The sequence below is a fragment of the Oncorhynchus clarkii genome, chromosome 20, assembly GCF_045791955.1.
Source record: "Oncorhynchus clarkii lewisi isolate Uvic-CL-2024 chromosome 20, UVic_Ocla_1.0, whole genome shotgun sequence".
Classification (NCBI taxonomy): Eukaryota; Metazoa; Chordata; class Actinopteri; order Salmoniformes; family Salmonidae; genus Oncorhynchus; species Oncorhynchus clarkii.
In genome coordinates this window covers 76,671,535-76,815,713 of record NC_092166.1, presented here as the reverse complement: position 1 = coordinate 76,815,713, position 144,179 = coordinate 76,671,535, and the positions used below count along the sequence as shown (strand labels likewise).

At 40.9% G+C, this 144,179-nt stretch overlaps 8 protein-coding genes, 1 long non-coding RNA gene and 1 pseudogene across 14 annotated transcripts; 4 read left to right on the top strand and 6 right to left on the bottom strand.

Annotated features, from left to right (window-relative positions):
- Positions 1-36,492: 36,492 nt before the first annotated feature.
- Positions 36,493-37,277, bottom strand: LOC139375697 (uncharacterized). The gene is made up of 2 exons (XR_011627837.1): positions 37,230-37,277; positions 36,493-36,995 (listed from the first exon to the last, which is right to left on the bottom strand). It is a non-coding gene; the product is annotated as an uncharacterized lncRNA (long non-coding RNA).
- Positions 37,278-40,062: 2,785 nt separating this feature from the next.
- LOC139377168 (microcephalin-like) lies at positions 40,063-72,887 on the top strand (annotated as a pseudogene).
- LOC139375696 (angiopoietin-2-like) lies at positions 50,107-65,976 on the bottom strand. The gene is made up of 9 exons (XM_071117504.1): positions 65,420-65,976; positions 60,929-61,084; positions 57,107-57,228; positions 56,524-56,756; positions 56,126-56,253; positions 53,998-54,099; positions 53,700-53,866; positions 52,251-52,381; positions 50,107-51,505 (listed from the first exon to the last, which is right to left on the bottom strand). The coding sequence occupies exons 1-9, from the start codon at positions 65,696-65,698 to the stop codon at positions 51,345-51,347; spliced, it is 1,479 nt and encodes a 492-aa protein (XP_070973605.1). The 5' UTR covers positions 65,699-65,976; the 3' UTR covers positions 50,107-51,344.
- A 328-nt stretch (positions 72,888-73,215) lies between the features above and the next one.
- LOC139376932 (1-acyl-sn-glycerol-3-phosphate acyltransferase epsilon-like) lies at positions 73,216-85,937 on the top strand. The gene is made up of 8 exons (XM_071119943.1): positions 73,216-73,996; positions 75,009-75,078; positions 75,241-75,356; positions 78,010-78,099; positions 78,786-78,876; positions 80,978-81,139; positions 83,272-83,395; positions 83,908-85,937. The coding sequence occupies exons 1-8, from the start codon at positions 73,778-73,780 to the stop codon at positions 84,131-84,133; spliced, it is 1,098 nt and encodes a 365-aa protein (XP_070976044.1). The 5' UTR covers positions 73,216-73,777; the 3' UTR covers positions 84,134-85,937.
- Positions 85,938-87,916: 1,979 nt separating this feature from the next.
- Positions 87,917-91,827, top strand: LOC139376931 (transmembrane protein 14A-like). Its single transcript, XM_071119942.1, has 5 exons — positions 87,917-88,114; positions 88,289-88,371; positions 89,381-89,482; positions 89,588-89,675; positions 89,881-91,827. Exons 1-5 carry the CDS (start codon positions 88,035-88,037, stop codon positions 89,927-89,929), a joined length of 402 nt encoding a protein of 133 aa, XP_070976043.1. The 5' UTR covers positions 87,917-88,034; the 3' UTR covers positions 89,930-91,827.
- Positions 91,828-91,879: 52 nt separating this feature from the next.
- LOC139376929 (glutathione S-transferase 3-like) lies at positions 91,880-94,800 on the bottom strand. The gene is made up of 7 exons (XM_071119941.1): positions 94,674-94,800; positions 94,308-94,411; positions 94,092-94,143; positions 93,867-93,999; positions 93,580-93,721; positions 93,264-93,389; positions 91,880-92,788 (listed from the first exon to the last, which is right to left on the bottom strand). Exons 2-7 carry the CDS (start codon positions 94,392-94,394, stop codon positions 92,660-92,662), a joined length of 669 nt encoding a protein of 222 aa, XP_070976042.1. The 5' UTR covers positions 94,395-94,411; positions 94,674-94,800; the 3' UTR covers positions 91,880-92,659.
- Positions 94,801-95,501: 701 nt separating this feature from the next.
- On the bottom strand, positions 95,502-106,006 carry LOC139376927 (serine/threonine-protein kinase ICK-like). Of its 5 annotated transcripts, none has more exons than XM_071119935.1 (14): positions 105,904-106,006; positions 105,081-105,391; positions 104,358-104,412; positions 103,177-103,298; positions 102,968-103,047; positions 102,749-102,881; positions 101,149-101,320; positions 100,703-100,870; positions 100,064-100,447; positions 99,660-99,862; positions 99,236-99,396; positions 97,167-97,274; positions 96,891-96,998; positions 95,502-96,517 (listed from the first exon to the last, which is right to left on the bottom strand). In XM_071119935.1, the coding sequence occupies exons 2-14, from the start codon at positions 105,179-105,181 to the stop codon at positions 96,363-96,365; spliced, it is 1,950 nt and encodes a 649-aa protein (XP_070976036.1). In that variant the 5' UTR covers positions 105,182-105,391; positions 105,904-106,006; the 3' UTR covers positions 95,502-96,362. The 5 variants fall into 5 exon arrangements, with proteins under 5 accessions (XP_070976036.1, XP_070976035.1, XP_070976037.1 ...); XM_071119934.1 differs by having other exon boundaries at positions 105,817-105,961; XM_071119936.1 differs by having other exon boundaries at positions 105,895-105,961.
- A 3,087-nt stretch (positions 106,007-109,093) lies between these two features.
- Positions 109,094-114,886, top strand: LOC139376928 (F-box only protein 9-like). Of its 2 annotated transcripts, none has more exons than XM_071119939.1 (13): positions 109,094-109,274; positions 110,141-110,221; positions 111,041-111,175; positions 111,284-111,341; positions 111,885-111,972; positions 112,120-112,247; positions 112,647-112,761; positions 112,947-113,065; positions 113,261-113,351; positions 113,448-113,543; positions 113,671-113,764; positions 114,039-114,199; positions 114,318-114,886. In XM_071119939.1, the coding sequence occupies exons 1-13, from the start codon at positions 109,272-109,274 to the stop codon at positions 114,424-114,426; spliced, it is 1,278 nt and encodes a 425-aa protein (XP_070976040.1). In that variant the 5' UTR covers positions 109,094-109,271; the 3' UTR covers positions 114,427-114,886. The 2 variants fall into 2 exon arrangements, with proteins under 2 accessions (XP_070976040.1, XP_070976041.1); XM_071119940.1 differs by having other exon boundaries at positions 109,095-109,274; positions 114,042-114,199; positions 114,318-114,779.
- Positions 114,887-115,915: 1,029 nt separating this feature from the next.
- Positions 115,916-127,302, bottom strand: LOC139376926 (ELOVL fatty acid elongase 5). Its single transcript, XM_071119933.1, has 8 exons — positions 127,068-127,302; positions 125,937-126,001; positions 125,056-125,243; positions 122,633-122,710; positions 121,741-121,912; positions 119,227-119,351; positions 118,643-118,777; positions 115,916-118,471 (listed from the first exon to the last, which is right to left on the bottom strand). The coding sequence occupies exons 2-8, from the start codon at positions 125,992-125,994 to the stop codon at positions 118,340-118,342; spliced, it is 888 nt and encodes a 295-aa protein (XP_070976034.1). The 5' UTR covers positions 125,995-126,001; positions 127,068-127,302; the 3' UTR covers positions 115,916-118,339.
- Positions 127,303-130,782: 3,480 nt separating this feature from the next.
- LOC139376925 (glutamate-cysteine ligase, catalytic subunit) lies at positions 130,783-138,932 on the bottom strand. Its single transcript, XM_071119932.1, has 16 exons — positions 138,179-138,932; positions 136,561-136,673; positions 135,646-135,828; positions 135,432-135,545; positions 135,150-135,208; positions 134,669-134,805; positions 134,443-134,517; positions 134,132-134,248; positions 133,715-133,853; positions 133,372-133,484; positions 133,155-133,247; positions 132,853-132,957; positions 132,662-132,743; positions 132,444-132,553; positions 132,068-132,188; positions 130,783-131,562 (listed from the first exon to the last, which is right to left on the bottom strand). Exons 1-16 carry the CDS (start codon positions 138,326-138,328, stop codon positions 131,381-131,383), a joined length of 1,893 nt encoding a protein of 630 aa, XP_070976033.1. The 5' UTR covers positions 138,329-138,932; the 3' UTR covers positions 130,783-131,380.
- Between the last annotated feature and the right edge of the window lie 5,247 nt (positions 138,933-144,179).

Genomic DNA, 144,179 nt, shown 5'->3' with positions numbered 1-144,179 from the left:
ATTGGTATGCATAATTAGTGGAGGAATTATGGACAGCTGTGAGGAACATCCAGACAGAGGCCCACTGAAGAAAATTCATCTGCACAGTAAGGGATCGAGTATTGCCTCCTCTCTTGCTCTTTCGAAATGTCGAGAGCTTGGGACTATAAGGTTCTATCTGCATTTTTGTCAAAATGTAGTTATTGACATAGCCTTGTCCTGTTCAGTGTTCTCTACCTACTGTGCATTCAGAAAGTATTCACACTGTGTTGTGATTAAATTGAGATGTCACTAATCTACACACAATACCACATAATTTCAAAGTGAATTTTTGTTTGTAGACATTCTTCCATATTAATAGAAAATGTAAAGCTGAAATGTCCTTGAGTCAATATGTATTCAACCCCTTTGTTATAGCAAACCTAAATAAGTTCAGGAGTAAGACTGTGCTTAACAAATCACATAATAAGTTGGATGGACTCATTCTGTGTTCAATAATAGTGGTTAACATGATTTTTGATTGGCTACCCCATCTCTGTGTCCCACACATACAATTATCTGTAAGGTCCTTCAATCGAGTAGTGAATTTCAAGCACAGATTCAACCACAAAGACAAGGGAGGTTTTTCAATGCCACAAAGAAGGGCACTGATTGGTAGACATGTAAAAAAAACAGACATTGAATATCCCTTTGAGCATGAAGAAGTTATTAATTCAACTTTGGATGGTGTATCAATGCACCTAGTCACTATAAAGATACAAGAGTCCTTCCTAACTTTTTCCAAAGAGTTTCCAGAGAGGATGGGAACTGCTCAGGGATTTCACCATGAGGTGATTTTAAAACAGTTACAGAGTTTAATGATTGTGGTATGAGAACTGAGGACGGATCAACAACATTATAGTTGAGGTACTCCACAATACTAACTTAAATGACAGAGTGAAAAGAAGAAAGGCTGTACAGAATAAAAATATTCCAAAACATGCAACCTGTTTGCAACAAGGCACTTAAGTAACACGGCAAACAAATTGACTTTTTGTCATGATTACAAAGCATTATGTATGGGGGAAATCTAACACAACACATCACTGAGTACCACTTCATATTTTTAAGCATGGTGGTGGCTGCATCATGTTATGGGTATGCTTGTCCTCAGCAATGACAAGAGTTTTTTAGGATAAAAAGAAAAGGAAAACAGCTAAGCACCGGCTTTCTGGCAATGATCAACAACCAACTTGATAGAGATGTAATAATTTTTTAAAGAATAATGGGCACATATTGTACAATTTAAAACAACTCTCAGCTGTAATTGCTGCCAAAGGTGTTTCTACCATGTATTGTCTCAGGGGGGGTCAATACCACAGGCGGACAGTGGCACCTTAATTGGGGAAGACGGGCTCATACTATTGACTAGAACAGAATAAATGGAATGGTAATTGAACACATCATATTTTTTGTAGATTGCTGAACAAAAATGACGTTTAAATCCATTTTCAAACCTCTTTTGTAACACAGACAACTATGGAAAAAGTCAAGGGGCTTGAATAGTGTCTGAAGGCACTGTAAAGTGCCATCAGAAAATATTCAGGCCACTTGGACCACTCAAGGACATTCAGAAATGTGTCCCGATCAAATCAAATGGTTATTTGTTACGTGCGCTGAAATCAGTGAAATGCTTACTTACAGGCTCTAACCAATAGTGCGTAGAAAAAAAGTGTGTGTGTGTGTGTGTGTGTGTGTGTGTGTGTGTAGGTAAGTAAAGAAATAAAACAACAGTAAAAAGACATTTGAAAATAAGAGTAGCAAGGCTATATACAGACACCGGTTAGTCAGGCTTATTGAGGTAGTATGTACATGTAGGTATCGTTAAAGTGACTATGCATATATGATGAACAGAGAGTAGCAGTAGTGTAAAAAGAGGGGTTGACGGGTGGTGGGACACAATGCAGATAGCCCGGTTAGCCAATGTGCGGGAGCACTGGTTGGTCGGGCCAATTGAGGTAGTATGTACATGAATGTATAGTTAAAGTGACTATGCATATAAGATAAACAGAGAGTAGCAGCAGCGTAAAAGAGGGGTTGGGGGGGCACACAATGCAAATAGTCTGGGTAACCATTTGGTTACCTGTTCAGGAGTCTTATGGCTTGGGGGTAAGAACTGTTGAGAAGCCTTTTTATCCTAGACTTGGCACTCCGGTACCGCTTGCCATGCGGTAGAAGAGAGAACAGTCTATGACTGCTGTGGCTGGGGTCTTTGAGAATTTTCAGGGCCTTCCTCTGACACCGCCTGTGTGGAGGTCCTGGATGGCAGGCAGCTTTGCCCCAGTGATGGCCTGGGCCGTACGCACTACCCTCTGAAGTGCCTTGCGGTCAGAGGCCGAGCAATTGCCTTACCAGGCAGTGATGCTCTCGATGTTGCAGCTGTAGAAACTTTTGAGGATCTCAGGACCCATGCCAAATCGTTTTAGTTTCCTGAGGGGGAATAGGCTTTGTCGTGCCCTCTTCACGACTGTCTTGGTGTGTTTGGACCGTTCTAGTGTGTTGTTGATGTGAACACCAAGGAATTTGAAGCTCTCAACCTGCTCCACTAGAGCCCCATCGATGAGAATGGGGACGTGCTCGTAGCTCCTTTTCCTGTAGTCCACAATCATCTCCTTAGTCATGGTTACGTTGAGGGATAGGTTGTTATTCTGGCACCACCCGGCCAGGTCTCTGACCTCCTCCTTATAGGCTGTCTCGTCGTTGTCTGTGATCAGGCCTACCACTGTTGTGTCGTCAGCAAACAAAAAAAAATGATGGTGCTGAAGTCGTGCCTGGCCATGCAGTCGTGGGTGAACCGGGAGAACAGGAGGGGACTGAGCACGCACCCCTGGGGAGCACCAGTGTTGAGGATCAGCGTGGCAGATGTGTTCCTACCTACCCTCACCACCTGGGGACTGCCCGTCAGGAAGTCCAGGATCCAGTTGCAGAGGGAGGTGTTTAGTCCCAGGTTCCTTAGCTTAGTGATGAGCTTCGATGGTACTATGGTGTTGAACACTGAACTGTAGTCAATGAATAGCATTCTCACATAGGTGTTCCTTGTGTCCAGCTGGGAAAGGGCAGTGTGGAGTGCAATAGAGATTGCATCATCTGTGGATCTGTTTGGGTGGTATGCAAATTGGAGTGGGACTAGGGTTTCTGGGATAATGGTGTTGATGTGAGCCATTACCAGCCTTTCAAAGCACTTCATGGCTACGGACGTGAGTGCCACGGGTCTGTAGTAATTTAGGCAGGTTGCCTTTGTATTCTTGGGCACAGGGACTATGGTGGTCTGCTTGAAGCATGTTGGTATTACAGACTCAATCAGGGACATGTTGAAAATGTCATTGAAGACACCTGCCAGTTGGTCAGCACATGCCCGGAGCACACGTCCTGGTAATCCATCTGGCCCCGCAGCCTTGTGAATGTTGACCTGTTTAAAGGTCTTACTCACGTCAGCTACGGAGAACGTGATCACACAGTCGTCCGGAACAGCTGATGCTCTCATGCATGCCTCAGTGTTGCTTGCCTCGAAACGAGCATAGAAGTGATTTAGCTCATCTGTTAGGCTCGTGTCACTGGGCAGCTCGCGGCTGTGCTTCCCTTTGTGGTCTGTAATAGTTTGCAAGCCCTGCCATATCTGACGAGCGTCGAAGCCGGTGTAGTATGATTCAATCTTAGCCCTGTATTGACGCTTTGCCTGTTTGATGGTTCGTCGCAGGGCATAGTGGGATTTCTTGTAAGCTTCCGGGTTAGAGTCCCGCACCTTGAAAGCGGCAGCTCTACCCTTTAGCTCAGTGCGAATGTTGCCTGTAATCCATAGCTTCTGGTTGGGGTATGTACGTACAGTTACTGTGGGGACGACGTCCTCAATGCACTTATTGATAAAGCCAGTGACTGATGTGGTGTATTCCTCAATGTCGTCGGAAGAATCCCGGAACATGTTCCAGTCTGTGATAGAAAAACAGTCCTGTAGTTTAGCATCTGCTTCATCTGAAAAAAAAATTGTAGACCGAGTCACTGGTGCTTCCTGCTTTAATTTTTGCTTGTAAGCAGGAATCAGAAGGCTAGAGTTGTGGTCGGATTTATCAAATGGAGGGTGAGGGAGAGCTCTGTACGCATCTCTGTGTGTGGAGTACAGGTGATCTAGAATTGTTTTCCCTCTGGTTGCACATTTAACATGTTGATAGAGATTTGGTAGAACTGATTTAAGTTTCCCTGCATTAAAGTCTCCGGCCAGTAGGAGCGCCGCCTCTGGGTGAGTGGTTTCCTGTTTGCTTATTTCCTTATACAGCTGGCTGAGTGCGGTCTTAGTGCCGGCATCTGTCTGTGGTGGTAAATAAACGAAAAGTATAGCTGAGAACTCTCTAGGCAAGTAGTGTGGCCTGCAATTTATCATAATATACTCTACTTCAGGCAAGCAAAATCTAGAGACATCCTTAGATTTCGTGCACCAGCTGTTGTTTTCAAATATGCACAGACCGCCCCCCCTGGTCTTACCGGAGTGTGCTGTTCTATCCTGCCGGTGCAGCGTGTATCCGCTAGCTGAAAATCCATGTCGTCATTCAGCCACGATTCCGTGAAACATAGGATATTACAGTTTTTGATGTCCCGTTGGTAGGATATTCGTGATCGTACATCGTCTAGTTTATTGTCCAATGATTGCAGGTTGGCGAGTAATATTTACGGTAACGACAGCTTTCCTAGTTGCCTTCTGTGGGTCCGGAGGAGTCATCTCCTCCGGCGCCATTTTCCATCCAGAAGGATGTCTTAGCATGGTCTTAGCTGTGTAATCTTGTTTCTTATGGTCTGAGAGTCCTTTAGGTGCCTTTTGGCAAACTCCAAGCGGGCTGTCATGTGCCTTTTACTGAGGAGTCGCTTCCATCTGGCCACTCTACAATAAAGGCCTGATTGGTGGAGTGCTGCAGAGATGGTTGTCCTTCTGGAAGGTATTCCAATCTCCACAGAGGAACTCTGTAGCTCTGTCAGAGTGACCATCAGGTTCTTCGTCACCTCCTTGACCAAGGCCCTTCTCCCCCGATTGCTCAGTTTGGCCGGGCGGCCAGCTCTAGGAAGAGTCTTGGTGGTTCCAAACGTCTTCAATTTATAATGATGGAGGCCACTGTGTTCTTTGGGATATTCAATGCTGCAGAATTTTTTTTGTACACTTTCCCCAGATCTGTGTTTCGACACAATCCTGTCTCAGAACTCTATGGACAATTCCTTTGACCTCATGGCTTGGTTTTTGCTCGGACATGCAACTGTGGGACCTTGTATAGACAGGTGTGTGCCTTTCCAAATCAATTGAATTTACCACAAGTGGACTCAAGTTGTAGAAACATCTCAAGGATGATAAATGGAAACAGGATGCACCTGAGCTCAATTTCAGGTCTTATAGTAAAGGGTCTGAATACTTATGTAAATAAGGTATTTCTGTTTTTTATTTTTAATACATTTGCTAAAAATGCTAAAAACCTGTTTTCATTTTGTCATTATAGGGTAAGGTGTGTAGACTGACGAGGAACAAATGTAATTTAATACATTTTAGAGTAAGGCTGTAACGTAACAGAATGTGGAAAAGGGGAAGGGATCTTGTCAAGACTCAGGAGAAGACCCAGATGCAGACAGTTTCGAAGTAACAAAAATGTATTACAAAAACAGGGGGGCAGGCAAATGGCAGGTCAAGGGCAGGCAGAGGTCAGTAATCTAGAGCAGTGTCCGAAAGGTACAGAGCGGCAGGCAGGCTCAGGGTCAGGGCAGGCAGAATGATAAAAAACAGGAAAATTAGAAAACATGAACTAGAGAAAGACAGGAGCACGGGGAAAATGCTGGTAGGCTTGACTAAACAAAATGAACTGGCAACAGACAAACAGAGAACACAGGTATAAATACACTGGGGATAAGAGGGAAGATGTGTGACACCTGGAGGGGGGTGGAGACAAGCACAAAGACAGGTGAAACAGATCAGGGTGTGACAGGATCTGAATACTTTCCGAATGCACTGTATACCCCAGTGGCAGTCAGTGCCGTTTATGATGAGGGAGGACAATTTTAATGTTTCATGACCATTGTCTTATTTCTACTACAGCATGTTGGATGACTGTCATTCATATTCCATTCACCCAGTTCAATGTAACATTAATATCTTTAGGCTACTAAAATACTCAAATTTTCCCTATATCCATCATGAGGTTTTAACAACCTAGCCTATGAAGGAAAGTTTACAACGCAGGTGCACACAGGTTGTGAGAAATGTTTGAGATGACAGACAGTGACATATAGACAGACACTGACACATTCAATACCGCTTTGCACACTCTTGCCTGCACCTAGCTTATCTAGGGTGTAATCATTAGACCAACAGTTGCAAACAAGAGTTTCCATTGGACAAATTCAGGTATTTTTATCCCTGTTTTGTTTGCTTCCATTTAAGAAATGTTTTTCAACAGAATCGGTGGGATGAATACACCCATGATCCCGCATGAACACAGTTCACTTTCATAGCATCCACGTTGTATTCCTTCTTGCCTCTATGCACTCTCCTCCTCTTACCTTTTCCCTTTGTTTGTGGACTTCAATAAACAAAACATCAGCTGTATGTGACCAGGCATAAAAAACTTTCCAAGTCAAATCAAGTCATAACCACTACACACAGCCTACATCGCTATATTAGCTTAAGTAATGTCCTAGTCAACATAGCTAATAGAACTAATGCGTTAGTTAACCCGCTACAATCATGCAGTAATGTTACAGTGTATAGTCAGTAAACAGTTACACCAGCGGGCCCCGGTGGAAATAAATTAATAAAACCAAAAGATTACCTTGACTTGGAAGAATTCCAGTGTTGTGTTGGATAGTCATAGCCAGCTAGCTAACATAGCGTCCCTCTGTTTGAGCCGGGTGTTTGAGTAACTTAACTAGCCAGCTGAATTTGCTAGCTAAGTAACTGAAACTGAAAAAAATGACACCCTCTCTCTCACTTCTTCATTTTTTTATGTATTTGTTCAAAACTGTTCAACTATTGTCTTTTTCTCTCTTTGAGTCAACTACTCACCACATTTTATGCACTGCAGTAATAGCTAGCTGTAGCTTACGCTTTAAGTACTAGATTAGTTCTCTGATCCTTTGATTGGTGGACAACATGTCAGTTCATGCTGCAAGAGCTCTGATAGGTTGGAGGATGTCCTTCGGAAGTAGTTAAATTATTGTGTAAGTCTATGTAAGGGGGTGAGAACCAAGAGCCTCCTACATTTTGTATTTCAAGTCAACATGGCTACACCATGTTGTTACCCAACAGAGTGCTGTTTAGGCTACTGTAGACCATTGCAAAACAGTGTTATAATAGATTATTTTGTGACGTGAATATATTTAGTATAATTTTATCTAAAAAGGATAACTTTTTCAATGTTTTACCATTTTTATTTTTATGAAATTCACTGAGGAGGATGGTCCTCCTCTGAGGAGCCTCCACTGCTGTATACTGTACACTGTATATTGTTCTCTAAGTACCCTAATTAATTCCAAAGTATACTAGATCAAAATGGCTGACACCTAGGGTTGGGCGGTATGCAGATTTTCATACTGTCATACCATTTCTGTACCATACCAAATGTGCACACAAGGGGCGCTATTTTTATTATTTTGATGCACAAAAAATGTAGGCAACAAAGGACATTTTTAAAATATTTTTTTTAAATTCAAAATCATATCGCTGGTATTTCGAAATACCCCAGTATACGGTATCAATGGTATATAACCCAAGTATATCGCCCAAGCCTACTGACACCATTCAAATCACTAACGGGTTTGGAACTTTAAATACTATCTCAGAATCATAGTAAATTGAATGTGCAACAGTTGAGTACAATGGAGCACAGTTAGTACAAGCACTGATTTACTAGCATCCGTATCGCCAAGTAAAGGTAGGTTGAAAATGTTTTCCTTTTGCATAGCCTTTCCTATACTAGAACCCTATATGGAGGATTATCCATCCAAAATACAGGGATCTGACTAGAGGTTTATCATTCTTGAGATATGTTTCACCCTAGTTGTAATTACCTACTAAAATCCATGGATGACAGAGACACAGTGACACGAAACACATATGATGTGCTTTGAAATTAGGGCTAGGCCACACCGGATGCAAGAATGATAGCCAAACTGGATCCTACTCAACGGCAACAACATGCTCATACCTGAAGGCCTGAAGTATGAAAAAGACACGTTTTGTTTATGTTCTTGTGGATGCCAAATTCTCTAAAACAACATTGTAGGCAGCTTATGGTCGTTTTTAATTACACTGCAGTTTTCGTCAGCATTCTAGGCTAGCTAATGCTACAGCAGCCTATTGGATTCCATGAAAATACAATGCCTAGCATTGGGGTGAGTAGCTACCGGATGTGTTGTCGACACCAATGGGTTGCTTTAGCATTAGTTAGCCTAGCATGCTGATGAAAACGGCAGTTAACAAAAAAAATAGCATTATTTCAATCTTATCAATGTCTCATTTTGTTTAATTAAAACAATTGGAGTACAGTGCCCTCAAATTAAATGACCACCAAATGTAATTTAATCAACTGCCCAAAGACCAGGCTAGACAAACCTCATGGTTTCAGGCTATTACGCTGCGATGATGATGGAAAGCTGTGGGCTCTGGTTACTCGATACAATTATGTGTGATTGAAGAACTTAATTACCGGTAAGTTGCGAACACTTGTTTGTTTTTAACTAGCTATGTGTATTGCATAAAGTTTGCTAGTTAGCTTGTAGTGAAGGACTAGTGAGCTATATTTGTCCAAATAACTGCTATAATATTCTTCCGCAAATTAGATTTTTATACAAACCTGGATATTCCACCAAGTAGGTGTAGATATCGCCATAGGCTACTTTGGGCCATTTGGTAGGGTTGGCTCCACAGCTGGTCTCCGGGCAAGTTGAAAGGACATATAGGCAAGCCAACAAGAAATCAACTTTTCTAAATACCTAAACCGTTCAAGGGCAGGCAAAGACTCAAAGGAGTTACGCGACACATCTAAAATTAGCGAATTAGATTGAAATTAACTTCTCTCGTTAGTCAGCCAGCTAACCAGTGAAAAAGGGGTAAACAAATAGTGATGTAAGTATAATGTGACAGCTTTACTCACTTTACTGTCAGTGTTAGCAGGTCAGGTAACAAATTAGACTGGCAGAATAAGATTCATACAAATCATGTTGTTGTTGTGACAGCCAAGTATGTTAATAATAATGTGAGGTTGTTGAAAATGTTAATTGAAACTACAAAAAAGTTAGCTTGCTTAGGATGCCGCCAAAGTTAGGCTAATTACATGGGAGTAACAGGAGTACCATGCGGCTTTACCCAACTCGGGATGTCAAATCAAATCACATTTTTCTAAGTTGTGAGAACACTCGGGAGCAGGCAATGTTGAAAAGTAATCTTTAGACATGTTGTACTTTTCTTAAATGTTGTTTTGTAATTGACTAAAACAAGCAGACCACAAGAAAATTGTGGTGTGAGCCAATAAAGTAACCTATGTAACCACAAGTTATTTTCCCACAGGTGGGCAGGGCCATGACATTCTATCAAATACCAACTGGGACTATTGTAAGTCAAAATGTGATTGGTTAATTCCACTGTCACTCCAAAATTCTGCTCTAATAGAGTTGAATGGCGGAGGCCTTATGTCCAGCTTCTAAAGGCCTAGCCAATGGGTGGCTGAGCTAGCTAGATCTTTCTACCCAGAGACCACCAAAGAAAATCCTGATTGGATATTTTTGTCTCTTCAGTATTAAACCTTATCTTTCCAACACAAACTGAAAAGATGAAATCAGAATATCATTAAAATTATTGTAAAGATGAAATAGAAATTAAAATGACATTTAATTTTAAAAATATATTTTAAAATATATAAATCCTTAAAACTTCTCTGAAGGCCTAGAAGAACCTCACAGTACGCCACTACCTCCTGCACTACCTCCAGCACATCTCTCACATTGTGGGATCTCCCTTCTACACACTGATGCAATATATCTTAATTCTTGGCAACTAAAGCATTGAAGTGGGTCCTGAACATAGGCCTTTACAGAATAGCAAATAAAACCTCATCTGACCTTATCAGGTAGAAACTCTGTGTCGGTGCTCAACAAGACAAACAGTCTCGGTCTCGCTATTGCCACCGGGTCCATGTCTCACCAAACGGCAGGCGTCACAAACACTGGGAATATTCATTTTCATTTGATCCACCTCTACATTCAATGCTACCCCACTGATCACCCCTTTTAGCGGCTCTGGAGAGCAAAGCACACCACAGGTTGAGCCCTGGACCCCGTGACCCAATTCCTCTAGAACAGGTATTCCCAAACTGGGGTACGCGCAATGCCTTCAAAGGGTACGCCAAATAAAAATGTGATTGACATTCTTCACATTTTCAAACAGTACATTTATATTTTCCAACGGGGCTATACATTTGGGTGAGTTTTTTTTCTCACCTGAGAAGCCTTGTTTCACTGCCAAAATTAAAATTAAACCATCTAGTATTCAGCGAAATGACAACACAATGTCAAATAAAGGTAGCCTAGTCAAATAATGAATATCAAATCACATTAACCATTACCCTCTCACGGGAAATCTTCACTCTTGCACAGACATAAAAAAAAAAGACAATTTGAAAAATAAGCCACAGGAGTTTTTGGAGTGAGAAAAACAACAACTTTCGACTAGTAAGACATGTATAAAAGCAAAAGATACCATTAATAAGAAGGGGCTAGAAGCCTCTTATATGGTGAGCTACTGGGTGGCAAGGACAGGCAAGCCCCTTACTATCGTGGAGAACTTCATTCTTCCTGCTGCCGCCATTAAGGCTGGGATAATGCTGGGGGAAAAGTCCAAAAAGACAATGCCTTCCTCAAACAACACTGTTTCACGATGCAACAGTGACATGACAGGAGATGTTTTGAAACAATTACTGCTTCGCATGCAAGCCAGTGAATTATAAACAATACAGCTGGAAGCATCAACAGAAGTGGCGGGCCTGGCACAGCTCCTGGTATATGTTCGTTACATTTATGGGAGGTCAATTAAGGAAGACATCCTCTTCTGCAAACCACTGGAAAACAGGACAACATGAGAGGATATTTTTAAAGTACTGGACAGCTTTGTGACATCAAATGGACTTTGGTGGTTAAGATGTGTTGGTGTCTGTAGTGATGGTGCAAAAGCCATGACAGGGAGACATAGTGGAGTGGTAACGTGCTTGCAAGCAATTTCTCCCAACGCCACTTGGGTACACTGCAGAATCCACCTAGAGGCTCTTGGGTACACTGCAGAATCCACCGAGAGGCTCTTGGGTACACTGCAGAATCCACCGAGAGGTTCTTGCTGCCAAGGGAATGCCTGGCGGATTGAAAGACATTGTTGACACTACAGTGAAAATGGTTAACTTTGTTAAAGCAAGGCCCTGAACTTGTGTGTATTTTCTGCATTATGCAATGATATGGGCAGCGACCATGTAACGCTTTTACAACGTACAGACGACAACGTACAGCTGGTTATCAAGGGGCAAGGTATTGACACATTTTTTGAATCGAGAGACAAGCTTAAAGTTATCTTTACTGACCATCATTTTCACTTGTCTGACAGCTTGCATGATGACGAGTTTCTCACACAACTGGCCTATCTGGGTGATGTTTTTCTCACCTGAATGATCTGAATCTAGGATTACAGGGACTCTCCGCAACTGTATTCAATGTGCAGGACAAAATTGAGGCTATGATGAGGAAGTTGGAGCTCCTTTCTGTATGATTTATTTGTGTGTAAATGAACACAAGCTTACAGACAATGTCAAATGTGATATAGCGAAGCACCCTTGTGAGCTTGGTGAGCAATTACGCATGGACTTTCCCGAACAACTGGATTCCTTATCCCTTTCACGCCCTGCCTCCAGTCCACTTACCGATACCTGAACAAGAGAGCCTCATCGAAAATGAAACAAGCGGTTCTGTGAAAATGTTATTTAATCAGAAGTCAATGCCAGATTTCTGGACAGGGCTGCGCTCAGAGTTTCTTGCCTTGGCAAATCGCGCTGTTAAGACACTGATGCCCTTTGCAACCATGTACCTATGTGAGAGTGGATTCTCTGCCCTCACTAGCATGAAAACTAAATACAGGCACAGACTGTGTGTGGTAAATTATTTAAGACTGAGACTATCTCCAATACAACCCAACATTGCAGAGTTACAGTTGAAGTCGGAGGTTCACATACGCCTTAGACAAATACATTTAAACTCAGTATTTCACAATTCCTGACATTTAATCCTAGTAAAAATTCCCTGTCTTAGGTCAGTTAGGATCACCACTTTAGTTTAAGAATGTGAAATGTCAGAATAATAGTAGAGAGAATTATATATTTCAGCTTCTATTTCTTTCATCACATTCCCAGTGGGCCAGAAGTGTACATACACTCAATTAGTATTTGGCAGCATTGCCTTTAAATTGTTTAAATTGTCAAACGTTTCGGGTAGCCTTCCACAAGCTTCTCACAATAAGTTGGGTGAATTTTGGCCCATTGCTGCTGACAGAGCTGGTGTAACTGAGTCAGGTTTGTAGGCCTCCTTGCTCGCACACACTTTTTCAGTTCTGCCCACAAATCTTTATAGGATTGAGGTCAGGGCTTTGTGATGGCCACTCCAATACCTTGACTTTGTTGTCCTAAAGCCATTTAGCCATCACTTTGGAAGTATGCTTGGGGTCATTGTCCATTTGGAAGACCCATTTGCGACCAAGCTTTAACTTCCTGACTGATGTCTTGAGATAATGCTTCAATATATCCACATCATTTTCCTACCTCATGATGCCATATATTTTGTGAAGTGTACCTGTCTCTCCAGCAGCAAAGCACCCCCACAATACAATGCTGCCACCAGTGCTTCACGATTGGGATGGCGTTCTTCGGCTTGCTAGCCTCCCCCTTTTTCCTAAAAACATAACAATGGTAATTTTTGTTCTATTTTTGTTTCATCAGACCAGAGGATATTTCTCCAAAAAGTATGATCTTTGTCCCCATGTGCAGTTGCAAACCGTAGTCTGGCTTTTTTATGGTGGTTTTGGAGCAGTGGCTTCTTCTTCCTTCTTCTTCCTTCCGTGAGCGGCCTTTCAGGTTATGTCGATATAGGACTCATTTTACTGTGGATATAGATACTTTTGTACCTGTTTCCTCCAGCATCTTCACAAGGTTCTTTGCTGTTGTTCTGGGATTGACCGAATACAAACCGTGTAGTTATTCCCTCCGCAAGGCAATCAAACAAGCTAAGCGTAAGTATAGAGACAAAGTAGAGTCGCAATTCAACGGCTCAGACACAAGAGGTATGTGGCAGGGTCTACAGTCAATCACAGATTCCAAGAAGAAAACCTGCCCCGTCATGGACCAGGATGTCTTGCTCCCACTAAACAACTTCTTTGCTCGCTTTGAGGACAATACAGTGCCACGGACACGGCCCGCTACCAAAACCTGCGGACTCTCCTTCACTGCAGCCGACGTGAGTAAAACATTTAAACGCGTTAACCCTCGCAAGGCTGCAGGCCCAGACGGCTTCCCCAGCCGTGTCCTCAGAGCATGCGCAGACCAGCTGGCTGGTGTGTTTACGGACATATTCAATCAATCCTTACTTATCCAATCTGCTGTTCCCACATGCTTCAAGAGGGCCACCATTGTTCCTGTTCCCAAGAAAGCTAAGGCAACTGAGCTAAACGACTACCTTCCGTCATCATGAAGTGCTTTGAAAGACTAGTCAAGGACCATATCACCTCCACCCTACCTGACACCCTAGACCCACTCTAATTTGCTTACCGCCCCAATAGGTCCACAGACGACGCAATCGCAACCACACTGCACACTGCCCTAACCCATCTGGACAAGAGGAATACCTATGTGAGAATGCTGTTCATCGACTACAGCTCAGAATTTAACACCATAGTACCCTTCAAACTCGTCTTCAAGCTTGAGACCCTGGGTCTCGACCCCGCCCTGTGCAACTGGGTACTGGACTTCCTGACGGGCCGCCCCCATGTGGTGAGGGTAGGTAACAACATCTCCACCCCGCTGATCATCAACACTGGGGCCCCACAAGGGTGCGTTCTGAGCCCTCTCCTGTACTCCCTGTTCACCCACAACTGCGTGGCCATGCACGCCTCCAACTCAATCATCAAGTTTGCAGATGACACTACAGTGGTAGGCTTGATTACCAACAACAACGAGACGGCCTACAGGGAGGAGGCGAGGGCCCTCGGTGTGGTGTCAGGAAAATAACCTTACACTCAACGTCAACAAAACAAAGGAGATGATCGTGGACTTCAGAAAACAGCAGAGGGAGCACCCCCCTATCCACATCGACGGGACAGTAGTGGACAGGGTAGTAAGTTAAGTTCCTCGGCGTACACATCACGGACAAACTGAATTGGTCCACCCACCCAGACAGCGTGGTGAAGAAGGCGCAGCAGCGCCTCTTCAACCTCAGGAGGCTGAAGAAATTCGGTCACCAAAAGCACTTTTACAGATGCACAATTGAGAGCATCCTGTCGGGCTGTATCACCGCCTGGTACGGCAACTGCTCCGCCCACAACTGTAAGGCTCTCCAGAGGGTAGTGAGGTCTGCACAACGCATCACTGGGGGCAAACTACCTACCCTCCAGGACACCTACACCACCCGATGTCACAGGAAGGCCATACAGATCATCAAGGACAACAACCACCCGAGCCACTGCCTGTTCACCCCGCTATCATCCAGAAGGGGAGGTCAGTACAGGTGCATCAAAGCAGGGACTGGGAGACTGAAAAATAGCTTCTATCTCAAGGCCATCAGACTGTCAACTGCTTGACGCTACCCATCCCTGTCGCGGGATCATTTGTCAGCAACCGCTGAATAGCATAGCGCAACAGTTAAATAATATTACAAAAAAATATTCATATTCATGAAATCACAAGTGCAATATTGCACAACACAGCTTAGCCTTTTGTTAATCCACATGTCTTCTCAGATGTTGAAATTGTGCTTTACAGTGAAAGCAATCCAAGAGTTTGGGTAAGTTTATCGATAGCCTAGCATAGCATTATGTACACTTAGCATCAGGAAGCTTGGTCACGAAAATCAGAAAAGCAATCAAATTAACCATTTACCTTTGATGATCTTCGGATGTTTTCCCTCACGAGACTCCCAGTTACACAACAAATGTTCCTTTTGTTCCATAAAGATTATTTTTATACCCAAAATACTGACGTTTGTTTGTGGCGTTATGTTCAGAAATCCACAGGAAAGAGCGGTCACGACAACGCAGAGTCTAGTCTTCATAACGCAATAGTCTTCATAATGTCCACAGAAACATGTCAAACGTTTTTTATAATCATTCCTCAGGTAGTTTTTAAAATATATATTCAAGAATATATCAACCGAGTGTGTAGGTTTTTCAATAACAGCGGGAGGAACAATGGCGGATTTACTCTGTAGCGCAAAAACTCACTCTGAGAGCCCCCACCTATCCACTTACGCAATCTGATATTTCACGCTCATTTTTTAAAATAAAAGCCTGAAACTATGTCTAACGACTGTTGACACCTTAGGGAAGCCAGAGAAAAAATCTGGTTGATATCCCTTTAAATGGAGGATAGGCATGCATAGGAACAGAAGGGTTTCAAAATAAGAGGCACTTCCTGATTGGATTTTCTTCAGGGTTTCGCCTGCAATATCAGTTCTGTTATACTCACAGACAATATTTTGACAGTTTTGGAAACTTTAGAGTGTTTGCATATGCAATTATATGCATATTCTAGCATCTGGTCCTGAGAAATGGGCTGTTTACTTTGGGAACGTTATTTTTCCAAAAATAAAAATAGTGCCCCCTAGATTCAAGAGGTTTTAAACAGCCACCACTAACATTGAGTGGCTGCTGCCAACATACTGACTCAACTCCAGCCACTTTAATAATGGAAAAATTGATGTAAAAAATGTTTCACTAGCCACTTTAAACAATGCCACTTCATATAATGTTTACATACCCTACATTACTCATCTCATATGTATATACTGTACTCAATACCATCTATTGCATCTTGCCATCTTTATGTAATACATGTATCACTAGCCACTTTAAACAATGCCACTTAATATAATGTTTACATACCCTACATTACTCATCTCATATGTATATACTGTACTCAATACCATCTACTGCATCTTGCCTATGCCGTTCTGTACCATCACTAATTCATATATTTTCATGTACATATTCTTTATCCCTTTACACTTGTGTGTATAAGGTAGTTGTTGTGAAATTGTTAGGTTAGATTACTTGTTGGCCATTACTGCATTGTCGGAACTAGAAGCACAAGCATTTCGCTACACTCGAATTAACATCTGCTAACCATGTGTATGTGACAAATAACATTTGATTTGCACTTTTCACACCAAAGTACGTTCATCTCTAGGAGACAGAACGCATCTCCTTCCTGAGCGGTATGACGGCTGCGTGGCCCCATGGTGTTTATACTTGCGTACTATTGTTTGTACAGATGAACGTGGTACCTTCAGGCTTTTGGAAATTGCTCCCAAGGATGAACCAGACTTGTGGAGGTCTACAATTTTTTTCTGACGTCTTGGCTGATTTCTTTTGATTTTCCCATGATGTCAAGCAAATAAATCAAATCAAATCAAATCAAATCAAATCATATATGTCAAACTATGTCAAAATAGGCACTGAGTTTGAAGGTAGGCCTTGAAATACAACCACAGGTACACCTCCAATTTACTAAAATGATGTCAATTTTCCAATCAGAAGCTTCTAAAGCCATGACGTAATTTTCTGGAATTTTCCAAGCTGTTTAAAGGCACAGTCAACTTAGTGTATGTAAACTTCTGACCCACTGTAATTGTAACACAGTGAATTATAAGTGAAATAATCCGTCTGAACAATGGTTGGAAAAATTACTTGTGATGCACAAAGCGCTCGTAGTTGGAACTTTGAAAGTGGCGAACGAACCCCTTTCCCACCTGTGACAGGCTTTGTAGCGTCGGCGTCGGGCGACCTCTCCTTACAATGTCTAACTTTTCTTGAAAAGTTCGTCTTGAGAATGGCGTTAAATTATATCCTCGACCAAATCGATATCTTCTCTTCCTTCCGCCATTGTGGGTTGAAAAAACAGCTTAGTAGTATGCAAATTAATTTGTTTATCAAATTCAGTCCTAGTTCTGAGGTTCTGCATAGACCTGCCATAGGACCTGCCTCTCAATATTGGTAATCCAATCAAAAGACGTGCACGCACTACGCCTGCTAGCTGGCTCCTGTGTAACACTGGAGCCAGCCAGCAGGCGTACAATAGCCAACTCTAAAGCTGATTGGTTGACACTAAATTTTCCTTTCCATTCACTTCAAGCTACAAGCGCCCGCACTGTTGATTTTGAAGGCCTGAGGGCAGATTTTAGACCCCTGGCAACTCATGATGGCTGAATATGATTGGATAAAAGATCTAACATAAAGACCAGCCCTCCAAATCTCAACCTGGGGCTGGAAGCAGTGCAACCAAGAGGAAAGCTATGAAATGAAGAGTATAACTCTTACTCTGGGGAATAATTGAATGCATATTTGTGGGAAAATATATACATTTTTAAATTATATTTTGATGATGTTTAGTTCAGCAGAGAAGGCCTTGCTGGCCCTGACGGCCTACCACTGCCAAAACTATAGTTTGTTAACAAGAAATTTGTGGGGTGGTTGAAAAACGAGTTTTAATGACTCCAACCTAAGTGTATGTAAACATCTAACTTCAACTGTAGGTATGTACACCTCGAACTAAGGTGTATACTCAGGAGACTAATCACTGATCTTAACAGCGCCATTATTACGCTGTCACATCATCCCACTTCCAACATATACCTTTATCACAGGTTGGCAAGAGAAATCCAGAGCAACATCACTATAAACCTCATAAAGCTAGCTAACTAGCAACACATCAGTGGAGGCTTCTCAGAGGAGGAAGGAGAGGAACATCCTCCTCGGGGAATTTCATGAAAATAGTAAAACATTAAAAAAAGTACATTTTTTTAGATAAACTATAATAAATATATTCACGTCACAAAATAATTGATTAAAACACACTGTTTTGCAATGAATGTCTATAGTAGCCTCAACACAACTCTGTAGGGTAGCACCATGGTGTAGCCGGAGGACAGCTACTTTCCATCCTCCTCTGGGTACATTGACTACAATACAAAACCTAGGAGGCTCATGGTTTTCACCACCTTCCATAGACTTACACAGTAATTATGACAACTTCCGGAGGACGTCCTCCAACCTATTGGAGCTCTTGAACTGAACTGAGATTTTGTCCAACCAATCAAAGGATCAGAGAATGAATCTAGTACTGAAAGCATAAGCTACAGCTAGCCATCACTGCAGTGCTTAACATTGACTCAAAGAGAGAGAAAAACAATAGTTGAACAGTTTTGAACAAATATATTTCTTCAGAACGAAGTTGTTTTTAAAAAACGTTCACCTACTTAGTTAGCTAGTTTAGTCTATTTAAACACCCGGGTCAAACATGTTATGTTAGCTAGCTGGCTATGGCTCTTCGAACTCTTCCAAGTCAAGGTAAGCTTGCTCACTGTACTGCATGATTGTAGTGGGTTTACTAATGACAACGATGTAGGCTGTGTGTAGCGGTTAGCGGTTCTGATATGGTTTGGCTTGGAAAGGTTTTTTCGCCTGGTCACAGACAGCTGAGTTTCCTTTAAAAAAAAAAATGAACATCAGTGCCAATGTCAATATCAGCTCAAACAATTATATTACCATCTTGACCAAGCTGGTCAGCTCAAGCATATTTCCACTAGCTTGACCAAACTGGTCTACCAGCTCAATCATTAGGCTACTTCCAAGTTCCACCAGCTAGGTCAAGCTATGGTTTACCAGCTGAACCATGTTTCCGCTTGCCAGACAGCTCTGGGACACACGCAGAATTTTGTCCAAGGTTCCATTTCAGATCTGTTCTCCTTTTGCTCCCATTCTCCCAGTGCCTCTTTGGAGAAGCATGAATGAGACCCTCTTTGGATAAGCATGAATGATACCCTCTTTGGATAAGCATGAATGATACCCTCTTCGGATAAGCATGAATGATACCATTTTTGGATAAGCATGAGTGATACCCACTTTGGAATCCACTTGTTCAAAATGTGTCTGATGCTGGTGGGAGTACAGCTGTGCAGGAGAGCTTTTGGCAGATGGCAAGAGCTTTCTCTTGTTGCTTAGTTCACTGTTCAATCAGGTCTGCTGGGTTTTCCCCCTCTCTACGTCTGCTTTGCCAACGATGTGGTGGACTGGAAAAAAGAGGTGGTCACGTTCCTCCTTTTTTGTTAGCCCTGGTGCCATCCACATTTTACATTACAGCAGGAGCTCTTATCCAGGGAGACTCACAATAGCAAATGCTCACGTTTGTTGTACTTTTTCATATTGTTGCCCGTGGGAATCAAACCCACAACACTGGCATGGCAAGTGCCATGCTCTACCGACTGAGACACAAGGGTACAACCTAAGTATCACAGTGTCAAGCTGTTTCAGAGCAGCTGAGCCCATTGCATCTACTCTCTGGTAGTGGAGCTCCACCTCTCCCTAGAATTAATTGGAATAAAGGTAGATGCCAATACACACTGACATGGACCGGAAAGCAGCTGCCATCTCTTTTGAGAATTCTAGCTTCGGAGCTTAATCAAAGGTGCTAAAAATCAAAGTATTGCAACCTCAATACAAAATAATCACAGGTCTCTCTCTTACAGTAACATGTTCCAGTATTTTGATGATGTTTGATGATGGACAACGACGTGGAAAACAATGCTTGATTTCTCGATATATGTAACTGTGAGCCTGGATATCTGTGTTCAGTTATTAAACTGCTCCGTCTTCCCTGGCAATAGGTGAGATCTGCTATGTGATACATTGTTTATAACAACCTGGTCTCAGAGCATTTCGTATTATTCTGTAAGTAAATCAGAGACACTTCATTTAGTATGTTATTTTACTTTTCATACGGTATGTATTCATTTGTGGATGTCCATCACCCATTTCGGATGATATGTTACGAATTACAATTCATATTATAAACTCAGCAAAAAAAGAAACGTCCCTTTTTCAGGAGCTGTCTTTCAAAGATAATTCGTAAAAATCTAAATAACTTCACAGATCTTCATTGTATAGGGTTTAAACACTGTTTCCCATGCTTGTTCAATGAACCATAAACAATTAATGAACATGCTCTTGTTGAACGGTCGTTAAGACACAAACAGCTTACAGACGGCAGGCAATTAAGGTCACAGTTATGAAACATTAGGACACTAAAGAGGCCTTTCTACTGACTGAGAAACACTAAAAAGAAAGATGCCCAGGGTCCCTGCTCATGCTGCAAGGAGGCATGAGGACTGTAGATGTGGCCAGGGCAATAAATTGCAATGTCCGTACTGTGAGACGCCTGAGACAGCGCTACAGTGAGACAGGACGAAAGCTGATCGTCCTCGCACTGGCAGACCACTTGTAGCAACACCTGCACAGGATCGGTACATCTGAACATCACACCTGCGGGACAGGTACAGGTTGGCAACAACTACTGCCCGAGTTACACCAGGAACGCACAATCCCTCCATCAGTGCTCAGGCTGTCCACAATAGACAGAGAGGCTGGACTGAGGGCTTCACAAGACATCACTGACAACAACGTCGCCTATGGGCATAAACCCACCGTCGCTGGACCAGACAGGACTGGCAAAAAGTGTCCTACACTGACGAGTTGGATTCGTGTTTATCGTCGAAGGAATGAGCGTTACACCGAGGCCTGTACTTTGGAGCGGGATCGATTTGGAGGGTCCGTCATGGTCTGGGGCGGTGTATCACAGCCTCATCGGACTAAGCTTGTTGTCATTGCAGGCAATCTCCCATTGAGCACATCTGGGACCTGTTGGATCGGAGGGTGAGGGCTAGGGTAACTCCCCCCAGAAATGTCCGGGAACTTGCAGGTGCCTTGATGGAAGAGTGGGGTAAGTACTGCACTGCAGTACTTAGTGCAGCTGGTGGCCACACAAGATACTGACTGTTACTTTTGATTTTGACCCCCCCTTTGTTCAGGGACACATTATTCCTTTTCTGTTAGCCACATGTCTGTGAAACTTGTTCAGTTTATGTCTCAGTTGTTGAATCTTGTTATGTTCATGTTAAGTTTGCTAAAAATAAGTTGACAGTGAGAGGACATTTATTTTTTTGCTGAGTTTATGTTACACATTTGTCAAATGTACAATATGTTAGGAATTTGCTAAACGTATGATATGTTACAAATTTTAGCTAGGTAGCTAGGTGGCTAATGTTAGCTGGGCTAGGGGGTTAAGGTTAAGTTTTGGAGTTAGGGTTAGGGGAAGAGTTAACTAAAAGGGTTAAGGTTGGAGTTAGGGGAAGGGTTAGCTAACATGCTAAGTAGTTGCCAAGTAGCTAAAATATAGTAAGTAGTTGAAGTAGTAGTCGCCCACCCATCAAGGTAACCATCTGTCTTATGTAACCATACTAAACATACTATATAATGCTAATTTGAGTGTCCCGGATTTACGTTTACTATGTTACATCTAGTATATGAGACCAGGCTGTTTATAAAGGTAGATAACTATTTTTGGAGACAGACAGACCAACAGACAGACGGGTGCTGAAAATAAATTTCCCCTTGCAGATTGCAAGCCTGACATGTGGCAAATCTTTACCACACACTCTATGGGGTATGTCAATTAGATTTAATTCTCAAATGGCTCAAAATATTTACATCATACCTACTATTTGATTTAAAAATGGGTTGTGTTTTCACCATGTCAAGGTGAATTGTGCATGAGCAGGGCACAGCACGCTTGTGGTGGTAGCACATCCAGCCAAACAGGAGCCAACCCTCTCTTTTATACACTGCCAATTTTAGAGGTTTACTTAAATAATGTCATTCCTCTCTCCAGGGAACAGGTAGATGTTGGCCTAAGCACAATACCAGAGTGTATTTCAGATGGTGTATGGTCTTAACGACTGCCAAGGTGTAGTTGCTGTTCATGCACTTATAACCCAGGTGGGTGCTACATGTCCGACAATGGAGAAACCAATACCTACGGAGGAGTGGGTCCTCTGGACTGTCAGAGAAGCAAATTTGGTGCACTGATGAAACGCTCCGGGCCTGTTCATCAGACCGTCTTTGTTTCTCCCTGGCTGTACCATTGATGCCCCCTCCCTCCACTGAAGCTACACTGCCTTTCCAATCCAAACTGCCTCAACTCCGAGCTTTTCATCTCAAGCCAAATAGAGACATTCAATTTCCATCTCAATTTAAATGTGTTATTTGTTTGTTTTGCTTTTTATGCGCTTTGAGATTATTTTCTGTAAGGAAAAGTACTATGCAAGTTAAATAAATTATTATTATTTCTACTCAAAAAAGACTCCAGACGTGGGTCAAATACGTATGTTACACTTTCAAATACTTAACGTGCTTCTGATTTAATTTGCCTGGTATTCTGGAACTAATAGAATAGTCCCTAAAGTGCAAGAGCTAAATCAAGGAGACCTTAAAAGTATTTGAACAATTCATGTTGTTTAGCAGTTACGCTATCGTTTTTATTCTATATTTATGAGAAACAGTATGTGTCTTCGGTGCCCTTACAATGTATGGTATCACCTTAATTAACTGCTAAATAGAATCAACACAGAGGATAAAAATACACACACAGAAAGCATTCAACTGCAGAAAGTTGAGGCAAGCTGGAGACATAGTGACCTCTACTGGCAAGAGGTTGCAGTACAGCATTAGGTTTGTCAACCGTCATATTGAAGGGCCTTAGAAAAAGCATTCAAAATATATTAATAAAAAAAGAATCATAGAACTGTATAAAATAAAATAGTTGTATGTTATAGCTGTTCTAGTTAAGTTTTTGTATGTATGTACTGTCTTGCTGTTTTCCAATCTATGTCAGGGTCTATGAATCCAACAGAGTAGTTAAAAATCAATTCAGCATTACCCCTGCTAATGAGTTGGAAAGCTTCTCAGTGCCATGCACCTGGGATTGAATTGCACATCTAAATGATCAACCAATCTGAGTTAATGCATTTGTCTCTTTTTCTGAAACTTTTTTCTATGGCCCTTAGCGCAACTTTTTTGTTGTTGTATGGAAATTAAAATGTTATAACGATTGTTGGGTTACCAGTCAACCTCTGATGGTTGTGTCCCTTGCACATTATTTACCTTCAAGTAACTGTCCAGTTTTTCCAGATTTCAATTAAATATGACCTATAATTAGTTACAATATGAGTAAAATAGCTTTCCTTACAAATGTGTTTTATTAAGTATGCTAAAGAGCAGCTTTTCTATGTTGGATTGGTGTGAACGTAACCCAACAACAGAATGGTGTCAGTGTATAACAGCCATTCAAAATATTCATGCGAGTAGATCACTGATTGGCCAGCTCATCCTCTTCAGAAGGATGAGATCATCCTCTATGAGGAAATAGCAAGCATGTTTGAAAACAGTCTGTGGTGGGTTTTTTAAAGGGTTCTTTTCTCCAGTGTATGCTTTGGCCAGAAATACATAGGTTACACGTTTCGTCACAATATTGGTTTGAACGTTCACTTGAGGACAGAAACCAGAATGAACGTTCTACTCAATATATGGTCAGTCGGAACTGATGAAGATTTCACCAAAAGTGCATTACAGTCAATAGCGATGCGTGGGTAAAATCACTGAGGAAGCCAAACCAAGCCAGTAAAAAAAGCCATATTACAACCTACATTATGCTTAGTGTAGTACACTGAAAACAAACTTAAAGATACCAAATAACTATTTAGTTCAATCAATGTTGCTAAATATCATGTGGCTGTCCTTGGTACTGATTTCTGTCTGTGTGCGTGCGTGCATGATAGGGAGACCTGTTCTCAAATCGTAGTCTACTGCACACAACTTCATCTCTCCTACATCCCATACTCCTCACCTCTTCCTTTACGGACCGGTGCACGTAATATAATTGCCTCCCCTACTACTAGCATCCGACTCCCATTGCCAAAGATCAAGTCCTTTGGCCCAGATCAAGGACTTGACTTCCCTGCAGCCCAGCGAGACCTGAATATCTACCCCCTCTCTCCTCACAGCACTCTTAGCCACCCCATCAGCCTTTTCATTATCCTCCACACCCACATGGGCGGGAACCCAGCCAAAGCTTACCATCACTCCCATCCTCTCTAATCCCATTAACAGCACCATCATCTCCACAAACAAGTCTCCCCTATCAGACATGCCCGTCTTCACGCTACTCAACACTGTAGCCGAATCAGAGCAGATCACCACTCTGAGTGGTTTCAACTCACCTCCACCTATAATCATGGCCATCAACTCGGCCGCATACACTGACACATAATCAGTTAACCGCTAACATACTCTAACATTGAAATCTGGGATATACACCCCTACCCCCACCCTAAAGCTCACTGGATCATTTGAACCATCTCTATATATCCTTAAAAAAGAATAAAACCGATTATCTATATATCGCTCCACACCCAGTCTCATGTCATCACCCCATTCTCTCCTGCCCTCAATCATTTCCATACCTACACTTGGTTTTGGAAACAATCACGGAGGAACGTTCCACAATTAATTTATCTCTCTCGCCCATTCCATATTCTACCACTTTCTGCCCAATCGTCCATCCGTACGCCCTCTGCTTACCCACTGCTTGCTCCCAACATTCCTCAGTTGCAGTGACCGCAGGATGTTCTTCTGAACTCCCTTTTCAACCTTGCCCAGTACGCTAATGCAATTTTGTCCCGCCTTATCCTCAGTGGCAGTTCCCCACTATCCACCTGAAGCAGGTGTCATCCTGAAGGCACCCACACACAATCTCAGGACCCTTGACTGTATCCTACCCAGGTGCTGGAGTACTATTTTGGCTTCCATGTATGTACAAAGCATCCATAATCCAAGGATGACCTGATCAATAATCAACAGTGTTTGTCTATCTGACTCCCAATCATATCCTGCCACCGCCTCATGAGGTTCATCACCTTCCTACACTTAATTTCAATATACTCAACATGTCTCTTCCACATAAGCCTCTCATCAAACCACATACATAACTACTTAAACTTAGCCACCCTACCTATATCCTGACCGTATATTTGCAGTCTAACATCTTTAACCTTCCTCCTAGAAAACACCATGAAGCAGACATCCCAAATCCCTATGAGACCAATCTTCCACAACTGCCACAGCTTCTTGCATCTTCCTTATCACATATTTCACATTCCAACCTCTCTTCCATACATCATCAGTATACAAGGCCACACCCACTCCCTGTCCTACCTCCTTAAATATGTCATCTATCATCAGGGTGAACAACACCGGACTAGCCACACTTCCCTGAGGAGTACCATTCTCCACTTCAAACCACATTGACAATTCTGACCCCATCCTCACCCGTATGACTCGATCGAACAGGAAGTCAATGATCCAGTTAAAAACACGTCCCCCAATGCCCAATGCACTCAACTTGATCAACAACTCTTCCCTCCACATGGTATTGTAAGCTTTCTCAGTGTCAAAATACACAACACTCATCACATATTTTATTGTCAGGGCCTTGGCTGTCTCTGTACTTACTGTCACCAGGGCATTCATGGCAGACCTTCTCCTGAACCCACTCTGTGCTATGCTCATTAAATCCCTAACTTCCAAGAAATACATCATCCTACTCACTAACATCTATTCCATCAACTTTCATGTTGGATGTCAGTGCGATAGGCCTATAACTGCCGGCCCTAGCAGGATCTTTCCCTGGTTTTACAAACGGCAACACCACCGCACATTTCCACCCAGCAGGTATCACCCCAGTCCTCCACACCTTATTATACAACCCTAACACTGCTTCCAACACTGTTCCGTGCGTGCCTAAACATCACATAACACACCCCATCTTCTCCAGGAGCAGTCCACCCACACCCCTCCAACACCCTTATAAGATGGGGGAACTGCCATCTTCCAGTTCTGTAGTATTAGCCGTCTAGCTAAAAGAGTTGTATAAGCAAGTGTCCAACTAAATTCTTGACAGGGAGGTATCTATGGGCAGTACGCCAAAAAGGGCTGTAAGGGGAGACAGATCTATAACAGTGTCATATATCAGAGAAACATTTAAATATTAATTCCCACAAACCTGACAGTTTGTGACAGTCCCAAAACATATGATACAGTGTGGCTGGTTCTGTTTTACATCGGACACAGGCAGGATCAAAATCAGAGAATATTCTTCTAAGTTTGGCCCCGGACCAGTGGATACGGTGAACCACCTTGAATTGAATGAGGCTGTGTCTAGTGCTAAAAGAGGACGAATGCACCCTGTGCAGCACAGATTCCCAGGTGTCTTCCCCAAGTTCCTACCCTAAATCCTTTTCCCATCGAGTCTTTAAAGATACCAAAGACGGGTTCTGTAAGTCCTTAATGATAGCATATTCATCTGAAATTGCGCCCCTAGGAAGCTTGTCCAGCTCAAATATGCTCTCTATAGCTGTATTCGCAGGCCTATGTGGAAATTCAGGTGTGTTAGCTCTGACAAAGTGGGATTGGGGGAGGTTGAACTTTTCCTGTAGCTGAGCAAACGAGGCAAATGTATCAACAAAGAATAATTGGGCTCGTGAGGAGCGGCCTAGTGAGTGCCAGATGCCAAAAGCCCCATCATTTAAAGATGGAGGAAATAAAATGTTCTGATTGATTGGGCCTGATAGAGAAAAGCCTTGGAGGCTAAAGGATAAACGGAACTGATTCCACATTTTAAGAGACTGCTTTACAATTGGGTTGACACACCTTTTGCCTAGGGACACTGGGAGAGACGAGCACAACACAGAAAGTGCAGCAGGTTTGCACGATTCAGACTCCATCTGGACCCTGAGTGGTCTAGGGCCAGTAGGATCAGTCTGCAGCCAGTACAAAAGGGCTCTGAAATTTCCAGCCCAATAGTATGTCTGAAAATTTGGTAGAACTAATGCCTTAGGCTTCTGTAACTGTTTTCTTCCAAGCCATGCCATCCCAAATAAAATACATGAATGTTTGATCCAGTGAATTTAAAAAAGATTTTGAAATAAAAATGGACAAACATTGAAATAAATATAAACATTTGGGCAACACATTCATTTTAATGACATTAATCCTTCCAATAGGAGAAAGAGGTAGCAAATTCCAAAAACTGTCTGCTAGAGCAACAATGTTTTCCTGAAACAAATTTGAAAATTTCCTTGTAACTCCCAAGTAGGTGAATTGATCCCGGACAATCCTAAACTGAAAACTTGTAAAAGAACGCTTTAAAGCAGCCTTATTTACAGGAAAAAGCTCACTCTTGCCTAGATTCAACTTGTACCCTGAGACTGATCCAAACTATTTAAGAACAGATAAGGCACGTGGCAATGAAGTATCAGAGTTGGAGATAAACAGAATGAGGTCGTCAGCATATAGCGAGACTTTCTGCTCTAAGCCCGTCCTGATTATACCTTGAATGGCATCATTAGAGCGTAGTGCGATGGCGAGGGACTCGATTGCCAAAGCAAACAACAAGGGGGACAGTGGACAACCCTGTCTGGATCTGTAGTGCAAGGGAAAATAGTCAGAGGACAAGTTATTAGTCCGTACCGAAGCCATGGGAGAAAAATAAAGAATCTTTATCCACGCATTGAATTTGGGGCCAAAGCCAAATCTATAAAGGGCCACTGTTAGGTAGTCCCACTCAACGAGGTCAAAAGCGTTTTCCGCATCAAAACTAAATGCATGCTATTCAACCGATCACTGCCCGCAACTGCTTGCCTGTCCAGCATCACTACTCTGGACGGCTCTGACTTAGAATATATGGACCACTACAAATACCTAGGTGTCTGGTAAGATTGTAAACTCTCCTTCCAGACTCACATTAAGCATCTCCAATCCAAAATTAAATCTATAATTGGCTTCCTATATCGCAACAAAGCATCCTTCACTCACGCTGCCAAACATACCCTCGTAAAAGTGACCATCCTACCGATCCTCGTCTTCAGTGATGTCAACTATAAAATAGCCTCCAACACTCTACTCAACAAACTGGATGCAGTCTATCACAGTGCCATCTGTTTTGTCACCAAAGCCCCATACACTACCCACCATTGCGACCTGTACGCTCTCGTTTCACGCTCGTCTGATGAAGGAGTGGACCAGAGTGCAGTGTGATACGTGTTCATGATATTTATTTAAATCTGAACACTAGAACAAAAATAACAAAGCGAGAAACTAACAGTTCTGTACGGTAACTAACACTATACAGAAAACAACTACCCACAAACCCAGGTGGGAAAAAGGCTACCTATGTATGATTCTCAATTAGAAACAACGATAGACAGCTGCCTCTGATTGAGAACCACACCCGGCCAAACACAAAGAAATAGAAAACATAGAAATAAAGAAACTAGAATGCCCACCCTAGTCACACCCTGGCCTAACCAAAATAGAGAATAAAAGCCTCTCTATGGCCAGGGCGTGACAGTAAGGTGCGGACTCCGGCCGCAAAACCTGACTCTAAAGGGGAGGGTCCGGGTGGGCTTCCTTTACGGCGGCGGCTCTGGTGCGGGACGTAGACCCCCCTCCGCCTCTGGCTCCCCCCACTTTGGTGGTGCCTCTGGTGCGGGGACCCTCGCCGCCGTCCCCGCACTGGGGACCCTCGTAGCGGGCCCCGGACTGGACTGGGGACCCTCGGTATATAATTGTAAATGAATCCCCTTTGTGCATAACTATAGATAAATCTGACAGGAGAGTTTGAGTGATGAAAGTTGGACAGAGGATCTCTAAATCTCTGAGCAAGAAATGCTTGGATGTACATTAAGAAATACTAATGTTAGGCAATTGTGCTGTTTTTTTTAACCTTTATTTAAGTAGGCAAGTCAGTTAAGAACAAATTCTTATATTCAATGACAGCCTAGGAACAGTGGGTTAACTGCCTTGTTCAGGGGCAGAGCTACAAAGATTACCTTGTCAGCTCAGGGATTCGATCTTGCAACCTTTCGGTTACAAGTCCACTAGGCTACCTGCCGCCCCCTGTTATTATGTACCAGATGTCAAGACTACAAACCGTTATAAATGGCCCATATGCAAAATTGATTTTGCATTTCAATAGATATAGGCTACAGACTAAAATCTGTGTTTATGATTGTAATTACATTTTGCCATAGTTTGCTTAAATAAAGGCAGGTAGCCTATAGCCCCTGATAGGCCTACATCTCACGCTTAGTTCAAATGAACAGAATAATTTATTCAACATGAATAGCGAGGCGATTTCGCAATAAGAAGTGCTTGTTTTTCCCAGGAGCCTGCTGGAATAGGCTACTGAGGATGTGGTCATAATTTCAATCACTGAATAAAATATTAATAATATGTACATGAACTTAATATGCTTGTCAACAACAGCCCATGTTTATTTTTTATAATTTGTTTTACCTGTAGCCTAATCGGACTAATGTTACTGTCAATCTAATGCGTTCATAATAACACAAGGCTACAACAACAATAAACTGAAGTTATAGGCTATTTAATCAATTGGTTTTCCAGCTCCTATAGGCTACACAAGTGGCACAAATTGATTTGCAATGACTCCAGTGATATCGTTATTTCAACATATGTATTGTATCAAATAGTAGCCTACAGTGGCATAGACATTAAATAGGCTACTTGACGACCAACAGAGGCAAACGTATAATTCTCCACATTTAGCCTAATGTCAGCTTCATTGAGGACTTTTCCCCATAGAAAGAACCATGCTAGGTTCCATAACTTCCACTTCCATTTCAAATTTCCACTAGGGCAGCCCCTGAGACTCAAGAACTGAGCATGCATAAAGCACTTGGCGTGATAACCATTTTCTTTAAGCAGTCAACATTAGAATGTAGTTTAAACCACCTCCTAGCGGATTTGTGTAATGCGCTCTAGTGCGCCCAAAGTCTTTTCCCAGTGCTTTGTCTGCACTCTTTCTTGATGTGCATCAGTTCTAGCACATTAACGTGTTACGGAAAAAGGTTTGGAAAGCAGCAGGTCACAGTGAAATATATTGTCACAACCTGCTCTCTGTCCTCTATATATTTTGAAGAGAAATGGCGTCCACCATGGCATTTTTCTTTCAAATATATTTCACTGTGACCTGCTGCTGACTGTCAGATAGTGAGGCTGGCTGTTGCTCAGTGATTAATTGGTGGGAGGGTGTGTGTGAGTGTGTGTTGAGAGCAGTACAGTTATAAGCTAAGTCACGGTGAATGTACACTAAATAGCAGTAAATTGCAGTGTGCCGCTTAGGCCGCCCATTGTGAGTCGCGTGTGGGTATGCTGGCAGCATATGGCAGCATGTTCGATTGTGCATCAAGAATTCAGCATAGCAAGTTTGTATGAAGTTCTGGTTATTAAACGGGTACATAGTTCAATAGGAATATCCTCAAAAACGCTCTGGTGACAAACAAACTTTGATGCCCTGTTTCCAATTGTCCACATGCCTGGGAGAAAGTAAAGTAAATAAACTCAGCAAAAAAAGAAACATCCTCTCACTGTCAACTGCGTTTATTTTCAGCAAACTTAATGTGTAATATTTGTATGAACATAACATGATTCAACAACTGAGACATAAACTGAACAAGTTCCACAGACATGTGACAAACAGAATAAACTTACATCTGGCAAATGTTTAACAACCATACCTGGTGCAAAAAGACTCCTTTATTATTAAGACACTATTCACAGTAGTCTTAATTCACATTCTTTTCAAACCCGTACCCAAAGGGGTGGTCAAAATCAAAAGTAACAGTCAGTATCTGGTGTGACCACCAGCTGCATTAAGTACTGCAGTGCATCTCCTCCTCGTGGACTGCACCAGATGTGCCAGTTCTTGCTGTGAGAGGTTACCCCACTCTTCCACCAAGGCACCTGCAAGTTCCCGGACATTTCTGGGGGGGAATGGCCCTAGCCCTCACCCTCCGATCCAACAGGTCCCAGACATGCTCAATGGGATTGAGATCCGGGCTCTTAGCTGGCCATGGCAGAACACTGACATTCCCATCTTGCAGGAAATCACACACAGAACGAGCAGTATTGTTGGTGGCATTGTCATGCTGGAGGGTCATGTCAGGATGAGCCTGCAGAAAGGGTACCACATTAGGGAGGAGGATGTCTTCCCTGTAACGCACAGCTTTGAGATTGCCTGCAATGACAACAAGCTCAGGCCGATTATGCTGTGACACACCGCCCCAGACCATGACGGACACTCCACCTCCAAATCGATCCCGCTCCAGAGTAAATGCCTCGGTGCAACGCTCAATGCTTTGACGATAAACGTGAATCCGACCATCACCCCTGGTGAGGCAAAACCGCAACTCGTCAGCGAAGAGCACTTTTTGCTAGTCCTGTCTGGTCCAGCGACGGTGGGTTTGTGCCTATTGGCGACGTTGTTGCTGGTGATGTCTGGTGAGGACCCGCCTTACAACAGGTCTACAAGCCCTAAATACAGCCTCTCTCAGCCTATTGCGTACAGTCTGAGCACTGATGGAGGGATTGTGCATTCCTGGTGTAACTCGGGCAGTTGTTGTTGCAATCCTGTACCTATCCTGCAGGTGTGACATTCAGGTGTACCGATCCTGTGCAGGTGTTGTTACACATGGTCTGCCACTGCGAGGACGATCAGCTGTCCGTCCTCTCTCCCTGTAGCGCTGTCTTAGGTGTCTCACAGTACGGACATGTAATTTATTGCCCTGGCCACATCTGCAGTCCTAATGCTTCCTTGCAGCATGCCTAAGCACGTTCGCGCAGATGAGCAGGGACCCTGGGCATCTTTCTTTTGGTGTTGTTAAGAGTCCATAGAAAGGCCTCTTTAGTGTCCTAAGTTTTCATAACTGTGACCTTAATTGCCTGCCGTCTGTAAGCTGTGTGTCTTAACGACCGTTCCACAGCTGCATGTTCATTAATTGTTTATGGTTCATTGAACAAGCATGGGAAACATTGTTTAAACCCTTTACAATGAAGATCTGTGAAGTTATTTTGATTTTTACGAATTATCTTTGAAAGACAGGATCCAGAAAAAGGTTTCTTTTTTTTTGCTGAGTTTACATTTCGAAAATGTAAAAAAACGATGTACTGAGCTGCCAACTAGCTAGCCAACTTCACATACTGTACAGATAGCTAAGTGAATGAAAAATCACCATCTGCTTAACTTCATATTAGCTAGCTATCTTGATGTTTTTTATCACTGTAAAAAAACAAACTCTAAATGCATTTGTAGGTAGCTAGCTAACAGCCATGGAGGAGGGTGAAAGGATAGCAGCCCCAACTGTCAGTAAGAGAGTAAGCTATTCTGGATAGGGCAGGTACTTTTGTGTAGTTCCTGTCCCTAGAAGTGAGGATGGAGATAATAGTAACATAATATCCCGTGCGGTGTACTTTGACTATAATGAAGTATGTTTCCTGTGATGTTTTCTGTGCTCCGATAAAGAGAGCTATTAAAGCATGTCTACATATGAAGAGGTCCCAATGAAGAGCAGTGGTTCTCAGTCCTGGTCCTGGGAACTCAAAGGGGTGCACATTTTGTTTTTTTCCTTAGCGCTGCAGAGCTGTTTCAAATGATCAACTCATCGTCAAGCTTCAAGTGGTATCTATGTATTCATTTGTGATGCTATCCTTGTTATGATCCTGTTATTGTCACATTCTAGACATGCACATGTGTGCCCATGCATCTATCAATCCAATGTTATCATGATTTGTTATCAGGGATATTATACTTTAGTAATCCACAATGACAGGGTGATGTAAAAGTCTAATTGCATTGTCTTCCATATTCCTACAGATACCTTGTAACTGGAAATTCCTTCATAACGATTGCTTACGGTTAACTTGTAGGGCACTGCAAGGTTGGGTGACAAGGGCCATCTGGGACTGCGTCCTGGAGGAATTCAGGTGTGTGAAGGCTACCTGTGTCCTGCATAACTTCATGAGGATGGACACGAGGAGCAGGAGAGGATGTGCTGCTCACTGCTGTGTGCCAGAGGAGTAGTCTGCTGCTCTGCAGGATGTTTCAAGGATGGGGTCCAACAACGCAGCAAGACAGGAAATCCGTGTGCGGGAGATCTTCACCACCTACTTCTTCGAAGAGGGTGCTGTTCCCTGGCAACACCATAGACTACACTATGCACAACCAAAGGCTCTTTAAAGAGCCATTCACATTGCAATAAGAGTATTCTTCCATTAACTTAGCTATGTCAACTGCAGTTATTCAATTCCCAATTTCTCTCCCTTTGATTTCTACTTCTCAGATGAGGGGGCTGTTTAGGTTAAAAATAAAAAAAAACAGGCTATTTTAAATCACCCATATTGAAAAAATGTAGAACAATTACACACCCTATAACCCACACACTCATATAACAATCTGATTGATGGATTGTGTTGTGCAGTAAGCAGGCTCAGGTGTATAACTGTGGCTCCTTCCACCTTCAAATAGGCAAGAGGGCCAACCATGGAGAATAGCAAGACACCTCACTATTTCTATAACTATGCTATATTGTTTGTCCTCGTGTGTTCGTTCATGTTTTTCAGCATAAAGTACTCTGCAGCTACTTAGTGTGGTGTGAACATCAGGTGAGGCCACACATACAGATTCCTGTTGAACACTGTCTCTTTAACTACCTTATTTTCTCATTAAGTCTCTCCTTCACTTCATCCCCCTCTCCTCTTCTCCCTAAATCCTCTAGGTTATATCAGCTGTGTCTGTGAACCCTTCCCGCTTTTGAACTGGTTACATAGAGGCCAAAATATGATCAGAGGTGAGAGGTGGGCTGGTCAGGTCAACCGGAAGTATTATAAAGAGATGCTTTACATTGAAATACAGATGCAGTAGTCCCAGATTGAAATACAGATAGAGATGCAGTAGTCCCAGAGTTTATGATCCAAGGTCAGTTTTGCATTTCACCTCCTGATTATTATGATGACTAACAATGTTAGAATAAAAAATAAAAGGATTAAACATGCTATCTGTCTCTCATCTGCAGATATGTTTTGATGTGCCAACCCCCAGTGCCATCATCGCCACCTCACCCGCTTCTAAGATAACCTTCGGGCCAACTAGACACCTCTGTAATTGTGATGAACTGAGAGAATATTTGGGTTGCACTAGGATTCATTAATCATATGCTGCCTTCCCTGCTCCTATGTTCTTACCTCTTTCCCCTTCTGTATTTTACACCTCTCTTGCCAGCCTCCTCTTTCTTCCTCTGTTTTTAAAATGCACAACAGATGTGCATTGAAGTACAGAATGAACTTGTATTTATAATATTACAATTATAATATTTATAATGCTTGTATTTATAACACTTGGATAATGAAATTCTTTCAATAAAGTGTTTTGCATTCTCTACTGGTTGAAATTAAGTATCTTATTTGTTGAAATACTACACCTATTCTGTTTATCAGATCAATGCAGATGAAGAGTATTAGATATTGAGATGAACCAGTTTTAGAGTATTTACAGTTGAAGTCGGAAGTTTACATACACCTTAGCCAAATACATTTAAACTCAGTATTTCACAATTCCTGACATGTAATCCAAGTAAGAATTCCCTGTTTTAGGTCAGTTAGGATCACCACTTTATTTTAAGAATGTGAAATGTGAGAATAATAGTAGAGAGAATTATTTATTTCAGCTTTCATTTCTTTCATCCCATTCCCAGTGGGTCAGAAGTTTACATACACTCAATTAGTATTTGGTAGCATTGCCTTTAAATTGTTAAACTTGGGTCAAACGTGTCGGGTAGCCTTCCACAAGCTTCTCACAGTAAGTTGGGTGAATTTTGGTCCATTCGTCCTGACAGAGCTGGTGTAACTGAGTCAGGTTTGTAGGCCGCCTTGCTCGCACACGCTTTTTCATTTCTGCACACAAATTTTCTATAGGATTGAGGTCAGGGCTTTGTGATGGTCACTCCAATAGCTTGACTTTGTTGTCCTTAAGACATTTTGCCACAACTTTGGAAGTATGCTTGTCCATTGTCCATTTGGAAGTCCCATTTGCGACAAAGCTTTAACTTCCTGACTGATGTCTTGAGATGTTGCTTCAATATAGCCACATCATTTCCCTGCCTCAATATGCCATCTATTTTGTGAAGTGCACCAGTCCCTCCTGCAGCAAAGGACCCCCACAACATGATGCTGCCTCCCCCGTGCTTCACGGTTGGGATGGTGTTCTTCGGCTTGCAAGCCTCCCCCTTTTTCCTCCAAACAGAACAATGGTCATTATGGCCAAACAGTTCTATTTTTGTTGCATCAGACCAGAGGACATTTCTCCAAAAAGTATGATATTTGTCCTCATGTGCAGTTGCAAACCGTAGTCTGGCTTTTTATTGCGGTTTTGGAGCAGTGGCTTCTTCCTTGCGGAGCGGCCTTTCAGGTTATGTCGATATAGGACTTGTTTTACTGTGGATATAGATAATTTGTATCTATTTCCTCCAGCATCTTCACAAGGTCTTTTGATGTTGTTCTGGGAATGATTTGCACTTCTCGCACCAAAGTACCTTCATCTCTAGGAGACAGAACGCGTCTCCTTCCTGAGCAGTATGACGGCTGTGTGGTCCCATGATGTTTATACTTGCGTACTATTGTTTGCACTGATGAACGTGGTATCTTTAGGCGTTTGGAAATTGCTCCCAAGGATGAACCAGACTTGTGGAGGTCTACAATTTTTTTTCCTGAGGTCTTGGCTGATTTCTTTTGATTTTCCCATGATGTCAAGCAAAGAGGCAGTGAGTTTGAAGGTAGGCCTTGAAATACATCCACAGGTACACCTCCAATTGACTCAAATTATGTCAATTAACCTATCAGAAGCTTCTAAAGCCATGACATCATTTTCTGAAATTATCCAAGCTGTTTAAAGGCACAGTCAACTTAGTGTATGTAAACATCTGACCCACTGGAATTCTGATACAGTGAATTATAAGTGAAATAATCTGTCTGTAAACAACTGTTGGAAAAGTTACTTGTGTCATACACAAAGTAGATGTCCTAACCGACTTGCCAAAACTAGTTTGTTGACAAGAAATTTGTGGAGTGGTTGAAAAACGAGTTTCAATGACTCCAACCTAAGTGTACGTAAACTTCCGACTTCAACTGTACATGATGCATAGGAAGTGTAGTGTACTGGTTTTTTAAATTCTATTTTTTTAATTCTATATATTAAATTCTCTATATATGAATTACAAATCAGCCTTTAACTAGTTAAATCCTGTTTGTAGTCTATTAGTTACAGTGTGTAACCATTGATCTCCCAGGACCAAGATTGGTAAACACTGTTGAAGTGTACAATTGTAATACATACATGCAGACACAGCATCATACAAAGACTGGAATGTGATACTCTTGGTATTGGATATGACAAAAATAATCTCAGACATTCATACCTGAACTGCACCTTTATTTGACAAGGTAGAGTACATGATATGTACAGGCTACAATGTGGGGATCTCAAGCATGGTAATAACTACATGTATATACGACTTGCATCCTTGACACAAAAGTTATATTATATTCTACTCAATCCGCAGGCTTCATTAATGTCATTCAGACTGTTTTGAAGTTGATACAACTGGCTATGATTGCTGAGGTTCAAAGCTAGGTTCTGAACTAATATGTATACCAAACGTTTGGGTCCATACACAGATCGGCTACATAGCTAGCTATACATCCATAGGCACACGGGTATTTTTATTCTCCACTGCACAATAAGAAAGAACATAGCTAGCCACGTTATTTAACCTATCTGCATTGCATGGCAAATATCAGCAAGACAAGCTTACATAATTGTACATTCAATTTGCAGTAAATGCTTTAGCTAGCTAGATTCTTTAAAGCCACTGTTTCACAAGACGACAGCCTAGTTTGCTGGTTGTTTCAGGAGTCCCTAAAACATTAAACAATCAGAATTACAATGTCATACTCATGTCACAACACCCATAAAGCTAGCCAGCTAGCTGGCTAATGTTAGCTAGTCAGCTAGCTGGCAACATCGCGATTTTCGTAAATTAACTTTATGATAAAGAAATATATGCATAATCGTTTGTCTCTACATTAACTAACATATTCCTGTCAACTGTACATTTCTTGCGTGATTCGTTATGACGTTATAATCACTTACATGTGCTTCCATCCTAGCTTTCTTGTCAGCCATCTTTGCTGAAGAAAGTCTCCAACCTCGGGTCGCATAGCGTCATATTCGTCATAGGAACCACTCGATATGATTGGTCATCCCCCAGCCTTCGCCACTGGTGATTTGCATAAAGTTGGGTAAGTTTATATTTTTCACCGCGTCCTATACCACCTCCGCACCGCCCCTCAAACTGTCCTTCCATTGAAATTAATGTGAAGCGGTGTTTCACCGCGCGGCATCCTGTCTGTGTGTCATTTTCAATTTCAGTTTTTCTCCACACAGATATTATATATGGAATAATCGGGATATATTGTATAAAAATACCTCTCTGTTTTTAGAATATTGGTTCCGAAATAATATCCTATTGGTGAGCCAACTGGTAAATGCAGAGGGTCTTTTACTCAGTTATAAAGAATTCTTATCACTTTACAAGGTCCCTGTAACACCTAAAGATTTTGCAATTGTTTTAGATGCCATTCCCTCAGGTGTTGCTATGTTATTCAGGAACCCTCAGAGCCTACCTTCTGTTGACCCTGTTGACCCTGTTGACTCATCAGTAGGAAAGATTTGTTTCTCTTTTGGTCCATTCAACAACAGAGCGATACGAACCTTGTTTCAGCAGGATGTTGTATCTATCTATACCTTATGTCATGCCTTATTGGAATGGATTTATTGATAATATCTGTTGGAAAAAAGTTTGGATGTTGCCACACACATACCTACAAAATTAAGGAAGTTTCCTTTAAAATTATTCATAAATATTATCCTGCCAACCACTATATGAAGAAGTTTAAGGAAAACATAAACTCAAATTGCTCCTTTTGTAATGACCACCCAGAAACAGTTGTGCATCTTTTTTGGCATTGTATGCATGTAAGAAAACTGTGGCAAGACATCAGTAGGTTTATAATTGAACACATTTATGAAGATTTTACACTATTGTGGAGAGATGTACTGTTTGGATTCTTTACATACAATAGAAATAAGCGGAATCATTTTTATGTAATTCATTTCATTATTCTTTTGACCAAATTTCATATACACAAATGTAAATTTACAAACAGAAAAACACATTTTCGTACCCTACAAAAATAAATTGAACTGTATTTTAAGACAGTTAAATGCTCTACTAACAAAAAAGCTGTTAGAATTGTAAGTAAATGCATGTCCCTTAAGGTCCTTGTGTAATTGTAATGTGATATTGTACCCCCTAGCTCGATTGTCTATTGTTTGTAATCTATGTATGCTTGTGTTCCCTCATGTGCTTTATGTATTGATTTGAAATTAATAAAAAAATATATATTAAAAAAAAAAAAAAAATGTCATTTTCATCCGCGAGGTCGTTTTCAAATAGGCCAATTACCAGGAAAACTACAAACGAGGCAACACTTTCACCAACCAATGACAGATTACACGTCATCTACTTCCCAGCAAGCCTTGTCCTAAAAAAATACACGCGCGGAAAGTCAAGATTTTGGAAAGGATTTGTCCAGCTCCCGACTGTAAGTAGCGAAAAATGTGTATATATATCGTTATTTTTTTTTAACCACACAGTTAGTTTAGTCAACAGATTACGCACTTTATACAATTAGTAGCAAAATGACAGTACCTACTGTTTGAAATGATCTTAATTCAGACGAAATGTTCTAGCTAGCTAAAGTTAGCACTCCTTACTCAATGGCAAGTAGTCATGGTCACAGTTTGCAGGGAAATTAAAGCGTGTACGATTTGCATTCACAAGTTAGCTACTTTGCTAGATGTCTTCGGACCCAATGTTTTGTGAATTTGCTTCTAGTAGTATGCATACACTTTTGTAGTTCTAGTTAGCTGCCTAGCTAAACTAGATGGTTACGAGTTTGCAAGTGGGTGTAGTTACCGTCCGGTAAACGGTACCGGAGCATCGGCTCTCGGACCAACAGGCCCCGAGACAGCTTCTACACCCAAGCCAGACTTAAATAGTCAGTTAAAGATGCGCTATGCAGAAATCTCTCCGCCATTTCCTGGTTGCTAGAATTCTAACGTTATTTGTTCGCCTATTTTTAGTTTGTGACAAAACAAGCAACTGGTTATATAGTGTAGACAATGTGCCATCTAAACAGCTGTGCAATATATTTTACATAACCAAAAATATTTTATTTTCAGCTGTCTTAAGTTGGTGTACAAAACCGAAAGTAAAAGGCAAAAAAATAACTTAAGGTAAGCATATAAATAATGCACATAGAACAGATCTACTGCTTCTTAGATTTTAAATGAGAATGGCAGATCTATACCACCTCGATGTGAATTTGGTCATGTCCCCCAAAAAGTTACACATTGCAGCTTATTAATGGTACCCATACACTACCACACAACCCCCACACATTCACTTAAGCTTCATATACACATGCAGACCGATACAACACAAACACATTCATGCACGCACACACTTTTACGCATCATTTGCTGCTGGTGCTCTGTTCTTTATTTTACTCTTATTATTTTCAATCCTGCTGCCTAGTCACTTTACCCTGCCATCATGTAAATATCTACCTCTTACTTCTGCACTTTGATATGGTACTGGTTGGTGCTCCATTGTTGTATTTTATTTTATTCCACTTGTGTTACTATTTTATTTTTAAACTTTGCATTATTGAGAAGGGCTCATAAGCAAACATTTCACTGTAAATTCTACACCTGTTGTATTTGGCGCATGTGACAAATACACAAATGGATTTCTAACTTTTTGTAACATGTCATCAAATATGCATCCCCATTGCACTAGCAAACTGCCTGCACTTTCCTTCCTCAAATTGAACTTGGTTACTTCTTTCTCCAATTTTGTAGGGAAAACCTTCAGTAAGAGACTAAAATGACCACAAACAGTACACCTAAATCTGCTTCTATTCTGAAAGGTAAATGTGTAAACTAACATCATGGTTTGGATAGCTTGCCTAACTAGCTACAGCTTTTTCTTGTATTTTCTCATTTGTCTTTGAATAAAGGATGGGGGGGTGGTGTTTGATCATTTCTCTAGATGTTGTTGCCTACGTTGACGTGTGGTCATCAAGTAAAACAGAGAATTACTCGAAACCGTTCATCCAGCAGCTGCAGGATATGGGAGGTGTGGTGAGTTACCATTTTGTACATGGATAACTAACCCTTTCATAGATGCTAACTACATTAGCGCCTATTAACTATAGTGTATTCTGGTTGGGGGAGTTCTGTTAAGATCCCAGACTCTTATTCTGAATGTTAAAACGCATTGCTTACGGTACGTTTTTATATCTTTCATATTGGCGAAGAGGAGGGGGTAAAAGGTTAAATTACATCTTATAGGGTTAGTGTTCCCACATGGCCATATATTTCCATGTTACAGCTCATGTTTAGACATAGGTGGCCAGCTGTGCTAATTAGCTATCTAGCACACCTGTATGTAAGCGTAACTAGAGAAGAAGTTTGTCAACTGAAGGGGACACAGCTTGTGGACCTGTGCCAAACTGCTACAGTAAGTGTATCTTTTTTATTTGGAAGATTCATTCTCGCTCTTATGAAAGATAAGGAGCATATGTTTAGGGGGGAAAAAAAACGTTTGAAAGTGATTATTGATGTGTCTAAACGTTAAAACAGTGTTGGAATTGTAGTTCACATGGAGCCAACTGGGTGAATGTAACTGCTGAAAACCCTATGTACGGAGAAGGGTTTTCGAGAGCTATTGGCTAACTACACAGATGTTTGTTTTTAATGACACCCTGTGGGGTTCTTAAAACTACCATTATTAAAGGAAAAAATCCACTCAAATCCGCCAACTTTTGGTATTATTTAAAACGCATCATACTGTGACAGCTTTTTATTTTATTTTTTAAGTTCTATATCTTGAAAATGTGACTGCTGACATGCAAACCATTTTGGGTACTGTATTAAAACACACCAACATTGTTTTTGAGTGGTATTTTCCTTTAAGCAGTTTGGAAGGTTATTACTATGTACACATTTCACATTGTGATATTTACCTGTATCATTCCAGGTATCTAAAACCTTCAATAAACAAGTCACACATATAGTCTTTAAAAATGGCCATCAATCAACCTGGAATAAAGCCAAGAAGACCGGTGTGAGACTTGTGTCTGTCCTCTGGGTGGCCAGGTAAGCCTCAAGCTTCATTTCCATTTTCCTAATTTAGCAGACGCTCTTATTCAGAGCGACTTGCAGTAGTGAGTGCATACATTTATATACTGGTCCCCAGTGGGAATTGAACCCACTACCCTGGTGTTGCAAGTGCCATGCTTTACCAACTGAGCTACACAGGACTACAGTGTAAATGCTTTTCGGCCTTAAAGTGCAACATCATAGCAATAACAACGATGAGTCGTCAATATCTATTGGTCTGCGTGATGACAAGTCGGTAACCATTTTGTTGTTTTTGCAATTCTTTCATCAACCACAAGGTGTCACTGACTGACAAATAAAATAGCTGTGAGCTCTGTTATTTATACTGAACAAAATATTAACGTGACCATTTCAATGATTTTACTGAATTACAGTTCATATAATGAAATCAATCAATTGAAATCAACTAATTAGGCCCTAATCTCTCGATTTCACATGACTGTGCAGAGGCCCAACCCAGACAGCCAATCAGTTTTTCCACACACGGGCTTTATTGATGACATAAATATTCATCAGCTGTCTGGGTGGTTGGTCTCAGATGTTCCCACAGGAACAAATTTGTGCATAACATTTTAGCTAAATAAGCTTTTTGTGCGTATGGAAAATGTCAGGGATATTTTAAGCTCATGAAACATGGGACCAACGCTTTACATGTTGTGTTTATATTTTAGTCATTTAGCACACACGCTTATCCAGAGCGACTTACATTAGCAAATCAAATTAGATTTTTCACGTGCAGAATACCAGGAAATGCTTACTTACAAGCCCTTAAACAATGCACTTTTAAGATTTTTTAAACCAAATATAAAGAGATTTAAAGTCACTCAATAAAATAACAATATTGAGGCTATATACAGGTGGTACCGAGTCAATGTGCGGGTGTACAGGTTAGTCGAGGTAATTTGTACATGTAGGTAGGGGTACAGTAACTAGACAAATAACAGTGAGTAGCAACAGTGAAAACAAAAATGTGTGTTAAGTGCCAGTCAGCTCAGGGCCCAACGCTCTTAACCGTAGGCTACCTTCTGCCCCTGTTACCCTGTCACTCATATTGTTTGTTTTATTAATGCAGATGTAAAGATGATGGTGTACATGTTGATGAGGAGTTGTATCCGGCATTAAATGATGACGTTAATTCAGCACTCAAGAAAAAGGTGGTAGGCAAATTTAATTCTCAGTTAGATTTAAGGATTCACAGTGCATAACTTCTCTTGGGTTTCACTATCAGGAAGACATTATATACCAGTGGGCAATAGTTAATCACTGTCATTAACTACTTAGCTTTCTGCAATTCATCCATTGCTGCATATTTACCTAATTTCTTTAAATGATTAGGCATTGGGGATTATTTTTATTGAAAGGGTCTATTGAAGTGTTCTTAACCAAATGAGTTATCTTTTATGTTATTTTTATACAGCATCGTTGTATGCAGCCAAGAGACACCCCTGAGAGGACGCCTGAGAATGACAGGCGCATGAAGAAAAAACTGGACAAGATGATCGAAGACCTAGTACCAAAATCGCCTTTTAGTAAGGAATCTCTCCTCATGTCATACATTATATTCAGAATATATTATTTATTTAATATAATATAAATATGCTTTTTTGTGTGGTTGTGGTTTCATATGTAAATATATTTCTGTGTAGTAGCAGATGTGTCCCCTTACATTATCGACGAAGAGAAAGGAATAGTTTACAGTCCTTCTATGAAACGGTGTGACTTCATGGCACAGAGGCTGAAGGAGATGAGAGAAGCTAGGGAAAATCTATCCCCCGCAAGTATGTTTTGTGACTGACCAATGGTTTTATGTGTAGTATGTGTAGCATCTGCAAAACATGGGCTGGGGTGTTAAACGATTTGAGTTAAGAAATATTTGCTGACTCTAGTTAATGCTTTTTCTCAGCTTCACAGGTGGGACAATCTAGGTTATCACCTGAGTTTAAGCCTTCTCTTGGGAATACACCATCCCACTCTTTCTTGAAAAACCTGGGTAAGTACATAAAATGCGTTGACGGTGTCAATTTTAACATGCTAGAAGTTTATCAGTATATTTTCTTCTCATAATGGCATATCTTTCTCCTGCAGAAGAAGAATTTGATCAGGATTTTAATGCATATTCTTGCTCAAATACAACTGATGGAGAGGAGCAACATAAAGCCACCTGTGAACCACAGCACAAGAAAGACTTTCAGAAACCTTGGAAGTCAACGTGCAGTGATTTGCCCAGACAAAATGCATTGGTTCAAAGTCTTTTGCCCATTTCACCGGCTAAAGAGAGTAAACAAGACGCAAATCCTAAGAGGACCTCAATTAAATGTAATGTCATCAAAAAGCACATCTCCTTAGAGAGTCCCTGTCTGGATGACTGCCCGGAGGGTAGCAAGAGTGTACACTCAGTGTTTACGTTTAACCGTTTTGTATCCAGCAGAAGTAATATGGCAAAAGTCACACCACCTGTCAGGAAAAGCAGAACACCACAGTCCCTTCTGGAAAGTAAGCCAACTACCAATCTGGAGATTTCTAGTCGCCGTTCTTCAAAAATGTTACCCAAAAAACCCAGTGTGCCTCATCGAACGTCCCTAAAGATTACCACACCGAAATCAAAAGTAAGCGAATGTAGAAAATCCTCGCTTCCTGCTTTAGAAAGATCTTGCACTGTCTCAAATGGCTTCCGTGCCTCCTCCTGTGCAGACGATGATGATGGGGTATTTGTGGATTTCTTCTCTCCAGCTAACAACCCTAGGAGACAACGAAGCTGCCTTTTACCCAGCTTGCCCTTAGAGTCCAAGGTTCAGATCCCCTTTGAACTGGAACCTCAACCTAGCCCTGGGAAGAGGAAGAGGGGCAAGAGTGAAACCACAGGGTCTGAGTCGGCCAGTGCCAAAAAGAGAACACATGGGGTGCCCAGTGTAAGAGAAACCAGCAGTGTAAACAGCATGTTGGATCAACATGCGCATCCACACCAGGATACAAAGGGATGTCCATCCTCCGAGGACAATGATACAAAACAAACTCTGACTAGAAGAAGTAGGCATAGCGCATTGCCATTCTCTAGAGTGTCTAAAGACTTCACTGATGAACTGACTAGTGCCCCTGACCAGCAGAGCGCTTCAACAGATCCCACACACCTTTCAAAACCAAGTTTGGCAGCAGCAAACAAAGCACTAGATAAGCAAAAAAGTTTGTCCTTGTGTCGAGTTAAGAGAATCAAACTCGACACAAGGACAAACAAGTAAAAAGGAGCCGACATTTCAAAAGTATGTGAATTCTAAACCAAATATATATATATATATATATATATATACATACATACATAAGTGTTGGGATGTTACCATGTCATCAATATAATCAATGCAATGGTATTCAAGACATTAGCATGTTTTACTAATCAATATACATGGAGAATACAAAACAGTAAGAACACCTGCTCTTTGCATGACAGACTGACGAGGTGAATCCAGGTGAAAGCTAAGGTCACCTGTTAAATCCACTTCAATCAGTTTAGATGAAGGGGAGGAGATTAGGCTTAAATCCTTTTTTCAAACGGAGACAATTGAGACATGGATTGTGTATGTGTGCCATTCAGCGGGTGAATTGGCAAGGCAAAATATTTAAGTGCCTTTGAACAGGGTATGATAGTAGGTGCCAGGCATACCGGTTTGTGCCAAAAACTGCAACACTGCTGGGTTTTATATCAATAATGGTCCACCACCCAAAGGACATACAGCCAACTTGACACGACTGTGGGAAGCATTGGAGTCAACATGGGCCAGCATCTCTGGAACGCTTTCGACACCTAGTTGAGTCCATGCCCCAATGAATTGAGGCTGTTCTGCAACACAATATTAGGAAGGTATTCTCAATGTTTGCTATACTTAAATGTAACTGATCAACATCAAACACTTTTGCCTCTCAGGTAATAATAATAATAATAATAGTATGCTGTAGATTTGGGACAGTGGTTGAGTTTCATTATCCACATGAATGTTTGCAATCTTTTCTCTGCCAGTGTCCCAAATGTGATACCGTTTTATTACAGCAGCATAATGGCATTAATTAACCATATCATACTACCTTGATCAGTATTTCAGTGATACAATGTTTTTCAGCCTTTGCATGGCCCATGTAAGTTTATCATTTTGTGAATTTAAGTTTTAATATAGCCTATTGAGGATTCCCCTGAAATGATGGAAAAACAATATTAAATTAATGTGTTTAATACTGATGGGGTGATACATTTTCTAATAAACAAATGTTAACCTTTCTTTCTAGAAGAACCTTACAGACAATTTGTGTTCGCCTGATACCATCACACAAAAACAAGCGAATAAGCATTCAGCAGTTGTATGCAGAGGAACTACCTATGCTGCAGCAGCTGGTGACACGGACACAATTTTTGACCATTTAAATTTAAGCAAACGGAAAAGACAAGTCAATGTGTTGGGCAAGAGCATGAACAAAAATACAAAGTTAACCACATTGATCATCTAAGTTGCTTCTGTGGTGGTGTTGGCTGTAATTGTTATAGCCCAGCATTGGTTTACCCAATAAATTACCTGAAGCTTCTATATCGTGTATGACTCTTATTTTTTTTTTTATAGCCAATCATTTTAAACTGTCATGGTTTTGATTTTCTTAGATATTTACTTAACCTGACAGTGTGACTTGAATACGACTTAGGCCCGACACCTAGAGTTGGTCTACTTGTTCTCTGTGATCTCTTGGTAAAGCCAACCTGTGGAGGAACAGTGGCATATTGTTTGCCTTTTGTGTTCCATTCCTTTTGAACACAGCTGCTCAGAAACTGCAGTGGGTGAATGAGTAGTCATGATGGTCTTTGAAGCTGCTGCCACAGGGGCTCTCTGTGTGATACCTACATGTTGGTAGGATAACATCCTCTCCTGTGAAAATGTACCTGACACTCTTCTGTGTTCGCTCAACCTGAACAAAACTTCAGCGCTTAACACTATGGAGAGATCTTGTTTGAATTCCCATGTGAACTGTATCGCAGAATATTTTTTTTTTCATCATTACATGAGCTAGTTCGTCTACATTTTAGTTTACATTTAATAGAGTGATTTGAATAGAATGTGTCATGTAACTTCCACCCCAAAATCTGATGGAGGAAATAAAAAATCTGGGTACGTATCAGGAGAACTAGCCCCTTTATTTACAACTGTGGAAGAGATTTCAACCTTCACAGAAGAGCCCGTGTAATAGGAGCGAGGGTTCTCCCCCAAAGAATGTAAGCTTGTAAGAGGTGCTGCGCCACTTTCTGGAATGTGTTTTTTTTATTTTTTTTTTATTAAAAAATGAAAGTTTTTCCTTGATTGTTTTTTTTTTATCATAGAAGGCCATTTTTTGTGCTATGTTGCAGGAACTGGCAGTTACAGGTGTTTATAAAATGCAAAAATCTCTAAAGGAGGGCCTTGTTCAAAAGTCCTGGGAGCACTCATAAGATATTATGGAGTGAACTGTTTGGATTTGGCTTCAATCCCCTCCGCATCTTGACATAGGTAGTCTTACCATTCACCAAGAGTGGAATGAAGTCATGTACAAGTCATGACATAAACCACTTTTATCCTTTTTGTTCTTCTGACACTATCAGCATTATCAAACTTAGATAATCTATGATTTTGTAGAGTAGTTTACTGAGGCAAAATATGTTTAATGAAATGTTTTGATGAAGCATGACATCTGATGTGATTTTTCTACCCTTAGCAGTAAGGGGAGTTGTCCTGTATGTGTATCATTGAGCATTTATTTGTATGACCACCTAATGTAGAAGTTGATTTTTATCTTGAGTACTTGGCTTTATAAGATGCCATTGTGCATGTGCTCTTAAAGAACTTCAGGAAACATGATGCCGTAACCACTTTATTCGCTTCATGCAGCCTAACTGTGTGATTGTTGATGTTTTCTATGCACGGCTGTTGCACATGTTCAATCGGTAATCAGATCTTTGTACCCTTGTGTGCTTTTCAGTTAAACCCCAGATAGATTAGAACGAGGGCCAATGGAAGTTGACTATGGATAGAGCCTGAGTCATTTCGGTTTTCATAGACCAGCCATCAACGGGACCTCGTCATACCCAAAATAATTTCCTTAATTTGTGAGAGGCGCATTGAAATGGAGCCTGGTGCAACCGTTCACACCAACTCTTTGTCTTGGGTTTATTTAGTGCAGACTCTTTGTTCAACGCCTGCCCTCTTGCACTGCTGCCAGAACATTGCATAAGTGAAGCCAAAAATCCCCTTTGAGGAACCTCCAAAAAACGTAGTTGTTGAAATTCCTCGTTTGTTTCTTGGCAAAGGAGTGAAAAATGAATAATAGCTCTTTAGGCTTTTTACCCTCTAACAGAAAATCCTCCTAGCCGGCTTGTTTGATGTCAGAAAAACGTTCCCAGATCAGTGTCAGCAATGGGCAGCCAGTCTCTTGCATTGCTACTGAAAACATGGTTGCCTCCCTGATGAACACCTTTCTTTGGTAATATCAACAGCAGCATTTATTTCCATCCCATATAATCAGCTTCCATCATAGTGATGATGGTTGATGTCCATCTTAAAGTTCAGTGAGGAACTTATTTCAGCACTGCGTTAAGGACAATCCTTTGCGATGAAGGATGACCAAACCATGCCATGCTTTACTAAAGAAAGCTGAAACCTTTTTTTTAAACCTTTTTTTATCAATGAATCCTTTCATGTCCATTTGTATAGGGGTTTTGGGTGTGTTTTCTTTTGATTATGGCAGATTTAAAAGGGTTCTGTTGTCACGGAGGATCTAGGTGTTGTAAAACCTTAAAATGAAAAACAAGAACATGTTCTAAAGCGTGGTTGGACAGGGTGAATTGTTTAATTATTGTCGATTTGCTAACGCACTTTGTCACAACAGCCCTCAGATGAAATGTCAAGCAATCCTCAGCTCAGTCGATATACTGGGCTACCTTCTCAACAAAAGGCCTGTTAAACTTTTCTCAACCCTTGCTGTATGCTGACTGTTTCCAACCCCGGCATTACTAATATGCAACGAGCAACCTTTTTATCACACCTGGGCCACATTTATGTCACGGACGCCCTGTTATGCATGTAAAGCAGTCGTGTATAGGGCCGTGTACTGGTGGGCTTTTTTGGATGCCCTCTGCTCAGGACGCTTTCACCCCAGACTTCCGACTGGGGGACTGGAGAGCGGTTCCTGACGGGAAAGAGCCTGTTCGCCCTGTCACTAACTGTCGCTCAGGTGTTCAGTGCTGATTGCCCGTGAGGGGGCGGTGGTACTACGGTGTCTGTATATGAGATGGATGGTCCAGAATAATAATACCGGCGGTGCGCTTCAACCTCTTTTTCACTGTTTCATGGCCTTGTGTGAAGAGGAAATCAACACCCCATCAAATTCTGCAGATATCTGGCATGTGGTGTTCACTGTTTACCTATCCAGAGCTGTACCACTGTGTTGCCGCTCAATATCAACAAAGGAAAGCAATATGCAAACTATTGAAACTGAGACTTTATGGCTGCTATTACCCCTTAGTCATTATTTAGGCGTGTAATTTGTGTTGAACTCACTGTGTGCGAATGTACTCTAAAGTGCATATAATTTGTTAATAATTTTTCAATCCAGACTCTCTAAGGACATTAGTTATGACAAGCATGCCCACAGAGTAAGTAGATTTCAAAACATATTTGTTACAGCAACATTTAGGATCTTAGACAGATTAACATTTGATTATGTCTTGTTGAACTTCTTGGCGATACTTTGCCTTCTCAACCTACGAACCTCGATATTTAGAAAGGTTTTCTTCTTTACACCTCTGGCTCCTCAGAAAGCAGCACATATTGACCCAGGTGGTCCAAACTCTGGGTGGGTTCCCAGTGGTGGACCAGGTGTGTGAGAACACAACCCACGTCGTGTCGGTGGGCCACTGACATTCTCCTGGGCATCGCCTGTGACTGCTGGTAATATTCCCCTAAACAGGTTTTGTGGTGTTTGGAACAAAGACAATTCCAGAAGAACCATGTGAACTTTCAGATCAGTTTCCAGCAGCACCTGTAAGTAACTGAAGATTCTACTAATATTGTATACTGTTCTTATTCAAACAGCCCTTGGGGTCATATTGGTTAAGTCTATGCTTTTATAATGAAATGGCCTGGTCGGTTTACTATCATATGCTGCAACTGTCTCCAAGAGCTGGAATTCCAAACAGTAGGAAGTGGGTATGACACCTACTTTTATTGCCATTTAATGAATTTTCAAAGTGGTTTTTCACTCCAGCATCCTGTGTCAGATGTGGATGTTGCTTCTTCCTGTCCTCTTCCATTCATTAATCTTTGGCTTGCATCTGTGAAGGGGAAGGGGTGTTTTGCTATAGAATACTGTCTCATCACATTTCCTTTTGAAATCGCACACAGTTCTGTTGTGGCGGCCAAAACAATCTCCACACTCCCTGAAGGCTCTTGATGAGCCAGGTCATTTGATTTGAATGGGGCCATTCAGCATTTTTACCTGACACACGCTCAATCTGTGCTGATTTCTGTCTTGTGCAGTAGTGGGTAGTGCTGAGGTAAATAGATTCCTGCAAAAGCCTGACGTTGTCCGAGAATCTAACTGAATTGAAAGTTGAAGGCATTTTTTAAACATCATAAGCATGACACATCAGACATTAAAACACATTTTTTATGTTTTGTGTTAAAGCAGAATGAAGACATAAGAACTGTAGCTTGAATTTAAGAATTTAATTTGAATGATGTTCTAAAGTCTATTTCTTTGCCTTTCTGACAACCATTATCCATAGTCCACATCAGAGTCCACATCATTGTTTCACATCAGATTGCGCGACGGAAGTCGGTTGAGGGACGAGCGTCACGTAGGAGTGACAGAATCTGACAAGACATTGTACTCCACACAGAAAAATTCCTAAATACACTAATCCTAATCATAACGCCAGTCGCTTAAAATAATTAAGTGAAAAGGTTTTGGTCCCAAATGTTCACAGAAGCATGGGTAAAATGTATTACATAAATTATTATAGCCATAAATCACATTTCTACAGTACAACAATTAAATTAGATTGATAAATATAAGCAGATATGCTCCACTTTCTCTGGATACATTGGATACAGATTAGAATCACGACAGAGTACGTAGCCTAAGTCAGGCAAAGGATGTGGAAGTTTAATTTCTCAGTCAATTGTGTAATCATGGAAAAAGTTGAACACACTTAGATTCACACAAGTGCATAATTAGGTTAATTGACATTGATTACATGTTTTGAGTAACATCCCAATCAAAGTTATCACATCTGATTTTAATAAATTTTGTGAACCTTTTATACATTTTTAAATTAAATCATGTAAGTATGTACAAGCTCTAAGAAAGAAAACCAGTAGATTCATTACTGACCGTAGCGCATTATGTTCATATTTGATTGTGTATTTGTACCCTAGTTTTCTTTGCTTTTAGTATTAGGCCTATTTTTTTATTTTAATATACATAAAATGTAACCATTTTCAAATTCATTGTATCAAATGTAATGGGGTGAAATATCGTTATTACAGAATGTACTTGGTCAACCTTGCATTGTGTCACACACTAACATTTCCCCTGGTATTGCTAGTTATAGAAAACAATACTGTTATCTCTACCACAGTTCCAGTTAGCTATAAATATCTATTTCATCCTTTGACTGCCTTGTCCCAGTTGGTAATGCAGTCCAAAGCCCATATGTTTCTAAAAATACACAGTTCATAGACTTCTGCTCGTTACCACCTGTCAATTTTGTACAAAACAGTAAACTCTTTGCTGACATGTTGGAGCGAGTTAATCTGTTCCCTTCCTTGTGGAATGCTTGGAAGTGGTGAGGTTGCTGTTATGGAGCAGTTCAGTCTGTCTTGTCTGTAGTTTCCCAGAGTGACAATGCTCCTTTCTATGTCCGTCTGTGAGAGGCATGTCTCTGGGGCAGCCTCAGAAGTCTACTGGTCTGATCATCATTGTGGTAGACTTCAGTGAGTAGCCTGAGCCCTTCCAGTAGTACCATTTGATTCCATTGAATCGATTAGAGTTCTGGCCATGCTGGAAAAATATTCCGTTCAAGTTAGAGGGGCCGCAGGCGTCAAACCACCAGCCTTGAAAAGCAGAAAACAAGAGATTGTCAGTCTGAGGTTTTTCATGATGTGCATGGTCTATAAGACAACGAGCCCAATGAGGAGTTGTGCTTCTGATTCTAACACTGACGTTTTGTATTATCACATTACGATTAACTCCCACAGTTTTGTACCCTCAGTTTTGTTGAGTTCCAAGGGGAAAGTCTGGATTGTTATATCACATGGACTGCAAGTTGTGCAGCTCATTCCCCCTGTGTCTGTCATCTTAGTCCTATTTTTGTTCATATGCAGCTGGTTATCCCCAACAATTCCCTGAGGTATAGGGATTCCTCTATGCGAGACCTCGGGAGGGGAAATCATTTGGAGAGCAGCTTACATGTAGAGTAGGCAGACCCCGATACACGGAACAAGTCCAAGTCTAGCGCCCAAAGCAGTCTACAAATCAAAGGCATGGAGGAGGACCTCTATTCTGAGCTCAGAGAGAGGGGGAGGGGGAAATCCGTAGTTCCCAGACTATTAATGTCAGCTGTTGCAGGGGCTGAATTCCCAACTGAGTTAATCACTGATCTGCTCATATCTAATTTTGCTTGAGAGCCTTGACCCCACGACAGAAAGAAAAGGCAAGACGTCTTTTAACTTTTTTTTCTGGGGGTAGTGCCAAACGCTTCTTGGGGGGGGGGGTTAATGTGAAAATGGAGGAAATAATTGATCTTAATGAAGGCCGGTGGAAAAGTCGAAGAGATTGGCAAATTAACCTGTTCCTTACCTCCTGTTGTCAGTTGTGAGCATTTGCAAACACATCTGTCATTGTCGGCATCTTTTGTGCTGAAATCACTTCCTGGTTGACCAAGGCTACTAATTTTGCCTGCTGTTCCACTGTAGCCTTTAAGGTGTATCCTGTGTAAAGAAAACAGAGGAATACAATGTGAGGAGGAAGTACATGATTGCCATTCGTCGGAAGACCCAAGTTTAGTCCGCCAAGGATTCCTTACTCTGCTAGCACTAACTTACACGATGCTGTGTTTGAATATCCCTTGGTTTTCCGTGACTACTTCTGAACCTTTCTTGTGCTCCATGACAAGCTATCGGCGCCCAAACTCAACTATGGACCATGAAACCAGTGCCACTGCATTTTTTCATTGGTCCCCTCTGAGGGACTGATTTTAGTGTGCAATGAACTATCAGGTAGAACAGAACCAGCAGGCTCTGTACCTTGTAGGGTAAGAGTTGAGTAACCCTACTATAGGCTATGTCTACACACTAGTCATTTGCAAGTTAAGTGAAGCATGACAGCTGCAGTAGGGTTTGCTGACAGAAGGGCCCTGTTATGGTTTGGTTGTTCATTACATTTTACATTTTAGTCATTTAGCAGATGCTCTTTTCCAGAGTGACTTACAGGAGCAATTAGGGTTAAGTGCCTTGCTCAAGGGCACATCGACAGATTTTACACCTAGTTGGCTCTGGGATTTGAACCAGCGATATTTCGGTTCCTGGTTCAATGCTCTAACCGCTAGGCCTACCTTCCGCCCATTCATTCTGTCGAAAATATCAATGCTGGTGATGAGGTATTGATGTCATTGCTAAACTCTGTTGTTTTGTGGCCTTTGAATTTCAGTATGAAGATAAGTTATATGGAATAATTTATATTTCTGGTTCTAGAATAGTCAAGGGTCATACTTTGAGACTTAAGGAATTAATAGGAGTGTGCTTGAGTAGAGGTATAATGCTCAAACAGAGATGAAGTATTAGTTCTCTCCTTAAAATCAGCTTATGTTCAGCAAAGAAAATGGCAGGAACTGGTGATGTCTAGGGGTGCAGATTGAATGTTTAGGAGACCGAAGCATTTTAGTCTTCTGTTTCACAGATCCTGACCATTTTCCATATGACAAAATATTTATTTTGGACTGGTGACAAGTGTTTGATCCTCCCACCGCCCACCCAACATATTTATATTTTCAGGCAAGGTAAATATTTTGTTTGTCATTTGTTGATTTTAAAGTAAATTTTGTATGCACCATTTTGTTAGGGCTTACTTTAACATTACTACATCAAAACATCTTGAGTAACAGACTAAATCTGTCTCTGTCATACAGCTATGATAATGTGTTTCAGATCACCTATATTTAAAGGTCCTCCACACAGACTCCCCCAACATAGTTTCCGTCACATAAGTAGCCTAGCATTGGAACACCACACCTGGGAAATCTAGGCATACCTGTAGTTTTCTGCTTCACTGCCGAGAGAGAACTGGTCATATAGTGAGAATCCTGAGTTATCCTCCCAATCCATCATCTGTATTCTCAAGACGTATGGTTGCTGATTGGTCAGTATCGAAACAAATTCATTTCCCAACCAGTATTCACCTGAAGGCTTTCCAAAGCCCTTTAAAGGAATATAACAACATAATTATTCAACTTTTAATATGATCATAATGTTTGTTCTGTTTTTTGCCACTGGCCAGCGTTATCTAAGCTTTGTGCTGTGGGACTGGGATCATTTCCTCTAGCGCTCACCATTTTGTACTCTTTCCACGTACGGTGAAAGTCAACATGACCATCAAATCGTTTTTGTAGTACTGTCCATCCTCCCCCCTCCATCTCCATGTCACAGTAAGCCTTCAAACAAAACAAAGATTTTCTCCAGGTATCAATGATATTAAGTTCAGATGTTTAAGTACAGTGAGGGAGTTTAGACTGCAGCAACAAACATAACAATAAAAACAGTTCCATATCAGTAGTTTAAAAGCAATGGTAGTTTTGTGAGCACAAGCGATGTGTAATTACCAAGTTGTAACTCATCAATGAAAAGTATCGAAGGAGAACCCCTACTCAAGTTTAGGCATGCACAAAACAAACCAAAGGCCGAGAATATTTTAACTGACTCTGAATTAAAGGAAAGCTATGCCGTCATTGGCTACATTTGATTCCCGACAGATTGTTATACACATTTGCAAGACAATTGGCTGTGGTGGTGTCATTGCCTAAATGTACAGTTGAGGTCGAAAGTTTACATATACTTAGGTTGGAGTCATTAACTCGTTTTTCAACCACTCACTATAGTGTTGGCAAGTCGGTTTAAGACATCTACTTTGTGCATGACACAAGTAATTTTTCCAACAATTGTTTACAGACAGTGAAATAATCTATTACAATTCCAGTGGGTCAGAAGTTTACATACACTAAGTTGACTGTGCCTTTTTAAACAGCTTGGAAAATGATGTCATGGCTTTAGAAGCTTCTGATAAGCTAATTGACATCATTTGAGTCAATTGGAGATGTACCTGTGGATGTATTTCAAGGCCTACCTTCAAACTCGGTGCCTCCTTGCTTGACATCATGGGAAAATCAAAAGAAATCAGCCAAGACCTCAGAAAATAAATTGTAGACCTCCACAAGTCTGGTTCATCCTTGGGAGCAATTTCCAAACGCCTGAAGGTACCACATTCATCTGTACAAACAATAGTACACAAGTATAAACACCATGGGACCACGCAGCCGTCATACCGCTCAGGAAAGAGATGTGTTCTGTCTCCTAGAGATGAATTTACTTTGGTGCGAAAAGTCCAAATCAATCCCAGAACAACAGCAAAGGACCTTGTGAAGATGCTGGAGGAAACCGGTACAAAAGTATCTATAAAAGTAAAATGAGTCCTATATCGACATAACCTGAAAGGTCCCTCAGCAAGGAGGAAGCCACTGCTCCAAAACCGCCATAAACAGGCCAGACTACAGTTTGCAACTGCACATGGGGACAAAGATTGTACTTTTTGGAGAAATGTCCTCTGGTCTGATGCAACATAAATAGAACTGTTTGGCCATAATGACCATCGTTATGATTGGAGGAAAAAGGGGGAGGCTTGCAAGCCGAAGAACGCCATCCCAACCATGACGCACGGGGGATGCAGCATCATGTTGTGAGGGTGCTTTGCTGCAGGAGGGATTGGTGCACTTCACAAAATAGATGGCATCATGGGGAGGGAATATTGTGTATATATTCAAGCAACATCTCAAGACATCAGTTAAAGCTTGGTTGCAAATGGGTCTTCCAAATGGACAATGACCCCAAGCATACTTCCAAAGTTGTGGCAAAATGGCTTAAGAACAACAGTCAAGGTATTGGAGTGGCCATCACAAAGCCCTGACCTCAATCTTATAGAAAAGTTGTGGGCAGAACTGAAAAAGTGTGTGCGAGCAAGGAGGCCTACAAACCTGACTCAGTTACACCAACTGTCAGGAGGAATGGGCCAGAAACTTTTTGTGGGAAGCTTGTGGAAGGCTATCTGAAATGTTTGACCCAAGTTAAACAATTTTAAAGGCAATGCTACCAAATACAAATTGAGTGTATGTAAACTTCTAACCCACTGGGAATGGGATGAAAGAAATGAAAGCTGAAATGAATAATTCTCTCTACTATTATTCTGACATTTCACATTCTTAAAATAAAGTGGTGATCCTAACTGACCTAAGACAGGGAATTTTTACTAAGATTAAATGTCAGGAATTGTGAAACTGAGTTTAAATGTATTTGGCTAAGGTGTATGTAAACTTCTGACCTCAACTGTAATTGTACATTTATTCTGAATGTAGGCAGCTTATAAGTTGCATAGGACAAATGGATATTAACATAAGAGTTTAATTGTACCTTAGTCTCCTGTGTAGTGTTGGGAAGGGCCAGTGAGTAGACTCCACTGTCTGTGTTCCCCGACTTGTAGAGTGCAGCACAGTCTGGGTATGTGGTCGGTGTATCCTGCATCATGGTAGGCTTGTTCACTGCAGAAAGTGGAGAGCACATCAAATTTATAGTAAGTTTACTTTTCCATAAATATATATATTTACTTTTCAACAGTGGTTTTGATCTACTACATTTGAAACATTATTATTTTTTTTTTTACTAAACTATGTCTAAACAATTTTTTTTTTTTACTAAACTATGTCTTATTAATTAAGCGAATTGAATTGACCATAGCATTCTGGCCTTAATCAATGATGCTGCCGAGATGCCAATGTACCCCCCCCCCCGAGTCTGTCACCCTCCTCCACCTGCAGGGACGGAGATGGTGTAGATTAGGTTGTTGACGGTCTCCAGTAGCTCCTGTTGCTGCCGCTGCAGGGCAGAGCTGTTGATGGTGGCCCGGAGAAGCTGTTTCTCCAGCTCCTCGATGACGGCAGTCTGTCTCCGTACAAGTGAAGAGAGCTGCTCCTTCTTCTCCTTCAGCTGCTCCAGCTCCACCTGCATCTGCACCTCCATCTCCCCCACCCTCTTCTCCAGGTAGCTGGGGAGGAGGAAGGGCAGGGTACACGCTCAGCAACTTGCAACAGAGCTGGCAGGGCATTACTGGTCTTATAGCACTACTTAGTATGTTGATGTTGTCCCATCAATTATCACTGTTGTGGACTGTTGTACAATACATATGGCAACTCAACGTCCCTGGTTTCCAATCCAAGCAACTAGCTATCTAATCAAGAAGTTTGTTTTACAAAACTGTGTTTCACACAGAATATAGGAAACATTAGACTAAATATTTACTATCTGGTGTTTGTAGCCTTTTTAGTTAAAGCATGATTTAGAGATTGGGCACCTGCATGACTGTGCAGTTTACTACAAACAACAAAACATCCTTACCTGTTTTTGTCATTCAGCTTGCTTATTTCATTTATTTGGAAAATGAGCTGTTTTTCCAACTTATTCGTTGACAGAAAGTTCTCAAGAAGCTGACGTTCGAGCCGAGTTGTGTTATTTATTACCTAAAGATGAGAGACAATTACTTCCCACAGAAAATGTTAGATGAGATTGCGCTATTAATTGCTGCAAGCCCTTTACAGATTAAATTAAGTAAACATCATTTTGTTGTCATTAAGTCAGATATTTGGCAAGAATCAAATTAAGAACACAGGATCTTGAGGGATTTGCTTTTGTTTTCCTGCAAGTCATTTTAGTTTTGTATTTTCAGAATCTGCCCTTAAAGGGGCAATCAGCAGTTGCTAACTTGCCATGAAAAAGTATTTGCCCCCTTTCTGATTTTCTCTATTTTAAAAATATTTCTGACACTGAATGTTATCAGATCTTCAACCTTGACCTAATATTATATAAAATAAACCTGAGTGAACAAATTTACAATGTTGATACTTATTTAATTAACAAAGTTATGCCACACCCAATGTCCCTGTGTGAAAAAGTAATAGTCCCCTTACACTCAATGACTGGTTGTGCCACCTTTAGCTGCAATGACTGGTTGTGCCACCTTTAGCTGCAATAACTGGTTGTGCCACCTTTAGCTGCAATGACTGGCTGTGCCACCTTTAGCTGCAATGACTGGTTGTGCCACCTTTAGCTGCAATGACTGGTTGTGCCACCTTTAGCTGCAATGACTGGTTGTGCCACCTTTAGCTGCAATAACTGGTTGTGCCACCTTTAGCTGCAATGACTGAAACCAAATGCTTCTTGCAGTCTTTCCCATCCCTGTGGATACATTTTGGCCCACTCTTCCATCCAGAACTGCTGTAACTTGGCAACATTAGTGGGGTTTTGAGCATGAACTGCTAGTTTCAGGTCCTGCCACAACCTATCGATCGAGTGGTGTAATAGTTTGGGGATGCTTTGCTGCCTCAGGACCTGGATGACTTGCCTTCCTTGAAGGAACCATGAATTCTCCTCTGTATCAAATTTCTAAAGGAGAATGTCAGGCCGTACATCCATGAGCTGAAACTGGAGCACAGCTGGGTCATGGAGCAAGACAATGATCCAAAACACACAAGTCAGTCTGCATCAGAATGGATGAAAAGCAACAAATTTAAAGTTCTGGAATGGCCTAGTCAAAGACGAGACCTAAACCCAATTTGAGATATTGTGGCAGGATCTGAAACAAGCATGTCATACTCGAAAGTATCTGTTATTTGATCACATCTAATATTAGGTTTTGGTTGAAGATCTGATAACATTCAGTGTCAATTATGTGCAAAATAGAGAATGAGAAAGGGGGCAAATACTTTTCACGGCACTGTATATACATTTTTGGACTTATACATTAATGAAATGTACCCATTGATTCTTGAAGAATAGAACTTATAAATTCCTCATCAGAGCCCAAAATATAAGCTTGTTTTACTACAATGGTGTAAACAAAGTCAATGTAAACAAACACTGTATATTCAAAAACCCTCGATATAACTCATTTTGATGTCATGGATAGTCCATCCTTGCATTCATAGCTCCATCTATCAATTTGAGTGGTTCCAATTCTCCACCCCCATCCCTCAGCTTTTTACCCAAACAGTGGCGAGGACTCGTTATTGTTTCAACTACTGATTACTTTAAAGTGGCCATCTCTCACTTGGGGATGTGGTATGACCAAATGAAACATTGGTCTTTTCCTGGCTAGAAAAATATCTCAAATGAGTCATATGTGATGGATTCTGATATCTCCCTGTATTCTCTAGAGTAGTCTGTTTCATAAACAGCTCCATAGTTCACTGCAATTATTTTGGAACAGCTACAGTTGAAAATAAATTGTGCACACCCTGCCATGAGTTTAGTTTTTATCCACACTTACAGTAGACTGAACATTTACAATACAGCACCCTCAAGATATTTTGTAAATGTAGCCCTTTACTTGATAAAAGTTCTAGGAGTGCAAACTCAATTTGTAACAGTCCTATCTCACTTCATGTGCAAACACTTTGTGGTTCGCTTCACGTTCTTAGAGCACAATTAGCATGGGTGTAGATGGTTGTGGAAATCTGTTTCGTAACAGGAAAAAACTGAACAATTGAATTCCAATAAAGGACAAATATATTGGAAAGGGGGCAGTGGATGTAGAAGCTACTGTGAAAGAGTGGCTCTATAATGTAATGAATTTCTTTAGACGTTTTGAAATCCTAGGTCCAGAAAACCCCTTCTGCTTTTCCAGTTTGAGGAACTGAACTCAGCAAAAAGCTGGGCCAATTTGTTGTTTACATGAATGTTGGGTATGTGTCTGTCTACCATTGGAGCTGGTGTTGGAGACTTTGAACACACGGATGTCTGATTGTGACAAATTGATAGACCCTTTCTTATGGGAATACAACGACGTTAGTAACAGGAAATGCTGTGTAGTTCGTTCACAAAAGGTCAATGGCCTTCTAAAGCAAATCATAATCCTGGCCCTGTTGGACAGCATTCAATTTAAAATATATATATATATTGCCAATTTGATTACTTTTGTCATTAATTGCAGTGTTTCCCCTAGGATTTGTTTTCAGCGGTGGTGGCAAAGTTAGCATGGGGGGGCTAACGGCGGTGTCTCTGACCAAATATTTTAGAGGCCCCCTCTTGGCCACAGAGCTAATTTCCTGCATTTCTACACATTTTAACCATGGGGCAGAGAAACATTTTCAGTTTTAAAGCTAATTTCCTGCAGTTCTACACTTTTCCATGGCTTATGCAGTTTTCTTATGCTATCGGAGTGTCTCAAACATAAGAAAATCAATGGGGTCCCCATGCCATGACATTTTTGGAATTGTACATTCTCGCTGACTGTCCATTTTTTTTATTTTGGTGATTTTTATTTTGGTGATATATAGAGCTCCATGATCTTTTCTACATACTTTGTCTGGTTTTAGTCGTTTTAAGTTTACACTGAAAACATTTTGCTATCCCCGCTGCTGCTAAATGAATATAGGGGAAACACTGAATTGTTTGATGTAGTCTACTGGGTTATGAATGTTGAGTCATTTAGCATACAGTGCCGTGAAAAAGTATTTGCACCATTTCTGATTTTCTCTATTTTTGCATATTTTTTTTATACTGAATGTTATCAGATCTTCAACCAAAACCTAATATTAGATAAAGGGAACCTGAGTTTACAAATAACAAAAATGTATACTTTGGGGATGCTTTGCTGCCTCGGGACATGGACGACTTGCCTTAATAGAAGGAATCATGAATTCTAGCGATGTGAGACTGATCAACAACTACAGGAAGCGTTTGGTTGGAGTCATTGCAGCTAAAGGTGGCACAACCAGTTATTGAGTGTAAGGGGGCATTCACACGGGGGCATTTGGGTGGCAGGTAGCCTAGTGGTTAGAGCGTTGGACTAGTAACCAAAAGGTTGTAAGATAGAATCCCTGAGCTGACAAGGTCAAAAATCGGTCGTTTTGCCCCTGAACAAGGCAGTTAACCCACTGTTCCTAGGACGCCATTGAAAATAAGAATTTGTTCCTAACAAGTAAAATCAAATAAAAAATTGGGTGTGACAACTTTTTTTTTTTTTTAATGAAATAAATGAGATAAGTATGCAATTGTTGTATTATTTGTTAATTCAGGATCCAGTTATCTAATATTAGGTTTTGTTTGAAGGGCTGTGAAGCTGAGAATTAGAAAGGCGGCAAATACATTTCACAGCCCTGTATACAGTATGTATATATATCACACACACAAAACCAATATTGTTAAGTAAAAGGTCCTCACCTGCGCCTCTACGTTGGTCAGTTTCCGTGTTTGCTCAGTGGTCTGACTCAGCAAGTTAGCCCCAATCTCTATCATGGCTGCGGTGTGGTTGTGGACAGCATTCTGCTGGATCTGGGCCATCTCCTGCTTCATGCTTTCCTGGATATAGTTCTCCAGCTGCAGTAAGGATCAATAAGAGTTGACGAAGGCAGGTTAGTGAGATGGTTTAAGTGATATATCAGTATTATTGGTTCACTGTGATGGCGTCAAATTAATTGCGTATGATACTGTGGTTTACCATATGGATGTCACAGTGACTGCGTAGCCTATTTCTCTTTTAGAATGACTCCTTTTAAGCAGTACAGCCTTGTCATAGAGTTCATGTCTTTTCCCCTTGTCTGACTGAGAGGTAGATGTAGACAATTATCCAGTGACAGGCCAGGCATTTTGACTAATGTTTAGATTTACATTATATTGAAGCCTTAAATTGCTGCAGGAAGTTCACTTGCTTCTCTTGGGTTCAAAAATAGAAGACTGAGAATATTTTCCCAGCATCCCTTCTGGTTCATATTAATGCCATCACTTGAACTATATTAGAGATTAATATCTAACTGAAAATCTACACTTTTTATATGGTTGTTTTTGGTTACATCAAATTGTATCACAATCAATCGGGCCTGCACTGTAATTCCCTGTCAACATGCTATATTCAACCGCTAAGGTTCTTTTTGTAAAATTGTACTTCTGAATGAGCCTTTACATGAATTGGGTTCAGTCATCGTGGCGACAACTAATAAATTGTAAAATGTCTACTAATGGAAAAGTTCTAAATAAGCTGTCTTCTCTAGTGTCTATTCCACATGGTATCATTGTCTTCAGAGAAAATAAAAGCTTTAGATAGGAGTTATGTCCCCTATTCAGTATCCAACTGTCCGATTTAGAACAAACCCAATCATAAAGCTCTTTTCTACATCAAGTTCCTGAGTGGCAATTAGGCCTGAAAGTCTTGTAAACAGGATGGAAATGATGAGTGATGAGTTGCATCCTCTACGACACAGCGTCTTCCACTGCAAGATGATATCATGGCACTTGTAGACCTAGTTTTTCTGGTCTTTGTTTGCGTAAACAATTAGGTTGTATACCCATCTGCCAAGAAGCTAAGCTATTGTGACTAAATTTAAACTGGGAAGCATATTTAGCCTTTCCCCATGTCAATGAATGACAGTGCAGCAGTTGGTGCTAATTTTTGAATTGGTCTTCCTTTCTCCACTTCCATATTGGCTGTGTTCTTGGACACAGACACGTGGAGGCTGGAAGAGTGTGCCATCGGAACTGCAAGCGGGAAGTTCCCAATGACGGCAATCTAATCAGCTGTTTACTTGTTGTTCCTCCCTGCTAACATGAAAAGCGTGACCGCAAACTGACACATCTTTTAAGTCCATCCGCTGGACTCCCTATTTTTTTTTTCCAGAGTGGGACAGTGCAATAATTTGAGGTATTACCTCTGCTCTCACAATACATGTTCATTTCATCAGTTGATGTACAGTGATTTCCTTTGTCCTTGACTCAGGGTCTTACATGGTGCAGTACAGAGGAAGAGCCTTTCCTCTGTTATTACAGATCATGCCAATATTCCCACAAGCTGTAGTGTGTGAAATTGACGTGTCAGGAAAAATTACATTTCAGTTTATTAGTAATGTATTTGGGAAATGGATACTTACATTTTGCATAAGGCTTTGTTCTTACGTGTTAGTATTAGTAATTCTCTTCAAATGACCCTATTGCATAGTCTACTTTTTCCTTTAAAATAGCTCTAGAATTCTGGACGCATTGAGCCGACCTCACTTTTACCAGGAGTCTCTTAACCTTTGCAGATCTCCCATAGATTAGTTCCGCTCACTTGTTTGTTTTACATCCAATGTGTTGCATTTCAGTTAAAGACTGGACTTCCTTTCCATGACAGACATTAATGACAATGTTCTTAATCCTTTCCAACCAGAGTAGTCACTTTAGGCCAAATCCTAACCTTGAACACACATAACTCTGACTATTGTGTAGCATAAATCATGCATGTCAATTGGATTTGAGATTTTAGCAGAGTTACACACATGTTTGCGCACAACAAATCTGTCCTTCGAGGATAGAATTCTGTGAGGCAGTGAACGCTTAATGAATTGAATGACGGATTATCACGGAGTCTAAAGACTACAGATTCACTATTTTAATGGCTTCATTTCGAGGCTTTTAAACTCTAGTGGAGTGAGAGCTGACTTTTCAGATCAATCACTGTCCTTAATGTATTTTTAAGCTATGTTGAGTGCCTTATTCAAAACATCATCCTTTAAAGACTACATTTTTCTAATTGAGGTGTTCTTTAAGCAGTGGCTCTGATGTAACAGCAATGACAAAAGGTCTGGGACCCTAACGCTTCGCAGCAGCTGACCTAGCTGGCGGAGTGATTCAGGTCAGGCTCTGTTTCCTTGGAGAGGTGTGAGCTGTGTGATAAGACTTTGAAGTTGTGCTTGTCTTGTCAGAGCTCTATAGACCTCATCATTAATCAAACTCTATAGAGAAGAAAGAATGGAGGCAGCCCAAGCAGAGGCACTCTGTTTCTTTCACAAGTGATGGCTCAGCAGTGCTGAAAGGGATGCGCACACCCTTCATCTGGGCACCTGTGTCGAGGCTTTGTCACTTCTCGGGCCCTTCTCACCCACTCACAGAGCCACCACAGCCCTGCTTCTGTTCTGGGACGCTTCTTTGTTTTATGGCCTTTCAGGATACTTTCTTCCTACTTCGGCTCACATTCGCTTTCTTACTGCTCAAGACTGAATCCATGTCAAGATGCCCCCTTCGAATAGTAGGACAATGTCACAATTCACTTGCCAACATCCTTACAAGGTCAAGTTCAGTCCTCTCAATCAGAATCTGAGAATTCTTTGAATCTGAATGGAAGTCTTTCAAAGCCATCTTGGCAGTAAGGGAAGTGACTGGAGTATAACGCGCCTGCACATCACTGAAAAGTTGGTGTGTACACTAGGGCTGTGAAGATACTGGTATCACTATTTTTGGGGGCTGAAATTATTTGTTCCTTTTAAAAACCTGCTGTATGTAAAATATTGTGTGCTATAGCTTGGAATATAAATGTGACTCTGGATGACAACATGATGTTTGTTTCCAACATTAGGGCTGTTTTCCTAAAGAAGTAAAATCCGCTTTAAGTTTAGTTTCCTGCCACGATACTAACGAGAATCGTGATACTGATATAGTCCTGGCGCTAGTGTATACTCTTGTATTCTCTCATGGGGGGAAAATAAAACCGTCCTATAGAAAGCAACTTGTAAAATGATGCTCTCCAACCTTGTTCCTGGAGCGCAACTGCCCTGTAGGTTTTCGCTCTAACCCTAATCTAGGGCACCGGATTCTATTAATTAGCTGGTTGATAAGCTGAATTGGGTTAGTTGCAACTAGGGTTGAATTGAAAACCTATACAAGGGTAGCTCTCCGGGAACCGGTTTGGAGAGCCATATTGAGCAGAGTGGGAAACCAGAACCTGTAGCTGGCCTATATGAATATTTCCCTGAGTTGAAATGAGTCCATGATACTACATAACATCACCTCTGCACAGTAAGATACATAATGAGGTCAGTTTAACACAGATTATACATCTATGCCGAAGGCTGCAAAAGCTTACTGTCTCTTAACTTTATCATCTTACATTTACGTAACAACATAATTAGGGCTGTGACGATCAAGGAATTTTGGATGATTGTAATTGGCCAGCCAAATGACCGCAGTCTCCGTAATAGCCATTTGAATAGCAATATATTTTTTATTTCTATGCATTTGCTGCCGTAGAAATAGACTGAATATAACGGGCGTCCCTTTTCAAGTCAACGATGGCATAATGGGTGGACTGGCGGCCATTGCGAGTGTACCCATAGGCGCAAACAGGAAGTAAAATGATATGCTGTGATTTGTTGATTCAACTCGATATCATAACAAATACATTCCATTGCATGACCCACATCAATTAACAGAATTTGAATGACAGATTCATGTTAAGGGTACAGCTGAAATGGACTCAACCGCAGGAATGCTCAGCGGTCCCGTCTTCAATCAGCTGATTTAAAAATGTTATGGTTATGATGGTTATTTTCATGACTCCTTCATCCATGACCATCAGTTAATTGTGCCAGCCCTAAACATAGTGGCAGAGCAGCAGAACCATTCATTTACTGCTTAATCACTGAACGTCTCATAGCACCCAACGGGGTATCCGGAACCAAGTCCCTTATGTTTTAAATATACTCATCTAAAGAGTGCAAATAACATATATTTTTGTGGAACCATTTGTAACATAAATTAATTGGAGAGATGAAACAGATCATAAAATATAGAGGGACAGAATAAAAAAAACGTATAATATCATGCGAATGGGTGTGAGACCGTGTTGAACACACACACCTGCACTACCAGTAGAGAAGCTGTGTGACGTCAAGCAGAACACTGTACCTTGAGGAGCCACTGCGTGTTGTTCTCCATGATGTTCTCCAGCTGCTCCAGCCTCTGGGCAGACTCGTCATACTCTGCCGGATCGTCCTTCTGGACCAGGTTGGTGTAGGTGCTGCTAGGGGTCCTGCAGTTGTCCTGCTCAGGCAGCAGAAAGGTGTAACTGCACGGGCCATTCTGGATCTGGTATTGTCTCTTAACAGCTGTCGTGTCTGTAGTTTTCCTGTAGCCGGCCCCCAGGGCCAAGCAGCCACTCAAGACCAGTAAGCCAACATAAAACATTTTAAGAATTAAAACAAAAATGTGTATTGTTATCCAAAATTCTCCTTTTGGGTCACTCACTGCCTTTCAATGGATTTGTTTTTAGAAGGGAAATATTGTTGTAATTCTTTCCTCTGGAATATCCAAATGCACACAGTCCTCTTTCAATTCTTCAGGTTCTTTTATAGGCAGGAGGAGGGGATACGGTCAGCGGGTATACCGGGTAGATGGTGTCATTCCTGCAGGTTCCCAGTCCTAGACTGCACGCTTCCCCTTTTTCATTAAGCCCCCAGCCTCTTGGTTTCAGCTGCAGTTGGCCCTCTGATTAGCTAGATATGGGAGTGAAAGCAAGGCCCCTCCCACTACATCCCTGTGGCCAGTCACTGTGAAGAGCCGCTGGGCTGGAAGCAGCAATGTGGAGACTCGTTCTTACACACACACACACACACATACACACACACACAGGAGCAGATGCACTAATTAAACACTTCCCGCCGTATCCTCTTGTTTGCATGAGATCGAGAGCTTTATGAACAGGTCAGGGAGACAGATGGGCAGATAGTATAAAGTAATTACCATATTTGCGTGTTCTCACAAGCCGATGGCCGATCATCTATTCTGGATGCAGCTGCCTTCTTCCAGCAAAGTCTGCAATTGCAATATCCATCCCTACCCACTGTAAATATGTTTTCCCCTGTTGACGGCAAAAGCACAAGCATTTTTCTAAGTATGAGAATGTTGCGGGAAAGAGAGACTATTTCTCTGTCGTCATTCATCCCATTCCGATCTCTTTGCTCCGTCTTAAGAAACATTAGCTCTTATTTCCTGTCATTCTCCAACTCTGGGCTGTATCAGGGTCTTGGTTACATATGAAGGGGTGAGATCCAGTATGTTTACAGAGGGAGAAGAGTATCTGGCTGAAGTTCTGGGGACATTAATAAAGCTCATCTGTCCACTTCATGTCATCTTAATAAGATGCTAAATCTCTATTAATGTGACTTAAAATAAACTGAACTTGCCTTCACAGAGCCCTGTTGTTTTTTTTCCTGTGTGGGAATGAAGTAGTCAAGGTTCTTCATCTAGTCCTTTTTCAAGACGCTTCTTTTTTCTTTATCACCTCTGATCTTGGCTGCTGTTGACAGGCAGCTGGGAAACTACCATAATCACAGTACTACACAGTAGCCATGTCTGAAGTCAATGTAATTTACCTGACTATTAGCCTATTGTACTGTAGTTAACTTAGAATCCTCAGAGGTGCCTGGCTGTCGCCAGACCACGTTCTCCTCTTGATTTTCCCACCTTTGATTTAAGAGGATGCGTTTCAGATCAGGGCGGCTGTGATCCCTGCATCCTGTCTCAAGCCTTTCTTAGACTAGCATGGAGTATCATGAGGAGAAAACGGTCCCAAGTAGCCTAGGCAGTTGAAACCAGACAGGTTCAAATAGTATTAAAAAAAAACGTTGTCCATACTGCTAAAATATTGTGATTTATTCAGGAGCATGGTTTGATACGTATTTATCCATAGGGATGGGACATAGTTTTCCCAACAACATTTATTGTCTGTCTTCCAAGGAGGGGCAAGGATTTTTGTTTTTATGCTGGCTCATTTTCAAAGGTGCCAATGAGCTCTGGAATGTGTGCTTTGTTTTAACTTAGTGGTTGATTTTTGGTTGTGTGTGTGTGTGTACAGTCACCCTCGGGAGATCTTACATGGTCTGCTATTCAAGGCTTTCAGGTAAAGTAGAGTGCGACATGCTGCATGATGAAGGGAGGTGCATAAGCGCTATAAAAACCATTACCATTTTGACATCTCAACAGCTACATCTACTTGCATGCTTGATACATTTTAGGAGTTCTAGATGTATAAATAAGTCCTGTGGTTTGACATGTAGGACATTAATATAATGCTGTTCGTGCATATACTGAAACACATGGCAAACATAGCTGGTTTACATTAACCTTTGGCTTGAATGGATGAGAGATCAAGTTGGGTCAGTGCAAAGTGAGGGTCACACATTAACAAACCTGACAAGAGCCCCTCTCAGTTCTATGCAGTTCAGTTCAGTAGTTGAGCTCTTCTAGTGACGACAGGCATAAAACATAAAATACTAATAACGAGGCTGATTTGCTTATACACAAGGCTGATTATTACTTTTAAATAATTTAGCAATATTTAAACATGACTTATGGTGTATTGCGTTTATTATTTTCAAGATGAGCCAGCCTGTTTAAGTATAGTAAAAATGTTTTACAAGTCATTGTCTATTCTAATGATGTGAGCTATATTAAACCGCTGATATCACACACGGGGCGATGCAGGTGGTCTACAAAGGAAGTGAATCCGCTTGGAGGATGTTTTGTCTTAAACCCCAGGGATGTTTCTCCATCATGGTCATCTTCCTATTGCTCCACTAGCTTCATTCTTCATTTCCCTTAACACTGAAGCTCTACATATTTCACCTCTGGGTGAAACAGTTAGTCTCTCTCTTTGACTGACAGTTTTTTAAAACTTTGAGACAAAGGTTTTACAAATATTCCAAAGGTCATATAACCTTTTTAGGTATATTCTGTGTGCATTTTTAAGCATCAGTTTCTGTTACAATGCATTGTATTTGTCTTCTACTCATACTCAAGTCCCAGCACACACAAGGAGCGGAATTACAGGAAGTGAAGTGATGTAACAGAATGTGAAGGAAATGCAGCACGCTTTAAGCAGATGACCACAGAGGAAGGCCGCTTTCAGAAAAACTGGAGTTGGTTCATGGGTTCCAGTTGAATCGCTAAGTCATTAGATGTGTGGCCGTCTGATTGTCTGTCAGTCGTTTCATGTCTGGAGGAAGCTCATCAGGGGGAAAGAGGTGACTCACACAATGACCTAGCCTATTTTATGCCGGAATTGTGATCCAAAGCCCAATCCCTCCGCTCATGCTCCTTTGTGGATGCTAAAAGGCTATATAAACACAATACGCTACCAGTAGTAGTTGTGTATAATGTAGAGGTTTTTTATTGTTTATGAAATAGGAGTTTGTTCTTAGGACACATTTTAAGATAATTAAAGACAACTTATTTTCAAAGATGCACATAACTGCTCCACGGCCCCTCAGTGTGGCAGCCCCCTGCACCTGGGGCGGAAGGGTAGCCTAGTGGTTAGAGCGTTGGACTAGTAACCGGAAGGTTGCAAGTTCAAACCCCCGAGTTGACAAGGTACAAATCTGTCGTTCTGCCCCTGAACAGGCAGTTAACCCGCTGTTCCTATGCCGTCATTGAAAATAAGAATTTGTTCTTAACTGACTTGCCTAGTTAAATAAAGGTAAAATAAATAAATAAAAATAAAAAACCTCTCCAACCTGTATATGCGTGTCTTTCGGAGGGGTTGGGACAAAGCGTAAGTCGAATTTCTGTTGGACCCAGCTGACGAAAGAAGAGACCTTAAACTTGTTAAGATTATTCTTGGTCTCTCAATAATCATTCATTTATTTGACTCATGAGATTTAAAAAACTTTAATTTAATGTCTAGTTACTGCAAACCTGTGATTTTGATCAGCTGTTGTAGCTTAACCTTCTCATAAAGTAAACCCAACTGTCACCTTTTTTGAGGACTGTTTTTGTGACTCGTTTGACTGCGCAGAATCTGCCAAGCAGCTGTTTTAGATTGGAACCCAATTGTAGAAAAACCACAAACTCGATGTGTTTCATTTTCTGAATTTTTGTTAACAACAACCAACATTTTGACAGCCACGGAATAACTTAAAATGTCATAAAAGGAGAGTGTAAAGACGAATTACATTTCCAAAAGAACATAATTTGAAAGAAATCCAACCCCCCTCCACACCAACACACACCATATTTTCCAATATAGATTGATACATATATATATAGGATCTTAATTTGACCTGTTTCTCACAGCAAAAAAACAATCCTACAGCAATAGGAAATTACAAACTTTACAAGCCCTTTTGAACCTTGAATACACTACAATTTAGCATTTTCTGCTTTTCAGGAGATTTCCTGCAACAACAGGGTGATACAACTAAGATCCTACATCTGTAAAGACGATACATTTGTTCAGAGTAATAACTTTACACAGACAGACTTTGTTTAGGGTTGAGGTTTATGCTAAATATTGTGGCGTGACTAATGAGTTTAAAGTTATATTGAGTGTCAATTTTTGCCAGCTGTATATGCCACAGTTAGCCTACTTCAAATAATACGAGATGTCTCCTGATTGATATTCAACCAATTGCAATGCTCCTTTTGAGATGTAGCCTAAGTCTCTTGTCACAAATCTCTTGAGAATCAATGCTTCACTTGATTCAAATCAGTGTTCCCTGATGAAAGACACAGTTTTCACTGATAATCCTCATGTCTTCATTATTAATCCACCCCAAGTATCACGCCCCATGAAGTGAACAATGTACTTTAATGCTCCGTTCACTCACCCTTTGAACAATTTGACCAATATGTTATTATATGGTATTAGTGATAAAAAGGCTCCTGCTATGTAGAGAGGAGGACCAACATGCTTTAAAGTCTGAGAATGGCCTACCAAAAAAAAAACGTCCAAAAGGTCTAATTCAAGGTAAAGCCTGTTTTCTGCTGCTTTATGGATGAGTGCCAGATTGGAGCAGCACTCCAAACATCCCCTGTAGCTTAGAACCCCACTCTGTAGTCTTAAGACGGAGCACAATGTCAGCGAAGACTGCCTGTATGTTCTCATTCAGTGCTCTCGGGCAATGAGGATGGACAGCCTGGACAGCAGCCCAAGGAAGTCAAACCAGGCGCAGAGAATGGCATTTTATTGAATCTTTGATGTATTACTCGACACAACTGCAAGCTATGAGCTGTGTCAGCCAATGTCATCCACCCCTAGAGGCTGTGGAGAAGGGCTATTTGTCCACCCCTAGAGGCTGTGGATAAGGGCTGTTGCTTACACAGAGATGTGGACTGGAGTCCAGGGTGACCAACGTGTCCTCATAGTGAAATATAAATGTCTACCTGGTCTGAGTAGGGGATCACCTTTTAGATTACGCTTAATATATGTACCCTGTTCTACCCCTTGTCGGACCCCCAAAATGTGCATCGTTATAAACCCAAGACATTAAATCCATTGCTCAAATGACACAATGGAAAGCAGTAAACAAAATGAGTGGATTTATTTTTTTCCGTGTGGGTAGCCTGTTCATATTTTCAATCATTACAAGTCAATAAGCATGGCCCCAGATTACAAAAACCACATGTAATCATCATTCATCATGACTCCTGTTATAACATTATTTTACTGCTAAGAGGTTTTATGGTTCACTCTGGCAGGCAGATGTTCATTTTCAATTCAAACCTCAAATCCCTTTCACATATCGTGTTGTTTTTCACATATGATTTATTTAAATTCAACATTTGTCAAGATACCAAGTTAGTAGATTGTTCAAGTGGAGAAATACTAGACTGGGTGAGATTTGGGGTCAGATAGGGGTCAAGCCTTTTGGAGGGTATTTGATTATACAGGTGATGACAGCAGCTCTGTTTGTATGAAATGTGGTTATCCCTATATAGACTAAAGGAAGACTTGTTTACAAATTCAAGGTGTTTTTCTGCCCTCTCCTTGTGAAAAGAGAACACTGCAACACACTGGTTGTGACAACTAATGGTCAGCCAAACACACAATACATATACAAAATGTACATTGCTGAATAACTACTCTTTTAGCTATATTAAGGGCTCTAAAAAAAACCCACTGCAAACAACTCCCCCTTCCGGGAAAATACATACCACCTTAGACCCTGTCATGTCTCTCCTCCCAAATCTGTAAACTGAAGCAGCTCCTGTCTGCAGGGGAGTGCCAGCAGGACCTGTTCCTGGGTCAGCCTGCAATGTTTGTCTCCCGGGACGCCCAGCCCCCAACCCACAGCCTGGTGGAGCTTATCGAGCTGTTTGGGGGCACAGTCTTCAAAACGGTCCGGCTTGCAGGCCTCTGCATGGGGGAGTACAAAGGCAAGAGACCAGATGGGAGCAGGATTCTCTCTGAGCAGTGGGTGCTGGGTAAGATGTCAGCCCAGTGTTAATTAATATGTAGCCCTTAACACTGCATCACGTATACAGGTTGAAAATGGCATATTTGGTCACTGATAAGCGCTTAAATGGGAATACAGTGGCTGAACACTAACATACTATACATTATGTGAGAGCGGGCTCTGGGTCTCTGCTTTACGGCGGGATTTAACTGACAGACATTCTAAGCAGCTGTAGCACCCGCAACAAGTTGCCCCCGTCCTTCCCGCAAATTGGGTTACCTTTGCATATTGTGCTGTTGTCAAGGTGAGGGCTGTAAATCAAAAGCAGGATGTGATGTCATACAAGCAAACCACACACCTGTGAGTAAAAATTGGAATTTCCCATTTCTGTTCGAGAACTCATGTAGACTACAAGTAGAATGCACATAAAATTAAGAGTGTAGTGTTAGGATTTGGCCTTGTCAGATGAACTGTTGTGTCTTCACACTTGTTCTGATAATTTCCCCATTATCTCAAAATTGTTCCCTTTTCAATTGCTACCATGGTTATGCATACTGTATGCATCTCATATTTTTTTCTGTTAGAAACATTTAAATGTACCCCTCCCTGTCCATATAGGGTAATTCCCCTGAGTATAAAGAGTTAAGAAAAAGTTACATTCATAGTTTATCCTTGTGATTCATGCTGCTGTAATAGATAGATCTATACAGTATACAGTGGTGTAAAGTACTTAGGTAAACATACTTGAAAGTACTACTTATTAAGTATTTTTGGGGTATCTGTACTTTACTATTTTTTATTTTTGACAACTTTTACTTTTACTTCACTACATTCCTAAAGAAAATAATGTACTTTTTACTCCATACATTCTCCCTACCACCCAAAAGTACTCGTTACATTTGATACTTAAGTATATTTAAAACCAAATACTTTGACTTTTATTCAAATAGTATTTTACTTTTACTCAAATATGAGAATTTTGGTACTTTTTCCACCACTGACAGTATATTTGATGCGATTTGTATTTGACAGTGTGGTATTAGCATTTAGCTTTGGTTTAGAATATTTATGGGAAATGTGAAGTTTATTCTCCGTCTCATTATGCTTTTTAAACAACCACATGACTTTACTTCCTTTTTCCTTTAGATTGTATCACACATCTAAAGCAACTTCCATATTTCTTGGTATGGAAATCCCAGTAATATGAGGTTGGACTTGGAGTTTGCTGTGCATCAAAGATGGTTATTTAAACAACAAACTGATACAGGGACCAGACTAGTGCTTTCATCCATTTGACATTCACTCAGTCATTTACCTTCAAGATATACTGCAGATCACATATCAGACACACACTACTACAGAAATAGCTTGCAAACTCAGAGCATTTTAAGCAGACCTTGCTTTACTGCAGCGAGCACCTGGCACTGCTGTTTAATACCTCAGACTGACACCAGCAAGTTAGCAACTGTCCACTCTTAGCAACCACCACTTCAGAACTCTTCTTTAAACCAATCAGCTTGCAAGATGTTGGTAAGTGGCTTACGAGTTCCGCCCCATTACACCATGGACTCCATGGTAGAGGCAGTTTTTGAATCGAAGTTAAAACTTAACTGTGGGCCAAGGAGAACTTAGATTCTGAGCATGTAGTTGTGATTTACCAATGTAGTTTAAACCGTTATTTTTTAAGACAGCGTTTAATCTCTTGGTTCATGGGCCCGTTGAGCAGTGTTTAGCGAAAGCTTGTAGCTAGCCTCGGCGAAAGCTACCGTTAGCCGTTTAGCTAGGTAAAGTTAGGTGGCTATCGGAGATTCGAGGTCGTTTGCTAGTTGTTACGTTGAACTTTTGCGATATGCATAACATTGACATGTGGTATTACTATAACGTTATGCTTTTTTTCTACATTTGCAACTTCTCACTGCGATAATTTGGGGTGGCTGTCAAGCTTCCGCTAACCGCGTTAGCTATCTCTTGCTTTGACAGTTTACAAATAACGGTCAACAGAGAAGAAGTGAAAGTGCTGTCTGGTATTAAGATACCAGATATCTTGTAACGTTAGTTATCGCTACTTGAACAAGCTATTACGCAGTACAGAATGCTGCTCTCCCTTGTTGTGCACACGTACTCGTTGCGGTACTGGTTTCCTGCAGCCGTTATGATAGGCACAGCTCCGGCTTATATACTGTCATGGGGTGCTTGTCGCTTGATTTCGGCATTCCTACCATCAAGAATATTCCGCAGGATGGACGACCACCTCTATAACATCTACCAGAGCCTCGTCCTCTTTTTCTTTGAAAACTATACCGGGGTGGAGGTGAGTAGGCATACATTTCACTTAGTTTAAGGATACACTGACTTACAGCTTGTGAAGTATCTTGTATGGTGACATGTTATTACATGATGTCACCAGAGAAAGTATTAGGTCTAATGGTGTGTGGTTGTCATTAGTGCCAGGCTACTTGGCCAGTACTAGAGATCAAATGTCTGGGACATTGCATAAGGCATCCAGTTTTACCTGTGGTATGCTGTTTTTTCTTCATCAGTTTTTTAAATATTTTTATTTAATTTAACTGGGCAAGTAAGTTAAGAACAAATTCTTATTTACAACGACGGCCTACTCCGGCCTAACCAGGACGACGCTGGGCCAATTGTGCACCACCCTATGGGACTCCCAATCACATCCGGTTGTGATACAGCCTGGAATCGGACCAGATGTAGTGATGCCTCTAGCACTGAGATGCAGTGCCTTAGACCACTGCGCCACTCGGTTTATCAGTGTTTGTCTGATCAGTCAAATAGGTAACTTCACAGCCACCCTTTTGTCGTTCATCTTGGTGTTTTCTATTTAAGCCTAGTCTGGTGGTGATTTATTGTGGGTGTTCTTGAATATGGCTCTCAAAATGATATAATTGCACATATGCCTACAGTAGGAATACCAGTAGACCCATTGAAGACCTGGAGTCCTGTACTGTTACAAACATGTTATCTTATGAAGCACAGCAATGCCTCAGGTGTTTGAACAGGTGACAAAGTTTTTAGACTCTCTTGATTCATTATTAACAGCTTGTATAAGGCTATTAAGATGATGAGAACAGTTTATGAACAAAAAAACTGAGACATGGCTGGTGTGCCATTGGATTTCTCAGCGCCAAGTGGATTTTCCACGACAAAATCTTGGGTGAAAGTCTAATTACAAACGTTGGCACAAATTATATCAGTTTGGCAACCACCCAAATTTCTTCCATTTTGTTTCTGATGTTCCTCATTATGCTATCAAGGTAAGGTGTCTTTTAGGCCTAAAATAGTGCTCATTCTTCCTCCTTTAGATTGTTATTTATGGAGACATACCAAAGAATAAAGAGAATGTGGTCTACCTTTCCAACCATCAATGCACAGGTGAGCTTTTCCTATTCAACAAGATGTTTTACTAACTCATCTCTCTTCATTTTGAGATAAAAGTGGCATATGATGTGGTAAAATTGGAGGATTTCATCAGAACGCTGCGGTTTGCACTGCAGTTGGACTAAAACCCTTATTTTCCATTGTCTTGTCATACAGCGGACTGGATCATTGCTGACATGTTAGCCATTAGGCAGAAAGCACTTGGCCATGTGAGATATGTCCTGAAAGATGGTCTGAAGTGGCTCCCATTGTACGGATGGTATTTCTCTCAGGTAATATATTCATGTAAAATATGTAGGCCTTTGTCTTTTTTCTATACGTACTGAATTTATTACTTCTTATGAATACTTTAGTTATGTACCTTTTTAATGTTTTTTTTTTCTTCATCTGAGTGGCAGCCCCCAGGTACTGTGTGTGAAATAATGAATGAAAAATAAATTAACTGAATATGAAATTAGATTCATCGAACAGCCCCTGTGATATGCAACTTTTCAGGGAGGTTAGAAACCAATATACACAGGCAGTTAGAAAAGCCAAGGCCAGCTTTTTCAAGCAGAAATGTGCTTCCTGCAACACAAACTCAAAAAAGTTCTGGGACACTGTAAAGTCCATGGAGAATAAGAACACCTCCTCCCAGCTGCCCATTGTACGGAGGATAGGAAACTCTGTCACCACCGATAAATCCACTATAATTGAGAATTTCAATAAACTTTTTTCTACGGCTGGCCATGCTTTCCACCTGGCTACCCCTACCCCGGTCAACAGCACTGCACCCCCCCCACAGCAACTCGCCCATGCCTTCCCCATTTCTCCTTCTCCCAAATCCAGTCAGCTGATGTTCTGAAAGAGCTGTAAAATCTGGACCCCTACAAATCAGCCGGGCTATACAATCTGGACCCTTTCTTTCTAAAATTATCTGCCAAAATTGTTGCAACCCCTATTACTAGCCTGTTCAACCTCTCTTTCTGAGATTTCCAAAGATTGGAAAGCAGCTGCGGTCATCCCCCTCTTCGAAGGGGGGGACACTCTTGACCCAAACTGCTACAGACCTATATCTATCCTACCCTGCCTTTCTAAGGTCTTTGAAAGCTAAGTCAACAAACAGATTACTGACCATTTTGAATCCCACCGCACCTTCTCCGCTATCCAATCTGGTTTCAGAGCTGGTCATGGGTGCACCTCAGCCACGCTCAAGGTCCTAAACGATATCTTAACCACCATCGATAAGAAACAATACTGTGCAGCCGTATTCATTGACCTGGCCAAGGCTTTCCACTCTGTCAATCACCACATCCTCATCGGCAGACTCGATAGCCTTGGTTTCTTAAATGATTGCCTTGCCTGGTTCACCAACTACTTCTCTGATAGAGTTCAGTGTGTCAAATCGGAGGGCCTGTTGTCCGGGCCTCTGGCAGTTTCCATGGGGGTGCCACAAGGTTCAATTCTTGGGCCGACTCTCTTCTCTGTATGCATCAATGATGTCGCTCTTGCTGCTGGTGAGTCTCTGATCCACCTCTACGCAGACGACACCATTCTGTATACTTCTGGCCATTCTTTGGACACTGTGTTAACAACCCTCCAGACGAGCATCAATGACATACACTCTCCTTCTGTGCCCTCCAACTGCTCTTAAATGCAAGTAAAACCAAATGCATGCTCTTCAACCGATCGCTGCCTGCACCTGCCCGCCCGTCCAGCATCACTACTCTGGACGGTTCTGACTTAGAATATGTGGACAACTACAAATACCTAGGTGTCTGGTTAGACTGTAAATTCTCCTTCAAGACTCACATCAAACATCTCCAATCCAAAGTTAAATCTAGAATGACTTCCTATTTCGCAACAAAGCATCCTTCACTCATGCTGCCAAACATACCCTCGTAAAACTGACCATCCTACCGATCCTCGACTTCGGCGATGTCATTTACAAAATAGCTTCCAATACCCTACTCAATAAATTGGATGCAGTCTATCACAGTGCCATGCATTTTGTCACCAAAGCCCCATACACTACCCACCACTGCGACCTGTACACTCTCGTTGGCTGGCCCTCGCTTCATACTCGTCGCCAAACCCACTGGCTCCAGGTCATCTACAAGACCCTGCTAGGTAAAGGCACCCCTTATCTCAGCTCGCTGGTCACCCTAGCAGCACCCATCTGTAGTACGCGCTCCAGCAGGTATATCTCTCTGGTCACCCCCGAAGCCAATTCCTCCTTTGGCTGCCTCTCCTTCCAGTTCTCTGCTGCCAATGACTGGAATGAACTACAAACATCTCTGAAACTGGAAACACTTATCTCCCTCACTAGCTTTAAGCACCAGCTGTCAGAGCAGCTCACAGATTACTGCACCTGTACATAGCCCATCTATACTTTAGCCCAAACAACTACCTCTTCCCCTACTGTATTTATATATTTATTTAGCTCAATTGCACCCCATTATTTCTACTTTGCACGTTCTTCCACTGCAAATCTACAATTCCATTTTTTTACTTGCTATATTGTATTTACTTTGCCACCATGGCCTTTTTTTCCTTTATCTCCCTTCTCACCTCATTTGCTCACATTGTATATAGACTTATTTTTCTACTGTATTATTGACTGTGTTTGTTTTACTCCATGTGTGTTGTTGTATGTGTCGAACTGCTTTGCTTTATCTTGGCCAGGTCGTAATTGTAAATGAGAACTTGTTCTCAACTTGCCTACCTGGTTAAATAAAGGTGAAATAAATAAAATTAAATAAATTTAAATATTATACCTGTAACGACCCCCCCCCCCCCACCCCCCAAACAACAAATTATTACACTTTGGTCACACAAAATCTGAAAGATTTTTGCAATGTCAAAGATATGTTATGTGTGTTGTGCTTATTGGTATGATTCATTTAAGCCTGTTTTGTGTACATTTTCTCTTCTTTTTTTTTTTAGCATGGAGGTGTCTACGTGAAGCGAAGTGCAAAGTTTGACGAGAAGGCAATGAAAAAGAAGCTCTCTTCACAGACAGTGTTGGGAACACCAGTAAGTATTTATGGAGCACACTGACAACTGTCTGTGAATGTTATTTCCTTCCAAAAAACATTAAAAAAAAAATATATATATATAATAATTATTATATTTGCATGTTTTTTTGCATTGCAGCCTATAACTTTTTACATGGCTGCCAACAAAATGAATGTTTAATACTGTCACTTCATTCAAATGGATTCTATTGATGGGCTGTCAGTTCATGCTCTTACATTATCCAAATTGTCATTTTTTTTAAAGAGCATTGGTATTCTAAAAGATACAAAATACATGAAACCAACTGAAATATTTATAATGGCCTTTTTGGTCACTGACATGTCCCTTCTAAATGTTTCTGTGTCTAGTCTATATCAGGAAGGACAGCTGTTGCCAAATAACTTTTTCCCAGGACACTAAGATCCACAGCTTGTTGTTTGGTCTCTGGGCTAGCGTTTTGGCATGCTTTTATGACTTGTCTAGTCTACATGACACCCAAGTTGCAGAGTTTTCAGATGTGTAGCCATGGGTATGTAGAGTATAGACAGGGATGTATGAAATGGGTACCAGTCAGTACCTTGATGTCTAGTAAACTTGCTGTAAAACTGTACTCGTATACTAATCTTAAGAGCAATGATGTGCTGATCTGCCCTGTAAGATTTCCTGTCCTAACTCCATCCCTGTTTGTTTTGTTTTCTGTGCAGATGTATCTTGTCATCTTCCCAGAAGGAACCCGATACAATCCTGAACTCAAGAAGATGATCAGCGACAGTCAGGCTTTTTCCGCTAAAGAAGGTACTTTTTCAAATGTAGTATTATTGATTCAGAGCGAGTGTAGTCTTGCATGACTAATAGCAAAGCTTTGGGGATGAAGAATGAATGAGGAGTATGTATGTTAATGCATTGCAACAGGTACTTCAGCTTCTACAAAGGTTTTTAATACAATTCGCAGCATGAAAGCAAAATCCATTTACTATAACAGTAGATACATTCTACCCACAACTAACTTTTTGCCATCTATGTAAAAATGTCAAGACCCAAATATTTGTTGACTGCATCAGAGTGGAAGCTTAGACAAAATGAGAAGCCGCCTGGCTGTTTTATATTTCTTTCTCATCGTCAGTGGATTTCTGGTACAGCTCCAAGAGCTTGGCAGCTCCAACCAGTGATCTGCTTTAATGAAATATCCCAGAGGCTGTAGCTTAAAAATTGGGCAAAAGATTAACTTGTGATTACAAAAATATTTTACTGCTGGCTGATAAGTGATTTATAATGTTGCTAGACCTAATTCGCAAGGGCACATTTTAATGGTTTAAAAGCTGGTGCATATGACATTTTGTTTAATAATTAGAATATATTAGTTTGGTAGCAGACATTTTGTTTAATAAAGTAGCATGTATTAGTTTGGTGGCAGACACTTTGTTTAATAAAGTAGGATTTATTAGTTTGGCAGCATACTTATAGTTTACTATAAGATACTTATTTTTTTAATATTTAAAGTGGAATATTAATAAAAATGAATAATTCCTTGTCTGAACTTATAACATTTGTACATCAGATTTCAGATTTCCCAATGAATTGCTTTGGCCCTCACAGCTATATTACCATGGAGCGTAACATATACACAGTGTGGTACTTGATAAACTGCAGTCCTTTGCGTGCGTAGCTACAGATTTAACTTGAAAAATCTGTCACTGAAATCAAAATGTGAAATATCACCTGCCCCTCTAAGTCCTAGTAAACCGCTCTAGGGATTTGGGCTTGGCACATGACTATATGATCTGCTCGCCGTAAGGTGGGGGGGGGGGGTATTGTAGAGAAAAGAGAATCAAATCAAATTTTATTGGTCATATACATGTTTAGCAGATGTTATTGCGGGTGTAGTGAAATGCTTGTGTTTCTAGCACCAACAGTGCAGTAATATCTAACAATTCACAACAATGCACACAACCTTAAAAGTAAAAGAATGGAATTAAGGAATAAATAAATATTAGGATGAACAATGTCGGTGTGGCATAGACTAAAATACAGTAGAAAGAATACAGTGTATATATGAGATGAGTAAAGCAAAAATATGTAAACATTATTAAAGTGGCCAGTGATTTCAAGTCTATGTATATAGGGCAGCAGCCTCTAAGGTGCAGGGTTACGTAACCGGGTGGAAGCCGCCTAGTGATGGTGCCACGTATATTCTACCAACAACAGGATGGGACAACACATTTGTTATGCAGTAGTAGTTGGTCCCAAAGAAAAACCTGTGGACTTTGGACAGGGTACAATCAAGATTAAATCAGGGGAGAATAACAGGCATGTTAAATGACCTATTAATTGTGTGTATATATGGTTTTAGATAATTGCTGGTCTCAAATGCAGCCAACAATCTTTCTGATCAGCGATTACAACAACCGGGTGACATTTGGAAGACGTCATTATGAGATAGTTTGACCGTTGAATTTGCCCACTGTTGTCTACCGTTCACATAACTGAATGGTAGACAAGTCAAGGTTATGTGACCTGATCATTTGAATGGACGTCTTTATTCCCCAGACACTATACTTTTTCTTGGCATTCATTGAAAGATCCAAGTGAAATGCTGGTACTAGAAACAGTGTCTTGTTTAGCACTGCTATTGGAAACTTGCTATAATTAACATTGCATGTCACTTGGCACAACCAACAGATTTAACAGCGGCAGGTAGCCTGCCTAGTGGTTAAGAGCATTGCAACCAAACTCCAGTAACTGAAAGGTCCCTGGTTTGAATCCCGAGCTGACTAGGTGAAAAATCTGTCTGTGCCCTTGAGCAAGGCACTGAACCCTAATTGCTCCTGTAAGTGTCTTTGGATAAGATGTAAATGTAAAAAAAATGAACAAATGCTCTCCTATTAATTTCCTTCAGGACTGGCTGTCTTGGACCACGTTCTGACCCCAAGAATGAAAGCCTCGCACGTTGCCATAGAAACCATGAGGGACCACCTTGATGCTGTGTATGATGTCACCGTGGTGTATGAGGGAACACTGGGCACAAGCAGTAAAAGACATCCTGCCCCATCAATGCCAGGTATGAGGTTGTTCCAGATAATTCAGTTCTTTCAGGTATTAAGGGGGGATTTTGATGCATGCAATAATCCTCTTTATTCCCACACGCAACTGGAGTTACTCAGTTCATTATCAGTATAACATTGTTCTCCTAATTGAAACAGAAAATAAGTTGGCTTCCTGTAAACAGTGCGTGTGATGTTGTGGTGTTTTTGATTCCTCTGTGTTCCCAAAGTGTTTTTGAAAAGCTTTGGTGTGAAAACATCCTGTTGCGTTCAGGAATAAACAGTGATGTACTGGTAGTAGACAGCATGGGAAGAATAGAAAAGCATGTTTGTCTAAGTACACCTCCTGTTAATTTCCCAGTGTTTCACATGTTATTGAGATGACTGTATTGAGGGAAGAAATGATTGGACCATGTTTGAACTGAAACCAGGATTGTTTTCCGCACTGAAACGGTTAACCTTTTTGCAACCAAACTCAATGGGTATCAAATCATTTGACAATCAAATATTGTCACCCATAATCTTTCACCCTTATTGATAAAACACACAAGCATTTGCTCTGATTGGCTGGTGTCCAGGCTATTCCTGGTTTCAAGCTAGGTTGAACTGAAAGGTTAAAACAATGTTATAATTCCATGCAGAAGCATTTGAAAATAAACAAATTCATTGGACCAGTCTTAGAGCAAAAATGACTGGAGGTGAATGTTTGCACTACAGAAAGTTTGCCATCGAAGTGGAAAATAAACACAGTCTTAGTGAATTTCAGCTAACTACTCAGCAAACAGATAGCATACCTGTTTTACTGTCTACAGCCAATGCTGGTCACATTTTCAATATATCCGCAACAGCGCTGATTCAATGAATGCGTTTCTTTTCGAATGCTCCTCATTGATCAGTCCCTTGTCTTAACCTGCATATTTTCGACCTAGGTATCATGTGAACCCATGTTGATATTAACTGAAATAAAATGTAATATCCATTGAATGACTGATGCAGTGGTTATGGGGGTTTGGTTGAAATGATTCCATGGGAATGTTTCGATGCACGGCCCCAGATTCAGCTGTTTGCTTACTTTTAACGTCAATGTTTCCATGGGAGCTTTCAGCTAAGCTGTCTGACCAGAGTTATTGTTTTGTTATGTACAACATGCGCAGGGATTCCACTTTTCTCTTATCTTGGCTCTTAACCTTCATGTGGCAGGATTTAAAATGCTGCCAGTCCTCAAGACTAATACCCCTCTTGCATTGATGGAATTATCATGACATCAGAACATGTCAGTGATGTTTGATATAGTGGTTTTAAAATGTCACCTGCGGTTAGGACCTCTACTATTTATCAGATGACGCCATGACTTTCGAACAAAATAGCTAGAGGAATTGAAGACCATCCGAGCATTCATTCTTGTCAAATCAATTCTCGAGAAATTTGACATATGAATCAGAGCTGGTGTGTAATGCGTTTGTCTATCATGAGATAATAGCTCTACGCTTTAAAATCACTGTGCCATCTTGGCCATCTTTACAAGGCAGGAGTTAGTGTAAATCAACCATGTAATGGATGTTTTCCAATGGGTCACAGGAAAGGCTGACTTCTGTCATAAGTGCTCTCCCTCTGGGAAGAGACATGCGGTCTTTGGGCTTTCTTATATCTCAGGAGGCTTTTGTCAAACTATCCAGCTGTTTCTCCATTTCTACAAATTGCCCTCACGAGTGTAGTGTGAGGGATAATGATTTTAATCACTGCTTTACCCTTGTAGATCTGGCTGATTGGATGAGTCATATGAAAATGCCAAATGGGTACTATGATTAAGAATAGGCCTATAGGCTAATCTGAGGGCCTGTAAGAAAAACAGAGCAGGCAAGGCTTTTGATGAAACTATAGTTTTTAAGCTGGTCATTCAAATCCTGCTCAGATTGTACAGTGTTTTGTAAACACACCTCTGTGGAAGCTGTAGTCACTTAATTCCTGTTTTTGGAGTTAAGAGGACGGAAGTTCAGATCCCATAAGATACTGTATCTGGACCTACGTAGTGCCTCATTCACAAACACAATTTGATTGCTACGTGGTCTTTGGCTGCTATGGTCTTCCTGATGTTGTTTTGTCTCTCATTCATGTTTTCTCTCTCATTCATGTTTTCTCTGTTTGACAGAATTCCTGTGTAAGGAATGTCCCAGAGTTCACATCCACTTTGAACGTGTGGACGTGAAGGAAATTCCTCCGGAGTCTGTGTTTTTCCGCAGGTGGCTGCACGAGCGATTTGAGATCAAGGACCAGTGAGTGTCCTCTTACCACCCTCTTTCTAACCCTGTCTGACATTACGACACAGACCGATGCACCATTCCACATTTAGGCCAAGGTTGAGTTCATGTTAAGAAAATGTATCTGAAATTAATCTGAAATGCCGGCAGCACTTCAACTACTCAAATGGTGGACTGCAATATCAGGTTTAAGGATGCTGGAGCTAGTCTGCTTTGATAACTAATTTAATAATGTGTTGATGCACATGAAGTGTACACTGACTAGGGTTGCATAATTCCAGTAAAATGCCGGGTTTTACAGAAATCCTGGTTGGAGGATTCTGGATTTCGTGGTTATTCTCACTAAATTACGGGAATCTTTCCACCAGAATTACTGGAAAACCTGGGAATTTTGGGTAAGGTTACTGGAATTTTGCAACCCTACAACTTACTAACAATAACAGTTATAAATTGCCATGATTGGCTGATTAGACATGAGCTGGGGATATGCTTTAACTCTAAAGGGATCCTTCTCTTTTTCGCCACAGGATGTTGACTACTTTCTATGAGTCTGAGGATCCAGACAAAAAAGGCAGATTCCCGGGAGAAGGTCAAAGGTCCCATCTGAGCATTACGAAGACGTTGCCATCGCTGCTGTTTTTGGGCGGGCTAACACTGCCAATGCTGTTGACAGAGTCTGGCAGGAAACTCTATGTCCGAACCTGGGTGTATGGGACTCTGTTGGGATGGCTCTGGGTGAATGTTAGTCCATAGGATTCTCATGGTGGTCATCAATGCCGTCTGCTATGGCTATGGAAAGACCTTGCCCTTTCAATCACCCATCAGGCAGGGGGCGTATGTTTTTCGAAACAAAGCACTTGTTGCTGTTAAGGTTTGGTTCTTCTAGAATTCTGTCCAAATGGATGGCTCATTGCCTACCTAACAGCTGTAAGAAGAGAGATAAGGAGATGGATAGAGAAGTGGTTTTGTTTCTTGTGCTGCTGCTTCATTGCTCTATGGTTGTGTGCATCAACTTGCAACCAGATAAGGTGAGAAAAATAGAAATGGGGATATTGTATGTATTTCTGTCCTTGAATTTCCCCCTTTTATCTCAGCCATAAAGTATGAATAGACAGATTTTATTCCCTATACCGTTTAGCCTATTACATAATTAAATTCTGTGCTTTTGCATATCCAGTGTCCAGCATCCCTTTTCAACATGAGTTTACCAGAGTTGGGGTTCAGCGCTCTGTTTGAGATGATATGCTGTGTTCATGTGCTCTTGGAATTATTAACAACTCGGGACTGAGAAACTCTCAGAATGTTCATAACTCTGCGTTGACAATGTCCAAAAAGTTATTTATGAGCATTCAAGTAGGAAATAGGAGAGGGGAGATAACATGCATCGTCCTCTGATCTTTCCAGTAAGATACTTTAGAGTTTCTTATTCCGAGGAGCATGTGAACCCAGCATTAGAGAGCAGATTTAATTTTCAGTACTAATTACAAAAGTTCTCATTGCAAAAAAGAGTGATAAGTGTTTATTCAATTGTCCAATTAATACATTATTGAGGTTGATGGAGTGTTTAGGTCTAAGTGATGGTTACTTAGCCATGTGTTTAAAGTTCTCCTTTTTATTGCCCGGTTACAACGTGTCTGCTGTATATGTGCTTTGTTTGAGTTTTTGCAAAAGTTCCACAAATTGTTGCCAAACTCTATACAAGTGCAGGGGTATCAAACAAGTGTTTTAGTTGGAGGAATGTATCTGTAATCAGGTCAGCTGTACCTGAGGAACCAATATTGTATTTTTTAATTGACCTAAAGAGCTTGTTACAGAGTCATTTTTGTATATGCTGCCTTTGCCATGTTACAGATTACACAAAAGGTAGAGAGCTATATATTGAGAAGGCCAATTGTAGTGTATCACAATATAGAATTCATATTCCTTTGTTTACAAAGTCAACTGTATAATATGCGTAAACTATTCTAAAAACAGTAATATACTGTATGTCCATAATTTTTCATAATGAAAACAACTTTTTCAACTGTTGTCACTTTACATGTTGGTATTCTTATTTTATTGAATAATTAAAGTGGTCTTCCAATATGGATTAAATTAGCCCATGGTAATTACACCTGCCATACCAAGGTCTCATTTACATATCCTTCCTTTAATAACAGTGGAATGGCAATAGTTTAAAAACGTTCATTCATTCAATTTATTTTGTTTAATTCTGTCAACTTGATTAAAAAAACTGATTGTAAATAATCAAACAATTCTGGTAGACACTATTGTGCCAATTGAACCCAGAAATGTGTGCCTTCTACCAGAGGAGTTAGTCCTCAGCTTCCACCCAGAGGACTGCACTGGGACTCCATCTACTGGACAGCACTGGAACTGTTTTGCACAGCATAGTTTATTGGTGTAATTGTCTTCAGTTATGAGCTTTTGGTGTCAGTAGTATGTGGTTGAATATTGTTTTTAAAGGACTTGATTTTGAGAAACAAAAGTAATATGTTTTAGTTTTTATTTCCTTTTGTAAATAAAGTACCTCTTGGTGTTTCATCAAGTAAGAGTTTATTGTCCATGTTGTCTTTTTCATACTCTGGCTCAAAGCTACAAGTCTTTTTATTCTGTTATTACAGTAATGTGTAATGCTTTTGTATGTCACTGGTCAAAAAATACATTGTGGCTACCAAACACACCCATATACAGTGCAAAATGTTTACCCAATGTCGTGGTATAAAATGTTCATAATCACAGATGTTGCTATTCCACTCTGTTCCAAAGGTATTTTATTATTCACTTTGGAGTTTGTTTCAAGTATACTTTTAAATTCAGTTTTCTTTGAAGTTGTTTTATCATACACATCTACAAAAGTATGTGGATGCCCCTTCAAATTAGTGGATTTGGCTATTTCAGCCACACCATTGCTGACGGGTGTATAAAATCAAGCACACAGCCAATCTCCATAGACATACTTTGGAAGTAGAATTGGCCCGTACTGAAGAGCTCAGTGACTTTCAACGTGGCACCGTCATAGGACACCACCTTTCCACCAAGTCAGTTTGTCAAATTTCAGCTCTGCTTGAGCTGCTCTGGTCAACTGTAAGCGCTGTTATTGTGAAGTGGAAATGTCTACGAGCAACAACGGCTCAGCCGCGAGGTGGTAGGCAACACAAGCTCACAGAACGGGACCGCCGAGTGCTGTAGTGTGTAAAATAATCTTCTGTCCTCTGTTCCAACACTCACTACTGAGTTCCAAACTACCTCTGGAAGCAACATCAGCGCAATAACTTTTCGTCGGGAGCTTCCATGGCCAAGTAGCCTATCACCATGCGCAATGCCAAGCTTTGCCGCCACTGGACTCCGGAGTAGTGGAAACACGTTCTCTGGTGTGATGAATCACGCTTCACCATCTGGCAGTCCGAAGGACTAATCTGGGTTTGGTGGATGCCAGGAGAACGCTAACTACCCAATTTCATAGTGAGAACTATAACGTTTGGTAAGGGGAGGAATAATGGTCTGGGGTTATTTTTCATGGTTCATAGGCCCCTTAGTTCCAGTGAAGGGAAATCTGAACGCTACAGCATACAATGACATTCTAGATGATTCTGGGCTTCCAACTTTGTGGGAACAGTTTGGGGAAGGCCCTCGTGCACAAAGTGAGGTCCATACAGAAATGGTTTGTCAAGATCGGTGTGGAAGAAAACAGATCCCTGACCTCAACACCATCGAACACCTTTGGGATGAATTGGAATGCTGACTGAGAGCCAGGCCTTATCGCCCAACATCAGTGCCCGATCTCACTAACGCTTGTGGCTGAATGGAAGCAAATCCCCGCAGTGGAAAGCCTTCCCAGAAGAGTGGAGGCTGTTATAGCAGCAAAAGGGGGTCCAAATCCATATTAATGTCCATGATTTGAAATGAGATGTTCGACGAGCAGGTGTCCACATACTTCTGGTGGTGTCGTGTATGTACATGGACAGAATGTTTTGTTGACATCCTGTACTTTACTTGAACAGTTGTGCATGCCTTTCCTGAAATGCAGCAGCACTTAAGAGATACAAAACATCTTATGAATATAGAATGAAAATGTTGCTTTGTTGATTGAAGAGATACATTTTATTTTGTATTTGTTAATTTCCTAAATATTCCTCTCAAATTATCTAATGCACTGCTAAGAAAGTTCAGAAGATTGTGCTGCTCTTATGCATATCCTTTAATAGTTGTTAATGCAGTGCAGAAAAAGTGCCTTAGTCATTAATGTACTTTGACCTACTCACCTTGCCCTATACCACATTTGAACCTGATCTGACACCATAAACTTGTTCAATGATTAAATTATGCTTGTGTTCATTTGTGTTTTTGAGACTTATGTAATAACGGAATGACAATCAAAGGCGTTTGGTATTTTCTTTGTTGGTTTCTTTTTGTTAAGTAATTTATTTTTTATATATATTTTTAGTGGGTTATTGAAGACAGGTTGAAAGGGAAGTGATGCAGTTGTGAGCGCGTAATTTGTACGCGCATGCGCACTTTCACATAACACTTCCTAGTGCCACTGGGCGAGTTCGTTTTGCATGGACCGGAACCCGGGTGTGTGAAGATTTAACCTAAGCACCAATGGAATGGTCGCAGATGTACTATCTCCACTCATCCTGGACACCGGGGCATGCAAAACGAACAAACCCATTGGGACAACAGGCGTACATTTTTACTCATTTATTTTACGTTTAAATTAGCAAATACCAGGTAAATTAATTCATTATATTCCTATCTGAGTTATATGCATATATTTCAAGTGGTCAGTGTTTGTCAAGTGTCCGTTTCCGTTCGCTACATAATTGTATCTAGCTAGACTATCTTGTAACATTTAGCTATGTAGTCTAAGATGAATTGGTCTTTACCCATACTCTTGCTCCACAGCACTGCAATGGCAATTGACTGGCTTGGATTTGGGTACGCTGCAGCCATAGTCCTTGGGGGATTCATGGGATACAAGAAAAAAGGTAGGAGTTTCTAGCCAAGCAGTTCAAATGCACAAAGCAACATTCATTTGTCATTATCACAGTTTCATTCAAGTTTCAAGTTTTGAATGTCACTTGCATAAGTACAGTGAAATACCTTTCTTGCAAACTCAAAACCCAACAATGCAATAATCAATAACAGTGTAATACTAGAAAAAACACCAGAAAGAAGAAGAAATATGAAGAACACAATAACTAAGTAATTATACTGTGTACATGGTCAGTTCCAATACCATATTAACAATGTGCAGGGACACTGGAGTGGTGGGAGGTAGATATGTATAGGGTTAAGGTGACTAGGCAACAGGATACAAGATAAACAGTGACAGCAGCAGCTTGTATGTGAGTGTGTATAGAGTCAGTATAAATGTATGTGCATATAATGTGAGTGAGCAGATGATGGTGTGTGTGTGTGTGCAGGGCCCTGTGCAGAACTAAAAGGTAAATAAAGATAATCTGTGTAGCTACTTTGTTAGCTATTTATCAGTCTTATTGCTTGGAGATAGAAGCTGTTCAAGAGCCTGTTGGTGTCAGACTTGATGCACCGGTACCGCTTGCCGTACGGAAGCAGACAAAATAGTCTATGGCTTGAGGGGTTTGAGTCTTTAACGATTTTCAGGGCCTTCCTTCCACACTGCCTGATATAGATGTCCAGGATGGCAGGGAGCTCTGCCCCAGTGATGTGGTGGGCTGTCCGCACCATCCTCTGTAGCGCCATGCGATCGAGGGCGGTGCTATTGTCATACTAGGCAGGGATGCAGCCAGTCAAAATGCTCTCAATGGTACCGCTGTAGAACTTTTTGAGGATTTGACTAACTTTTTCAACCTCCTGAGGGGGAAGAGACGCTGTCGCGCCTTCTTCACGACTGCACACGTGTTTTTGGACCCCGTTCCTGTAGTATATCATGATCAGCTCCTTGGTCTTACTGACTTTGACCCTGTTAACAAGCTGATGGCAAGTAACAGATATTTTTTGTTTGTTTTACTACAGGTAGTGTCATGTCACTGATAGCTGGGCTATTGTTTGGCAGCATAGCCGCCTATGGGGCCTTCATGATTTCAAATGACCCAACCAAGACTTTCTACTCCCTCGGTTAGTATGCCTGCTATGCTGGGATGTATACGTGTTGGGATGTGTATATTTTAGGTCTTGACGTATGAAATTCTATATCAAGACATCTTTTTTTTCTTCTCTCAGTTGCCTCAGGAGCGCTGACAATAGTAATGGGAATGAGATTCAAGAAATCTGGTAAAATAATGCCAGGTGGTATCATGGCAGGACTAAGGTGAGAATCATCAAAAGTCCATTATAACCATTATTGCATGGTTTTGAAATATATGGAGGTTAGGTGAATGTGTTCATGAAACTCTTTGCTGATTTTCATTGTATTTTGATGTCTGTTACAATTGACCTTGTATTGGAATGTTTCTAATTAAATAATTAATGTGCACAATCAATATGAAGTTATCATATCTGTTTTCTTTACTCAGTGTGCTGATGGTCCTACGACTTCTCTTCATGAGTGTGATTGTAATGTGATTTGAACAATACAACAACCAACTAAAGCAAGATGGAAAATGTCATCACAAGGGATGAATTTGCATTTACACATTGTTTGTGCTTGCCTATATGTATTATTGTAATCATCCTTAATGTTTGTACGTTCTTTAAAGAACTTGATCCTGCAACCTATGATCATATTGCTGCTTTTATGTAATTCCTCAAGTATGCAGCACTGGGGCAGTGAGTGCACATACACAATGACTAAATACTATGTGAATGTTGAGTAAAAAGGGTGTTACAGTGCCTTGCAAAAGTATTCATCCCCCTTGGCGCTTTCCCCATTTTGTTGCATTACAACCTTTAATTTAAATAGATTTCTATTTGGATTTCATGTAATGGACATACATAAAATAGTCCAAATTGTATGAAGTTAAATTTTAAAAGGTACTTGTTTAAAAAAAAATACAAACGGAAAAGTGGTGCGTGCATAAGTATTCACCCCTTTGCTATGCAGCCCCTAAATAAGATCTGGTGCAACCAATTACCTTCAGAAGTCACATAATTTGTTAAATAAAGTCCACCTGTGTGCAATCTAAGTGTCACATGATCTCAGTATATATAAACATGTTCTGAAAGGCCCCAGTCTGGAACACCACTAAGCAAGGGGCACCATGAAGACCAATGAGCTCTACAAACAGGTCAGGGGCAAAGTTGTGGAGAAGTACAGATTGTTGAGTTATAAAAGAATATCAGAAAGAATATGACAAACCTGCCAAGAGAGGGCCGCCCACCAAAACTCACAGACCAGGCAAGGAGGGCATTAATCAGAGAGGCAATAAAGAGACCAAAGATAACCCTGAAGGAGCTGCAAAGCTCCACAGTGGAGATTGGAGTATCTGTCCATAGGACCACTTTAAGCGGTACACTCCACATAGCTGGGCTTTACCGAAGAATGGACAGAAAAAAGCCATTGCTTAAAGAAGGGAAAAAAAGCAAACACGTTTGGTGTTTGCCAAAAGGCATCTGGGAGACTCCCCAAACATATGGAAGAAGGTACTCTGGTCAGATGAGACTAAAATTGAGCTTTTTGGCCATCAAGGAAAACGCTGTCTCCCATCACCCCGAGAACACCATCCTCACAGTGAAGCATGGTGGTGGCAGCATCGTGCTCTGGGGATGTTTTTCATCAGCAGGGACTGGGGAAACTGGTCAGAATTGAAGGAATGATGGATGGCTCTAAATACAGGGAAATTCTTGAGGGAAACCTGTTTGTCTTCCAGAGACTAGACTGGGATGGAGGTTCACCTTCCAGCAGGACAATGACCCTAAGCATACTGCTAAAGCAACACTTGAGTGGTTTAAGGGGAAACATTTAAACGTCTTGGAAAGCTCAGACCTCAATTCAATTGAGAATCTGTGCTATGACTTAAAGATTGCTGTACACTAGCAGAACCCATCTAACTTGAAGGAGCTGGAGCAGTTTTGCCTTGAAGAATGGGCAAAAATCCCAGTGGCTAGATGTGCCAAGCTTATAGAGACATACCCCAAGAGACTTGCAACTGTAATTGCTGCAAAAGGTGTCTATACAAAGTATTGACGTGGGGGGTGAACAGTTTTGCACACAAGTTTTGTTTCACAAAAACAATGTTGCATCTTCAAAGTGGTAGGCATGTTGTGTAAATTAAATGATACAAACCCCCCCCCCCCCCAAAATCCATTTGAATTCCAGGTTGTAAGGCAACAAAATAGGAAACATGCCAAGGGGGTGAATACTTTCACAAGCCCCTGTACTTCCTTGAATAGTTATGTTGTCTCATCGGAAATTGTTTAAGTTGAATGAAGTACAGTATTACAATAACTATTCACTCAGTCATTGTTAGAACAAAGGAGCACTTTTTGTTGAACAATTAAATTTACTACTGGTTATAAGCACACAGGCTATGATTTTTTCAATGGATATGGGAACAGAAATACAATGACATTTACTACTCGTACAAAATACATTTTATAGCATTGCAGGTTTGACTACTAACATTTCAGTAGTTTTACATAATCATATTCAGTTGCATGACAGTAAATATCCTCTATCAATGATGGAAAACTCACAACAGACACAGAGGGTTTAGTTACAGAAAATATTTTGTTTGTTCAACAGCCTTTTTCTTTGTGCACATTATTGGAAAACATTAAATACTTGTGCTCGTTAAACAATTGTCCTTTACACATTGTAATAGAAATTACCATCAAGGACTCAAGTCAATTAGTAAATTAACTTTATTAAGAGTCACGCCAGTGGAAAGGTTACAACAAACTCTGCACACTCAGTACAGGTTGGTCAGAAGCTCTACGAGGGGACTGTCCCCAGGCACCTTTTATACTAGGATACACACAACTCACACAGACACGATTCATCCTCAGCACGAGGAGTTTTGGGTACAAAAGAGAATGTGTAACAAGACACCTGCTCCTGATAAAGTTCTCAGAGGCTATTTCTGGGCGTTCACCCAAGTAAATCAAGGTTCTCTCTTGGGTATTGTCGGAAACTTCTTGTGAGCACAAAGGGAACTAGTTATAAAACAATTTTGCAAACAATACACCACACTCATATTGCCAGGGTTAAACAATTCATAAGCTTATGTCATAATTTCTCCACAACATGTTACAAGAAATTATGACTTGGAATGACAATATGGAACCATGTACAGGTAATATATTATATTAGCTTCAACTCTTTAAAGTCAATTTTACTTGATGTTTAGATGAGAATCAGAGCTTGAAGTCTAACACCTCACACACAGTCTTTACATATACGTCATCTGATTGAGGCTTCCTCTTGCTGCCTGGCTGCAGGAACTTGTGAATGGCTGGGAGGCTTTTCATATTCCCTTGAAAAGCCTGAAAAGAAAACCATTCACACCCAATCAAGAATGAATCAACTGAAGTATCCATGGATCTTTTTACCCTTCTTTTAAATCTGCTGTGTAATATGTCCTAATCATCTATCCTTCCTCCCAGGGTGTGCACTTGTTTTTCTCCCCTTCACTGATTTGAAAGGCAATTACTGGCAAAAGAAATATGCCTCCACTAATCCAATGCTTTGAGATTTGTGGGAAGTACTGAAAGAGTGTAGACTTCATGAGAGAGGAGAGATTATTGGGACACACCCAGGATTTTGTAGCAGTACATTTGAACCGGTATGGCCAGTCATATTGTATATCTAACAAATGTGCCGTGGAGCTGGTATGTGATATTCATATGCTACTGGGGTTATGTCAACCTCTAACATGTTTTGATGAGACTCAAATGAAACAAGATGATTTGACTAATGATTATTTTGTCAAGAACAAAATACATTTGTAATCAACTTTACCTTAACAACAGGGAATTTGGAAAGAATTGTTGGAAATTTCTCCTCCAACATCAAGGTGGTTTCAAGTAGCTGGACATCAGCACAGCTCAACTGAAAACCCACCAGGTACTGGGAGCCAATTAGCGCCTGTGAGAAAATCACAAGCACAGCCTCTTTATACTATACAACTTGTACAAACGTGCCAACCTTCTTTTCTGTTGCCTTAGCAAACATGGTATGTTGCAATTGTTATGCTAATATAATAGCTTAGATTAGATTTCCTCCCCTTAGTGAGCTCTACTCATCCCATCTGGCCAAGGCCCAAATCATACAGTACCTTCTCGAACACAGGGAGGTAACGGCTTGTTGCTTTCCTCTCTATCTCCTCCAGTTTAGTTTCCTTGGTGTCAGGCGGCATGAAGGGCAACGCCATCATCATTTGCATCAAGTCCTGCACGCCCTCAGCATACATGTCAATCCTAAAAGTAAATGAAAACCAAACCCTTTGAAACCATAGCAGATTTCCCTCATTTTTTATACAAACAGCTTCACTTATGTCTCTGCCATACAATCAAACAAGTAAATAAATGTTAGAATTCAATCATAAAAAAATGTCATACATACATGACTCGTTCTTTTAAGTCTTTCCCATAGAGATTGTATTTCCCTGCTATGTAGTTCAGGATAGCCTTGGTTTGAACCAGCTTCATTCCATCCATTTCCACCAAGGGAACCTGCTCAAACATGAGTGCTCCATCTTTTTAAAAAAAATGAAGGTTAAACAATTAAACACCCTTCAAAACAATGAGCGTGTTATCAGATTTCTATTACCATTGTGACCAAACTTACCACTCAACAGTTTTACATATTCCTGACGCTTTGTTATATTCACTTCTTCAAACTGTGGACATAAAATGTATATTTGAATTATGACAGAACATCCAGTTCAGTGATCTATCTGTGGGCATCACATGTTTGTCTAGCCACTATTTCACTCTAGCCACTATTTCAACTCATGTAAACGCCCTACAATAAAATTGTGTTTTATTTGCTCAGCCTACGTACCTCAACTCCAGCAACTGCTAAAAGCCATCGAATTGACTCCATTCTCCCCCTCCCATTGAAATACGTCAACACCACTTTTCCAGACATGGTGAAATTGAAGTTTACTGTAGAAAAGAAATAACCACATTCCATTACGCTTTCACGTGTGTGCAAATACAGCAATGTTGCGCTAGATGCATTGCAATAGATTTGGTGCATGCATGCCAGTCAAATACATTACTGTACATTGTGAACAGACTACTCTGAAACTAGAAAACTGAAACATACAAGAAAATAAAGCTGAAAAACAAAAGCATACAAAACATGCGGTTGTCTGTGTAATTATCAACCAATAATTTCTAGATAAGTCTAAGAAGTAATACTGACCTTATATATCAAGAGACAAGTATGCACCTGTTATGTGTGTGTGAACTCCGAATAAGTTAATTTACAAAGTTACGAAACGCTTCTAACGAAGAAGTGAACCTCAAGGACTGTGTCATATGACCTACATGAGAGTTGAGTTGGAGATTTGCATGTCTGCAAGGCATCATGGGTAAAATAACAAATGCATTGTGAAACAAACATATTAGAAGGCAAATCACATATTCACCGACTCCCTCTTACAGAAGATGTCATAACAGACAACAGTATTTTAAAATACGACCCACAAAAACAATACAAACCGTAACTGCAAATCGTATGACTCTTTCTCGGTATATAAACCGACGAGCCACTCCTCTACTGCGGATGTGAGGGCGATCTGGCTGCGACATCTGTCACCCCATTGATCGCTAGGGTTGATTCGGCTGATCTGGCTGGCTAGGCGGGTGTCCCCTTCCTCCCTCACCGCTCCATGTGCGTCCCTCCCGAAGCCCCGCGCTCGGTGGAAGAGGACGAGTTTCCCGGACGAGCATCGTTGGTATACGCGTAGCTGCACTCCCTGCTAGAACCTCCAAACAAGCTCAAGGCCCATTTGTAGGAGAAACGTAGGGAAGTCAAGCTCCAAGACTTCAGACACATCCAAATGAGGCACTGCACGTGGCAGTCTGCCTTCTTTTGTAAAAAAAACATTTTTTTAAACTTTAAATCAACTGGATCAAAACCCAGAGCTGCCAAGGTAAAAATCTTCTAAAAGTTCTTCTCCTGGGCAGTTAACCCAAAGGCCTTCATTGTAAATAATATTTTTTTCTTAACTACTTAATTACTAAATCAGACGATAAACCAATGAGTTTATTGATTACAAATCAAAACAGAATTATGTCAAAGAATTATGACCATTACAAAAAAAAACTGTTGTTAATGAAATGGTCATTACAATACCACATAAATAAAATGTTAGCAATGGCATTTGGCAACTGGCAGTTATACATGTTTTTACAATTTGTCCCAGCAGATAAACTAAGTCAACGTACAATCTCTCAATACATTTTTTTGAGAGCCACACAATTCATTACAAAAAAAGATAACACTAAAGCCAATTGTGTCATCAATTCTGATTAAAATAAAGCACAGAGTTATTGATTTAGAGAAAAAAAACAATGAATAAAATATAAAAATGATCAAGATGTGATCAAGATGTGTTTCCTGTATTCCAGAATGTCTCATGAAAGAAAGCACCAAGAAAAACATGTAAAAAAAATAAAAAGACAAATTGGCAACAGAAAAACAGTGTTGGCCAAAATATCACAGTGATATTTGCAATATAAAATGCATAAAGACTGGATCGTGGGGACGTCATGGGGCCGTTTTACAAAATCTATGGAACAAACATTTTAAGAAGGGGCTGAGAAAGTTATGCTACGCAATAAACAAAAAAATGGTATGGAATTTGTCACTGAACAAAATGGAACAAAATGTGACGACACCAACATTTTGCAGGGGTCATTTATCCATATAATACACACACACACTGAAAAAGTTGTACATTGAACAATATAGACACAGATTAATACAAAACCAAGGTTATTGCTGTATAACATGTACATACTTTGATATGAAAACATACGTTTTTCCTTTTATAGGGAAAAGACAAATCTGAAGTACTGAAATAACACAAGTGTCCCAAAGAGGCCACTAGCGGTGTCCATATTTGGCAGACCAGTCTGTGCGCCCATGGATGGCCTGTGCTGGGGGGCGAGAGCGTAGGCCAGGCGTAGTCTTGGTGGGCGACGGCACATAGGACGAGGCACCCATCTGACTTCTGCTAGACGACCTCCAGGTTGCATAATCTGTGACAGCAGAGACAAGCCGCATTATTACCTTACAATAGAATTACATTACTACACAGCACCTAGCCTGGATTGACAACTGTGCATCGAGACTACAAAGATCCCTCACTTGATGCTGTCGAGTCCCCAATAGATCCCTCACTTGATGCTGTCGAGTCCCCAATAGATCCCTCACTTGATGCTGTCGAGTCCCCAATAGGTCCCTCACTTGATGCTGTCGAGTCCCCAATAGATCCCTCACTTGATGCTGTCGAGTCCCCAATAGGTCCCTCACTTGATGCTGTCGAGTCCCCAATAGATCCCTCACTTGATGCTGTCGAGTCCCCTATAGGTCCCTCACTTGATGCTGTCGAGTCCCCTATAGATCACTCACTTGATGCTGTTGAGTCCCCTATAGGTGCGAGTTGCACTCTTTGGCCGGCAGAGCCAACCTCTTTTTTGTAATAGTTCGGTACATATCCACTTGGAAGAGTATTTGAACCTGTGATTGGGCCATCAAAGATAACAGGAAATGTACCTTACATGTAATACTGTTAGCACACACCACAGATAGACATCACCCTAGCTTATACCACACAGCCCTCTCACTAGTGTAGTAGGATGACAGGTGATAAACATGCAGGACATTGGTCCCAACACAAATCATTACCATGAGTGCCTCGGTTAGGAAGTGTTCCTCCAACAGGAATTTTGCTGCCCCAGAGGTTGCTTTCACTGTAGTTGGAATTTATTGCCATATTCTTTTTAGTACTTAAACCTGCAGGGTTAGATGGGATAGATTAGGAAATATAGTTTGATATGTAATTTCCATTGCAACAAGCTGCCCCTTGTGGTTCAACAAGACTACATCATCATGACTCAGCAACATAGCCACTCCTGAGATGATGATCATTGATAATCAGGTGCTGAAAATAATGTGCTTTCATCCAGGTTTGAAAACCAACCAGGCATTCTATATCAGAGCATGTACATATGCGTATGCCTCTGATTTGGTAGAAACATGGCAGTTACATCAAGTTCAAAGTTTACTGACAAAGAAGGCTCAATGCCGATTAGTGACCCCATTTTATGATAAAAACTACCGTTCAAACGTTTGGGGTCACTTAGAAATGTCCTTCTTTTCCATGGAAACATACATGAAATGTGTTGCAAAATGAATAGGAAATATAGTCAGGATGTTGACAAGGTTATAAATAATGATTCTTAATTGAAATACTAATTGTGTCCTTCAAACATAGCTTTCGTCAAAGAATCCTCCATTTGCAGCAATTACAGCCTTGCAGACCTTTGGCATTCTAGTTGTCAATTCATTGAGGTAATCTGAATAGATTTCACTCCATGCTTCCTGAAGCACCTCCCACAAGTTGGATTGGCTTGGCCTGATGGGCACTTACCATACGGTCAAGCTGCTCCCACAACAGCTTAATTGGGTTGAGATCCGGTGACTGTGCTGGCCACTCCATTATAGACAGAATACCAGCTGACGGCTTCTTCCCTAAATAGTTCTTGCATAGTTTGGAGCTGTGCATTGGATCATTGTTCTGTTGTAGGAGGAAATTGTCTCCAATTAAGCACCGTCCACAGGGTATGGCATGGGGTTGCAAAATGGAGTGATAGCCTTTCTTCTTCAAGATCCCTTTTACCCTGTACAAATCTCCCACTTTACCACCACCAAAGCACCCCCAGACCATCACATTGCCTCCACTATGCTTGACAGATGGCGTCAAGCACTCCTCCAGCATTTGCGTCTCACGAATGTTCTTCTTTGTGAACCTCAAACTTAAATGAAATTAATCTGTCCATAACACTGTTTTCCAATCTCCCAGTCTGTTCTTTTGCCCCTCTTAATCTTTTATTTTTATTGGCCAGTCTGGGATATGGTTTTTTCTTTGCAACTCTGCCTAGCAGGCCAGCATCCCGGAGTCGCCTCTTCACTGTTGACGTTGAGACTGGTGTTTTGTGTGTACTATTTAATGAAGCTGCCAGTTGATAACTTGTGAGGCATCTGTTTCTCAAACTAGACCATCTAATGTACTTGTCCTCTTGCTCAGTTGTGCACCGGGGCCTCCCACTCCTCTTTCTATTCTGGTTAGAGCCAGTTTACGCTGTTCTGTGAAGGAAGTAGTACACAGCATTGTACGAGATCTTCTTTATCGGCAATTTCTCACATGAAATAGCCTTCATTTCTCAGAACAAAAATAGACTGATGAGTTTCAGAAGAAATGTCTTTGTTTCTGGCCATTTTGAGCCTGTAATCGAATCCACAAATGCTGATGCTCCAGATACTCAACTAGTCTAAAGGCCAGTTTTATTGCTTCTTTAAAATCAGCACAACAGTTTTCAGCTGTGCTAACATAATTGCAAAAGGTTTTTCTAATGATCAATTAGCCTTTTAAAATGAAACTTGGGATTAACTAACACAACGTTCCATTGGAAGACAGGAGTGATGGTTGCTGATAATGGGCCTCTGTACACCTATGTAGATATTTTTTAAATCAGCCGTTTCCAGCTACAATAGTAATTTACTACAATGTCTACACTGTATTTCTGATCAATTTGATGTTATTTTAAATGGACAGAAAATGTGTCTTCTTTCAAAAACAAGAAAATTTCTAAGTGACCCCAAACTTTTGAACAGTAGTGTACATTGGCAGTAACTGGAAGTGCCTTGTTAAAAATATCCACTTGGAAGAAAGGTAAGGTTTTTGTATTTTCTACCTGGTAGATATCTTGACTGCTTCAAGTAATACTGTTTGGCCGAGGCTGTCCTTGAAGGCTCCTGGTAGGACATGGCCTTGTTCAGATTCAAAGGTGCATCGTCACCTGTCGTCACCTGCCCCTTAACTTTGGGGCTGCTAAAATCCAAAACATTTCCGTACCTGAAAGGCATAACAGAAATACATAAAGCCCTTATCTGAAAAGATCAGACTGATAACGCACAGGTCACTGGGATAATGCAGGCTAAAGCAGGTCACTGGGATAACACAGGTTTACTCAGGTCACTGGGATAACGCAGGTTAAAGCAGGTCACTGGGATAACACAGGTTTACTCAGGTCACTGGGATAACGCAGGTTAAAGCAGGTCACTGGGATAACACAGGTTTACTCAGGTCACTGGAATAACGCAGGCAGACAATCTCACCTGCTCAATGTCTCCTCTCTTCGTTTTTCTGTAGGAAAGTTTGTTTTGCCCAGAAAACTTAGTGAGGTCAGCTCAGTGTCCTCAAAGTCATCCCACTCGTCACCCTTTAGGAGGCCTGTGCCATGGCCCCATCGCCGGCGTCCTCCACCCTTAGGTTTCGTCTGATAGCTTAAGAAGTTGGCATTCTCAGCCTCCTGGGTCAACTGTTAAAAAAGGGAAATGGTGTATTAACAATCTCTATGGAGAGAGAAAGAAGAAAAACAGTTCAATTACATTTCTGAAGAATTCATCAACTTTCCATTTCATTTTCTATTCATTTAACAAGGTATTCTAACATTTAATGACATTACACTAATGAATGCTTGCCGTGCTCAAGTAGCCCTGGTTAGTGACTGAAAACTCACCTGGCTCTGCAAGCTCTTGTCAACAACGTAAGTTAAGCGGGTCTGTGGGACCATCTCAGTCTCCTCCTGCTTCATCATGCGGTTGGGCTGCTCTCGCAACAGCTTTGAGTGCCTCTGGTACGATGGAACTGGGGTGGGGGCTGAGACTGGGGCTGGATGGATCTGTTGCAGGGGCCTGGACGAGTTGAAATGCTGATTTGGGGGCGCTGGCTGGGGAGGGGGCACTGGCTTGAGCAGCAGCAGTGGTTGTAGCTGCTGCAGGGGCTGCTGTAAGGGTTGTGGTGGCTGTGGAGGTAGGGGACCTGGCTGAGGCCTGCCCTGCTCCAGGATCTGCTGAGGAGTGCCCAACGCCTGACCCACATAGAAGTAGGAGTACCTGAGGGCCTGCAAATGGAGAAAATAATTAATTGGCTTTGAAGGATCCCAAAGCAGGACATATATCAGTTAACATGCCATTAAAATGTTAGAATATCTAACCTGTTTAGCAATGTACAAGCAAACATAGCTTTAAATCTAATAATTATTTCAGTATTCACCATTCTATTGATAAATGGTAAAATAACTATTCTAAGGATCCATTCTAAACATTTATTTTAGCCTAGATTATAACAGAGATATGTCCCAGCCAGGGTTTGCTACATGGGCAGAGGCTGGCCTCTTCTTAGGGTCCCACTGGAGTAGGTCTCTCATCAGTTGGATGGCCTCAGTACTGGCGTTGGGGATCAGACTGCTCAGATTACTGGGGACACACTGGGGCCAGCGGAAATTCATGGCTGCTGACAACTGGAAGCCCTCCAGCCAGTCATTCTAGAAGAAGTGGATCCAACACAATGATTATTGACCTGCTTATTTTACTATATAGTAATAAAACAGATAGATGTAACCGTTTTTTAGATGTTATGACAAAAATAATCTGTGAAGTTTGTCATTTCAAAAGCACATTACACAAGACTGATCACATCTTCAGTGAGGTTTGATTTATGTCTTTAACACCACCACAAGACATTTTACATGATGATGTGAGGACAGTATAGCTTGCTTTTGGATGATATTCTGGATCTAACTGCCCCGGAGAACAAGGCTACCTTCATTGGAGTTCCCAGGACTTGGCAGATTTTGAAGATGGTGTCCACTTCACTGGAGCCAGGGAACAGAGGCCTGAGGGTGTAAAGCTCTGCCATGATGCAGCCCACAGCCCACTGGTCTATGGGAGAGCTGTACGAGGTGGACCTCAGCAACACCTCTGGAGCTCTGTACCTGGAAGACACCACAGGGAAGGGAGAAGGGCTTTATAGGCTGGTTGATGCTCCCCATGATGAGAGAAATATAAGAGGTTTCATGTCACAAATTGACAGAAAATTACACAAATAAATTCAGGTATAACTAAATATGGTGTCAGTAGTTAGGTTTCCATCCAATTGGCGAAGATTCTAAAATTCGCATTGAAAATATGCGCATTTTCACACTAGTGGTGTTTCCACCAAACTGACGTATGTGATGACGTAGTGCACACAAATGTTTTTATGTACCGGATCAAAATCTAAAGTTCAAAGTGTTTCCATCGGACTTTCAACTCTATCAATAGTTTTGCCACAAAAAGTGTTGCATTAAATAGCAAATGTGTCTACCCTGGGCTTGGCACGTGCGCTCTAGCCAACAGCTCACAGATACAGTACGGGTAGGCTGGCCTACTGTGTATGATGAGATTATGGATAAGAGCGAGAAAAAAGTTTTGTCAAATGGCATTCAAGCATCGATCATCATGTCACCAGAATAAGACCCTCAATATTTTTTGGAAAGCAGCATCAAGCTCATCACTCTGCACTTTCACCACCCTGTGAAGTTCATCATAACTGATTTCATCTGTACCCATCTGTACCCAAACACCATATAATCGAGTGACTCAAAGTTTACTTTGATATGTGTGAGGGAAAAATTATGTATTCATCTTATTTGTTTGAGATTAATAGTTAGAAATGATTTACTTAACTAATATTGTAGTAAGATATTTCCTTCATCCTGAGTGAACTGACAGGAGTTTTTTGAAGCTGGGGCTGGCAACTGATTAAGTGATGGCTAAGTAAAAACCTACAGATGGCATGCCATAGATAAGATGCGGTGGGTGTCACCGAGATCGAGAGAGCCTGGAGGAACAGAGCAAAGGCCTCAGTAGTCCCAATCTTCCTGGCATCTGGGAGACAGCACCAGAGGCAGATGACCATAGGATGAACCCAAAGTGGCTTATCTATATGGGGGGGTGGGTTGAACCAGCTATGACTAAGCATTCTTGGTACGAGGTATATAAGGAACAGCATGGTCTGTAAAGGGTAGGCTCTCGGCCTAACAGTCAAGACTGTTGAGTTGACAGTTTCATTATTGCAATAAGATGATTGTTTGAAGAAATGACTAAGTCTCTCTCAGTACTGAAATTCCACGACATATGATGGTTATTATATCAATATTTGTGCATAAAGGCGTTTCCAACGCCATTTCTCGCATTATTAACTTTACCGACACAAATATATCCCACCATGTCGAATTAACAAATGATCTGTAAGCATTTAAAATCACGCCATCTCAAATGCGTGATTTATTTTTTATATACGGTATGACTTCACTAAAAGCTGTGGATAGAAATGTGGTTAGTGACACATAAACCCATCATATGGAGGTAACAAAACTAACCATCTTGTTGAAACATAATCGGTGTATGGCGGCCGAGATCTTATCTCACGGGCAAGCCCAAAGTCAGCTATTTTCACCAGCTCTGGTCCCATGCACAGAAGATTCTCAGGTTTCATATCCCTGTGAAAGAATCCTAGGGGGGAAAATCATACAGTGAGCATACAAAGTAACAAGTAAAAAGCATTAGCAAAAAGTGCTAGTGTATCTTTCTAATCATACCATGCTTATGAATAAAAGCTAATCCCTGCAGTATCTGGAACATAATATTTCGCACAGCAGATTCAGGGAACAGCCGAGACCTGTAACATGATACAGATAACAATATATGAGCTATGATTTTGACCTACTGACAATTATCCCCAAAGCACTAAACCCATTTCAAATAGCCTATATTTAGGCTATGTGAATCAAAAAAAAGCTATATTTACCTGTCTTTCATTAGTTGATACAAGTTCTCCTTCATGTATTCAAACACAAAGTACAAGTGGTCATTTTCCCGTATAACCTCCTTGAGTTTGACCACATTCGCATGGTTGAGTTTCTTCAAGGACTGAAAGGAGTGAACAAATTAGATGGTACCTTAGCGATCAAGATAAAGCATGAGGGAAATAACCTCAATCTGTAAATCATCAAAAACAGCTCTGCAACACTCCATCATGGCCAGACTTAGATACCACAGGATGCTGCTGAGGGGAGGACAGCTCATAACAATGGCTGAAACGGCGCAAATGGAATGGCATCAACCACCTGGAAACCATTTGTTTGATGTATTTGATACCATTCCAATAATTCCGCTCCAGCCATTACCACGAGCCCATTCTCCCCAATTAAGTTGCTGTCGGCCTCCAGACTTAGAAACATAAAAAGGTAAGACAGAAGATCTGACCCTTTAAAACCGGCATACAACAAATACGCTTCAGTTCAAAATAAAAACATTGATTGACCATCAAAGCATGAATAAACTGTATATCATCTTGGGTACAGTGTGGGGAACAACTGGTATTCCTTAAGGTGCAGCCTTTAGGGATTTCTTTATGCTTTATAACTCAGGTGTAATAAAGAAAACTAGAGCAGATCATAGTAAATGCAGGTGAAGTTTTCTCATGCACTGAAAAGTATGGAAGTAAATGGAGGCACCATGCCATAGTTTTGAGTAGAGGGGAAAGTCGTTATGGGTCTTGGTGGTGGCACATGCTATTTACAGCTGACATTCTAACCAAGATCCCTGGAAGGCTGGTTCCTTCTAGAATGCTGCTACACTCCTTTGGATTCAAGCTCTCGGCAAAGAATGAATGTCTGAGAATGGGTCTGAGTGAGGAACTAGAGAGTTAAAATCCAAAGACAGTACACACAAGAGTCACCTTCTAGATTATTTGTGCTGGTTTCTGTGGTTCTGAGTAGAGGTGGAATTTAAATGGTGGTACAAAAACACTAACTGGTGAAACAGTAGACAACAACTGAAAGCATAGGCTGTATTCTTTAGGCTGCCCTATACCAGTGTGGTGCAGTGCCTACCCTTTCCACCACTGCTGGACAAAATCCTAGGGGAAACACTGCAATAGGTGGAGCATTTTACCCACAAGCATCATATCTGGAAAGGAGAACTTACTATGACCTCACGAAGATTCATGCATTCCTCCCATGAGTAGAATTTTCTCTTCATTCTGAAACAAATATGCAATCATTTCAGCCTAACTGAATTAAAGGACCAACATATCATAGATCATACTTTTTATTGTAAAACATATTGGGACTCTTTTCATTGATATAAGAAGTTTGATGAATACGTATAAAATGTATGATTGAAAAGAGCAGGTTTATAACAGGCCGAGTCCCTGTCCATTTCAATCTCAAGAGAGCGACGCCACCAACATCATAAATTTATGCAACTAGTCTGTGGCTGCCGAACCCCCCACATACTTCCTGTCAAAGTTATAACTAGAAGCCAGAAGTTTTTATGATCCTGCCCAAAGGTACTCACCAACAGATGCCTTTTTTTCAAATCAGCCAAATAGGTGGGCCTGTCAGTCATCCGTGCACTTTCATTCGTCGACATCTGCCTAGACAGCTGTCAGCTTAACCACGCGTGGGATTGGCCACCGGCTAATGCCATTCCTAGCGAATCCCACAGGCACTGGCAGCTAATTTAACTACACGGCTTAGCAGCTACAACAACTTGTAAGCTGAAGCCCTTCAGTTTAGGTACCAGAGGATAATATGTAACCTACACTATACACCAACCCTTAAAAAGGTGGGACTGCAATTGCACACAGAGATCACAGCCTTCTTTTTTTCATACTAACAATGCTATGACAATGTGACCTCCACTCACTTCTTAATTGCGACCAGTTCTCCTGATTCCAGGCTGCGGCCGAGGATGACTGAGCCGTAGGTGCCATCCCCGAGCTGCCTGAGCGTGGTGTATCTATTCATGGTGCTGCCCTCTCCTCACCATCGCCCAGGAGCAGATCAGATCAATACGTGCTGAAGGAACACAGAGAGGTGGTAGGTTGAAGGAACACAGAGGTGGTAGGCTGGCAGCCTCCTGCAGCAGTTGAGTGTAACCAGATGTTCCTGTGACAACAACAGTGGACCACAGGCACAGCTGGAGGACTCATGTTGTCATGGGCTTCTTGCCTCCTCCTGAGGAAAAGGGATGGGAAGGGGTGGGGTGTCAAGCCATAGAACCAATCACAGGGGAGAAATATACACTTATTTTTCCGTTTCCAGACAATACAAGGAATCTGAGACAGATGGTTTCTAATTTCATGCAAATTATCTTCTGACTAGACCTTCAACAGACAGTAGTCAGACTGTTTTAGCCTATTTCATTACTAGCTACCTAGCAAACGTTACCTACAGGGCAGGCATGTATGCATACGATTTTAAGGGTAAAAACTGTCTGGTAAGATTTCTGACCAGAATGTCATGTTATGGTTACTGCTGCAACGAGAAACAGATGTTGCAGTCGAGCTAAGGTTAACGTTAGCTAGACACATGATCAATCTTTGACTTCTGCTGATAATAATGACAAAAAGCAAAGTCAAAATAGTTAAAAAGACACCCACCCAATCCGTTTCAACTCGAATAACGGACATTTGAAGACAACACCAATAAACTACTTGTATAGAGTCGAGCACACTCACTCACATTACCTCCAGGCCCATCACAATAAATCACAGCTGCGCGACCAAGGGCGTCGCAGATTTGCTTATTCTACATCAGTGGTGTTTGACCGAGGTTGGCAACCAATGTTATGTCACATTACCGCCATCTACTGGACTTGGTGTTCTTACCACATCTGACCAAGCCTGCGTACAAAGCGTATCATCTCTGCTTTGACCAATGATTTATATAATGCCGCGTTCAAAAGAACTCGGAACTGGGAACTCGGAAATTTCCGACTTCAGTGCGTTCAAAACAACTGGAAACTCAGAAAAAATACGACTGCATATGTAATCCAGGGTTTATGCCATGTTCAAAAGAACTGGGAACTAGGAAAAATATATGGCCAATTCATGACGTCAGTGGTTTGAAAGTCGGAGCTCTAGAAAGAGTCCCGAGTTGGAATTCCAGCCACTGTTCGGCCATTTTGGCACTCCCAGAAGGAGCAGTACTCCATAGCAATAAATTGAATTCTACGGTATATCATGAAATGTTTCAAGAACAAAAGAACATGTATTTAAGATAAAAATTGTAGTGGGGACAGTAACAGAACTTTCAAAAAACTATACTTTAAAGAAAATGTTTTATATACTTTTTCATATTTTATTTTTCTGTTTATCTCACATAATATATTTTAAAAGTATGCATTAAGGTGTCTGAAATAGAATCAAGGTGGCAAAAACAAATGTAGACATTAATAAATGAATTTCTATAGCTTCCAAAATATTTTTTACACCGTGAGGGAGTGCCAAGATGGAGGTGTGGAGGCTTCAGAACAGTGCCCTCTGGGAGCAATCTAGTGTATATATAAATCATTTGACCTGACACCAACCCAATCTTCAACACATATTGCCATGTCATATTGTTATGTTGCGTCAGTTGGAGTTGACTAACGTTAGCTTCTTCAGCAGCTTCACAGTTAGCAAGCTTCACCAAGCTTTTGTAGCTGCCAACCCACCCTCCCTGCTTGGATCCAGGTGACCTTTCCTGTTTCTACCCCCTCTACCAGTTGCGTCACTGGTGTCAGAAGTGGGAAGGCGCCTCTGTGAAGCTTCCGAAAGAGTTGGTATAACGAGTTCCCTCCCTGACCCTCTCTTTGGCCCTTACCCTTCGTTGTTTGAAGATCTGAAGGGTATGAATAAGTATATGGAGGAGCTTCCACCAAATTGCTTCCACCTTACAGATCTACTAGGGAGGGTTAGGGAATGTAGCCGGCTGAGTAATGAGTATGGAGGAGCAGGGGTCCAATTGGGTCAAGGAATCCGAATACTGCTATGGTGAACTAAATTGACCGTTCCCATTTATTTTTGATGAAAATGTACAGTACCAGTCAAAAGTTTGGACACACCTACTCATTCCAGGCTTTTGTCTTTATTTTTTACTATTTTCTACATTGTAGAATAATAGTGAAGACATCAACACGACGAAATAGCACATACGGAATGATGTATTAACCAAAAAAGTGTTAAACTAATCAAAATATATTTTATATTTGAGATTCTTCAAAGTAGTCACCCTTTGCCATGATGACAGCTTTGCACACTCTTGGCATTAATTCTCTCAACCAGCTGAAATGCATTTCAATTAATAGGTGTGCCTTGTTAAAAGTTCATTAGTGGAATTTCTTTCCTTCTTAATGCGTTTGAGCCAATCAGTTGTGTTGTGAAAAGGTAGGGGGTATACAGAAGATAGCCCTATTTGGTAAAAGACCAAGTCCATATTATGGCAAGAACAGCTCAAATAAGCAAAGAGAAACGACAGTCCATCATCACTTTAATACATGACGGTCAGTCAATACGGAAAATTTCAAGAACTTTGAAAGTTTCTTCAAGTGCAGTTGCAAAAACCATCAAGCACTATGATGAAACTGGCTCTCATGAGGACTGCCACAGGAAAGGAAGACTCAGAGTTACCTCTGCTGCAGAGGATAAGTTCATTAGAGTTACAAGCCTCAGGAATTGCAGCCCAAATAAATGCTTCACAGAGTTCAAGTAACAGACACATCTCAACATCAACTGTTCAGAGGACACTGTGTGAATCAGGCCTTGATGGTTGAATTTCTGCAAAGAAACCACTACTAAAGGACACCAATAATAGGAAGAGACTTGCTTGGGCCAAGAAACATGAACAATGGACATTAGACTGGTGGAAATCTATCCTTTGGTCTGATGAGTCTAAATTTGAGATTTTTTGTTCAACCTCTGTATCATTTGTTTATCAACAGGACAATGACCCAACACACCCTCAGGCAGTGTAAGGGACGATTTGACCAAAAACGATAGTGATGGGAGTGCTGCATCAGAAGACCTGGCTTCCACAATCCCCCGACCTCAACCCAATTGAGATGGTTTAGGATGAGTTGGACCGCAGAGTGAAGGAAAAGCAGCCAACAAGTGCTCAGTCCCTCAAGACTGTTAGAAAAGCATTCCAGGTGAAGCTGGTTGAGATAATGCCAAGAGTGTGCAAAGCTGTCATCAAGGCAAAGGGTGGCTTCTTGGAAGAATCTAAAATATAAATTATATTTTTATTGGTTTAATACTTTTTTGGTTACTACATGATTCCATATGTGTTATTTCGTAGTTTTGATGTCGTCACTACTATTCTATAATGTAGAAAAGAGTAAAATTAAATAAAAACCCTTGAATGAGTAGGTGTATCTAAACTTTTGACTTGTACTGTATGCTGGGAGTGTGTGATTGGCTGCTTTTAGGGTGTGACAGAGGTGAGGGTACCACTTTCTTTTAATGTTATGAAGTTTGATCAAATAAAACATTTGGGTACATCTCAAAAGCATAAATTGGCTTCTTCATTTCCTTCACCTGCACTGAACAGGTAAAGCTAATTCCTAGTAGAAGGGAGAGATCCACCATATTGCTTTAACCAGTCTTGTTTTTCCAAGTTGTGAGAAGAGAAGATGCCAATTCAGACAATATTGAGATGTACCTTAACTTTCTCTTTCATAACAATAACACCCCCTACATGGTACAGTCGGGAATCAGGATCACTCTAGGATGGAACGATTTTAGCAAAACATGCTAATCAAGGAAGGATGATACTTTTTTGTGTGGCCCATGTACCAGCCTACAACAAAATCATTAAAGTAGAAAGGTAAAAACTTCTGTGATAAGTGTGCTGATATAGTGTAGAATAGTTAGTCACGTGGTGTATTGACGTCACGCCCACACACTGTTGTAAGTGACTTTCTCGCTACACACAGTCGTCTGCACGTCGTCGAAATGGCTGCATTTCTGCGATCCCTCAAATTTCCACGTTGTGTTGTCCGTTTTTCTGACCGTGATCTGTAGACCCTTTCCTGAAAACGTTTACGGACAACAGAAGAGCTTACAGATAAGCCATAATGGTAGCTCAATGTCGTTTGTTTTTTAGGCTAATCATTGCACACGGCTACTTGTTGTCGAGCTAGCTAGCTAACGTTAGCTAGGAAGTATGGTCACTCACGCCTACTGCTGGTGGTTGCATGACGTGTCCCGTAGTCGTAAACATGCATGTAAAACATGTCACCTTTTAACTAGGCAAGTCAGTTAAGAATAACTTCTTATTTACAATGACGGCCTAACCCGGACGATTCTGGGCCAATTGTGCGCTGCCCAATAGGACTCCCAATCACGGCCGGTTGTGATACAGCCTGGAATCTAACCAGGGTCTGTAGTGGCGCCTCGAGCACTGAGATGCAGTGCTTTAGACCGCTGCGCCACTCGGGAGTCCCACAATGATACGAACTAGTTAACGTTTGCTAACTAGGTAGCTACTGGTAGTTAATGTATTGGTATATTAAAAATGACCAGCTGTCAAAAGATGAGTAGACAAGCTAACTGTCTGAAAAGTACATTCAGGCAATGTGGCGTGCTAAACCATGCTTGCTTCCTGTTCGTCACATGTTTAGGTAAAGTTAAGTTAAGTTAGTGCCTTGCCGGGCAGAGGCAAAAGCCAATGCAGTTCGTCTCCAGTTAGCTATGTGTTCTACTTAACGTGTGCACATTGTGCATGCTACACCTCAAAGTAACTTCAACCGTGATCCCATCCTCCTTGAATATTTGTTGTGCTTGTCTTTCTGTCCAACCACATTACTCCCATAAACAAAGCTTGAATTTGGTTAATGACTTAAATATTTGCTGATTTATTTCAACCCTATTTGTTAGACATTTGTTTGATTCTCTGCCATGTTTAGGCCTAGTTATTTTAACAAAACATTTTTTTTCTGCCCAGGCTGAAAGCGTTATCAACTCTCTTGGCATTGTAGAAGATCAAGATGGAGAGAATGGAAGTACTGATGATGCAAACCTCCACGTAAGATTACTTATTTTGACATAATATTTTGTATTGTTATTTATTTAGCCATTATTTAACTAGGCAAGTCAGTTAAGAACAACTTCTTATTTACAATGACGAGCTACCCCGGCCAAACCCTAACCCAGATGATGCTGGGCCATTTGTGCGCTGCCCTATGGGACTCCCAATCACGGCCGGCTGCGCCACTTGGGAACCCCACAATACAAAGTCTACACAATTATTGTTACATCTCAGGATTGTGTGATAATGAAGTCTTTAAATGTATTGACTTTAAAAAAATTAAAAAAATCATGATAGCAGCCATGCACTCAGTTATGATTAACAGAGCTGACACAATGGAGTGTTGTAGCTCATGCTTTGTCATTTTGTGTTTGTACACATTAAAGTCTTAAAAGGCACCAGGTGTATTTTTTTTGGTTGGCTGAAGATTATGCTCACTTGCCCTGAGAAATTTTACAAGCTTTTTACATGCAGAAGTGCTATATTATATTGGCTGCTATTCACCTACACATAGGGGAGGAATTAGAAAGATCAGTACTGGAGTTCTTTGTGTTTTGGTTGTTCTCAGTAAAATAAAATAAAATTATCAAGCAGGTCTTAACTTGCCGGATTTCCATCAATTGTCAGTATTTTACTTAAACAATGGGGAGGAACTAGAAAGATCTGTTTTAGGCTACTGGAATGCTTTCTTGTTTTCACCTGCCCACTGGGGTAACCTCCGAGCAGGCTACATTTACTAAACTACTCACTACTTGACCCAGGCAATAAGAAAACGCTTAATGTCAGTCACTTGTACATCATTGTCCGTATGTCTAGGTGGAGCTCAATGTGTTCAGGGCCCAGTGGATGTCTGAACTGAAGCCCAACTCTGCGTCCAATGGGGGGAACCGAGGACTGTCGTCAAGAGCTGCAGACTTGAAAAGAAAACAGGAACTGGCCCGGGAGGAAAAAGTCAGCCATTTTGTTTCAGCCATTTAGAATAGTAGTTTTACAACAGATTTGACTGCATGCTAATAGTTGTCTTCACTATCGTTACCATATTTTGTTTCTTTGTCTTAGGCCAGAGAGTTGTTCCTTAAAGCTGTTGAGGAAGAAGAGAATGGAGCTGTTTATGAAGGTATGCATGTCTGTGAGACAAGTTGGGGAAAGCAAAATAGCACTCACTTTTGAAAATTAATATTTTGTCTCAGTATGGTTAAAATGATGGACCTTTTAAAGGGATGGTTCACCCAATTACAAAGTGACACATTGGTTTCCTTGCCCTCTAAGCAGTCTATGGACAAGGTATGACAGCAATCCATGCTTTGGTTTAGTTTAGTAATGTTTTAGCATTTGTGGCAAAACTCATTCAAGTCATGGAACTGATAGAATTTTTTTTGTGTGTCATGTCTAAAGGAGTCCCTTGATGGATTCTATAGGGCTTGACTACAAGCTCAGTCACTCACTGCTTTCTTTGTGATGTGCTAATGATCAAAGTATGTATCTAAAATTGATTGTGAAGCTCAACAAAGTATCTTATTGATGATTTATGAAATGATGCAGCAAAAATACTAATATCAGTACCATGACTTGAATGGGATTCTTGTGACTGTAGTTGGGATTGGGAATAATGGTTTTACATAAAAGCACAGCTAAACCCTTTTCCTGCCCTAATTTACAGCAATTAAGTACTATCGCAGGGCAATGCAGATTGTGCCTGACATTGAGTTCAAAATCAACTACAGTCGTTCCCCTGATCCAGATGGCGGGTAAGTCTTTTTATCTTAATACTTTGGCAATTTGTAACACTACATTGAATACCGTACACATTGAAAGTGTGCGCCATCTGAACTCATTGTCACTCCTCTTTTCCATACAAGTCCTACCATGTGTGACACTGCATATCTGTTTCCTAGCAATGAGAATGACATGGATGGTGAAATAGAGGATCTATTGGCCTACTTCCATCAGCAGCTCACTCTGCAAGACAACTCTCTGAAGATATGTGTTCCTGAGGTGGATATGGCTCAGATGCACATCTCAGGTAGGGAGAGCTCAGGCAATAATAATATATGCCATTTAGCAGATGACTTTATCCAAAGCAACTTAGTCATGTGTGCATACATTTTACGAATGGGTGGTACCGGGAATCGAACCCACTACCCTGGCATTAGTGCCATGCTCTACCAACTGAGCTACAAAGACCACCACAATTCAGGTCCTAGACAGAAGACATGAATAACATGTAAAAAGTAATGTTGGCAACTCCCATAATATGCTCCCACAGTGGTTTATTAAGACACACGGGTAAGTCTTCAGTGTTTCAATCCCACTGGGATCTTGGTCAGGATGGAAACGTCTCAATAAACCACTGTCTGGAAGCATATTAGATTGGCACTACTCTATTATTATACTGTATTTACGGTCTGGTTTCTGTCCCCAGCCCTGCCCCCAGAGGTCTTGATGTACATCTTCCGTTGGGTTGTGTCCCGTGATCTGGACCTGCGTGCCCTGGAGCAGCTCTCCTTAGTCTGTAGAGGCTTCTACATTTGTGCTAGGTCAGACCATAGACTATACAAATCCATCATATTTTCAATGAACATGGCTTGGATTCATTTTAATTCATGCCAGTGCTGTGAATGACTGGTCCTTACACTGGATCAAAACAGGCTCCTAAATGACGTATTGGTTTTTCAAATGGAACAGAGCTGATTATTTCCCCTCGGTGTTGATATTTCCTCAGGGACCCAGAGATTTGGCGTTCGGCCTGTCTGAGAGCGTGGGGCCGGAGCTGTACCAAACTGGTGCCCTTCAACTCCTGGAGGGAGATGTTTCTTGAGAGGCCACGTGTGCGCTTTGATGGTAAACATTTAAGGAACATTAGTTATTTATCTTTCTTAGAGAAAGAAAATCCCTTCTAAGATAAGTGGGATTGTTTCATAGACTAGTCTATTTCCTCAATACCAATGCACAGTTGGCATGTCTAGCTGCATAGCTAAAACTAGATTGAATTGACCAAATAAAACAATCTGTGGTTTTTCAATGTTGATTTTGAAGGTGTTTACATCAGCAAGACGGCATACATCCGTCAGGGAGAGGAGTCCCTTGATGGATTCTATAGGGCTTGGCACCAAGTGGAGTACTACAGGTAGGGTCCTCAGTCAGTCACTGGTTTCCTTGTTGTGATATGCTAATGATCTATCATGCAGTCAGATAAGACTAGGTGTACTGTTTGTGTCCCCAGATATCTGCGTTTTTTCCCTGATGGCCAAGTCATGATGCTGACCACACCTGAGGACCCACTGGTGACTGTTCCCCGTCTACGTAGCAGGAACACCAGGTATTTAGAACACAACATACACTCCAGACTTGGATGACAGTGTAACATTTCAGGGCAATAATAGTTTGTTTTTTGTCAGAACGATTTGATTTGTAACATTAATGGCTTTAATTTTCCCTTTACACAGGGTGGAGTCCATTATGTGTGGTCATTATCGTCTGTCGCAGGACACAGACAATCAAACCAAAGTCTTTGTTGTTGTCTCCAAGAGAAAAGAAGAGGTGATCACAGCATTGGACAGGGATAACTTGATGTGGAAAGTTATTAGCATATTTTCCATTCCTGTTATAACTTAAACCCAACAAGACAGGCAGTTTCCTCACACATTAACTGGGTCAACTGGTGCAGTGCAGGACACATAATACAAGGAGAAAATTACAAATGACCAAATTGTTAACACTTCAGACTTCTTAGACCCGTGTCATCGTCCACAGATGATTGAAGAGTGATTTGGCTGTCCAGTTCTGACTCCCTGTGTGTGTGTTCTCTTGACAGAAGGTGGCAGAGTACCAGAGAATCTCTCGGTTCTGCCGGCGGAACCCAGCGGCGCCCGAGACAGAACACAGCTTTCACGTGGGACTGCAGTTGTCCTCCGGGGGGCGCCAGAGCTTCAACAAGCTGAATTGGATCCACCATTCCTGCCACATCAACTACAGGTAATACACTGGTTATCCAGGGTTTGAATGCTGTCAAAATCAAGTCTATGAATGTCATTGCAAGAGAAAAATGATTGGGGACATAAAATGTTATATTAATGTTGACTTTTTCCTGCAGATCCACCGGCGAGACAGTTGTCACTGCCTTCGACTTGGACCAGATGTACGCATCCTTTTACTTTGCGCGCGTGAAGAGCTACACAGCATTTTCTGAACGCCCATTGTAGGGCAGCCGAGACAGAGTTTACACATCACCTAGACTAAATGCATAACTCTCTTCCTGTTGGTTTGTGGCTGAAATGTTTTTTAATGAATGTATGTATACCAATCAACTGCATCTGCTTCTAATCTAATGGTGTGAGTGGGTCACATAGCCATTCTGTTTTTGGCTGTCACAGAAAACAAAAATCATTCCTTCTTTTAAAGACTGGAGCGATGTCCAGAATGATGACATAAAATGGCATTAGTAGGATGTTTTTCACCTGTTCCCAACAATTAATGTTTTCACATTTTTGTTAATTCTGTAGTAAGCTATTTTCTCCCATCTGGGAGATCAACCGGAATAAACACGTGGGAACTACGTAGTTGTTTTTCTTGTCAGATTTAGGATGAGAGGGGACACACTCTACAGTAGTGTACTAAGCATTGCATTTGACTGCTCAAAGCATTTGGGATAAAATATTACACTATAAATTGAAGTTTTGAATTAAATTACATTTTTCGGTGGTTGTAGCTGCTTGGTGCAGTGAAAACATGTGGCCTACTTTGGTACAGGAGTTCACTAGCTTTTACAATCGAGGAAATGGAATCCGTGCAGCCAACTGAAATGTAAACCGTGCTGTCATCTGTGACTATAAAGCGTGCACACACACACCAACAACCAAAACACAACTCTTATAGAGTTCTTACACAACCCCAATCATAATACAACACTGCCCCATACCCAACACAAGAAAAAAATCCCAGGCACACATAATCCACCTATTACATATTCTAGGAACCCAGGGCTGAAAAGCTGAAACGGATTAGAAAAATATTTGATCTACTACATTAAATTTGTATCGGATTACAAAATATGATGATTGGAAGCTTGCTGCGTTGCATCACTACATTATCGTATTAAAGGTTCTATTTAGCAACATTTATCTAAATTCAATGCAAAAATGCAATTTAAAATTAGCTTTCCTCTCATGATAATGGTGAAATCTGATCTTTCACATGACCTTTGATAGTTGTCTAGGTGTCATGTTAGGGTGTGTCCTCATAAGCATTGTCATAATACTGTCATGTTTTCATGCTCTTCGGGGTCATGATTATAACCCATGGATCAAAGTCTGTGGATTGAAAACAGAGTATTTCCCATTTAATACTTTTGTTCACCAACCAGGGAAAATGAACATACAACAGAGGAAGAAATCATCAGAGATTGGTGAAATAACAATCCCCACAAGCTTGAAATTATTACTTATGGGGTGCATAACTAAACACACATTTTAAAAATTATTTATATCTATAATATAAATAAGCTTACTGTAAAATAGCTGGCTTAATAAGAAGCGAGAGATTCTGTAGCTAGGGAATATCCGTGTAAGTGATAATTGCAATGTGTCCTGAGGGTGATGATGCTAATGAGGAAGCAGCAATGGCTGTGACTTGATCAGAGTGCTCCATCTAGATTCTAGAATGATGCCTGAAATACACCATGGGAGATCCAGATGAAGCATGAATGCTTTTATTAATTCCAATCTCAGTGACATTACAAATGCAACAGCTTCGAGGCTGGCTTCACTTGCATTGTTAGAAAGCTGAGTACATTTCTACAGATTACTGTGTATACAAATCTGATTTTGCAGTCTATTCACAGATTGTGAGGACATAATAATGTTGTGTCCTGCTGTTTCTCTCTCAAAACGGCATTCATCTGACCACATTTCAACAGTTGATGACATAATTCATCTGACCACATTTACAAAAGTTGATTACATCATTCATCTGACCACATTTCAAAAGTTGATTACATCATTCATCTGACCACATTTCAACAGTTGATGACATCATTCATCTGACCACATTTACAACAGTTGATTACATCATTCATCTGACCACATTTCAACAGTTGATGACATCATTCATCTGACCACATCTCAACAGTTGATGACATCATTCATCTGACCACATTTACAACAGTTGATGACATCATTCATCTGACCACATCTCAACAGTTGATGACATCATTCATCTGACCACATTTCAACAGTTGATGACATCATTCATCTGACCACATCTCAACAGTTGATGACATCATTCAGCTGACCACATTTCAACAGTTGATGACATCATTCATCTGACCACATTTCAACAGTTGATGACATAATTAATCTGACCACATTTCAAAGGACACCCAGAACTACATCATTCATCCAGCCACATTTCAACAGTAGATTACATCCTTCAGTTGATTTAGGTTGCGTTTAAATTGGTCTTTTGACCAATCATATCAGATCTTTTCACATCAGATCTACTTCAGAGCTGATCTGATTGGTCAAAAGACCAATTAGTGAAGAAGAAAATCTGCATTGGACCGTATGTGTAAACCCAGCCATAGATAAGCACTTTAAAAGGCTTTCAAAGCGAGACACATCTCTACAACAGAAGTTGGCGATTTGGCCCCTGTATTTCATAATTAAGGCATACATGGACTATAATACAATTCCATAACGAAGGGAAAAAGTTCAACATATAGGTAGCAACATCTATTAAGGCAACGCTTTGGAGAAAACACAATAGTCACATCATGGCTTGATGTAACTTTTATCCTGATTCAATCTAATGAGGGAAACACTAGTGTAAGAGGGAGGAATGGGTTTAAAACACAGCACATATATTTAAACTATATTAAATATGATACAGAGTTTAAGTTTGGTTTATAATTGTATTAATTGTTTTCCGCATTCCATGGAGATGAGGTTGAAATTCTCAGCACATATAACAGTAAAATGGTAACTTTGGGTTCAGAGAGATAATGAGAATATATGTCATATAATAATAAGCCATTTAGCAGACGCTGTTATACAAAGTGATTTACAGTCATGTATGCATACATTAATATCATATGGGGCTGAATTCTGAGGGCTGAGTAGACACATTTAACTATTTCAACACACTTCATCTATTTTTAACACAATCCATGACACTATCAGTGTGATTTTAGCTTTTTGTTGTATAATGTGTTGCAATAAAGTAGGAAATAAATATTCCAACTGGGAAAAGATTAGATAGAAACTAAATTGCTACTGTAGAGGAATAGTCACGGACACCCAGAACTAAAATCGCACAATTGTGTCAGATGCTCGATTTATGTTACCTGTATCTGTCCACAAGAGATTAGGGCTCTCATAAAATGTCCTTGTATGTAAACTATTGCTACAACAACAGCATTATCTAAAGCAAGACCTAAAATAAAACTGAATTTATAGTATTTCTTGTTCACATAAAATATTGTTCTGATCAGTGCCATTTTAACGGACAAATACCTTTCAAACCTGTTTGACTGATACAGACAATAGACAAATCTATTATTGAAACTGGTTTTAAACTAAACTTTACAATGCAAACGATGAAGGTGAACCTCTCTAAAGTTACTCAGTGGACACATTTGACTCCGACAGCCTTGTCTCTATGCAAGGGAAACCCCAAAATAGATTTTTGTCCTGATTTGTCCAATCAGGACACAATCTAGCATGTAGACAAGTGCATATGTTGTGAATTAAAACATGGAAAAACATTGTTATTTCTGTATGGGTCAAGGTTGCTTAATAAAGCAATGTCCCACCAGACATTATCGAAAATCTTGTGCAGCATTAAAAGGAAGTGGGTATCTGGGGCTGTTCTGTACTGTGCTCCCTCTGCTATCCTTGTTACTTAACTGTAAAGAACTTAGATTCAATATGAAGAGTAACAGACAGCGGTGTGCAAAACGTTAGGAATCTCTTTCAGATTAACATGGCTTTTCTTATATTGTGAATAAACTAGCTATGCTCTTCTAATACATTTCTTCATAAGAAATCCTACATCGCTCCTAGCAATAGTACATACATAGTAGATATGCACAAAAGTTAGGATTGTGAGGTTATTCAAGCTTCAGTCCGCCCGCACTTTCCTGTGTGTAATGGTTTCCGTGGGTGTCACTCCATTCGCATGGCCATTCAGGGAATCAACAGAGCCATTCTGGTGATACGCCTTCTTTTGGGAAACACGGTGTTTCTTGTAAGTCTAAAAACAGAGGGAAGAAGTCAACACATTAGGATCAGCTCAAAATCTGAAGAACACTACTGTAGACAATGCACGGTTTTATTTAACCCCGTCACCACCAGTGTAAAATACTTAACACCATAATGAATTGAAATAATGTCTAATTAATGCAAGAGTTTTACATTTGCTCACCTGAATGTAGAAGTTTGAGAAAAGGGCAATAAGCGAGGCCATATAGAATATTTGGAAAAACAGCCAGCCTCTGGGGAAACCACATGGCCAAATGACTGCACAGATGGTCTGGGACATGGTCAAAAAGAATTGCATCTATAGAGGAATGAGACAAAAATGTAATTAATTGTTTGTAAACTAAGTCAACACCAATGCACACATGCACGCACACACAGTATGCATAAATAAATACCATTGATCCAATGGCCTACAGAATACCTTAAATGGATGGGGGAAATATTGCACTTTCAATCTATACTAATGGTTCATGTTTTTGTTTCATCTCATTGGGCCTTTGTCACATTCACTAAAACCCTGAGATTGGCTGAGCTATACACTGGATGACACAGGAGGTTGGTGGCACCTTAATTGGGGAGAACAGGCTTGTGGGAATGACCGGAGTGGAATGGTATCAAATACAGTGTTCCATTTGCTCCGTTCCGGACATTATGAGCCGTTCTCCCCTCGGCAGCCTCCACTATGGTTGATAACTATGGATGTGAAATGACATCTCTGAGGTTTGAAACAGGGACATGCAGGCTCACCAGCTGGCCTTGTGTGATATATCTCTTCCACCATAGATAGGGCCGTATGGCCGGGACAGCAGAGAGCCCATAGTAAGAGTACATCAGGACATGGATGAAGCTGTTGAGGGAGGCACCAAAGTAGGCTGAGGAAGAGACAGGAGAGAGGGGGTGGATGAATCATCTAGAGTACCGTAGCAGGGTCAGAGACATCAGTGAAATACAAAATTACAATTCTTGCTGTTTTATAATAGTAAGAAATAGCCACGTCAATGGCATACAGTAGAAAGCAGCTGAGGTGTTCATTCTCAGAGAGTCCACTGTAAAACACAGAGAGCTGTAAGACATAGGTCAGTGTCCTGTTCTAGGACACAGTGTGCCACACTGTCAGTGTAAAGCAATTAGGAGGTGAGTGTATGGTATATCACTGAAAAAATGCATGCTGTGCAGTCCTGAAATAGCAGTAGGTTCAATTCACACTTAATTTCTTTACCATTTAACAACGGATCAAATTCATTTGAAAGTATCTCAGTCACAGAATCAATTCAAGACAAACATGTCATCTATAACACCTGTATAGCTACTTAAAAAGATAACATACAGTACACTCTTCGGGGGAAAAAAAGGTGCTTTCTAGAACCTAAAGGGGTTATTTGGCTGTCCCCATAGGATAATCCTTTGAAGAGCCCTTATTGGTTCCAGGTAAAAACCCTTTTGGGTTCCATGAAAAACTTGTCCAGAGGGTTCTGTGGCTCAGTACCGGTACCACCTGTATATAGCCTCGTTATTGTTATGTCATTTTCTTGTGTTACTTCTTGATTTGATAAAAAAAAAAAAAAAAACTTTAGTTTATTTAGTAAATAAAAGTATATTTATTCAACTGCATTGTTGGTTAAGGGCTTGTAAGTAAGCATTTCACAGTAAGGTGAAATGCCTGTTGTATTCGGCGCAGCCCCCTCCTGTACTCCCTGTTTACCCATGACCGTGTGGCCATGCACGCCTCCAACTCAATCATCAAGTTTGCAGATGAAACTATAGCGGTAGTCCTTATTACCAACAACGACGAGACGGCCTACAGGCAGGAGGTGAGGGCCCTCGGAGTGTGGTGTCAGGAATATAACCTCTCACGCAACGTCAACAAAACAAAGGAGGGCCTCCCGGGTGGCGCAGTGGTCTAGGGCACTGCATCGCAGCGCTAGCTGTGCCACCAGAGACTCTGGGTTCGCACCCAGGCTCTGTCGCAGCCGGGCCGAGACCGGGAGGTCCGTGGGGCGACGCACAATTGGCCTAGAGTTGGGTTTGGCCGGTAGGGATATCCTTGTCTCATCGAGCACTAGCAACTCCTGTGGCGGGCTTGGCGTCAATATGGATTGGGGATGCTACCTCTGCTGTTTCCTGAAGTCCACGATCATCTCCTTTGTTTAATTACTTAAAAATCATACAATGTGATTTTCTGGATTTTTGTTTTAGATTCCGTCTCTCACAGTTGAAGTGTACCTATGATAAAAATTACAGACCTCTACATGCTTTGTAAGTAGGAAAACCTGCAAAATCGGCAGTTTATCAAATACTTGTTCTCCCCACTGTAGATACTTTGTACCTGTTTCCTCCAGCATCTTCACAAGGTCCTTTGCTGTTGTTCTGGGATTGATTTGCACTTTTCACACAAAAGTACCTTCATCTCTAGGGGGCAGAACGTGCATCCTTCCTGAGCGGTATGACGGCTGCGTGGTCCCATGGTGTTTATACTCGCGTACTATTGTTTGTCCCAAGGATGAACCAAACTTGTGGAGGTCTACAATTTTTTCTGAGGTCTTGGCTGATTTCTTTTGATTTTTCCATGATGTCAAGCAAGGAGGCACTGAGTTTGAAGGTAGGCCTTGAAATACATCCACTGGTACACCTCCAATTGACTCAAATTATGTCAATTAGCTTATCAGAAGCTTCTAAGGCCATGACATCATTTTCTGGAATTTTCCAAGCTGTTTAAATGCACAGTCAACTTAGTGTATGTAAACTTCTGACCCACTGGAATTGTGATAGATTATTTCACTTATAAATCACTGTGTCTGCAAACAATTGTTGGAAAAATGACTTGTGTCATGCACAAAGTAGATGTCTTAACCGACTTGCCAAAACTGTAGTTTGTTAACAAGGAATTTGTGGAGTGGTTGAAAAACGAGTTTTAATGACTCCAACCTAAGTGTACTTCCGACTTCAACTGTATATACTGTATTCTATACCATCTACTGCATCTTGCCTATGCCACACGACCATTGCTCATCCATATATTTATATGTACATATTCTTATTCATCCCTTTACATTTGTGTGTATAAGGTAGTCGTTGTGAATTTGTTAGATTACTTGTTAGATATCACTGCACTGCCGGAACTAGAAGCACAAGCATTTCGCTACACTCGCATTAACATCTGCTAACCATGTGTATGTGACCAATAAAATTTGATTTCATTTGAAAACACTCAGTCACCACAGTGTTGAGGATAGAAGGGGAATTTTGAGGTAAAACACTCACAGTGACCACAGGGCACCCAGTTCATGACGAACCACCAGATGTTGAGCATGCTAGCGTGGTGGTAGATGTGCAGAAACGTGATCTGATGGTTGTTCTTCCGTAGGATGAAGAAGAAGGTGTCCATAAACTCTATGACCTTGGAGAAGTAGTACCACCACAGCACATTTATGATCTGAGACGAGAAAAAAATATAAGAAGAAGAGTCAAGCTTTCAAGCAATACAATGTATTTTCTAGTAGTTCCCTTTCCTGCAAGGACATACTCAATGTTCCTCCTGAGAGGCATACATCGGCAGATTTGTATTTTACCTAATGAGGACTGGCCAGTGCAAATAATTTGACCAAAAAGGTTACATGTTCTGAGAGACAAAGATGATCATCTGCACATACAGGCCTATGAAATATCTATTAAGGACAAAGTGAAAAATAAGTTAATTCACTTCTGCAACAGCAGGGACTCTTATACATGTTTTAATCAGAGCAGAACTGCAATCCAATCGCACATTTCAGTGAGAACAAGTTTCCTCTCAGTGTTCAATGTTCCCAAGGGACATTACAGAGAGTAACTACCGATGACACAGCAGTACAGATTAAATAGACTGGCTGTCTGACTCTGTGGCTTATCTGTTAGGATTTGCAGGTACTGTCTGACATAAATTGTACCAATAGAATTGTTAGCCACCATGACAAAAATAGCTGGAGAGAACAAAGTACATATTGATCTGGAAATATCATAAAAGGAATGAGTGACAGGGTGAAGTCCAGCTGGTGTCTGGTGACGATGCATTTGTTACCCCATATACAGTCCATATTTTGAACCTAACACAGATTGTTTTATATAAAATTCTATATAAGTGAACAGAGGGGTGACATATTGAGTAAGACCGTCTTACCTTGGTATCTGTTTCTCCCGCACTGTGTGTGTCTTGGCAGTAGAAGTTATAACCCCCTTGCCACACAGCAGACACCATCTGGAGACAGACCACAAGGTGATGTAGAAACACAGACTGCCATGTCTTTGACATCTTCAAACAACTTGAATCACCCAAATACTGCACTACCCTTGTAATATCAAATGTATATCATTATTGTACTGCAAGTGGCACAAGATCCACATTTTAAATCACCTGCAACATCAATTTGCTTTCTCCCACCCAAAAGCTGATTGAAAAACTGTTTACATTGGCATTTAGGATGCTAGCTTCACATACTTGCTGCAGGAGTGGAAGTAGTGGACAATATTATATCCCAGAGTCTGTCCTCTCCATTTAGCCTCCTTAACCAGCGATAATATCATTATTCTTTTTGTTGCCACTGCAACATTGGGTCCCTGTATTTGTTTGTTATTGAGCAGGCCAGTGATGTGACAGTTTTTAAATAGAGCCCTTGTTCACACGTTTCATCTAATTTGGGATAGCTATGGAAATAGCTCTGCCTTTATCCACCACTGCCTTGAATAACTAACAAAAAGGAGTTAAATGTAAAGCATCTAAAGACATAACAAGATTCAGGTTCAGCTTCAAGTGTTTTGTGCTCAATATGACATCAAACTCAGAGCAGAATTGCCCCCCTGGTTATGTTCTACTGAAAAAAACATGGTTCTGAGGAATATTAAGCTTTCCCACAGGATTTTAGTGCATTTGGCTCGAGACAGGACCCATTCCAGAACAGGATGGTAAAAAAAGTGCAAAGCAGGGATCTAATTACGTTGATGACTTCGAGACATACAGTGTCATTATCCGATGATTGTGGCACCAGGAGAGTGACTGCCCTGCATGTGCCCATGGGGATGAAAGCAGAACAAGGACAGGCCTGGGATTGGCAGATGTGGTGCTCCACTGAACTGGGTAATCCCGAAACATGCAGAGGACTCATTGAAAAACAACCCAAAAGTCTCTACAGAGAGAGTGTCTAATCATTCAACAATACTACTGTCATTGTCATGCCTTTTGTTGTTTTAAATGTGCTGCTGCATTGACATTTTTACTGTGTTTTAACAGCACGATTATCAACAACAATATGCTGCAGGCTGGGCTATGTCCCTTAAGTTATAATGCACTATTTATTACTAATACACTACTACTAAATCGTCTTTATTCATATTATGTAGCTCAAAACAAAGTGTCACAAGATCCAAATGTCCATATAGATTTGGGCGGAACAGGGCTGATTCGTGATATTAGCGAAGACGCAGTTTCCTGCAGAAAAACCTGTTTTAATTAGCTTAAGATCCAGCGCATTCCAATCGATAATTGCCTATCTAAAAGGCAGAGTGAGCTCAGGATCTGTTTCTAAACCTAAAGCCTTTATTGTGGCCAGCTTGCATCCCACAGTAACTTCAGGAACCTACAAACCCCAGGCCTATGCCCTTGATTATTTTGCTCTTCAGTGTGGCTATTTAAAACACATGTTAAATCAACCCACACCAATAACATTTTTAAAATGCAATTTATATACGTGTCGTAGACATGGGATAACAGCAAGCAACTGCTTTGTACTTCAATTGGAATCGTGTGGCATTGATTTATGAGGGCTAAAAGTTCACCCCAAAGCAGGGGTAGAGTCAGAACGGGCGAGTTTAATGATTTACACAGCATGGGCACAGCCAATCTTTTGAGGGGTTATGCAATGCAGACCGAATTGAGCCCATTTGGCCAGGGTGGTGAGAACAGACAAGACTTTAGACTTACAGGTGTGTGGAGAAGACTTTGTCCCTCGGGATCCGTATAACTAGCTCATGACATTTAGATAATGTCATATTACACTATATATATATATATATATATATATATATATTACACTATGTTGACATATTTACTACCACAACTGATTACACTACAGAAAGCATTGGCAGCTCACTCTCTCTCCAGTCTCATTACGCTATACAATAATTAGGGATAATGCTATCAACTACTAGCCTAGATATCCACTGAGGATACAGACAGTTCATCAGTATATACTGTCAACAGTTTCAGAATTAGACGTTGCAACTTCAAACATTCTAATAATAGTAGCAGGTTTTCAGAAAACAATTTAGGGTTGTGTTGAGGTTGGGTGAGAGATTTGTTTGTGTTAACAACGATCCTGTCAGAGACCAGCTGTGCCCCACTCACTCCCCCACAGCACTGTGTCCCGGGGTGGCATCAGTGCAAGACGCCATTTGTGTCTAATCCGAATCAAAGATCACAGTTTCCCTCATCCTCACAGAGTCCTTTAACCACTTCTACCAGTCACCCGATCCTCTCACTTCCCCTCATCTGCCAGCAGTGTTGCACTGCGATGATACCAACACCACCTTCAGGTGCAGCCTGCCTACCTCATAGAACATATAGAAAGATAATAGAGTGAGGGCCAGATTGTAGAGCACCAGGAGGCCCTGGCAAGACACCGGCTGTCTGTGTCTCATGTACTTGGGCCCCAGCCATACGATCAGCAAGTACATGAGTGTTAGTGCAAAGGTTGGAGGGTAGTTGTCTAGCAGCAGCCATCCCTGTACCCGTTCATCTGAAATACATAGACAGACAACAGCCTGGTATTACAACATACAGTAGAATGTTCCCTTTTTTTCGGAACCTTATTCCCATATTTACTGTATCCCCTGAACCAGTGCGATAGCAGTGAGCGTAGAGAGGGGCACAGATGTAGGATCTTAATTTGACCTATGTTGTTCACAGCAAAATAATCCTGCATTAACAGGATTTCAAGATTTAGTATATAATGTTGCTTGATCGGTGGTTAGGCTATTAGCTGGCCATAAGTAGGCTACATGAAAAGTGCAATAGTGTTTATATAACCGTGTGTTAGTGTGGGTTTTCAGTGAAATTCTGTAAATCACAAAGCTCATCAGCAACAGAAAAGTGATCAAATTAAGATCCTACATCTGTAGCTACACTGCAGGGCAGGCATATTGCTTGGAGAGGGCAAGAGAACACAACACAGTTTGAGTGAGAATTGGCAGTGACTACCGAAGCATGTTTGTTTAACTCCTGGAAAGGTTATGCTAGAATCATGGAGATGCAAAAAAATCTGGTGCATTCCACTGGAAGACCATATATTAACACATAAGGCAAACATTTTGTGAGGAGATATATGGTGATAAATCATTTTATGTCAATAGTCCATAACTAAGCATTTATTCATATGATAATTATTATACTGTAATTTAATCTACAGTAATGCAACAGTAATAACACTTACCTCTGGGACCCATCCATGAGTCTATGTACGTGTTAAGTTTATGATTAAAAGCCTCCATTTCTAACCTGAATAGACAGATGAGAGAGTACCTACAGTCACACATTGCAGCTTATCACCAGAGCCATAGTTACATTATACACTCTGATAGACTGAAATGTATGGTAAACTACTACCACTTAGGTAAGGGATCATCAACTAGATTCAGCCGGGGGACGATTTGTTCTTGAGCGGATGGACAGGGGGTCGGAAAACATAATTGCAAATAATTTGTCAACTGCAAATTGACCGCAAGGAGCCCTAACGGATATAATATTTCCAAAATTAAAATCACTTGGATCTGATTTGCTGGTGTTTTTACAGTCTTTTATGTCCAACAATAAAATAATTTAAAAATATATATATTATTACAAGTCATCACTCACAATATCTATATATTTTTTTTGCTCAGAAACTTAGGGGCTAAATAAAATCACGCACAGAAATACAAACCTAAACATTTACATTATTCTATTGACCCAGATCATTTCTGGGTCAATAGAGGTCAATTACTTTCTCTTTATTGTGAGTGATGACTTGATAACTGACTTGTCTCAAAATAGTGTCCTTTGATCAGATCTAACCAGCACATAAACATGTCGTTAAAGTTTTCTAATAAAAACAATGCAAAAAAGAGAGAGAGAGAGCATCATAACCAAATAGCGCTACAATTTATTATATATAGCAGGAAAGTTAGATAGCTCATGGCTGCTGTGCTGGATCAGGATGCAGGCTACGACACTAGGCTACTGTCCAAGTTTAGTCTTGTAGACAAATCCTATATTATAATTATGTCTTTAGCGAAAAGTAAAATGTCTAAATCATTAGCCCAACTCTTATCGCACACACATCGCAAACAACAATCGCAATCGTTCGCGTCACAGAGGTCACCGATTCAGGATCAATTGTTTTACATAGCCTACATACATGATCTAGCTAGCGAGACATGAACTAGTATGAAATCGCTGCTAAAAGTAGATTATCAAGTATATCAATTATGTATGCTTAATACTGTTACAGCATTTCCACAACTCAAAAAAATAAAAAAAATAAGACTATCTTATTTCCAACCACATTCTAGCTCATAAAACGTACCTCTGGAGGATGCGTAATCTTGCCTGCCCAGGTCCCAAAGCACAAACGTGCAGCCTCGTCGGTCAGTGGATACAGCGGGAGAAACACATGAACTCAGTCTATATGGCAAATTGTCCTGAGCGTCATAAGTGACGAGATCTAGCTATTAGGCTATCATCTTCAGATGGTAGATAATTGGCTATCAGACACCCGAATGGCCTACCTCATTGGCAGTGATCATCACACAATGTGATTTGACCGTTTGCTGATGTTGGCGTCCCACTTAAACTAGGTTTCCATTCAATTGGCGACAGATTTTCATGTGAATATTTTACAACCGGCATAAAAAATATGGGCATTTTCCTACCAATTGTTTTTCCACCAAACCGACTTGTTGCAAATAAAAATCAGTGCGTGATGACATAGTGCACACAACATGTACCGTTTCTTTTAAATTCAATGTGTTTATAGCATTTTGAACTCTACCGATTGTTTTGTGACAAAAACTGTTGCATTAAATAGCAAATGTGCCTACTCTGGTCTTGTCATGTGCGCTCTAGCCAACAGCGTGTAGATACAGTGCTGGTAAACTGTGCGGGTAGCTAGCTACATGATGAGATTATTATAGAGCGGTCAAGCATCGATCATCATTTATTGGAAATGAGCATCAAACTCATCACCGTGCAGTGTCTCCATCCTGTAAAGTTTAGCATTATTTAATCTGTAGCATAATAAACTGCATGGTTTGCTGAGTAGTGAAAATCTTGGTTGTAGAGGCAAGTTTTAAATGCACAACTGCGCATTTACATATGCCAAAGAGCTATTATCTTTTAGCCAATGTGCTTAATAATATTTGTGCGCTCTTTTACATTTTGCCTGGGCTACAGACACCCGGGATGTACATTGTAGTCGAGACAAGGTTACTCGTGAGGTTTTATTCGTAGCCTATAGTATAGGTGACATGCTGGATTTAGAAAAAGTGACAAGAAAACGTGCCCAATGGCCTATGCCCCAATGCTGCGTTCACGGGAATTTCTGATTTGCTAACTGATTGAACGCGGCACGTGTATAACTTCAACCTAGGCCATGTTCAGTTGCCAAACGTTCTCGAACGTTGCAGATAGAAATGCCATGACTAGAGCCGATGTGATTCCTTATATACGCCAGAGAGGCACGTTTGAGCTATATTTTAGCCTATTTCTATCTGAACGTTCCAAAACCTTCAACCCTGCTGAACGCGTCCCAGATAGCAAGTCGGTAAGCAAGCGGATGTCACCCCATTCATTTCGCATCAGTGGAGAGACCAATCAAATCAGTGCATTACTCACAGCCAGTTAATAAATCAGTTAGCAAACCGATGTCACCCCATTAATTTCTCGTCAGTGGGGACCAATCAAATCACTGCATCACTCACATGGCTACACAGAGCAGAGCTCAGTAACCTGTGTTATGATACTGATGGACTTTTGAGACGGATGGTCTGTACGGTTGTGGATACTAGTACAGCGCCATCTAGTTGTCGCGTCGGGGATAAGAGTTGTTGACAACATGGCATTTTAGCTAGGCCTAACCCTAACCCTTTTGCTAACCTTAACCTCATTCTCCCAACCTGCTACATTAATTATCTTAACCTGCCATGTTAATTCTCCTAACCTACTATGTAAACAGACATCCAGTCTCAGCAATCCATCAGTATCACCACATCGCGGTATGTGTTGTGTTGTCTTATAGTGAGGCAGAAGGTAAAACTCTAGAGTGTAGGCAACTAAACAGAAATACATTTTTCTTTTCAAACTGTATGTTTTATATATATGGCTTATACACATCAAATGTACAACTGTCCAATTGCTGCAACAAACCATAGCCTAGCTAGCCTACTCGGTGGAGACTTCAATGCCTGAAAACAGTTTGAACTGCTTGCCTTACAATACATGTCAGCATCTTTGAACATTTTGGCAAGGAAAAATATGGCCTTGGTCAGATGGTGATAAAGTTGAACATTGGCACTATGCTAGGATGACTTGCTGAACAAGACTAATCCAATTAATAGGTTGGCATTTTTGACACTAACCAAGTGTAGGCCTACATTTTTAGAGCTTGGAACACCATCAGTTCTTTACATTCACACTGATTTGTCATGTACGTGAGGTTCCCTTGGAGGTACTATGTAAATCACCAGCTGTCAAATGTATTCCATGGAGGGCCGAGTGTCTGCAGGTTCATGCTCCACTCTTGTACTTGATTTGAATTGATGGTCACTAATTAGTAAGGAACTGCCCCCACCAGGTTGAAAGGAAAAAGGAAAACCCGCAGACACTAGGCCCTCCATGGAATGTGTTTTCCACCCCTGATGTAAATGGACTCTATTGTTAATGCATCCATCCTTAATATGTTAATCTATCATCAAAGAGGTTTACGTTGAAAAGATTGGCATAAAGCTCCACATGAACACATCTCCATAATGGGGCAGCAGGTGGTTAGAGCGTTGGGCCAGTAACCGAAAGGTTGCTGGATCGAATTCCCAAGCTGACAAGGTAAAAATCTGTTGTTTTGCCCCAGAGCAAGGAAGTTAACTCTCTGTTCCCCGTGCGCCAAAGACGTGGATGTTGATTAATAAGTCGATCCCCACACCTCTCTGATTCAGAGGGGTTGGGTTAAATGCGGAAGACACATATCAGTTGAAGAACTGTCCAACTTTCCTTTCCCATTTTGTCCATTTGGCCACATTACAGTCATGTACATTATGTATATGTCACCGGCAGCCTCTAGTGGACTAAAGGTCTCACTCCACATTGAGCACATTATCCAGAGATTATTATTTTATTTTTTTCACCTTCATTTAACCAGGTAGGCCAGTTGAGAACAAGTTCTCATTTACAACTGCGACCTGGCCAAGATAAAGCAAGGTAGTGCAACACAAAGTTAAACAAATGTACAGTCAATAACACAATAGAAGAATCTATGTACAGTGTGTGCAAATGTAGAAGAGTAGGGAGGTAAAGGCAATAAATATGCCAGAGGCTAAATAATTCAAATGTAGCATTAACACTGGAGTGATAGATGTGCAAGTCGAGATACTGGGGTGCAAAAGAGCAAGAAGATAAATAACAATATGGAGATGAGGTAGTGGGTGTACTATTTACAGATTGTCTGCGTACAAGTACAGTGATCTGTAAGCTGCTCTGACAGCTGATGCTTAAAGTTAGAGAGGGAGATATGACTCCAGCTTCAGTGATTTTTGCAATTTGTTCTAGTCATTGGCAGCCAAAGGAAGTGTTGGCTTTGGTGGTGACCAGTTTGGCGACAAATATGTAGTGAGGGCCAGCCAATGAGAGCATACAGGTCGCAGTGGTGGGTAGTATATGGGGCTTTGGTGGCAAAATGGATGGCACTGTGATAGACAACATCCAGTTTCCTGAGTAGAGTGTTGGAGGCTATTTTGTAAATGACATTTCCAAAGTCAAGGAACAGTGGGATAGTCAGTTTTACAAGGGTTATGTTTGGCAGCACGAGTGAAGGAGGCTTTGTTGTGAAATAAGAAGCCAATTCTAGATTTAATTTTGGAGATGCTTAATGTGAGTCTGGAGAGTTTAGTCTAACCAGACACCTAGGTATTTGTAGTTGTCCACATATTCTAAGTCAGAACCATCCAGAGTAGTGATGCTAGTCTTGCAGGCAACAATCGGTTGAAGAGCATAACATAGAACCATGTAACCAAGCAAAATACTATGCTTAGTCAGTGCTGTACACAGATTTATTGATTGAGACATAACATTCTTATCAAACGTTCGCATTCACTTCAATGCAAGACTCCTTTAATAGTTTAAGATTCTACTATATCACAGCAAATCAAACACTTTCATTTGACACTTCTCACATTAAAAGGCCAAATCATTTGGCAGATAATGCAGATATACCATATTCATAAATGAAATAACCCTTGTTAAATGTTTGTAGAGCAGATCAAAGTTCAGTATTTACAGTAGACTTAAAGATTAAAATTAATCTAGTCTACAACTTTGTTTGCTGCATTTACATAATTTCACACTCAGACTTTGTTAGCATGAACACAGGATATCAAATTACATATCCAATTGCTATCACACATCCGATTGAATTTCACTTCTTAAAATCATTTTCGAATTGTACAAATCTGATACTGTATATACAAATGCAATACACCCGCTTGACCATCGCAATGCACACTATATTCTCCATTAAAACTGAATTTGTTTGGACCACTTTGTCCAGACAGATATTTGGTCTTTCTCAAGCTAATGAATATCAATGATGGACAACACATTAATTAATTGATTACAGCTGTGACAGTAAGTTCATTTGCCCCGATTGACTGGGTCACCAATAAGTTCTGGGCATCGCTCCTCTCCTTTTGTGATGCTGTCACACTTGCGGAGTAGGTCGTAGTTGATTCTGTCAGTTATGACACTGTCTTGCTTGTATTGGGGGTGCTTGTCCACAAACTCCCTCATCCATTTAGCCATGGTCATCAGTTCACCTACATCAGCAACAAGAACAATGTGAGAAAGCATCATGTTTATTTGTTTCTGTTGATAATTAAGATACACTTGTTTATGTATGTTTGGCATTTATAACCCTGTACATTAAATTGTTAATGTGACTTGAGTTCAGATTCAACACTGTAAAGCACTAAGGCTGCGTTTAGACAGGCAGCCCAATTCTACACTTTTTTTTCACCAAATTGGTAATTTGATCAATCAGATTTGCTCTGAAAAAGATCTGATGTGAAAAGACCTGATGTTTCAAAGGATCCATTAGTGAAGGAAAAAAAAGTTCAGCATTGGGCTGCCTGTCTCAATGCAGCCAAAGCGTTATCAAAACCTTGTTGACAGTGTCAGGGAGCAACATGTGCCTTCTACTACTGGAATGCCGCATGCTTTTGCTAATCTCCACCAATGATGTGGAAAGCCCACAACAATACCTCACAAAACCCTGTTACCCAATCCAGAGTCAAATTGTCAGTGTTCATTTGCTAAATATACCGGAGGCACGTCTCTTGATGAGCTTCAGGTAGTTCAGGATGGTGCATCTTGTATCAACATCCACCTCCATGTTTTCTAGGTAGCAGTTGAGGATTGGTATCAACCCTTGAAAAATTCCTTCCTAAATGATAAACAACAACTTATGGTTTAAAGTAAAGAGTGCAATAGAAATATATATTTAATGATATTATTAAAAGAGATTGAACATGATTTAAACCACTTACAAATTAATAACAAATTGTACAAATTGGAATTCGTAACACATCATATGATATGCTTTTTCCCCCCCAGGACGTGACATACCATACAAAATGGATGCCTTTGTACTACTGGCTGAAATGATTCAAAACCTTTATACCGCATCTTTAATAAGCACCTTTCCATTGATGATTGTGTCAATGCTCATCAGTGTGTACTCATTGTCACCCTCACTGTCCAAGCCATTCTGGGCAGCCGATGAGGAGCTATCGAGGGCAGGGTTGCAGCCTATGGGAGGACACAAGAGAAGCTTTAGCATCAACCTGTTCAGGCATTTTGCCAAAACGCTCCCCGACCAGGTTTCAAAACACTGGAATCTGACTCGTATCCTCTCACCTTTATAGATGTCCTTCCGGAAGTAAAACATGCCCTCTTGGACTGCATTTCTTTTCTGGGCAACTTTCATGTTTTCATCAACCTTTTGATAGAAAACAGAACGCATAAATGGTATATCATTACCCTACATGCACTAGAATTTCATCAAATTCAGCTAATTAAAAGTATATCAGAAGAACAGCTGATCTCACCTTTGACAAGGGGATGAGAAAGTCCAGTTTATAGGACAGTATAACCCTGGTGAGCAGGACGATGAAAACAACGAATGCAGAGTTTTCAAAATCGGTAAGTTGCACCTGGAACAAACGAAAACAGGCACTCAGTATTTCTACACTACAAACATTGTACAAAACTGGTTAAGACACAGTACATGTAAATCCTTTTTGCAAGTATTTACTTGAAACAATATTTACTTAAAACAATGTGTATTTCAGGTAAATATCCAAATGACATACAACTCTATTAACACACAAGATTGCAGGGCTTATGTTACCTCCATGGGACGGAACTCAACTCGCCATCCGATGTCCGAGTTTGGAGGAGGAGGTTTGAACCTCATTGTCTGCCAGTTGGTTGACTGCAGATTCTACAAGACAGACAAATGTGATTATATCAACTAAAATGCCTCCTTATAAAATCACAGGTATTGGTCTAGTCGCAAACAGTCATGTAGTCACTATAAGTCAGTATTGGGTGGGTATCATTTTTACCTCAAAGTGATCAGACTCGTTTTCATCATCCAAGTAAATTTTCTCTTCAAATAGTGAGAGCGGATCCCGAATGAAGAGATGGGCTATGTGTTGGGCCAGCAGTTTGTCGATCCCTACAAACACAGATTTTGATCACTTCTCTATAGAAGGTTTAATGATTAAAATACGAATAAACACATTATTATTGTACAAACAGTTTCATTGCTTGAAAAATACATAAAAAAGTAAATTTCACATTTCATCTGGAGTCTTTTTCACCAGTTACTTATCCTTCATCATATTTTATTATTTCTATACACCATCTAGAATCTAATACTCACGTCATTGTTACAAAGCTCTTTACCTGCATCCAGCAGCTGTTTGTTGATCTCCTCGTCTATTGTCAGATCTATGTCATTGTACCTATCGCCACAGCTGGAGAGGTAGCTGTCGATTGAATCATATCTGGATTTCAAGATTCGAAATTTGTTGGTTTTCAAAGGCTGCAAAGAAAACACATTTCCATGCACATTGAAAGAGAAGTCTGAAAAACCTCTTGACATTTCAAGGAACAAAGCAGACAAATAACTGAAACGGTTCTGGCTAACATAATTGAACACCAGGAAATCAACAGAGAAATTAATAATGCCTGTCTGAGCCTGACACTATCGGAGTCTTCCATTCAACCCGCTGAAGCAACTAGCAACAAGCGAGTGGGCCTGGTTTGGCTGAGTCATGTTTCTTTAATTAGGAGCCAGTTTTTCCTGATTCATCTGCTCACCTCCAGCCCCCTCTCTTCCCCGGTCCTGTCATCTACCGAGGCAGAAATAACTCCCCAGCGACAATCAATGTCTGACACATAGCCTCTGTAGAACGGCGAAGCAGCACTGAGAGCCATCTATAAACAGATCAGCAGTTAGCGTTCCAGTTTCCACCACAGAAAAGGCACTCGAAAAAACCAAAGCGTTATTGAATACTGTAAGGATTCAAAAATGTGGTTAACCAAAGCTCTTAATGACACCTTTGAATTTTTTTATTACCATTTTGAGGCAATTAATACCTTTTCCTGTACGTTTTCTAAGAAAATCTTACCATTATAGGGCAGAATGTTGCTAGTTGGTCATAAAGGTACCTCGCCTCTTCAATGCTGCAAGCTTGGAATGTCACCTGGAAAAACATTATAAAAAAAGTTCAAGTTAATTTAAAGATTACTCAACCTGCTTATATAAAACATGTCCATGACTTCAAAAATATTCTCTAGTCTAGTAAATTAACATAAGTATACCAGGGTTATAGTTCTATAATGTGTTGCGTATACCTGAAGACAGCAGTTGCCCATTCCAAATCCCATGGCATCCATGTAGATGTGATCAGGTAGAGCTGCCCTGGCAGCCTCCCCATCGTCTTCCGGAAACTTCTCCACAAATGGAGATGGGGTGCATTTGTCTTTAAAGACTAACAAGGAGAAAGAAAAGTAGATACTGATAAGCAAGTCGTTTCAACTAATAAAAAAATGTTGCGCCACATTTTGGGCGATGGGTAGCCTAGCGGTTAAAAGCATTGGGCTAGTAACCGAAAGGTCACTTGTTCAAATCCTCGAGCAGACTAGGTCCCCTTAAACAAGGCCCTTAATCCAAATTGCTCCTGTAAGGTCGCTCTGGATAAGAGCATCTGTTAAATTACTAAATTGTAAATGTGGCCTAAATTTGACCACTGAAAATAAAATGACTAAATGTATTTGACTGAAAGGTGTAATTATTGAGTGCAAATGGTGAAGATCTGTTCTGATTTAGACTTACTGGGTACGTTGATCACCACCTTCTCTCCTCTTCTGTGACGAATGTTTCTGGTCAGGGTGCTGAAAAAACATTCACAACATACTTTGTTAAATGGGATGCAAATAAAGAGCTCAAATGTCACATATCATGCAGTGACACAAAATAGTGCAAATACCTGTGACAAACTTAATACCATAGCAACCTCTATAGAACAGTTGGTAGAGCATGGTGCTTGCAACGCTAGGATAGTGGGTTCGATACCTGGGAACACCCATATATCGAATATATGTTATTCAAGCCTACCTGAATCTTGGGTGTTGGTTTATGGCTTCATCTGGGAAGAACAGTGATTTTGACACTCCCTTTTCAACAGGTGTTGGCTTGTATTCTGGCTGTGTGAAGCCTGGGCAGCCTAACCTAAAACCAATGTTACAAGAATAACATTAATGTTAAGGTACTATAAATAAAATCTAACCGTTTCAAGTGATTTAGTGAGTGACAATAGGTAGTTAACTACCTTGGGAATGACGTGATGGTGGCAAGCGTTTCATTCTTATTCAGCACAGATGAGGCCTCTCGCCTTCGCTTCCCCATGTTGTCCTCCACTGTGTTGAACTCTGACATCGTCCCACCATAGGGCTGCCCCGGAGTCCCTTCGATCATGTAGCTGCCATACTCTGGCCTCCAAAGGGTAGGATGGCTACCAGGAAAAACAATGCATTATATATTTTAATAAGCAAACTTCCATTTTTAGAAGCCATTGAATAATGTTGTCTAACAAAACAAGGTCTCTGTCTGACAGAGTCGATTGTATTATGCCAATCTTTCACATTAAAGTAAACATGTTTTTTTAATCAGATGTGAGCCACTATCTCAGCGGATGGAAAATGCTGTGGGCAATGCATTTGTGCTACAGGGGCGTGCTCTTCAATATGTGCGACAGAGAGGCAGTAATGAGGAATGCTACAGCTATAGTTACAATTCCCCTGGGTTAAGTCAGCTTCACAGGTTCAGCACGTCATGGACAGTTAGCAAGCAGACTACTACAGTGAGGCTTGTACAAAAACATTCACATCAAATAGAGATGAAGGCTTTTTAACCCATGTTAAAGAAATTTAGTAGCCCAGGGTAGAGCAGCAGGTTGAATACCAGTGTAATTTGTAAGGTAGTAGTTCAAGAAAACAAAACATGTAAAACTCATGCTGAAGTTGCAAACTTGTAAAGGAGCTTTTGCATGAGCCATGAGGGAAGTGCCACTTTATTGCATTTTTTTTATTCAAAAGTTGCAGAACAGGCTAATGGAACATTGCCTTATTGAGCGACAGAAGCTGTGTAAACCACCCAAATGAGTTTGCATAAGAAAGGCCGATACATAGCAGCCAATTTCACACACAACCTGGTCATTTTCTAAACAGATTTAAAGATGACTTACTTGGGGTTGGTCTTTTCTCCTTTGTCTTGAAGGGTTTCCAAAACCTCCCCACCATTGAGAACAAGACGAACCTTTCCATTTTTCTCATCCATTTCGATCAACATGTATTCCACCTAAAAGGGCAAAAAAACACACACACACACACACACACACACACACACACACACACACACACACACACACACACACACACACACACACACACACACACACACACACACACACACACACACACACACACACTTTTTTACATAAGTTTGTATTTCGAACCATAAAAACAGTGTGCAAATTCAATGCCTTTCATGTTGAAATCAGTTAGGCCTACTGCACATGTTGACATATGAGACAAGAAGACACCACAGAGGCATTCAACATCAATAGGATGGTGTGGCCTAAATCGCAAAACAGTTTTTTCTATTCTCCAATGACAATGCAAGATTATCAGCCATGAAGCTTGTTCATTAGACCAGAATGGTGCAGACCATGTCTCCAAACACCACCTTTCTTTCCAATGTGCGTCACTGTGTAGACCCAAAGCCTTGATCCATACTTCCCAAGATCAAAACGGGCGCCATCACATCCATTCCAATTCATCAATTATGTTTCCTTGACTTTGACTCTACTACCCTGTAATCCCCCTGTCTGAAAGAGGGATTAATCTGTAACAACAACATTCCACATGAAATTGAGGCACACTGAAGGCAGCACAGACAGAAATCACATATCGACTACATCTAGATGCTATGTGCGACTTTTTTAAACAACCTATCTACATGCCAGATGCATGTTAAGGGACAACCTTTGAACATGTTTAGTAGCATATAAAGCTTAGATAAGAAATCTCTCAAAAATAAAATGTCTCAATAGGTGCAAACCATGTTATGATAAATAAGCACATTTATTCAGTTTTAGACATTAACTTACCAAACCATGTTTCGATTAGACATTTTTAACACGTTTGTATTAAGTATGCATCGGTTCTCATGAAATGTAAACAATTGTATAGATAAGAAATGTTTTTTTAAATAAAATATTTCACATACATCGAATTGATAGGTTGTTGTTTTACGGGGTCAGCCACACTTGTGTGGTTCATCTGGAGCAAATTCGGGTTAAGTGCCTTTCTCAAGAGCACATAGGAGGTATTCAAACCAGCCACCTTTCGATTACCGGCACAACGTTATAACCGCTCGGCTACCTGCCGCTCCTAGCAACAATATAAACGGTTCAATGGCCTAAGTAACTGAATAACACATCAGTTACTGATTCAAGTTGTCTAGATCTAAAACAGTTATGTAATGGTCAGATGCTTTGAATGGGTTCATTGTTTATGGACGGAGTATAAACATCTAAGCATTCGCTACAACTACTTGTACTGCATGCACTACTATCCTGACGACATGATGTAGCCTAAAACACTTGTTACACTTTGCTGCAATTCGGTTAGTCTTTCATCTGCACAACCGAAGTTGGCAACAGTTACAACTTCACTTAACTGGTGATAGAGCAGACTAACTGACAATGCCATTTGTGTGGATGACATGTAAAAAAAAATGTTATGCAAAAGTTTTTTTTTAAAAGCATGTAATGCAAAGGTTAAGCAATTCGACACCCTTACCTCATCGCCCCATAATAACACATCTTTCTGTCGTTCTTTCACCTTGTTATAGATGTTGAGAAACTGAACGATGCCATGTTTTCGAACATGGTCTGCATACTTTTTGGTTTCTTCCCAGTTGAGCGGTGACCCTTTTGACAGCAAGCCCATATCGCAAGAGTTCGGCACCGACAGCGAGACTGGCGTTTGCTATTTTGTTTAGCCACCTATAATTGTTGCTCGCTAACGTGTTATCCAAGTTCAGCGACGTAGCTACTGTCAACAAAACAGAGCTTGAACCAAACCAACAATGGTCTTGCTATTTTAACTGTAACGCTGGATACTTATTAGCTAGCCAACAAGGGAGGCCTTCACACATCTCTTGTTATCTAGCGAGCTAGCAAGCTATTAAAATTACCCGCTGACACAATGTCCCAAGCGCCAATAATAATGCCAAGGTTGTCCCCCCAGCAATACCTATCTAATTCAGCACCTACACCTAAATATATTTTCCTTGATGGAATCACTTCTCTATATAGTGAGGACCGGTCAATTCACTCGACTAGCCAAGAATCCTCTGTTTCAGTGTGCAACACCGAGTGAACAAAATTTCCTTCCTTGTACTCTTCACACTCACAGTGACTGAACACGTGTGACTGTGGGCGCGTTTGTCCGCTCAGACGTTTCCTATGCTTTGTCTGACAGATCTTACAACGCCCGGAGATATATTTTACACATCAGCTAACTAACTACATTATATGTTATAGCAATCTGTACATCTATGACGTTGTCAATTACTTAAACCACAACGGGGGGACGCGTCATTGTGACTCAGCAATCTTTCCCTCCTCCCTCAAACCAGTAGGCATAAAATCTATTTAACCGCTACATTACTGCCGCGTTCAAAACAACTGGGAACTGGGGGAAAAACTAGCTCCAACTAGGAACATCTTTTGAATGGTCATTCAACTCGGGATTCCAAGTTGGAAACTCAGGCATCTTTGTATAGCTCCGATTTTGTAGAGCTCCATCATTGTAAATACGATTTTGTTCTTAACTGACTTGCCTAGTTAAATAAAGGTTAAATTATGATTTGACCTCGGTTATTTCCGAGTTCACAGTTGTCTTGAAAGCACCATAAGGTGTGTCTATAAAAAAAATGAAAATATTGTAACGATGACAATGCAAGTAATTGTACGTACAGTGCTGGTCTTTCACCTAGTTTCCCATTTTTGCACAACTGGGCGTTATGCCAAAGTCATAGTTTGGCATAATAGAATGAGTAGCCTACCCTATTGCCCAGGAATAAATGTGTTGAGATCTATGTGGCTGACACCACACCGTGCACCACTCTGTAAAATTCATATTTAAAAAAATCTGTAGCCTAATAAACTAAGAGAACATCAGGATTGGTCTACTATCTGTTTCTATATCACCACTTAGTCAGAGTGTAATTAATACATTGTGTTGAGATGCCAGCCCGGAGGAATGCAAGTAAAGTTGGAGTTGGGCTAAGGGCCGGTGTCAACTGGGGACAATGTTGGGCGAAGAAACAACGGAAGCCATTCAATTTTCAATGAAAGAAAAGCAATGAGAAGCGAAGTGGGGCGACGCAAACTCAGGTGAGGGAGTGTGAAGAGGGGCGGACTTAGATTGGGAAAATCGGGACTTTATGCAAATACTCGTCTTTTGATTGACCAATCAAAGCTCACTATAGCTCCTAACCGCTATTGGATTGGCAGTTGAAACCTGGTATCTTTAGGCGAAGGTAAACGAAACAGTGCTTGCTTCCTCCTGATTCAGCGCAAGTGAGGACACTTCACGCTGAGGAGTGAGTTCCACATCTGCTACATTGCTTTAGGATAGGGTGTTTTTTTTTAAACAGTCGATACTTTCCCATCCAATTGGCGACAGATTTTCATACGCATATTGAATAATCCGTTTAAGGAAAATATGCGCCTTTTCTCTCCAGTGGTGTTTCCACCAAACTGACTTGTGGCAGATAAAAATCATTAGGCGATGACGTAGTGCACACAACATGTTTCCTTTAAATTGTCATGTACCAAATAAAAAATGTACGTTCAATGTGTTTCCATCGCATTTTCAACTCTACAGATAGTCACAAAAAAACGTGCGTTATATAGCGAATGTGCCTACTCATCTTGGCATTTGCACTGTTTTGGCATTTGCACTCTAGCCAACAGCTCACAGAAACAGTGCGGGTAGGCTAGTTCATTCACAGTTGATTAAAATCCACACGGTAGTTGATTAAAATCCACACGGAAAATATTTACACAAGAAGCAACCTAATATCACACAGTCAACTCTAGTCAGTTAGTAATTTCACCATTCTGCGATTCTCATTCTCACACGATGAGATTATTATGGAGAAGATTTGTCAAACGGCAGCCAAGCCTCGATCATCATGTCACCAGAATAAGACCCTGTGTATTTATTGCAATGGAGCATCAAGCTCATCACGTTCACGTTTACCACCCTGTGAAGTTCATCATAATTTAATGTATCTGTAACCTAAAAAACTGCATGTTTCTTGTTTTGTATTAACACCCATTCCCTGAACTTGCTTCCCGACTCTCAGCGCACATCGTTACACTCATAAATATCAAAAATAAGTAACAAAGACAAAGACAAACTAATTGTAGTATATAAATACAAATAAAGGGCATCAAATTATTACACCATTACCCTATTGTTAACAAAAAACACGCAAATAAAACTAAATTGCACAAATCCTATATCACACAAATAGAATAACACACTTATAAAGAAGAGAACCTGATTATTGAAGAGTAAGACTAATTCTGAGAGCAGTCCACAAATTTGGATACATTTCTGAGAGCTCCCTTTCTTGTATAAATATCAGCAGCTCAAGCAGGGTCATCGTCTTTGATGGCAAGTCAGGCAAGTTCTTCAGTTCCTGTGCAAGCTCTCTGCCATCCGAGTCTGAGTGTTCTTTATAGTGCAGTGTCATACTAAGGGCCTCACATTGTTCTGTCAGCTCCTCATTTGAGAGACTTTGGAATGTTTGCCAGTTCTTTCCATGTTTTCATGCAGTTTTGGTGTTCGTGACTGCTGTCGCATGAAGTCAGCAAAGAACTTGCATGTTTCCAGTCTGTCAGTCCTGAGTATGCTAAGTAAATGTTCTTATTTGAAAATAGTTTACAGCAGAAGCAGAAGAGGCTGTTGTTTCTTTCAGAATACACCAACCAACTTCTAGGGATTTTTTCACCACTCACCAAGGTCTTCCTGAAATACTGGTGGCGGCAACTTCTTCCATCACTGTCATTCCTTTGGAAACCTAAGTTAGGTGGTACCTCACTTGGTCCTCTGCAACTAGCAGCAGGGTCTGTAGACAGTGGTTCATCCTCAGCAGCAGGGTCTGTAGACAGTGGTTCATCCTCAGCAGCAGGGTCTGTAGACAGTGGTTCATCCTCAGCAGCAGGGTCTGTAGACAGTGGTTCATCCTTAGCAGCAGGGTCTGTAGACAGTGGTTCATCCTCAGCAGCAGGGTCTGTAGACAGTGGTTCATCCTCAGCAGCAGGGTCTGTAGACAGTGGTTCATCCTCAGCAGCAGGGTCTGTTGACAGTTGTTCATCCTCAGCAGCAGGGTCTGTAGACAGTGGTTCATCCTCAGCAGCAGGGTCTGTTGACAGTTGTTCATCCTCAGCAGCAGGGTCTGTAGACAGTGGTTCATCCTCAGCAGCAGGGTCTGTAGACAGTGGTTCATCCTCAGCAGCAGGGTCTGTAGACAGTGGTTCATCCTCAGCAGCAGGGTCTGTAGACAGTGGTTCATCCTCAGCAGCAGGGTCTGTAGACAGTGGTTCATCCTCAGCAGCAGGGTCTGTAGACAGTGGTTCATCCTCAGCAGCAGGGTCTGTAGACAGTGGTTCATCCTCAGCAGCAGGGTCTGTAGACAGTGGTTCATCCTCAGCAGCAGGATCTGGTGCGGATGCTGCTACAGGCATTTCTAATGGAGAGCACATGGGCATTAGTTTACACAAGTTATTCACAGCATTTATAGTGATGGAACATCCCACATACCCAGTAATAATAAAATCCTTGTTACCTACAATATGGAAACTTAAAACTTTGGAAAAGGGAAATTATTTATTTTGTTTATCTTATGCAGGGATGCACACATAAACACATGTACGTGTACACACACACACACACACACACAAACACACACACACACACACGCACGCACGCACGCACGCACGCACGCACGCACGCACGCACGCACACACACACACACACACACACACACACACACACACACACACACACACACACACACACACACGCATGTGCGTTTGCGCACAAACACACCTGAAGAATCCTGCTGGGGGGAAGTGGAAGAAAGTGGGTCTTCATCCTCAGGCTCAGGCAACATTTGTGGCTGAGGAGGTGGATGGCTCCTCATCCTGACCAGTGCCAGAGGGTGCTCCAAAATATTTCAGAAATGCCCCTGAATTTGCATTGAAAAACATTATATGAGTCTGACACTCAAAATGTGTTTGTTGCGCAATTAAATATGCATGTCATTATGCACAATTTATCAAACTTTCAGAAAAGGAACCAAATAAACCATACAACCTCCTTGGCTAATTCTAGGCATAAGACACCCCAAAAGACTCAATATATCACAAAAGATATGTGTGTGAAACTATATATTCACAGTATTATGAATTAATTGTGGTTTATTTGGTGGCATTAGATAGTGTGACTGATTTTACTAATTGCATTAGTACTGTACAAAGTTAGAGGTGCGTTATATTTGATAGATTTCCTAGCTCCCCCTACCTCGGGCTTCTAGTGGGGAGACCTCCCCATCTCGTACTTCTGAGTGTGAGACATTCCCAGGCAGTAGCCTGCCTAGCTCACAACCTAGAATCAGGGCGCCCACTCCGACAAGGTTAATTGACCCACAGTCTCACACGGTGACATGATATCATTGATGTGACGTGCAAATGAGCGATCGTACAAATGTCACCGTTCCAATTTTTTGGGTGCAGGCGCCTCGTGCCGCCCCCGGCAAGATGCCGCCCATACCTAAATCCGCCACTGCTGGTTAGTGATTACTGTGATTACATTGATTCCATTGATTACATTGCCCAAAAAGCTATTTTTATTTTACCTTATTTAACTAGGCAAGTCAGTTGAGTACAAATTCTTATTTTCAATGACGGCCTAGGAACAGTGGGTTAACTGTCTTGTTCAATAACTGTTACAATAACCTGACTGTTATACAACATACTGTACATTCATTCCAATGCCTACTATACTAGTTATAGTGGGTGTGAGTGTGTGCATGAGTGTCTGTATGTGTGTATGTGTTTGTGCATATGTGTGAGTGAATGTATGGGCGAGTGCATGTGTACTAAGGTGCGAAGAGTCAGGGTAAGGAGACAGGTGGTCGTCTCAGCTCAGGTGTTCAGCAGTCTGATGGCTTGTAGGTAAAAGCTGTCTCTGAGACTGGTGGTCTTTGACCCGATGCTCCGATACCGTCTGCAAAGACAGGTTTAGCCAGCCCAGTTAAGGAAGTCAGCAGCCATAGAGCACTTGGGTTAGTCAACATGGATGTTAAAATCTCCCAGAATTACAGTGTTGGAGAGGGTGGGGCATACAGAGAAAATTTGAGATAAAAGAGGTGCTTGTCTATTTGAGGAATTCTACTATTCTCTTTGGTACTCTCTCTCTCTCATGATCCTCCAGATCTCTTCCCCTCTCTTCCTCTCTCTTCCTCTCTCTTCCTCTACCTCTCTCTTCCTCTCTCTTCCTCTCTTCCTCTCTATCTCTTTCTTCCTCTCTCTTCCTCTCTTCCTCTCTCTTCCTCTACCTCTCTCTTCCTCTCTCTTCCTCTACCTCTCTCTCTTCCTCTCTCTTCCTCTCTCTTCCTCTCTATCTTTCTCTTCCTCTCTCTTCCTCTACCTCTCTCTTCCTCTCTCTTCCTCTTCCTCTCTCTTCCTCTCTCTTCCTCTCTTCCTCTCTCTCTCTCTCT

Coding starts and splice junctions, on each gene's coding strand:
- LOC139376925 (XM_071119932.1), bottom strand. CDS start 138,328: ATGGGCTTGCTGTCAAAAGGGTCACCGCTCAACTGGGAAGAAACCAAA. Junction 135,546..135,645: donor ACCATCACGTCATTCCCAAG/GTAGTTAACTAC, acceptor CATTGGTTTTAG/GTTAGGCTGCCCAGGCTTCA. Junction 132,554..132,661: donor CCGGAAGGACATCTATAAAG/GTGAGAGGATAC, acceptor GTCCTCCCATAG/GCTGCAACCCTGCCCTCGAT.
- LOC139376927 (XM_071119935.1), bottom strand. CDS start 105,181: ATGAATAGATACACCACGCTCAGGCAGCTCGGGGATGGCACCTACGGC. Junction 103,048..103,176: donor TATCAACTAATGAAAGACAG/GTAAATATAGCT, acceptor ATCATGTTACAG/GTCTCGGCTGTTCCCTGAAT. Junction 99,397..99,659: donor AGAGAGGAGACATTGAGCAG/GTGAGATTGTCT, acceptor TATGCCTTTCAG/GTACGGAAATGTTTTGGATT.
- LOC139375696 (XM_071117504.1), bottom strand. CDS start 65,698: ATGTTTTATGTTGGCTTACTGGTCTTGAGTGGCTGCTTGGCCCTGGGG. Junction 61,085..65,419: donor ACACGCAGTGGCTCCTCAAG/GTACAGTGTTCT, acceptor TCCTTACTGCAG/CTGGAGAACTATATCCAGGA. Junction 52,382..53,699: donor AGTGAAGCAGAAAACTACAG/GTATGCCTAGAT, acceptor TTCTTTACACAG/GATACACCTTAAAGGCTACA.
- LOC139376932 (XM_071119943.1), top strand. CDS start 73,778: ATGCTGCTCTCCCTTGTTGTGCACACGTACTCGTTGCGGTACTGGTTT. Junction 78,100..78,785: donor AGACAGTGTTGGGAACACCA/GTAAGTATTTAT, acceptor TTTTCTGTGCAG/ATGTATCTTGTCATCTTCCC. Junction 81,140..83,271: donor TCCTGCCCCATCAATGCCAG/GTATGAGGTTGT, acceptor TCTGTTTGACAG/AATTCCTGTGTAAGGAATGT.
- LOC139376926 (XM_071119933.1), bottom strand. CDS start 125,994: ATGGAGGCTTTTAATCATAAACTTAACACGTACATAGACTCATGGATG. Junction 125,244..125,936: donor CTCATGGATGGGTCCCAGAG/GTAAGTGTTATT, acceptor TATGTATTTCAG/ATGAACGGGTACAGGGATGG. Junction 118,778..119,226: donor ATATCACACAAGGCCAGCTG/GTGAGCCTGCAT, acceptor ATTCCTCTATAG/ATGCAATTCTTTTTGACCAT.
- LOC139376928 (XM_071119939.1), top strand. Junction 110,222..111,040: donor CTGATGATGCAAACCTCCAC/GTAAGATTACTT, acceptor CCGTATGTCTAG/GTGGAGCTCAATGTGTTCAG. Junction 113,544..113,670: donor CTACGTAGCAGGAACACCAG/GTATTTAGAACA, acceptor CCCTTTACACAG/GGTGGAGTCCATTATGTGTG.
- LOC139376929 (XM_071119941.1), bottom strand. CDS start 94,394: ATGTCTGGAAAAGTGGTGTTGACGTATTTCAATGGGAGGGGGAGAATG. Junction 93,722..93,866: donor GACTTAAAAGAACGAGTCAT/GTATGTATGACA, acceptor ATTTACTTTTAG/GATTGACATGTATGCTGAGG. Junction 92,789..93,263: donor CCAAATTCCCTGTTGTTAAG/GTAAAGTTGATT, acceptor TTTTCTTTTCAG/GCTTTTCAAGGGAATATGAA.
- LOC139376931 (XM_071119942.1), top strand. CDS start 88,035: ATGCAAAACGAACAAACCCATTGGGACAACAGGCGTACATTTTTACTC. Junction 89,483..89,587: donor CAAGACTTTCTACTCCCTCG/GTTAGTATGCCT, acceptor TTCTTCTCTCAG/TTGCCTCAGGAGCGCTGACA. Junction 89,676..89,880: donor GGTATCATGGCAGGACTAAG/GTGAGAATCATC, acceptor TTCTTTACTCAG/TGTGCTGATGGTCCTACGAC.